Source organism: Erpetoichthys calabaricus, chromosome 14, assembly GCF_900747795.2.
Source record: "Erpetoichthys calabaricus chromosome 14, fErpCal1.3, whole genome shotgun sequence".
Classification (NCBI taxonomy): domain Eukaryota; kingdom Metazoa; phylum Chordata; class Cladistia; order Polypteriformes; family Polypteridae; genus Erpetoichthys; species Erpetoichthys calabaricus.
Genome location: NC_041407.2, coordinates 91,510,992 through 91,655,170, shown reverse-complemented (window position 1 = coordinate 91,655,170; position 144,179 = coordinate 91,510,992). Strand labels below are relative to the sequence as shown.

The following is a 144,179-nucleotide window of genomic DNA, read 5'->3' as shown; positions in this document are numbered from 1 at the left end:
TCTCCTGGTGGATCTTCCTTCAGCTGCTATCAGACCTCTCCAACTCTTCCAAAATGCAGCTGCTCATTTCGTGTTCTCTGTTCCTCATTTCACTCCTAGGATTCCTCTGCTTTGGTTTCTTCACTGGCATCCTGTTGCTGATAGAATCCACTTCACAACCTACAATTCTATAAATGGTTCTGCTCCTTAACATCTTCAGTCTGTAGTCTCTCCATATGTCCTTTCAAGAAGTCTCTGTTCTGCATCTGCCTGACTGCTGACAGTCCCTCCTCTTGCCAGACATGCCAGACTGGATAATGCTTCTCCATTCTTGCTCCAATGCTGTGGTGTCTTCTCCCTTTGGCTACTTGAACTTCACCCAGATTCCTCATGTTTAGAAGATGCACCTTTTCATTAAAAGTTTTGGAACTGCTTAGTGTCTATCCTACAAGATGGCTGCTGTTATACTGGCAAAGATTTTAGAATATGGATGTGTCTCTTAGTCTAGCTGCATGTATAATTATGTAGTCCTACACCTCATACTATCCCACCTGGAGGAAAGCAACAGCTATGCCAGGATTTTGTTTATTGACATCGGGTCAACCTTCAATACAATCATCCTGCAGCTGCTAATAATGAAACCTTCTATGTTCGGATCGAACCCCTCACTTTTCAACTGGATTTTGTACTTCTTGTCAATAAGACAACAGACAGTATGTGTTGGCACAAAGGCATCACACACCATCAAACTGAGCATGGGGGCCCCCTCATGGCTTCAGGCTCATTCCATTGCTCTGTACTGTGCGAACACATGACTGTACTGCCAAATCCAGCACCCATCAACTCATTAAGCTTGCTGATGATACAACAGTAGAAGGACTCATCAGTAATGAAGATGAAACACCTTACAGAGCAGAGTTGGAACAGCAGCAATTTGTCCTGAAGTGTCAATAAGACAAAAGAGTTGATTGTGGACATCAGAACAAAGGCTAAACATTCCCCATTTCATATCAGTGGCTTTGCTGTAGAGAAGGTCAGTAGCACAAAATTATTGGGCGTCTACAACACTGAGGATCTCTTCTGGATTCTCAATATCACACACCAGGTTAAGAAAGCACAGCAGAGGTTCCACTTCCTTAGGAGGCCGAAGCAAGTGAGAACACCTCCTCCCATACTCACCACCTTCTGCCGGGGCACTATTGACAGGGTCCTGACGAGCTGCATGACATCCTGACTCAGAAACTGCAGCGTGTCTGACAGGAAGACTCTGCAACATGTGGTGAGGATGGCTGAGAGGGTAATTGGGGTCTCTCTCCCCTCCATTAAGGACATTTGTATGGATAGTTACAAGAAGAAAGCTCTCTGCATTGTGAGGGACTCCAGGCAATAAGACTGCTAAACTCTCTGTAACATGCACATAACAAGCATGTTTTTATACACATAATAATTTATTTTTAGCTGTAGTAATTAATTGACTATTTTACATACTGTAAGTATTGGTTGAACTTTGTGAATTTAGCACTGTCTTGGTTTACTTTTTTGTGCTTTTTTCATCTCCCTTTTTGCAAATTTTCTGGTTTCAAGTATTACCGGTTATCCCACTATACTTTAGCTATTGCTGGAATGACAAATAAAACTTGATCTTGAACTTGAACTAGTAGTACAACTTCCATCTTGCTTGGTTTTTATTTTGCTCTCTGTTGCTTTTGATGCTTACTACCTTCATTCTTGTATTAATTATAACTTGCTTTGTAAGTCACCTTGATAAAGCTATTTGCTAAATAAATAATAATAATAATCACAACAATAACAATAATAATAAAATAACACTATGGTATTGTACAAGGCTCCAGTATAAATGCCAACCTTCTTCATACTAATGCATGTAGCAGTGAAATTTTAAATTAAAATGGGACATCAGAACCCAAGTCTTGTTGGTTGTGTACTCTAAAAAAGAGGCCTCTACAGTCAACAGAGAATTCCCATCCTTTTAACAGTCCACCTCCATTCATTCATTTTTGAGAACTATTTTTTTCTGTGATCAAATTCTTATTGATGCTCATCCAAAATGCAACAGTCATTAAAGTCAATTCAAAGCGAAAACCAACAGGCATGGTAAGCAATAACACACCTCCGCCCATCTAACACACCTCCACCCATCCAACCCACAGCTGCCCTGTAAATAAGGTTCAGAAAAAACACAAGTCATTGAGGCCCAGGCAGACCATGAGAGAGCCATGACAGACACAGAGTGGCCAAAAGCAGAGAAGACACAATAGAAATCCCTGACTGGGGATGCAATGCTGAGCAGCAGTTAACCAGCCTCCCAACCACATGCACTTGTCAAAGCTCGAGGCTGAAGATCTTTTGATCCACAACACTGAAAATGAAAGGAAGACCAGGTTAACAATGACGGATTTCCAGAACTTTTAAGTGCCATCTAGGACAGACCAACATTTCAGCTAGATGAGAGAAAGACTTATTGACTGGCCAGAGGAATTTAAGAGATGGACGAACAGAAGTCAGAGGCCAGGAGCAGTTCCAACCCCCATATGACAGGTGGCAGTGGTCCTCATGAGGTGTTCCAGTTTGGACACCTGTAGCGGTACATTGGGGTCCCTGGGTGCTGTTAGAGGGCACTATTGGGGGAAGATCTGTATTACGTGACCCAGAAGTGTTTCCAATATGACACACTATGGTACCAAAAGCATTTCTGGGGCCCACTGCCTCACCACAAGGATTCAGAGTTGGGAGGCAGCCGGCAACACTCAACAGGAGGAGCAGAAGGAGAGAATGAAGATTCACCTTGTTTTGTAACTGTGATTTTGTTAATTATGCACACTTGGGGAGCCATCTGGCATAATAGATCTTTTACTTGAATCTCGGACTGTGCTGGGTGATTTTGTGTCTGAGGTTTGGGATGTAGTGGTGCCCCTTTGTGGTTATACAACATAAACACCAAAATCCTTTTCAGCTTTTGCTTTCTATATGACACTGTCTCCCATCTTGTATTTATAATTCAGATTCCTTTTGCTCACATGCAGCACTTTGCACTTTTTAATATTAACCTGTACTTTACAACTGTACAAATATTTGCCCATCTCTGAAGCTTGGTCAAGCTTGTTTTTCCTGCCTCCTTATCATCTGTCATTCCTCCAATTTTAGTGTCATCTAAACTAATTAAACTGGAATCTATGTCATTAATATAAATCAGAAAAAATAATGGACCCAGGACAGATCCCTGACGGTTCAGAAGAGATACTGCCAACCATGTAGTTGTACAAGGTTTATATTGCTTCATTGCCAAACAGGCTTTCCAAAGCTTAAAAACAAAACAACGTTCTGTTCAAGTGTGTGAACTCCAGTGAATCTCTCTATCAGATTTGATTTTCAAAAAATATTTCTCACTGCTGTTCAAAATGACAGGTAAGTAGTTTAAGTAAATGTAAAGTATTACACAAAGTGTGTAGAAATGTTAGATTTGCAAACACAATGGGATGTATGAAACTTGCAAGTACCCCTTATGAGAAGTACCAGGTATTCATAGTGAAGTCATCACTATCAACATCGATACAGTGAAGGGGATCAAGCAGGCTAATAGGATGTTAAGTTATACATCACAATGTGCAAGTAAAAGTCAAAGGAGTTAATGCTTAAGTTTTATAGTGCACTAGTAAGGCTTCATCTGGAGTATTGTGTGCAGTTTTAGTCTCCATACTACAAAGAAGACATAGCAGCACTAGAAAAAGACAAAGAAGAGCAACCAGGCTCATTTAAGGACTATAGTATGAATTATGAGGAGAGATTATAGGAATTGAACCTTTGCAGTTTAAGCAAACAATTAAGAGCTGGCATAATTGAAGTGTTTAAAGTTTATGAAAAGAATTATGACTTTGGATCCCAGCTGTGACTTTAAAATAAATTCTGAGAAAAGAACATAGGGACACAGTTGAAAATCTATCTATGTTATTTTTTTCATGAAAAGAACCATAGTTGCAAGGAAGAAATGACCAACTCGTGTAGCACTTTGCACTTTTCCATTTTAAACAGAATTTTCCAAGTGTTCACCCAATTATGTAACCTGTCCAGGTCTTTTTGAATTGTCTATACTGCATCCTCAGTTGCTGCCATTCCTCCAATTTTAACATCATCTGCCAATTTCGCAGGTTTAGTAATGATACTAAAATCAATGCCATTAAAATAAACCAGAAACCTAGCACAGACCCTTGAGGGCATCCACTAATGACCCAATTTATCTTCTTACAGTATCTGTATTCTTTGTCTCCTGTCAGGTAACCAACTTGAGATCTAGTTTTGTGGACTACCTCTGATCCCTACAGCTTCTAGGTTTAGATTTAGCCTTTGGTGTTGGGAGTAAGTCAAAGGCTTTTTGAAAGTCTAAGTAAATTATTTGTATGTTTTGCTTTTGCCAATAAGATGGAGTGGTGGTTCTATGGCTAAGGATCTGTTCTGGTATCTGGAAGGTTGCTGGTTCAAGTCCCATTACTGCCAGATGGGATACTACTCTGTTGGGCCCTTAACCTGAAATTAGCTCCAGGGGTGTTGAACAATGGCTGACCCTCTGCTCTGGCCCCCAAAGGTCATGTGCAAGGAGAATTTCCCCTTGGGATTAATAAAGTGTATCATCATCTATTGCCTCCTCTCATACTCCCACAATTGCCATTTTTTAATAAGTTGTTTTTGTGCAGGTACTTTTCAAATTTGTTTATTATTATTCTTTCCATACGTTTGCATTGTGCAGGTGTAAGACTTCGCATGAAAGCACCAAAACTGCACAATACAACAATGCCCTATACAAAACAACAATTTTCACTACCAGTACCTTGAAAAGAATCCTTTAACACCCCTGCTTAATGATCGCCAGCTAGCATTGTACCTCCTAGTCTCGGCACAATTGAGCCCATAAGATTAAAATACATATTACTGTTAGTATACGGTTTGTAAACAGTATCTTCATACACAGACGTGCACTATTGACTCTGATTTTGTCATGTATGATATGAATGTATGTGTCAGTGTGTTCTGGTGCCACTTTTGCTTGGTTCTAACCCTCTGCCCGATGCGAGTTAAGACCTCGCGCCCCTTAATTAAATGACAATGATTCAAGAAAGTGGACTGAGGCTACAACAAAGCATTGTTCTTTTTACACATTTCGGGATAAACGCTCGTTGTGCGACAATTTCCGCAATTGTTCATATAATTACAATGTAACCTATTGGACGCACTCTGATAAATTTGGCAGTAAAGTGGCCAATAGTCATCTCCTACCTTATATTCGTTCCGCCTCCACGCGCAAGATTGGTCATAATTCATAAATAAGCCCCACCTACCCGCCGTTCTCTTCCCGCCTCGCTAATTCGTAGTTCGCCTTCACTAAGTGGGTGGGGCTCGACGTGTCTTCTGACTGTTTGTGCTCAAAAGTGGCAGCTCTGCTCTCGCCAAGGTATCACAATTTTCCCGCTCTTCAGAAATGGCGATTATATTTACTTCGGTGCGGGTGCTGCTTGGATTGTTTTTCATGCTCACTGGTGTGGTAAAGCTCACGGACCAGATCTCAGCAGAGGTTTACAGCGAGATGGTGAGTCGGTCTCGTTTTGGTTGGGCGGGCGGGCGGGCGACGCTTTGAATATATTACCTCAATGTAAGTTGTGCGCATAAACAAATGGAAACCTTGCAGCGGTTAACGAAGCGCCATTGTGCCTGTTTTTTCTTTGTGTGAATTCTGTGGAAATCTCAAGGTGGCTTTTACAGCGGATATCTTTGTAAACGCAATCGCAGTAGTGGCGTCAACTGTGGTACCCGGCTTGGGGAATAATAATAATTGGGATATGCGTTTAAACCTAAGCGATGCAGGAAAAGACGGCTGTCAAAACGAAATGAGCTGGCATCTTAAAATCAAAGCAGTTTTTCTGCATGTAAGTCTGCGTGGCAAGAAGGATGCCTTTGATGATTCACATAGAAAGAGCCTGGAAGGATCTTTTGCATTTCGACCCAAAGAAGCAGCGGTGGCATACTGGGCAGTAATCCGAGTGCGAGTCGCATTGGGTCCGCAAGGATTTCTTGTGGACCTGCATCCACAGCCCCATTTACTTGTAGAGTACAATACACTTATTTAGGTAGTTCTTCTGTCTAAAACAAACTCAGAAATTATTGATGTACTGACCCCGTCTTGGATAAGTGGGTTATGAAGAAGGATGCATTGATTATTGATCGACTAGATCAACTTGCATGATTGTGCAGTTTGGTGACCTGGCAAGTTAAGTAACAAAAAAGACTACAGAAGCTGTTTTTGTATTTTGAAATCCTAAACCTCTATGCTGACAAGAATGGACGTGCAAAAAAAAATCTTCAGGGACACGTAGTCCAATAAAACACGGCGGATCTGTCCAAGTGTCACGGGGATCTCTGCGTATCAGTTCTCAGCAAAAGGAAATTGCAACCAAAGCTAGAAAAGTGTGTGATTTACCGCAGGAACATTAGCTAGTCAGCAGCACGCTTCCGATAAGGACGTCCTCTTAACGATCCTCCGCGTATCCGAGGTGTCCCAATGTGCATGAATCCTCAAAGTGTCTCGTCTATACGTTTTTAAGGCAGCGCGCTCTGCCTCGAGCTCAAAGACAAGGGCGCTGGAAGAGCTAAGAGGGAACGCGCTGCATTGACGAATTTCTTTCGTTTCGCAGTTTGCTTGTATATTTTATAGATTGTATCATCATCTTTATAATTCTTAATTACCCGATATAACATTCATAATTCAGATTGAAAGGGGCATTTCAAATCGATTATGGAGAAGGGCCAGGCAGCTATAGCCTCCCACCTGATTCACATGCCTGACTGTCAGAATCCAATTACAGTACTGTGAAATCCGTTGTGGCCTGTAGGGAGCGTCTCACATCTCCAAAACCCCAGACAGATGAACGCTATACAAAGTCCCAGATTCAAATAAGCCTTTTGTTTTGTGTTTTATCTGTTCTTTTAAAGAGGCTTCTTGCCTGCTATACAATAAGGTATAATTCGCTACATTTGGTTGCTCTGCTCCTGACACACCAAGCTGAGGAGGATGGATTTCACTTAAATGGGACCCAGAAGTTCTTCCAGGTCAGATAGAATAGAGAGAGGAAGCACACATTCCAACACTCCAAGGCTCCTACAGAGGTCTCCAACAGGTCTGCATGCTGCAACTACAATTCCTATGTAACTCTCTGGGAATCCATACAGGGTCAGCAGCAACTGAATGCTGCCATCCATTGTTCTAGGGGAACATATTACCCCGACAGGCAGTCCTTCAGTGTCCATTCATTGTATTGGCACCACAGTTTGGAAAGCTACCAACAACAGTCCCGGCTGGGATACCCATCCATCTGTGAGCTCCTTCACACCATATTGTCGATGAGCTGTATTGTATTGGCAGTCTGGTGTAGTAACTCCAGTCAGTGGAATCCATATTTGAAGGTTGCCAATTTAATACCCACATTGGACTCACTGTGGGACACTGAGCAAGTAAGTCAGTTATCCTGACTGTGCTCAAAACTGTAAAAATATAGGTAATCAGTTGATCTGTACTTTGGATAAAGGTGTTGGTATATGGTGACATGCTGCATGTTGATTAGCACACACAAGAAATAATTTTAATGTTCTCTGCATATATGACAATAATGACCCTATAATAAACACAATAATCCAACATGAAAAGTTAACTTATAAAATGATCCGCTCCAAAATAAGTGTCTGAATCCAAGCCTTCATTTTTTATTAAAATGTTAGGTAATCCATTTAATTTAAACTCCAAGTCACAGACCCCTGACCCCAAGATTAAAATGTGGTAAAACAATGTGTGTTATCATAGTTCATTTCTCTCACCTGCTAGACAAGGAAAAATCTACAGTGTGAAAAAGAGAAAAAAAAAATATTACAATGCAACAACATCAGAATTCCCTGATTACTGCATGCTCACTTCTTCATTTAAAGCCATCTGCAAAATATTGGATTACTGTATTCTCCCTTTAATACAAATTACTTTTCTGGTTAAGCTTCACTTTTTCCTGACCTTCCAACACATTTAGATGGTTCTGAATAGACATCCTTATCTCGGTTTTCTGCATAAGTCAGTCATTTTTTAATCTACTTAGTCCTGAACAGGATCATGGGGGGTACTGGAACCTATCCCAACTAGTATAACATGCTAGTATAAAAAACACACACCCACACACCCACCAGGGAGCACCTGGAAGAAACTTCCACAGACACAGGGAGAACATGCAAACTCCATGCAGGGAGGACCCGGGACATGAAAGTTGGTGTTCTTATTGCAAGGCAGCAGCACTAGCACTGTGCCACCTCTTTCTGCATACGTGCCAATTCACATCTGATACATAGCTGCGTTTTCATTCATCAGAAAAAGTTCTCATCAAGTTTTATTTGGGTGTGTATCTTTTTTCTGTATTTTTATTAATGTTTTTAATCTTTACTTATTATTTATCTTTATTCAATGTTGCCCACTATATCATAAACGGTTGTATACAATACAATACAACTTATTTTTTATAGTGCTCTTTACTGAGTGCAGGCACAGAGCACTGTGAAAAATTCTAAGTTAAAATACAAGTACAAATGATACTAATATCTATCTATCTATCTATCTATCTATCTATCTATCTATCTATCTATCTATCTATCTATCTATCTATATCTGTGTTTGGTTAATGCTGCATAATGCTCAATATCTTTTTCATTTATCTGTTTATTTCTAATAGTGGATGGATGAATGGAAAAAATTAAGTAAACTTTGTCAAAGTTCAGAGTTTTTGGGATGAAGAGGAAGTTCCAAATCTTATATCCACAGTGAAAATGCATACTTACTAAATAAAATTAAATAAGATATTTCAAAATTGTTAAAATACATTCTATTACATCATAACATGGTAACAATCCGCCAGAGCTAAACACGTAACAAAACATTTTCAATTCAATTCAGACTCTAGGGAGACTAGCCTGGCAGCAATGGGTACAATGACTTAAACACTCACTAAAATATCAAACTATATTTAAGCTGTTCATAGCAAAATTATTATTTTATATAAAGTTTGTAAGTGGGTGATCAAGTAGAACAAATTGAATAAAGCAAGGTCATATCCATATTACTAAACGAGAATGGTAAACCGGATATGGACGCAGGGACCTGCCCGTGGACGCAAAAGACATAGTGCGCAAGTGCCACACAAAGCCCCCCCCCCAGAGTGAAACGGGAGAGACTACGCACGTGCGCAGGTGCCACACAAAGCCCCCCCAAATGAGCAAAACGGGAGAGACTACGAACCGTCAGAGTAGGAAACAAAGTAAAACGTCATAAAGAGGTTAAAGAACAGGGACAAACACATGAAGAGCAGGTTACAGAACAAAGCCCCCCTCCCCAGAGTAAAACGAGACAGACTACAAACCGTCTGACATGCCGCAAGCAGGATAAAGCGAGGTCAGAAATAAAACACAGAGTAGGAAACAAAGTAAAACTTTATAAAGGAATTAAAGAACGGGGACGAACACATGGAGAGCGGGTTACACGGAGTCCACAAAGGTTCATACACCAAACCCGAGATGGTACGGGCACGCGTCTGAAACCGCGGAAGCAAAACTGTCTCGGCTCCAAAACCAAACAGCTCAACAACTAACACAGCTTCGACACCGAGCCTGCGTGGACAGATCTAATAAACGTGGACGCCTACAACGCGCGTCTCAAACTGCGTAGGCAAAGCAGGCACGGATTCAACACGACACAGCTCGAGTGACCGAGATACAAACACGCGCCTGCCTAGATATAATTAATGAACGCAGACGTCTACAACGTGCGTCTGAAATGCCACAGACCAGGCAGGCACTGCTCCAAAAAGAAAGAGCTCGACTAAACGAGATACGAAGTGAAACGGGAAACACTACAGAGTCCGCACTGCTCCACAATGCACCACATGATAGTTCGGAAAGAGCTTCGTAGTAACAGTGGGGAGACCCAGAGTGACACGGGCGAACGCTCTATATTAAACATACGTCATCCTCACACGTCCAAAATATACAGCATAGGTGAATCACATTACAGTGATGCATTATTAACAGTATGATAAACATCACAGTATCGCAAACAAATGAAAATTATTACTCGAAAAAGGGAAAATATATTCACCACGCACCAGGTGTCATTGAAACAAAAGCAGAATAAAGCGAGATCAGAAATGAAAGACAGAGTAGAAAGCAAACTAAAACGTCATAAACAGGTTAAACGAGGGGGCCAAACACATGGACAGCAGGTTACAGATAATGAAGACCGGAATTCAAAAGCTTCAAAAACAAAAGCTCGGCTGACCGGGATACAAACTGAAATGGGAAACACTACGTGGTCCGCAGTAGTCCACAATGCACCGCATAATAGTACGGACGGAGCTCCGTATTAACAGTGACGGGCCCTAGAGTGACACGGGCGAACGCTCCGTATTAAATGTGCGTCATCCTCACACGTGGCTGCCCAGCGGGCACGGGTTCAAAACGCCGGGGGTAGGCGAGCGAAGCGAGCAGGGGGCGGAGCCCCCTTGTATAATAATAATTAAAATAGAGGAAAAAAAAGAAAGTATACATTTTGAAGATTTTTTTTTTAATTAGCAATAAGTCTCACAAGTGTAATGTTCCTGTGTACTATAAACAAAAACAAACACATGTATAACTAAAAAAGTCACACCAATAATAATAATGAAGACAAAAAGGAGGGTATGCATTGAGTTAACAATTACACATACAATAAGAAGAACCTTGATTATCTATGAAAAATAAACCAAAGAGATAATGACAAAAATACACTTAAGATAATTGTGTGGCGCAGTGGTAGTGCTGCTGCTTTGCAGTAAGGAGACTGTGGAAGATTGTGGGTTCGCTTCCCGGTTCCTCCCTGTGTGGATAGCGCTTTGAGTACTGAGAAAAGCGCTATATAAATGTAATGAATTATTATTATTATTATTATTATTATAGTATAAATGTACAGAAAATTAATGAACAAGATTACAGGCTAAAAAATGATTAAGCAAAAATGGTAAAGTGGAAAGTAAAGAATACACTGAAACAATTCACAGAAAAAGTATAAATCAAAATGTGTATATATACATACACTAGACTGCAACAACAACGTATTTTATTTCTATCACAGATTTTTCAAACAAAGGGTGTAGCTCAAAGTGACTAATGTAAACAAAGTAATAACTAAAATAGTACACAGGTAATAAAGTAGTAAAAAGGGGAAAAACAATCATGCAAATACCCACTAAAAGTTTAATGAGTAAAGAGAAGCCATCTAAAGAGAAGCCATCTATTAAATTCAGCTGGTGTTAACTCAGTCCTGTATAATGCAAGTAAGAATGCGGTGTTCTATATTCAGTCTGGTGTTGTTATTAGTCAATGGTATTTCGGCCAATGTGTTTTGAGTCAACACTCTTCTTCAGGGCCATTACTGTTTGCTAAATGATTAAAACAAAATACAGTATGCATAAAGAAATCAAAGAAAAATGATGTGCAAACTGATAATTTAGAACATACTGACACCGTTGTCAGAGATGTCAAAAACTGGACTTTTGACCAATGAATGAGGGGAAGCCAGATTTCTAATTCAAAAAGGTCAAATTCACTTGAGCACACTTCACACTTGTGCAGTACTCCCATTTTCTGGGAAGTATTTATTTTAACATTGTTTTAACAAAAAATGCATATGTTTTGTATTATATGAGCACAGGTAAATGAAGTGTGGATTATATGACACAAGTAACTTGAATTTTATTCATGGATGTTTTAATATTATTTGCTGTTTTTCAAACTTTATCTCCATTCTCCATTAAAACATATGATTAAAGGTTTTTCTCTATCATCACTACGAACAATATGAGGTAAGTAACAGAAAAACTTTCATTTTTGGGTGGAGTGTTCCTTTAAACGATTCGTAGTGATTCCTTTAAATGATTCGATAGTGGAGGTTGAAGCCGCAACCTTCTGCTGTGCAGTTTCTTTTGCCTGCAGCATTTTTTGTTGGTGTTTATGGGATTTGTCCAGTCCCATTTAATCAGAGGTCTGTACAGTAGAACAAATTTCCTTTTTGGTAGATGGTCAACATGTATCTTTATCTTTATCTTTTTTTTTTTTTTTTTATTCTCCACAGAGATCCCAGTTTGTCAATTTTTCAGAAGTCTTCCCCTTGAAAATATTTGGCATAACACCTGATCCGCTTCAGTATCTTCAAGTGATTGGCTGGATAGAGACAGTGGCTGGCATTTTACTGGCATTTGGACCTCAACTGCTGCAGGAAATCAGTAACTTAGTTTTGTCTATCATCATGATCTGTGAGTAAAGTCTTTCATTTGTTCTAAATAAATTAAATATGACAGAAAAATATGCAGCACAATTGGTGGTTACTTTTAGAAACACTGTGATCAGTTTGTGCGCTTCTCAAAGCATTCCTCAACCTGGAATAAAGCCAAGATGGCCAATGTTCATGAAAACTTGTGTTTAGGAAACAAGAGAGAACACAAACTAGAAAATAAGCAGAAAAGTGAACAGCTGCGGTCACTTTGGACCTACTTTCATAGGTCTTGATTTCTGTGTACTTGGTGGGGTGGTCACACACTTGGTCCCCTCACAATTCTGAAAGCACTGTTTTTTTTTAACCTCCTGTGTCCATCTATTTCTCACTACTCCAGTCTCTCTTCCACATGTCAGTTAAAAGTTTGTATCAGACTCTACACTCCACGTAGGCAGTTTTAAATCCCTTCACGGGTAACTTGTGGTCATATTCTGAAACTACTTATAGAGTCAGGGATAGTTCTACTTCAGCACTGCGGACATGAGAACAGATCTTCTTCCAGTGCCTCTTGGTGTCTCTCTGCCCCTTACCCTTTAGTTGCCCTAAAAGAGGGCAGGGTCTGCAAGATAGCTTCCTAGCTACCCCTCTAATCGGAGGAATAGAATGGTCTCGTATGTTGTGATCAGGGACTGTGTTATGAGCAGGAAGTGTTGTCTCCTTATCTGGCTTCTCTATTTATAAGGATATTGCACAGATACACCCAGGTGTATTTCCTATTTCTCACTTGTGCAGGTGCCCTTGCCTGTTGAATTTCATAGGCACATAGCACACATACAAAGGGTTTACTTCCTCCTACCAGTGTCCATCATTTCCCACTAACATAACAGCATGCCACTGTTTTCGTCCAGGTTCTAGGCCCTTGGTGTAGCTCTGTGTCAAGTACCTCACTTTTTCTGCCTGTAACCTCCTTTTACAGCAGGCTGCCCATCACAACAGTATACAGTATATGATATAACTTATGCCATAGATGTACAGTGTGTCCCCTAAAATGAAGACCCTCATTTAATATGTAGGTATATTTCAAACATTTAACAGTGATTTTGGAAACAGAATGTTTTATTGCTACACTATATTTTAATCTCAGATTTTCCTGCATCTTCTCACGTGGAGGACAAGTGCACTGGCAAACGACTCTCTTCATGAAAAGTTCAAAGTCTGATATAAAACAGTAGTTTCTAAGTACTGGAGAATTCTTTTTTTTTTTTTTTTTTTTTTTTGCTGTATGTTTTATTATTTATGATAAATTGTTCAAATATGTAATATTTTTTTTCTGTGGCTGTAGCAAGAATTCTTGCATCAAAGAACACATTATTAAAAGTAGTTGTCTGCTTAATGCACTGAATTTCTATTAAAGGTAAAAAGATTAAATAAAGAGCAAGATGGTCACCGGCAACAGAATTTAAAAACTCAACTGCAGTCATTTTTCCAGATACTAAACTTCATCTCAGAGGGCTATCATTTAAAAAAAACAAAATAGGCTTAACTAAGTTGTCTAGTAAAAGAGGTTGCTGATTACACAGTTTCTATAGCTCAAAATGTATTCTGTATTCAGTCAAAATAGAACAAAGAAATTCTGAGGAACTGGATATCAATCACAACAATATTTCTGTAAGTTTTTACATTCCTTTGTATCAGCCTAAGAGATACCGCAAAAAGGCCTAAAATCACTGTAAGTAGTAGTAGCAGCAGTATTATCATACTGCATGCACACAGTACAGTGAAATCCTCAGTTGCACGTTTGACCAACATGCAACATCGGTAAAATGTTTGTTCATCTATGTGACCTGCTAACAAAACTTCACTTTGGAGAAGTCCAAGGTGGCTTAACTGAGACACGCATCTTTCTTATTAACAAGAAACTTTACCCTCATGTCAGTATACCACACTGCAGAGATTAATATATATGGATGTTTTATAAGGGTTATGAAGCCCAAAAGAAGCCTTTGTTAAGGTCTTGTTACGAAACAGTAAATGAATAATAGATTCGTTCTTGCAGTACCTAAAGTAAAGTGTGAACACACTCCATTATTATGGTTTATTTTATTAAAATCCATCCATTCATATTTCAGTGTGTCTGATTAAATATTGTCTTTCTTATTTATCTGGATGGATGGACTTAACATGAATTAAACCAAGTACGGTACATTGTGACACACCCTTGAAATTTTGGCTTGAACAGTGACTAAACTTAAAAGCTCACACTGCCAGTTTTGACTATGGATATTACCAGTTGCTGCCACCAACCTGGTCTATAATCAATCTGCTTGTGACGGAGACGGTCATTTAGTGCCAAGTAAATATTTTCAAAAGAAATGGTAATGTTCCTGTTACCCAATGATGCAGCTTAACAGCTGATCACTTTTTATTTGGCCTTTTTTTTTTTTTTTTTTTTTTTTTTTTTTTTTTTTTTTTTTTTTTTCCTTTATCGTTTTACGTACAGCCATAGGTGTCCAGGTTGTTTTTAATAAAAGTCAGATGCATTTTTCCTGTTTGAGAGTTAAATGTACAAAAAAGTTGAATATACTCAGACTGCAAGAAATTTGCTAGACTGCACACATGCTGAATTATGTTTACCTGTGCCATGGCTCATGTGTGAGAAGCAGCGCCATATGTAGGTATTTATTATTACCAACCACTAAGGTACTTGTAGAATGCCAAATTCTTTTTATTTTTTGTTTTTCTTTTTTGTTTCTTTTTTCTTCACACCATATAACATTGCATTTTCAAAGCTATTTAAACAAATTCAAGGTTATTGACAGGGGAGCAGAGTGTGCTAAGGCAAAATAGGTACTAACACTGGATAGCCTGCTCACTACCACAATCCAAACTCACAAGGAGCCAATTAAGCTTTAAGATTTGGGAGGAAAACCTGAAGTACTGGATGAAAAAGAAGCTGCAATAACCAACTTCAAGTTTGTCATGTGTACAAGGTAAAATGAAATTCTTACTTGCAGTTCTCCTCATAGTTCCTGACCAAAGCACCACCTTAGCACTTGCATTGTTATTTATGTCCTAAAATGTATTGTATTAATGAAAATAGTACTTTTACTTTTCTAATACGTTTCTAACAGCTCTCTTAAAGAAATTCAGATTCACATTTTAATGTTTAATATGCCATAACATATATGTGTTCTAATATACTAAAGATTGATGTTGTTATATATAATCATTTCATTATTTGATGCATTTTATTAGGGATGTGGAGTCAGTTGGAGTCGGAAGCAATTATTAGGTTACTGGAATCAGAGTTGGTAAAAATGTACCGACACCAAAGAAATTTATATTGTATTAAAAATTCAAAATTTATGCATGATAATGGGATTCGATTGTTTTCTCTGCTAGTCTGTTAATAAAAATCTAGAATCTCTTTTTACGTTTTGTCATTTGTTTAATTTTACTCAATGCTAGTAACTGCATCACTACAGCATTTAAATGTAAAATTTAACAGGCTAGGGTGCTAAAAAGTAGCCTGATGATCCACATTGGCAGCGATGAAATAGCTTGTATCTTGTATGTTGTGTGTTTTCATTCACTATAGTAAATATATTGATCTAATTACAAATAGTGGAGTCGGAGTCACAGTTGAAGGTTTTGTGTTACTGACTCCACAACTCTGATTTTTATCAATAATTATTTTAGACTGTGGTTCTCATCTGTCTATCTATCTCAAAGTGATCTAATTTCATTAGCCTGTGTTTTTCTTTCTTCTTGTCTTCATTTTAAAAAAAGGACACCAGTCTGATTTTTACATTTATAAAACACTCAGAAATATCTGTTTTTGCTATAGCTTTAATGCTGTGGCTGTTTTCCTACTAATTTGCCTTTTTCTTTGAAGTTTGCTCCCTTAATTTGTTTCCTAATTATGATTAAAAACAAACCGAGCTGACACCTGGACAAATGACACTGACTGCTAAAAAGCTGCAACTACTTCAGTGTGTCATATTTATAGTTTATTTTAATTTTACTCTGAAAGAGTACATTTTCCCTAGTATATTAAATCTCTAATTAGGGGTTTTCTAACTGGCAATCTTTTAGTAAATATTAATAAATTGTAGCAAATCTCTGTTTAAAGTTTATAATTAATGGCATTGTTTATATTTTAGCACATCCCCTTTTTGTGGTATGATTACTAAGTGCAGCCCAAGGGTTACTAGGGGGTGTCGCTCAGGATGGCATCATCAACCCTCCTAGAGCTGCAGTTGGAACAGTTCACTCTCCACATTTTGTGGATATTCAAAGACTTACGGCTTGCAATTCTCATGTTTCTTTTTAGTTTTGATTTATGTATTTTATGACTTCTGAAATATCCCTTTGGCTTAAGTTATTTAGGCTTTGACTGAAGTTCCAGTTTTGTTTTTTTCCTTCATACCTCTTAACTTTTTTGAACGTCTCATTCTTAATCTGTTGAGGGTAGAAAACAGTGTCAGACTCAAAGTGCTAATTAGTTTAAAATCAAAAGAAAGGATTAAGTTACCATAACAACTGGACAAATAAAAATCATGGATTAAAATCTTAAACACCAATTAAAAAAAAAAAAACAACACTAAATTATCTCCATGCAATTCACAAGGTACATTCTAATAAAAAAAATTACAAAATAAAGTTTTTTTTGTTTCTGCATTGATTTCAAAATTTATAAACTGGGAAATAACAGCTTGTCTAATTAGGCTAAGAGTCCAGTGAAACAAAGGTAGGTGCAAAGAAAACCTGGAATGCCATAGTGTTTCCCCAAGACTGACTTTGAGAACCACTGATCATGAAAGACATAATATACTGCTGCAGGAAAACATTTAAATGTAGATTTTTATTTATTTATTTTTATTTTATTGGCCTTTATAGATCACATTACAATATGTAAAACACATCCCAGTCATAAATTCAATTGTTAAAATATTTCAAACATTGCTGCTTACAAATAACTTCTACTCTCAACAGCTTTGTATGAGGGGGCCTTACCTTTTGAAAGTCTATGTGGGAGTTTAGTGGGGGCTTTCGGTTTTCTTGGATCTACTAACATGTAGATCTGTAAATTCTGCCTATCCTTCCCAAAACACAATCCTCCTGTACCAGAAACAACTGTTTTGAGTGGACACGGGCACAATATAGTTTCCTTTGGGGTATTTTGAATTATGTATGTTATCCTTTAAAGGCCAATGATGTGATTTCAAAAACTTGTAATGCTGCTACTGTTCAGAGTGGAAAATGTCTGCTCTTTGCATGTCTACACAAACCTATTCAGGGGTGTCGAACTCCGGACCTTGAGGGCCACAGTTGCTGCAGGTTTTCATTTTAACTCCTTTCCTAATCAGTTACCAGTTTTCACTGCTAATTAACTTCTTTTACCTTCATTTTAATAGGCTTGTTTTTAAGGATTCAGTCCTCTGTATTTATTCTTTTCTGTTTGGCTGTCATTTAATGAAGAAATGAGATGTGAAATGAGCCAGCAGATGACCAGCTAAACTGGGATTTCAAGCCGATTCTTGCTGTTAATTAAGCCTGTTATTTAATTCCATGGCTTGTTGCTGCTCTTATTCTGCCACAGCAGACATTTCCAAAACTGTTGATTTTCTGTTTTTTCTAAGAACATCGTCAAAATGTTTTGGTGACCTGGGAGATCAAATTTTCCAAGACCTTCACCTTTCTTTATTTTCAGATATTGTGTGATGGGCACAGGTGAGCTGGTCATGTGGCAGCTTTTTTGTGTCTTATTGTTTGGCTGCTACGTAAGAAAAACTTGACTTGGGCTACTTAGTTGTTTCTTAATTAAAATTAAGGCAAAAGAAATTAATTGGCGGCGAGAACTGGTCACAAATGAAGAAGATGGATAGAATGAAAACCTGCGAGCACTGCGGCCCTCCAGGATCTGAGTTCGACACCCCTGTATTAGATGCTCAGCCATTATGCTGATTGGTTGCTTTGCTAAATATTTTATTCCTGATGCTGAAACCTTATGTTCAGTCAGAATCCTAACCTTCTTTCTTTTTTTTGTCCTTCTATGCAGTGACTCTCTTCACGCTCTTCAAACTGCAGGAGCCAATGTCAAGGTGTGCTCCAGCTACTGTTTGCCTTGGCTTGCTGTTGATGTTAAGTCTGCGTGGACGGTGTGGAACAAGGTGCAAGACCAAATCTGAGTGAATTGCTCATCTGGACTTTTTGTCTAATTAGATGTGACCTCACAATAAATTGACTCAAGTGGTGGTGCCTGCCAAAGCAGATTTTCACTTATTCTTCTTAAGATTTTCTTTTTTTAAAGCGGTGGTTTTGCTTTCCAGGATATTGTCTTTATTTTTTTTCTTAAATGTTTCTGATCATTTGTTTTATTTTGTCCAGATTAACGTCTGGCTGGTAATTATTGCTCTCCTTGGCTGTATTTGAATTTTCCACACAGCAAAATCACCAGTGTTAAATTATCAATTAGTGTATATATTTAAACTGGGGTGGCACAGTGGTAGTGCTGCTTCTTCGCAATGAGGAGGCTGAGGTTCATGACCTGGGTTCTCCCTGTGTGGAGTTTGCATGTTCTCCCTGTGTCTGCTTGTGTATTCTCAGTGTTGCCCATTTTCCACCTATAATTCAAAGACATCCTGGTTAGGTGGATGGCATTGCTAAATTAACCCTAGTGTGTGGTGGGTGTACTCTTTATGATGGACTGGTGCCCTGTCCAGGAATTGTGCCCGCTGCTAGCTAGGGAAGTGTCCAGCTTCCCTGCAACCCTGCTCAGGATAAATGGGTTTGAAAATGAATGGAAGAATATTTAAACTGTTTCTATACTGTATACTTGTTAACACTGTCGATTTCGCTGTGCACTCCAACTTTACTGTGTGGATTTGTTTTGCAGCTTTTAATTTTTTTATTAAATAATGAAAGAATCAATTTTCAGTTTCTAATATGTGAAATTGTTTGCTTTAAAGTGACTTTTTAGTTATGGTGTTTATTCTTTTCTGTGGTGTATTTTAATTTAATTGGATGTACATTTCTCTTGTGAGTCTATCTTGGTAAACAGATCAATAGTCATCTGCAGAGTGATTACCTGATGTCTAAAAGTATACATTACAATTTTGGCCACAATGAAATTGTAAAAGCCATTGATTTGAACCTACAATTAGGCTGATGGCCTGTAATGGGCTGGTCCAGCGTTAGTTACAGTCTTGGGTCCAGTATGTCCAGGACAGACACCAATTCTCTGCAAATATGAATGGAAAAAGAGTTTTGAAATGGATGGATGGATTTATATTTATTTTTTTAATCAGCACTTAAATGATATCAACCATACATTACATTTATTTCCATAATTCTTTAATGGGTTTTCTGAAATGTTAAGCAACTTTCTCTGGGTCATTATAGTGGTCAGTGATGGGAATAAAGCAGCAACAATGTGCTTTATAGAAAAATGCCAAAAGGATTGTGCCACAGGGCTTGCTTTTTAAAACAAACTGGGTACAGTTAAATAGACTTGTGTTAACATGCAGTTTCTCAAGTCATAGCATTTTCAAAAGAGTGAGATTTATGTAATTGTTTTAAAATATATTGTATTTCAGATGTAGAGAAAAGCCAAGCAAAATGACACCTTTTATTGGCTAACTAAAAAGATTACAATATGCAAGCTTTCGGGGCAACTCAGGCAAAAAGAAGGGGCCTGAGTTGCCTCGAAAGCTTGCATGTTGTAATCTTTTTAGTTAGCCAATAAAAGGTGTCATTTTGCTTGGCTTTTCTCTACATTCATAATGGCTAACACAGTACAACACCCTTGTATTTCAGATGGAATAGTCGCTCAGCAGTTAGATCCAGAATCTCAGGTGTGAATCCCATCCCGCCTTGGGTTTTCCTCTTCCTTCCCCAAAGAGGTGTGTGTGTGTGTGTGTGTGTGAGATGGATTGGTAATTTCTGAATTGTTCTTGTGTGGATCTATTTAAGAGTGGGCCATACAAGAGACTGAGAGTCAGTCCAAGTCAGATTTGTGCTTTGTGGCTGGTTCAGCTGGGACAGGCTCTGGCCTCTACAGGCCCTGATTAAGTAGGCCTCAGATTGTTATGTTAAATATTAACAGAATTAAAGGAGTGTGAGAGAACACGTGGTATAATGTATGCATAAAAATTTAAAGGTAAATTATGGAATAAACCGCATAGGTATTGTAGTAACCTAATTGTAAAGTACTAAATCTCAAGAGCCTCAAACGCACTGAAATTAGAAAAGCAAAGTCTGCATTGTTTATAGACAGATTAGAAAATACATAGATAAACAGCTTTACACCTTGACTACAATCTCGAGGAATGTTATAGGCAAACAACTGCAATAAAATGATTTAAATATTATTTTTAGTGACAATAGAGGAAACTTTAAAGTTGGCACATTACACGTTGGTTTTTGACAAGACACCACCACCTCCAGGGCATTAAAAGGTGCCAGCTGGCCTGCCCATTCCTTGACTTCACACAGCCTTGGGCTCACGTGCAGTAGCAGAGCTCCACAATGTGCAGTGCCACCATCCATCCCTTTCATTTGGAAAACTTGTACCTCTTAGTAGCAGATGATTTGAGAAGTCTGCAAAAACCACATTTATTTTCAGTAAAGAACAGCTTGTGCTAATAACATTTGTTATTTTTATGAAAATGATGTGCATTGTACTTTTTTAAAAATAAAGATTTGACTGATCTTATGTTTTTATTTTTAATGGTATGGCCTATAAGCAGACTGCCATTTGCATTGGTTAATTTGTGATAGTGGGTGCTGTTTTTCCCAGCATTCTCTGCCTGCCACGACTTTTTCACTGTGTGCTTAACGTCACTTTCTAATCCTCACATTCTTGAAAAGACAATTATAGCTCATTTTTTGAAGTATGCTTAGGCGTCTTATTGTGAGCATTGACATAACTAAGAGACTCATTGAAACTACCTTATAGTATAAGTTAGCAGAAGATCAAATGCATTTCTGATTTCTCAAAGTGAACAGAATGCCAATTACAAGATACCTTGGAAAACTTTTGAGATATCATGGATTACGCATAATATGATATTCTCAAACCTGCTTAATCCGATTAAGATTGGTGGAAGGCCTCAGTACAACCTATATGTAAATTTTAATTTTAACATCTTAAAATTCAAAAGCAATTATTTCTATAGCACATTTTCATACCATGGTGGCGCAGTGGTAGCATTGCTGCCTCGCAGTAAGGTGTCCAGGGTTCACTTCCCGGGTCCTCCCTGCGTAGAGTTTGCATGTTCTCCCCGTGTCTGCGTGGGTTTCCTCCCACAGTCCAAAGACATGCAGGGTAGGTGCATTGGTGATCCTAAATTGTCCCTGGTGTGTGCTTGATGTATGTGTGTGTGTGTGCCCTGTGGTGGGCTGGCGCCCTGCCCGGGGTTTGTTTCCTGCCTTGCACCCTGTGTTGGCTGGGATTGGCTCCAGCAGACCTCTGTGACCTTGAAGGTAGGATATATAGCAGGTTGAATAATGGATGGATGGATGGATTTTCATACAAATAATGTAACTTTCTCTTTGACACCTTGAGCTACATGAAAAAAAAAAATGAGATTAGGAAATAATAAAGAAAATATAACAAAGGAAAAGGCTATGGTTTGATGGCCTGGAGGAGAGGAAAAAATCCTTTTAGGCTGGAGAAAAACAAAATCTGTAGGGGTTCCAAGGCCAAAAGACCATCCAGCCCCACTGGGCATTCCACCCAACATAAATGTTCCTAAAGCATCACTTGATAGGATTTTATGGAGTTGGTCTTGTGGACAGCTGAGACACCAGCCTTCATTCCATCATCACAGGTGGCTTCATAGTGCCTTGGTCAGGTGGTGGTGGCGCAGAAGAATCAGAAAAGATAGGAGAGAATAGTGGGGTTTAGTAAAGATTGTGGATCCCTGAAGAGTATCATAATGCACTGCCCATACAGGCTATTAGAAATAAAACTACATTTTAGCTACAAAAAAGCCATATTAAAAAATGGGGTTTTAACAGTTTTTTTTTCCACGTTTGACAGTTTTAAGCTGGCGAATTTCTATTGGTACCAAGTATTCCAGGTTTTAGGTGCATAACAGCAAAAGGCTGCATCATCACTAATTTAGCTTAAATTAATTTTGAGTGTTCATCTGGATTGACTCATCATTTGGACTTGTGTAGGTCCAGCATGAAGGTGCTATCTGAGTAAAACATTAGCAAGAATAAGTCACCTACTAAAATGATAATGTCTAGTAAAGGCACAAATGTTTTACTAATTAGGAAATTGCTTAGAATGAAAGTCTACACCCATGGTAGCCCACTAATTTTGAGACCCCAGACTTAGAAACAGTAGGCAAACGTAATGTGTGTAAATTAATCACAATGTTTCATGGGCAATGTAATAAACCTAATGCCTTCCAGGATGAAAAATATGTATATCTTTGCAGTATTAAAAATACTGTATGTTACAAAAACGCACAGTTCCCTTTCCTAATTCATACTGTAACTTGGCAACACAAACACAGCAAATAGGGTGAAAGAAAGGCTTTGACAAAGACCCGCCCACAAACGTCACTGGCCGACCCCAAACTCAACAGGCAGGCTCTGTCCTACTCTGAAGTTCAAAAAATACTTTGTGTTCAAAATGCTCAAATATGCTCTTCAGGAGGACGGGTAAATTGTAAAATTTCTGTGTTGAGGGACAAGACAATATAAATAAAGAATGAATTTATATAAACAAAAAAGCACAAAAACAAGGCAAAAAGGGTTTGCCTGAAAAAGCAAATTAAGTTTAACAAGCCCAACCTATTCTCAGATACTCATGAGATAAATCAGCAAAAGCCACTGTAATCAGACAATCAGGAAAACCTGCAATCTACAAAACTCCTGCACACTCTCTGCCAGGACCACCTCTCCCACCTGAGTATAAATGTAAGGGTGGTCCCAGCAGGAGTGACATCAGTGTTGACCCCTTTTAAAGTGTTATGATAATTTCTTTAGTTCTTAAGACTTCAACTACGATTCTTAGGATACCATCCACAAAACACATGGAATGTAAGAAAATATGCAATGCATAAATAATCAATAAATATAACACTATTAACAAGATTTACATAATAACAAAAAAGGAAAAATAGTAGTTACAATATAATGGAAAATAAACAAAAGCCAGGGAATAAATCCTGGTTATAACATAATTATGCTGTCAATCACTTTATTATTTGCTGCAGAATTACATAAGTTATTAAAATATTTCTATTATTTAATTAAAAAATATCTTTGCCCCATTTTACAATAAGCTGTAATCTCCTTCTATATGCACAAGGACTGCACCATCAAGTAGTGGGGGAAAAAGTGGGCATTGCTTAAAAATCTCTGAGGAGTAAATATGCAACAAGTATGGACACAAAGAAATGTGTATGATTTTGATAAAACATTTATACCTTTTTCCTGCGGTGGGTTGGCACCACGCCCAGGATTGTTTCCTGCCTTGTGCCCTGTGTTGGCTGGGATTGGCTCCAGCAGACCCCCGTGACCCTGTGTTCGGATTCAGCGGGTTAGAAAATGGATGGATGGATTTATACCTTTTAAATTCTAAATATGTAAATTTTAAATATGTGGTGGCTCTGAGGCTAAGGATCTGTGCTGGTATCCAGAAGGTTGTCGGTTCGAATCCCCATCACTGCTAAAAAAGACATCCTACTCTGCTGGGCCCTTGAGCAAGACCCTTAACCTACAAGGTGAAATAAAGAACAAAAAAAAATTAAGATACCAATAAAGTGATTTACAAATACAGCCAAGACATTACTAGTGTTTCTGATGGCTATTACTGTTTAAAATGACTGATTTTTATTTTTTTTTCATATATGACTGCAAAGCCCCATTTTCAGTAGCCATCCTGTCAGTGTTCTAATAGTCAACTCTTTTAGCTTATCCTTAATTAGTCATCTTTATATGCTAATTGGTTATTAGAGAAACCTTTGCAATTTGCAACAGTGTTGGCATTCCTAAAGTTCAGTTCTGGTTTCAAAAATGGCCAAAATAAAACAGCTGTCTTAAGCAGCATGTCAGTGTATTGTTTGTTTGCAGAACGAAGGTTAAAACTGAAGGTGTAGTGCCATGACAGAAATTGGATGTAAGCAGGATAAGCAAGTTACAAGTGCAGGCATGACACGACATTCAGGTGCGTTCGGCGGCTAAGCTAAGGCTGAAATGCTTCACATTTTTATTTATCTCATTCAAGAGTCCGTTGTTACTTGCCCTGGGGAAATTGACGCATTATTTTTTGAGATTATTGTGGTCTGTTTAGCGCGTTAAAAAATATTATCGCATCCCGATCCGCCGACGAAGCGAACGCATCTGGAAGTATTTTGCTCAGGGAATCATTTTCATTTATTTTTTTAACATTATGAAACAATAATACCAAAAGGTGAAGTGTGTACCTAATTAAATACATCCAGTACCGTATTAATATATACCGATTCTACTAACCACAAAAGCATTACATCTCTTAGAGATGCTAAACTTTCCGAAGGGGCAGGACAATAAAATAAGTCTTCAGCATGCATTCAAAGTCAACAGTCGTTTGGATCGTTTCGTTTTTAATTGGACACTTCTGTGTCTCATAATTTGAGAATTAATACATTTGCCTCGTTTTCTTAATGCCTTCTTTTCAACTTGCCTTTTAGGAAGACATTCAAGTTCAGGTTACACTTGCTCAAGTAGCATTTTGTTAAAAGTTCAGGTTTAAGGTCACCGTTTAAGTTTAAACTATGCCATTATTATTTTCTTAATTCCTCTCTGTTCATTCTACATTAAATTTATGAGTCAGTGTGCATTTGATTCATGAATTTATGTATTAATTTTATAATTATATATTTAAGAGTTAGATGCGATTGATTGCGATTAATTACATGTATTTATCGTTGTTTTTTCCAATCGATTTCCATTTTTGTTTATTAAATATGCGTGTAACAATCAGTCATATTCAAAAGTAATAGCGATAACTGAATGCAATTCCATGTAGACTCAAGAGTAGAATTCTTAACTGAATTATTATTATTATTAATTAATTAATTAATAATTATTATTATTTATTATGAATTATTCAGTAGAATAACGGAATGCAATTCCATGTAGACTCTTGAGTATAGACTCAAAAGCGGCATTTGGGGGTGGCAAGTGGGGCGACTGTCCCAGGCCCAGCTTTTGAGGTCCGCGTGTCCCGTTAGAGCGGATTTTGCGTTGGTTTGGACACGTGCAGAGAAGAGATGCTGAGTATTTTGGGAGAACGGTGCTAAGGATAGAGCTGCCAGGGAAGAGGAAAAGAGGAAGGCCTAAGAGGAGGTTTATGGATGTGCAGAGAGAGGACATGCAAGTGATGGGTGTAACAGAACAAGATGCAGAGGACAGAAAAATATGGAAGAAGATGATCCGCTGTGGCAACCCCCAACGGGAGCAGCGGAAAGAAGAAGCAGATTGTACAGTTATATTTTGATAAACTCCGTGTGTTGTCTTGCAAAAACTTAGCTGAATACTGTAATGAGAAAATCCGGGGTATGTTAACATTATTTTTATTAAATTAGCGCGCAAGTTTATACAGTCCACACATACCGGTAACAGCGTTTGACGTAACCGGCCCCTCGTGGGGTTTGTCAGCCGTAGGCCCCCGCATACCCCTAAGGCTGAGTAGACTCCATAAAATAGGTGCTTTTTAACAGCCCTTCACAATGGAGGTAAAAATAGAGCACACACGCTGTATTTGTCGTGGCTGCATATCTTTCAAAAAGAAGCAGATTGCAGCTCAAGTGATGTGAAAATGGCATCAACTGGTGTGCGTTAATGGTGGAGGATCTGTGACTAAATATTGTTCAGTTTTTCTAACATAACATTTTTGAAAGTATACCGAACATTGTGGTACCCTTTGAATTAGCAAATGGATAATTAATACAAAATGCCCAACACTAGCAAGAAAAAAATCAGTTTTAATATTACCCTGTGAAAAAATAAAAGGAACTGAAATAAGTTCCTCATCTAGGTATTAATATTAGTTCGAACACAGGCATTTATTAAATTATATAAATAAGTAAGAACTTGGAAATGAGCTAATTTTTTGTATAACGGGAATATGAATAAGCAAGAAGATCAGGGGCTTGCGGCGATTGTTCGTGTAGATCTGAGACTGAAACATCAGGGTTGGGCGCCAGAGATCAGGGGCACAAGCCACTGCAGCCCCTCACCTTCCAACGCCGCTTGTCCATTTTTAAACCCGTCCTGCATGTGTTTACATCAGTTAGCCTTTCTCGTGTGGTTAATTAGATCAAATACCGTGTAGCTACTAAATGACAGCGTCAGTTCTTTACAGTAAAAATCTACAGATAATATCGTGAAATCAATTCAGTCTTAAATATGCTTTCATCATCTATCTATCTATCTATCTATCTATCTATCTATCTATCTATCTATCTATCTATCTATCTATCTATCTATCTATCTAAGTTGATGTTACTTGGCTCATAATTTAATGATGATAATATCATTACAATGCAAAGAGAAAGGTAGTTTATAAGTTGATAGATAGACAGATGATCTTTTTTAAATCAGAAAAAGAAAGTACAATAAAAGACAATGTCTAACATGTAGAACAAGCATAATTTCAACATGTTTTATTAAACAAAAAACATGTATATCCATTATGCACCCCTTCTTTACTTCTACTCAACAATTTAAAGTCCATAAACAGCACCAAATAAGCACATGTAAGACTAGGGTGTTGTACCGTGTTCGCCATTATGGATGTAATGAGAAGTCAAGCAAAATGACACCTTTTATTGGCTAACTAAAAAGATTACAATATGCAAGCTTCGAAGGCAACTCAGGCCCCTTCTTCAGGCAAGAAGTAAGATGTAAGAGAAATGGAAAAAAGTCAACTTCAATGCCTCCTGCAATTATTTCCAAAAACATTTTAACAGTGGATAACTCATTAATGTTCAGCTGTCATAGATAGATAGATAGATAGATAGATAGATAGATAGATAGATAGATAGATAGACAGACAGACAGACAGACAGACAGACAGACAGACAGACAGACAGACTGACTGACTGACTGACTGATCAGTCAGTCAGTCAGTCAGTCAGTCAGTCAGTCAGTCAGTCAGTCGATAGATAGACAGATAGAGGTTACTTTCGGCTCCTTATATAGCCCACCCGGAAGTGCTGCAGGTGCTCGTTGACCTACTTCCAGCTGCATCTCCGTGTGCGGCTGCGTTCCCGCCCAGACGGGCTCGTTAGGCCGTGCAGCGCCCCCTGGCGGTGGTCACGGAGCCCAACAGGGATGAGCTCCAGTGTTTCAAAATATTGGCCCAGATGCAACCCAGGGGGGCTGCCACCAAGTGTTCCGGGGGACGTGGTGGGCATCCCATGACTGCTCCCCCAGATCCATTGTGAAAGGGGCGTCCCGACCAGGCATGGGTCCCGGCCATCTGCCACAAGACATTCAAATGCAATTTAGACTGCAGGAGGGATGCGCATTTTCACTGCCCGATGTGTGATTCAACAATCATCAGGAGGCAGGATATGATCCACCACTTGACGTCCTGTGGAGGAGTTTCAGTTCTGCCACCTTCTGGCTCCTCTGCAGCACCTTCTGAATGCCATCAGAACTGTTTGTTTACCAATCAATGGATGATTCCTCCAAGCGCTTATAAGCCTTCTATCGACTGCAGCAATTTCACAGCAACAGAAGCAGCAGTCTTGGAGGAGTTGGTGAAATGCAAGTCTTTTGGCGAAGGCAAAATATTTTGTGAATTTCCCCTTGGGATTAATAAAGTATCTATCTATCTATCTATCTATCTATCTATCTATCTATCTATCTATCTATCTATCTATCTATCTATCTATCTATCTATCTATCTATCTATCTATCTATCTATCTATCTATCTATCTAAAGGCAAGAGATTTAAAAGTTCAAAATATTGCTTCTTCAGCTCTCACAATATTTTCTGTTCAGGTTAGCAAAACAAATCTGTTGGTCAGTGCATGAGCCCTCCATAAAACATTTCAGTGCGGCTTAGCAGAGTCAAGGTAGCATTTAACCCAAACCAGTATTTCTTAAATTATGAATGTGTTGTAAAATTAGCTGACTCCATCTCAGCGTGAATTCCGTGTCGAGTGGTATGCCACCTGCTATTTAGATAAAATCAGATTAGATGAACTTCAGTAATCTCTTGGAGAAATTCGGGCGCATACAGTGACAAAAACATAAAATGCATACAGACTCACAGGACAGATAATATAGACAACCAATAAGTAAATAAATAGATAAAAATAAACTTAACAAGTACATTGGGTAGAAGCATTTAATTGCCTGATAGCAGTGGGGACAAATGACCCCCCCGAGGCGCTTCTTAGCACACCGTGGTGGAATGAGCCTCTGGCTAAAAGTGTTCCCAAGAGAACAACTCCTGGAGGGGATGGAGGGGATTTTTCATGATGGCATCCAATGTTGTTTTCATCCTCTTTTCTACGATAGCTTCCAGTTTGTCCACGGGTCTCCCTGTGATGGAGCAGGCTTTCCTGATAGGTTTGTTCAGGCATTGTGCTTCTTTTGATCTGAAGTTGCTTCTCCTGGAGACCACAGCATAGAACACCACTCTGGCCGCTATGGACTATTAGAACATTTCTACACATCAGAAGACCTGAGTCTCCTTAGCATGTCCAGTGTGCTCTGGTCCTTCTTGTATGGTGCCACTATGTTGTCAGACCAGTTCAGTTTGTTGTTATTGGGAACCTCCAGGTACTTCTAGCTCTGCACCATTTGCATTTCCTCCTCCTGAATGGTGACTGGTCTCAGAGGCTTCTTGGTATGCTAGAAGTCCACGACCAGCTCTTTTGTCTTGCTGGTGGCGAGTTGCAGGTTGTTGTCCCTGCACCCAAGATGAAGTCTTCCACGACTTTCCAATACTCTTACTCATCTCCATTATTAATTCAGTCTATGATGGATGAGTCATCAGAAACTTTCTGGAGATGGCAAGTGATGGTATTGTACTGGAAGTCTCTTGTATGGGGGGCTAAACAGGAAGGGAGACAGGACAGTTCAATAAGGTGCTCCAGTACTACACACCACCATTGCTGACACATAGTCACTCAGCCTAACAAACCTCTGTGTTGTTGGTCAGGTAGTTCATGATCCAGGAGACTGTGGGATCGATAGCCATGAGCTTTTTCTTTAGTTGATGAAGAAAAATGGTGTTAAAGGCACCGGAAAAATCAAAGAATGTGACCGTGGCTGTGGTGCCAGGCAGCTTTGTCCAAGTGGGAGTAGGCTCTGTGGAGCGTTCTGTAACACTATAAGCTTTCATTTCTGTGGCACCTTTTATTGGCTAACTAAAAAGATTACAATATGCAAGCTTTCGAGGCAACTCAGGCCCCTTCTTCAGGCAAGATGTAATACAGAAACTGGAGTTCCCTATGTTTATATACACACTCTAGGACAAGAAACAACATTGGTAAATATTTAAATGAGAAATTTTAAATGTAAAAAATTAATAGATTCATTCAGGCTAGGGTTAATTTAACAAGAGAGAAAAGAACAATGTATTGTTAAGATCTCTGGATAAGATAACTGTCCAACAAAGTCTTTTGAAGTTTGTAATGAGTTTTTTTCAAAACAATGTGGGTCTGTAGACAGGTTGTCTGTCATTCTGAGAGATGTAAACAATCCTCTTATCTGGCCATAAAACTCATGTCTTTATTCAGTCTTTGTTGTAAAGTATTACATTTTAGCATGAGTTTAACTTCCCATTCTTTTCTCTCTTGCCGTGTTTTGAAGTTGCCCATAAGCACTGTGACTTTAAAGTCCTTCTCACTGTGTCCATGGCTGTTGAAGTGGGCCGCCACAGGAACATCTGTGTGGCCATGTTTAATGTGGAACCTGTGTAAATTCATTCTCTGGCGGAGTGTTTGTCCAGTTTCTCCCACATAGAGTGCAGTGTCAGGACATTTTGTCACAGGAGTCTGGTCACACTTATAAGTAATCTAACTTAGACACCATTAAAATATCCGACTACGCCACCCAGTTTTATTAAGAGACTGGGAACTCCTGAAATTTACCAATAATAGCACACAGGTTTCTTTAAATTGGGCGGTGAGTAAACACACAATGAAAGACACAACAGTAATTTCTGGAAAAGGCAACAGTAAGTTCTATTGTACAAGACAATATAAGGTACATTAAAAAGATAAACGAACCTAACAGAACCTAAACATATCAGGAATTATTTTCCTTTTTTGTAAAAGGAAAATACACAGTCCACACTCTAAAAGTCCATAAAAACAAGAATTGGTGGATACAACCTTTAGTGGTGCAGAGTCCAGTTTGGGCACTGTGTTACCCCAACACTTAATTGTTCATGGATGCACTCTGTTCCCCGGCAGAAGTTGTGTCAAATTGTTGACTCCCTGTCAGTGTCTCTTCGTTGTTCCTTTTTCTTCCACTCTGGGCTCCTTGTGTTGCTGGGACCTAGGCACGCCTCATTCCTCGTCTGTCAGCTTCGCTTGGTCCTCTCACGCGGCTTCCCTCTTTCGCTGGACCCACAACTGGCGTCTCTTTGTGGAGCTGTCTCTTCGTCCCTGGAAGTGTTGCCGTCCTTGTGCCTCACGTTGTGCCAGCCAGGTACCCTTGTCTGCCTGCGAGCCCCTGTGCCCTGTTCGAGTGTCTTGGCAGCGTTTCCTGTGGGTTCTCCCTCCTGCCTTCTGCTGGCCAGCAGTTTATATTTACTTCACCCCTCTGTTGTCAGTCCTGGACAACAGTTAATCAATTGCACATCTAAATTGCCTGGGTTTAACAATTAATAAAAACACAAACAAAATGTATGGTTACCAAACATTAATAAGTACAGATATGCTGATTCGGAACCAATATTTCCAAGCCAGGTAAATACAGACATTCTACCAAGGCCAGACTTCAAAGCAGTGATTCTCTTGCAGGACAGCAAATACCACTAATAAGTACAGATAGCCTTTTAACTTCTCACCCCCCCCCAGTCCCAACAGAGGGTGCCTAATGGAGCCACCCAGTGCACAAAAAAAAATGTAAAAGTATCCCCCTCTGACACATTTCATGCAGAAAATTAGGTAGACTACATTAGATGATCTGCAGGAAAATGATCCCTTGATGTGATGTTCAAGTCGGCAGTGTGGTATAACTATACGGTCTGTATCATAGATGTGGGCACATGTTTTGCATCTTTTCTGTAGGCATGGAGATGTGCCATTTTCTGTTGGTTCACTTAGGGAGCCTCGGACAATTAATTGTTGAAGGTTTGGTGGTTGTCTGCATGCCAGGAGGGGAGGTTCAGGAAATACATTTTTCAGTGTTTGGTCATTGTTTAGTATTGGCTGAAGTTCTTTTATAATTTTTCGAAGTGTTTCAAGATGTGGGTTGTAGGTGACAACAAGGGGGATGCGATCCTTGTTGTCTTTGTTTTTATATTCCAGAAGGTTGTCTCTGGGTATGGCAGTAGCTCTTCTTATTTGAGTGTCTGTTGTTTTCGGGGTGTAACCTTGTCTGATGAAATTTTGTCTGAGCTCCTGCAGTTGTTTTTAGTTAGCCAATAAAAGGTGTCATTTTGCTTGGCTTTTCTCTACATTCATAATGGCTAACACGGTACAACACCCTAGTACTACATTTCTGTGGCACAAAACTTTAATAAGTATTACCCCTCCTCCCTTCTCACAACCGATTACACAATTGAACTGAGAAGACTGAGAGCACAGACATGTATAAGGAAGGGAGGGGCGAGGAGGGCCCGACACACATGAGCTGGTGAGCTGAAAGGACAATAGCACTACAGTGGCATGCAAAAGTTTGCATACCCTTGCTTAAAAAATTTGTTACTGTGAATAGTTAAGTGAGCAGAACAACAACAACAATATTTCTATAGCACATTTTCATACAAACAATGTAGCTCAAAGTGTTTTAGATGATGAAGAAAGAGAAAAAAAGACAAAATAAATTAGAAAATAGAATTAGGAAATGGCGGCACGGTGGCGCAGTGGTAGCACTGCTGCCTTGCAGTTAGGAGACCTGGGTTCGCTTCCTGGGTCCTCCCTGCGTGGAGTTTGCATGTTCTCCAGGTGCTCTGGTTTCCTCCCACAGTCCAAAGACATGCAGGTTAGGTGCATTGGTGATCCTAAATTGTCCCTAGTGTGTACTTGGTGTGTGTGTGTGTGTGTGCCCTGTGGTGAGCTGGCACCCTGCCCGGGATTTGTTCCTGCCTTGCGCCCTGTGTTGGCTGGGATTGGCTCCAGCAGACCCCCGTGACCTTGTGTTAGGATATAGTGGGTTGGATAATGGATGGATGGAATTAGGGAACACTAATTAACATAGAATAAAAGTAAAGTCCGGTGGCCAGGGAGGACAGAAAAACTCCAGATGGCTGGAGAAAAAAAATAAAATCTGCAGGGGTTCCGAGGCCACAAGACCACCCAGCCCCTTCTAGGCATTCTACCTAACATAAATGATCTCAATCAGTTCTCATGGTTTTCAGACTTCATGTGAAAGAACTTGATGATGATGGTCATGTGGACTTCTGGCCTTTAATCCATCAATGTAAGGTGTGAAAGGCGCTATATAGGCGCCCAACCCGACACAGACTGACAATGGAGGCACAGGTAAAAAAAAAAAAAACAAATACTGTTTTTTTCTTCAGCTGGGGGGGGGGTCGTGATGTCTTCCCCGTGCCCCTCAGCTACAGCACAGTCCCACAAAGCACAACACAAAACAAATCAAAAATATTCTTCTTCCTCCACTCCTCCCAGGCAGATTCGTCCTCCTCCTCCCGACTCTGGCGCCTTGAGTAGTGGCTGCAGGCTCTTCTTATAGCCCACCCAGAAGTGCTTCAGGTGATAATTAACCTAATTCAGGCTGCACTTCCGGGTGTGGCTGTGCCGCTCCTCCCGGTGGTGGCCACGGAGCCCAACAGGGCTAAGCCCTGAAGTTCCACGCCTGTGGCCCCGATGTAACCCAGGAGGGCTGCCACCATGTGTTCTGGGGGATGTAGTGTGCATCCCATGGCTGCTCCCCCAGATCCAGTGTCAAAGGGGTGTCCCGGCTGGGTCAGCCACAAAGGACAGCATAGTGCTTTGAATGGGTGGTGGGGGCGCAGATTGCCACCACAGAAAACTGGAAACAGAACAGTAGAGAAAGTAAGGGTTAGTACGGATTTTGGAGCCACCAAGAATGATAATGATAATTAATTGAATATACAGAATATCAGGATTAAACTAAAATGAAGCTATGAGAAAGCCATGTTAAAATAATGTGTTTTTAGCAGTTTTTTTAAAGTAAGACAAACTTATTACCAAAAGGTATAAAGTTAAAGATGACACATTTCTTTAATATTTTAAGCAAGAGACAATTTTTATTTCCATCATTCACAGGTACAAAATACCAAAAACATGAAAAGGGCCTGAAGCAAAAGTTTGGGTACCTGACATGGTGCGTACTTAGTAACACCCCTTTGGCAAGTTTCACAGCTTGTTAACGCTTGTCGTAGCCAGCTAAGACTCTTTCAGTTTTTACTTGGGGTATTTTCACCCATTTATCCTTACAAAAGGCTTCTAATCTATATTACTAAACCACAGTTAATTTATGCACGGCGGACGCACCGAGGCGCATGCACACTGTGGCCTTGGCGCCCGCCCCAGAGTCCAGAGTAAAACGCAGCGGCTTCCCAAAACACGGTGGCGCCCGCCCCAGAGTCCAGAGTCAAACGCAGCGGCTTCCCAGAGTCAGTAGGTGGCGCCCAAATAACACAACGTGCTGCGCCGTGACGCCTGCCCCAGAGTCGAACGCAGCGGCTTCCCAAAACGCGGCGGCTTCCCAGAGTCAGTAGGTGGCACCCAGACAACACAACCTGTGAGCACCCAAACAACACAACCTGTACAGTCATGGATACAAACAATGAACGAAGGCGCCCACACAAAGAAACCGCTTTAGTTCAAATAGGGTTATTGAATTAAATGGAAACTTTACCATGCCTACGACCTGTGAACTACACCTGAGGTAAAGCGTGCACACCAGGTTGTACAGCCGCCCGGACGCGACCGCCCACACCACCGCATATACCCTCCATGATATGTCATCACGCAGCGGCTTCCCACCGAGGCGCATATTGCACCGTGGCTCACGCCCCAGAGTCAAACGCAGCGGCTTCCCAGAGTCAGTAGGTGGCGCCCAAGCAACACAACCTGTTCACTACACTTGCTCTAATCCACTGTGCCAGTAATATAGATCACATAACGGTCACAGACTCAAACCCAGCGGCTTCCCCGACTCAGTGGCTGGCACACGAACACCACAACCTGTAAACTACATGTGCTGTGCTCCACTCTGCCAGCAGTCGGTGTCAGCAAAAGCAACAGAATCACGTCTCCACAAAACGAGACCGCTTTAGTACAGATATGCTTATTGAATTAAATGACATTTCCCCAGACGCGCCCACCCTCCATGATATGTCATCCATCCAAATATCGGACGGAACAGAGCATACTGCACCGTGGCGCACGCCCCAGAGTCAAACGCAGCGGCTTCCCAGAGTCATGTTTATGTCGGGGGACTGCGAGGGCCATGGCAAAACCGTCAGCTTGGGCCTCTTGAGGTATTCTGTTATAAACTTTTAGGTGTGTTTCGGATTATCTTCTTGTAGGAGCCATCCTATTTTTAACTTCAACTTTTTTTACAGATGGTGTAATGTTGGCTTCCAGAATTTGCTGGTATTTATTTGAATCCATTCTTTCCTCTACCAACGACATGTTCTCTGTGCCACTGGCTGCAACACAAGCCCAAAGCTGATCGATCCACCGCCATGCTTAATAATTGGTGAGGTGATCTTTTCCTGGAATTAGACACTCTTTTCTCATCCAAACATACCTTTTCACATTGTGGCCAAAGATTTCTATTTTGACTTCATCAGTCCACAGGACTGGTTTCCAAAATGCATCAGGCTTGTTTAGATGTTCATCTGCAAACGTCAGGTGCTGAATTTTGTGGCTAGGATGCAGGAAAGGTTTTCTTTTGGTGACTCTACCAGGTAGGTCACATTTGTGGAGGTGTTGCTGCACAGTAGAACAATGCATCACCACTCCAGTGTCTGCTAAGTCTTCCTGAAGGCCTTTTGCCATCAAACGGGGTTTTTTATTTGCCTTTCTAACAATCCAACCAGTAGTTCTTTCAGAAAGTTTTCTTGGTCTTCCAGTCCTCAGCTTGACCTCCACCATTCCTGTTAACTGCAATTTCTCAATAATATTACAAACTGAGGAAATAGCTATCTGAAAACACTTTGCTCTCTTCTTGTAGCCTTCTCTTGCTTTGTGGGCTTTAATTACTTTATTATTCAGATTGCTAAGCAGCTGCTTAGAGGAGCCCATGGCTGCTGATTGTTGGGACAAGGTTTGCGGAGTCCAGAGGATTTAAACAGCTTTGATATTTGTATCACCGGGGTTTCCTAATGATGACTGTGAACAAGTTGTAGCCCTAATGAGCAAATTAAGCTCTGAGACCACCTTGGGAAAAGTTACCTGAGAACTCAAATATCTTGGGGTGCCCAAACTTTTGCATGGTGCTCCTTTCCTTTTTTTCACTGTACAATTGTACAAAACAAAACCAATACAGTACACTCATTTTGCATAAATTGCTGAAAAGAAATGTGTTATCTTTAACTTTATGCCTTTTGGTGATTGGTTCATCTTCTGCTCACTTAACTATTCACATTAACAGACATTTTAAGCACTATATATGCAAATGTCAAAATAAAAATAACAGGATAGGAAACTGCGGTGGGCTGGTGCCCTGCCTGGGGTTTGTTTCCTGCCTTGTGCCCTGTGTTGGCTGGGATTGGCTCCAGCAGACCCCCGTGACCCTGTAGTTAGGATATGGCGGGTTGGATAATGGATGGATGGATGGAGAAGGACAAGAATGTGATGATTTTCAGGGTATTATGAAGGGTGAGGGAATTGGGCGGGAGTACATACAGTATATAGTATTGTGGGCAGTGTTCAACACTAAATCTCATTTCAGTGACCATAAACAACAGTGCCTTGTGCATTCGCCATTACGACATTGAATCTAAATCTGTAATAGAGGTGCAACAGAAATTTGTGGCTTGGCGAGAAATAATTCCCTCTTGTCACTTTGTTTTAAAGTGGTGCAATAAATGTACATACTGGTAGTGTGAAGGATGTGTTTGTTAGACCACTGAGAGCTGCAAGAAAAATATGAAAAGGACGGGAAAAGCGGTAGACATTCAGGATGGTGTCAATTGGTAGAGTTAAACATTTCAAAGTGTTTTCAAACTGTTCAAATTGTTCTGCAAGAGTTATCCTATCACCTGTATAAAATACAAACAGGGCATACATTTTTAGGGATAATTTAGCTTTTTTTTTTTAAATTATTCGATTAATTTCATTTTTAAATGGAAAGCCATTTGTAAACTTATTTAGAAAAATGTATTGTTAAAGGTGAAGCTCATTTGAAAAATTGGCCCTAGTGTGTGCTTGGTGTGTGGGTGTGTTTGTGTGTGTCCTGCGGTGGGTTGGCACCCTGCCCGGGATTGATTGCTGCCTTGTGCCCTGTGTTGGCTGGGATTGCCTCCAGCAGACCCCCATGAACCTGTGTTGGAAAATGGATGGATGGATATTTAAAAAAAGTTATTTAAGTCTGGCAACTACATTGCATAACTAGTGCCATGAGTCAAGTGACTAAATTAAGTGACTTTTCATACTATTCTTTCATCATCTACATATCCTTGCACCGCACGCCATGAATTTCTTTCTGCCAGCCTTACTAAAGCTGTCACTCTACATAACCATGTGCCGCGATACACCTCAACTGTTTTGAATGATACTAATTATCCCTGGGTAGCTCCCAATGTGGAATTTGAATGTTCCCCCCATGTCCACATCAGTTTCCTTCCACAGTCCAAAGACATGCAGGTTAGTTGGATTGTTATGTTAAATTGGTCACTGATGTGTATTTGTGTGTGTGTTCACCCTGTAATGGACTGTTTGGAAATTATTCCTGCCTGGCACCTGATGCATGCTGGGAGAGGCTCCAGCTGCCTTTATGTACTTTGTTAATCCCCAAGGTGAAATGATCTTTTTGCATGACCTATGGGGGTCAGAGTGCAGGATCAGCCATTGTACAGCATCCCTGGAGCAATTTTCAGGTTACGGGTCATGCTCAAGAGCCCAATGGAGTAGAGTTTGGAAAATAAATATATGGAATATTATTTTAACAATATATTTGTTTTCCATTTTGTTTTAGTAACATTTGTGTCAGAAACATACAAAAGTACAACAATTTTTTTTTAATCATGTGGGCATTGTTGTGTCTCTTTATGACCTTCCTGGCATGTGCCTGCACAGCACTAGAAACCCTTATGGTAATAATTCTTTTTTTGGGTCCCAGTATGGTACAGATTTTCTAATTTCAGACTTTAGATTAAAAATGTTTAAGAACCCTTGAGCTAAACAGTACCATTAGTTTAATGGATAAATGTATGTGTTTGTGTAAAGGCAGATATAAATGCAGAACATAAATAAATCCCAGTAATAATACCAGCCAGAGTGTCTGGTGCTTGTCAGCTTCCAGTGATTGTGAGCTGGGAAAATGGATGAAGCATAAGAACATAAGAAATCTGACAAGCTAGAAGAGACCATTCAGTCCTTCAGGCTCATTTGTTTAGCTAACAGCATGTGTAGAGTGGCCTCTGCTGAGCGCTTTGCACATAACTCGGTGGCGAGGATGGGATTTTTGCCAGAACTTTAAGCTGTGGTGTAGATGTTGGTCCATCCTTCCACTTTGTAACATGCTTATCAAGGGTCTTTTTTTGTTTTTCTTCTTGTTACTCCAAAATGATTTTGATGTTTCCTAGTGTCTTCTCAGTCTAGGTGACTATCCCTCCCCAGTTAGGGTCTGAAGAGAACTTGAGAAGAGGATGAGAAGAGAACCTGAACTTTGGAACTGGCAAAAATATAAAAAATGTAGGGGGCTTTGCCCCCTGCTCGCTTCGCTAGTGAACCCCTGGGCCGGCACAATGCACTAACCACTTTACAGTTCAGCCACTTGCGTTTGGGGATGCGGATGTACAATTTAAACAGATGCGGTGGAAGACCGGACAGTATTAACGGTTGTAGATATTCTTCAGGATATTCTAAGTTGATCTTTTCATCTTCCACATGATCACCACTAACTGTTTCAGCATAGTCTATAGATATGCATTTAACCAATTCGCCGCGTAACCGATCGACAATTTTCGCGTTAATTTGTTTGTCTTCATTGTTTCTCAGGATTGCCCGTGTATTCATTTCTTCTGTTGATAACCCTTCGGGATGAAATTCTTCAATAAGATTTGGACATTATAAGTCTTCTTTTATTGGGAACTTAAAGTGAGGAAAACGTTAAAATTTATAAGCTACGAGAGCAGGAACTGTGTCTGACAAAAGCATTCACTTGAATGAGAGGTGAGAGGGCCGTGTGTGTGGTTGAATATGACTGAGAGGAGGGCACGACTTGAAAAAATCTCATGGCCAAAGTCTCGTCTCATGGGACTTGAAATTATCTCTTTCAAAAAGTCTTGTTTCAGGATTTACTTTTATAATAGAGAGATAATGATTATTAATTATTAATCATTATTAATTAATTCCATAACTTCACCGAGGTCTATGGCAAAAGAACAGCCTGTTTTGACAGCAATCACATTGTTTCATGATAATATTAATGGGTGGAGTGGTGGCTCTGAGGCTAGGGATCAGCACTGGCAATCGGAAGGTTGCCGGTTCGAATCCCGTAAATGCCAATAGGGACTCCGCTTTGTTGGGCCCTTGAGCAAGGCCCTTAACCTGCAATTGCTGAGCGCTTTGAGTAGTGAGAAAAGTGCTATATAAATGCAAAGAATTATTATTAATGCAAAGCCTTCAGTGGTGGAAGTCTGTGCCCCAGGTTAGCATACTTTAAATTAGGTACATAGTAACACAATTTTTTATTGCCTAGGGATTTCAAGAAGGTAAATCCATATGACATTACACAGACAACAAATGTAGCAATACAAGGTGAAAATTAAATTTGTATTAAAAATAAATCTGTGTTCTGACGTAAATATTTTATTCCTGTCCATTTCCACAATGTCTATTGAATGAATGAAAACACTTCTGGCTGGTTTTTGAACTGGAGAGTCATTAAACTTTTTCCTAATGGATTAGTTGTGGTCAACAATGTAACCCCATTACCCCGTAGTAATTATAACTTTTATAGGAACAGTACTGTAGAAATGTATTGGAGAGGGTCTTTCAATGATGGTGGTCTGCCACATTTGATTATCACTGGTTTAACAGGAGTGGTCTAGAGAAGTTCACACTGGGGTGGGGCTGCATTCCATTAGACTTTCCAGTAGAATTTGGACATTGAGAGTGTAGTGTAAATTACACATGAAGGATTGGTATTATGCAAAAAATATTAGTGCACATCTGACACAATATAGGGGCTGTGCAGGAAAAGCAGTGAGATTTGCTGCTACAGCTACACCAGATGATGCACTGGATATGCTGTTTTGAAAAAAAATGTTAATTTGAACTTCATTTATATGAGTCATCCTCATCCGTAACAATCATTGAGAGGGAAGCAACCCAAAATAAAATATTTGCTACAAATTTTTTTATCTCAATAAACACACATTTTTCCTAAATTCTTATTTCAATGCCGATTTATTATCTAGAAGTGAGAAAGTTGTTTGTCTTGACCAGGCAACAGGTAAGCGGAGTGTAAAAGAATACACACCCTCCGTTTATTGAAAAAAAAGTGTGGACCACAATTTTTCTTGGAAATACAAAAGTGGAAAACTACAAGCAACCAGTTGAGGAGCTTCTCTCTTCCTACCTAGAACTTAGGGTCAACATGTCTTTGATCATCCATTTCCTACACTCTCATTGGAATTGTATTCCCCCACGAGAACATGGGAGCGGCCTCTAATGAACATGGGGAGAGGATCCATGAGGACACTGCTCAGTGGAAAGTGGAATGAGTCTATGTAACCAGACATCTGTTGATCATTTCACTGTGAAACACCTACAGAGCATTATAAACAGAAAAAAAACTATCAAGGGTCTTCTTTTATAAGTAATAATTATATTTAAAACAATTATGTGTGTAATGTATATTTTTTCCAGTTTAAATAATAATAATTTTAAAAAAATATATATCATTTTAAACCTTCATCTCTTAAAAGCTGGATTTGAGAGAGCAATTCTGTTGCCAGATTTTGATTCAGCCCCCTCAAATGTATAAAGTACATCTAAACATTTTGACAGGAGAGACACTTTTTTTTGCAGATCAATGCAATTAATACTTGTGATATTTGCCCGGACACCATCAGACCGACACCGCATCTTTATCAAGAATACCTTTATTTTTCTTCTCCACACAACACAATTCACAGTCCCGCACACCAACACAGTGCCTCTAGCCCCAGTCTCCCTTCTCCTGGGCCTTCTCTCTCTTTGTCCCTGGGCCACCTGCACTCTCTCTCCAGGAGCTTCGTCCTGCTCCTGCTCCTGCTCCCGACTCCAGCTCCTTGATTGGAGGGAGGCGGCCCCTCTTATCCTCACCCGGATGAGCTCCAGCTGCTCTACCTGACGTCACTTCCTATTGTGGCGGAAGTGTCAGGAGAGCACCCGGAAGCACTCCGGGTGACCCTGGAAGGATCGTCCTCCATGGGTGTGGCGGAAGTAAATAAGTCCCGGGCTCCATGAGGCTCGGGGCGCCCCCTGTCGGTGACCAGAGGCCCCAACGGTCTTGAGCCTCCCTGCTCTCCTTCTGTGGGTCTTTTCTACTCCAGGGCGGTTGCCCCCTAGTGGCCCGGAGGACAAATATGCCACAGTCTCGTCCTTCCAGGCGTCCCGGCCGGGTCTGACCCCCAGCAACGTACGACATACTATAAATTTTATTAGCACTTGAGAGGTCACTCTGTTATTTGCATAGTTGCAGAATTAGATTTGTAAGTTACTTTGGATGAAAGCGTGCACCATAGAAACATCTAAAGTAACAGTCTGATGGACTGAAATAGCATTGTCCAGGCAGAAAAGGCATAGGGCAGGGGATGGTCTCAGCAGGCCCTGTACTTCACTTTGGTAACAGGAGAGCCCCTCAAACTGCCAGTGTGAGTCTAAAGTCGACACAAGATAATGTGCCATATTTAGTTATAGAGAGCCACCGGAGTAGTTATTCTGTTGCCGCTAAAGAAACCATGTGGGCATAACAGGAGGGTTCTCTGGTTAATAAAGAGGATTTCCACTTAAAAGGTGGAACATATTATGGATAGCAAATGTCACGGGAGCCCACAAGGATGAAAAGCCCTTTACATATGAATTGGTGCTCTGGAGTGCAGGGACACATGGAGACAACAGAGAGGGATCTAATGGGATGCCCTCCATACAGAAATTAGCCCAAAAATGAGCCAAAAAGACTCTCACTGCCTGGATCCCTTGGACCGAAGAGTTGATAAGTGATTTTGGGAAAAAACTCAATTGGTAAACAAAATCTGCCTTGATTTGAGCTTCTTTTCCTGAATGATGCCCTCAAAAGAAGAAAAGTATGAGTAGCTTTTACACAGACATTTGTTTTTAACTTACAATAGTTAGTTGCTTTGTTAAAGTGAAATAGTGAGTTGTTAGTATTAGTTGGCGAAATTAAAACATTTGCTACAGTCAAGAAACATATAAGTTAATCTGCTTTAAATTTTACGTTTGCTTATGTCTAGAATAGTTTCCATTTGTAAATAATTCTTATTACTTAGGGATGATGGAGTCAGCTCTGGTATCCCTATCTCTGACAGCCTAATTAAAGGAGAGAAGATATTGTATATGGCAGCCTAGATCAGAGGGTTTTCTGTGACATTAGCACCTCTCCACCACCACAAAAGATGTCAGCAGCAGAAAGATGACAACACTAAACTCCCAGGTTGACCACATTTCTCTGTGGCCAAGTTCACAAATTTTCTTGTTCCTTGATGTGTTAGACAGCGCTGACAAACATGTGTTTGTGCAGTTATCTCAGGGAATGTGATATGGAACATTTTACCATACATGTGTTTGTGACCTAGAACTTACAAAGTCTGAATTAGTGTAAGCCACCCTACTTCAGGATATTCATAAGAAATGTAATGATTTATTCATGTGATAGACGTACATAATAAACAAGAATAGTTGTGTTAACTATTCTGAAAGTTAAAAATGTATGCTTTAATTTAAATGTTTAAAGTCTAAATATTCTTGATTGTAATCAAGATTTGCCATTTTCCACCCTCTGATAGAGGTACAAAGGGGGCTAGATTGATAGTAAAGGTTCAAAAAAACATCATATTCATAATTGCTGACTTTGAAGTAGTCTACAACGATACTCAGCATGCTTGTTTTAAATCTGTCATTTGCAGCTTACTGGGAGTGACTCTTAGTGGGCTAGGGCAACCGGTGAAGAATCAAATATGAAAACATTCATCCTAGTTGAAATCAGCAAACTTGAAAAAACATAAAACAACTCCAGAGGCCTACATTACTGATCCCCACTTTTTCTAAGTTTTTTTCAATAATAACTTTGACCCCCGTATCCCATTAAGGGTAAAACCCTAGAGTTGGTTGATGTGGCATGCACAACTTCAGGTCCTCCTGATAATTTTTGCTGAAGACACTTAGTGGTTTACTCTTTAACATATGTGTGTGATTTCCTACACAAACTACGGTCCAAAGTGTCCACAAAATGAACGTTTTTCCGAGTCTAGAGTGGCAAAAAACTATGTGGGCATAACTAAACATCATGACGAGTCGAACTGTATGTCATAAGTGAGGGTTTCTCGTTATGATGAGTCAGGAGGCACAAGACAAAAACTGAAGAGATTTCAAAGTGTTCCAAAGTAATTTTTAGGAACACAAAAAGCAAGACAAGCATCCATCTGGTTCTTAAAAGTCAATTCAGGTTCTCCACATCTGCTTTAACTACATCACACAATGTTTGTTCCACATTCACAGTGGCTTCCTCTTAGTTTGTCTTTGCTTATTCACCTGATCCTAAGGACCATTCATTTACACACACTGCCAGAGTTTCTCCAAAAATCTCATCATTACATATCTGCACCTCCAAGAAATAACTGCTAACCACTTCATAAAAATACATTAAATTTTGTGTATTCTCTCTAAATCCTTAGTACTTGGGTGTTGTGCCGTGTTTGCCATTATGAATGTAGTTGAGAAATCAAGCAAAACGACACCTTTTATTGGCTAACTAAAAAGATTACAGTATGCAAGCTTTCGAGGCAATTCAGGCCCTTTCTTCAACTTACCTGAAGAAGGGGCCTGAGCTGCCTCGAAAGCTTTCATAATGTAATCTTTTTAGTTTGCGAATAAATGGTGCATTTTGCTTGACTTCTCACTATACTCTAAAACTTTAAAAAATATATACTAATGACCGTATTCCACTTCTTTATTATGATTCGCTTTGCGTTTCATTGTCTTTGTCACGCAGGAAAAACTCGGAACATCAACACAATCTCAAAGCCAAATTCAGAAACTCCGCGTCCTGAGAAGTTCCGAAAAGAATCTCGAGCGAGTTATTGCCAGGGCCCTTTAACCAATCCGTGGGGCGTGACTGAGCATGCTCCTAGTTGCCTGCCCCGCCTCCCCAATGGAGCGGCCGCCATCGCTACGCATGCGCTCTGTTAGCGCGCGGAGGGGGGGGGCTTTTGCAGCTTTTAAGGAGCTCACGGTATAGCGCGGGGGTGAATTTTTTTCAAAACAAAATTAATAAAAATGATTAAGCCGAGTACATCCTTTACCTGTTCAAACCTATAACGGAATCCAGGCCAAGGACGCCCATCCTCACCGAGCTCACCCGAACGAACTGGGCCTGGCTGAGCCGAGCGAGAGCGGACTCACGTTTTGCGGCTCTTTCCCGGAGCGCGCAGCCTGGTGGAGTCGTGGTTGGCTGACTGCGTGGGGAAGGGAAAGTTGGACGGAATTGCGATTGAACAGCGCGTTTCCCTGTTTATTGTGGACAGTGGGGAACAAATATGGCGGAACAGCCGGAGGAAGAGCCCAACAATACAGGGGTAGGTGTTCCTGGTGTGAGCGTGTGCGTGTATTTGGAAAGAGAGAGAGGGATGTTTGGCGGCACGAATACGGAGAGAAGCGGTGCCGTTTAATAAGAAAGAAGGAACACGCGTGTGCCTGTATTACCCACGGCTGTCGGGTGGAAGGGAGTGGAGGAAGGGGGTGCAGGGTTGGCCGAGGCAAGCGAAGGCCAGCAGGGGATGTACAAATGGCATTGTTTGGGAGGACTTGAAAGTCATTCATCTGGGAGGGATGCAAAGTGATGCGGCCTGGGCCGATGGGACAGGGCTTTCCCAATTTTCCGAACTTGTATGTCTATGTAAGGAAAGAAGCGAAAAAATTCAAGCTCCCCAAGGTGGTGTGAACCCCAGCAGTTTGTGCAGGTTGCAGCGAAGGCGCCTCTTGTGCGTGGGGATGAACTTTCCATTCATAATTAGGTAGATGTGTTTGGAATGTGAACATCAAGTCGTCTTCTTCAGTACTCAACCAGGCCACGTGACGGTCCGAATCTGTGGACACAGAAACCGGAATAAATCTCTTCGGTGGGCTTTCGGAAACACGTCCGCATTTCATAGAAATAATATAGTGTTTGTCCTTCTGTCACTGTTTCGTACGTGGCGAAGTCCACTGACCTTCCTTTCACCGTCTTAAGCAACATAAACAATAAAGTATGTTAATGTAAATCTTTAATGATTGTTGTGGTGTTACCATTTTTTTAATTTTTATATACTTTCACAATCCCCAATGTTTGGCAGTGTTGTCCATTTTCACTGATGCAACTTGCAGATTTCGTAGAGCTTACTTGCGGAGAGTTTTGGCACACCGAGGGTGTATTAACTGTTTAATTTGTTTATGATAATAGTTTTCGTTTCAACGTCAGATGTTGAAGGAATTTTAAAGCTTATTTACACTTTTTGGTTAATACCACCGTAGAACACTTAACATGCAAAAATAAATACAACTATGATTAAACTTTCGCAAAGAAAAGTCACTATTGAATCTAAAACAACAACTACAGTGCCTTGCCGTAGAGTTCCTTTAACACTACTGACACAATGCCTGTCTGCTTAGTTGTATGCAGTACTATATACAAGACGAGAAGCCTGGACAAAGCCCCATACAGAAAATCCCAACTGCCTTCTTTGATTACTTTTTGTTATGTAGAAATAAGGATATGTAATGTAGGCTGAGAATCTTGGGTGGATTTTCATTTCATATGTTGAAAGTAAATGTCCAGTAAGAAAAAAAAGTCTGTGCTACTTATATTTCAGTGGCCTTCATGTGTGTGTTTTTTTTAAAATTTGTAAATTACATTGTGACAAGTTAGTTGAATGGGGATCCAGTTGTGTGAAAAATCTTCCTACAGAACTCATAACATGGATGAGCAGTGATTAAAAAATCAGAGCAAAGGAAAGAATCATTGATTAATTCAGGGGATACATGTGGAGTTTATTGGTGGTGTTAAAAAAAACAAAAAATATAAAACAATCTAAACTGTTAATGTCATGTCACATTATGTGATTTTTTTTCTGGTGATTTTTAGTTTTAGCCTTCATTTATAAAATCTTTGCCAGTCAGAGAATGTATTTAGTTGTAGTGGTGGAGTCTGTGTGCGTAAGAGCTGACAACCAGTCAACCAATAAATGCTTATCCAGAAGTAGTGTGCATATAATGCAATGACAAGGAATGAAGAATGCAGGCGTTTTAACACTTTTCAAATGGAAGAGAGACTTGTCTATCTGCCTCATATTTTACATACCATGACAGAGTTTTGTTTAACTGGACTGAGATTGCACCCACACTCTCCATACCTCTGATCCCTTTTTTACAGTACTGGGCACACTATTGGCTGTCACTGAAAGGAGTGAAACCATCTGCTTGAAGGTCATTACACAGTCGATAAATATGACATGGCTAGTGATTTGTTTTAATTGACCTGGCCCAGTGACAAGATCAGCAACTGCAGCTGACAAATCTTACATACCCAGCAACTAGAAGATGTGTAATGTGGCATCAGCTTCAGTCCAAGTGGTACAAGTGGGCTTTTGTCATGGCATGAGGCTGTATAGTAATGGTTAAAGTGCGTGGGAAGGAATTTACTAATTGATGATTCCCGAATAGACATTTTTCAGAATGAAAAATTAAAATGTATTTCAAAGTGTGTAGTGATTTGTTTATTACGATTTAAGAAGTACATTATATGCATGGCCAAATACACCTTGTAGTATGGAATGCATATGGGGACTCCATTTTCCATTGTCTTATGGATATGTCTGATTAAACTGTACAGTCATATTGTGTCTAATAAATACAAAGCATGTTTCACCAGTCCATTAAGCATGTTATAAAAGGCACAATCTTGAAGCTCAATTCCTGCCATTGCCATTTCTTGCTAAAAGGTTGGTATCATCTGGTTGGTATGGATAAATTGCCCTTAATACTTGCACTTAATTCCTGTATTTACTGCATGTGGGTAGGATTAATGATTCAAATTCTAAAGAACAAGTGTTGAGCTGTTTTTTTTTTTTTTTTTAAATACAGGTGCAGTTTATAATTTAGACAGTCAAACACTTTTCCCCTGGAACTGCTGGAGGGCAGTTGTCCATAATAGGTAGATTATTGACAGTTTAGTTGATGTCACAGAATCCCCCACATAAGCTCCATTTAAGTGACATTTGGGGGAACAATTGGTTGGGCAAATATGGTGACATCATATCAGCATTCTCAGAGGTAGCATATTTCTATTATTGAGTGTTGTCAAGCTGGAAAATGGCACCTTAGAGACATGACACAAAAGGTTATAAAGGGTGACAAGTAGTCCTTAATGTATTGTGCTGTTATCAGCTTCCACTCCTGAGTAAGTAGGAGAGGCTGGAAGTTGTGCTTGATGGAGTCCTTTATTATGAAATAGAATTGTTATTTGAACCAATAGAGACTCAAATGTTTCATATTAGTATTGTAATAATGGTTAAATATTCTGAGGTCTACATTTATATTCTTATGTGAGGTATACAGTATGTTTATAGCAAGAAGACTATTAATGTGTTGTTTTTAAGATAATTTACATCTTGCCTGAAGAAGGGGCCTGAGTTGCCTCGAAAGCTTGCATATTGTAATCTTTTTAGTTAGCCAATAAAAGGTGTCATTTTGCTTGGCTTTTCTCTTTTAAACTATAAATCAAATCTTGGCAAAGACATAAAACTGGCAGAGTAGATTGAACTGTGGTTTTTAATATGAATACAATATTAGTTTTAATTATATGTAGAAAATATACTTTCATGTTAATCATCCCTTTGTTTTTTGTAAACTATAAACATTTTTTTTTACTTTTTTGCCTTTTTTGAAGCTAAAGATGGATGTACCTTTACTTGGTCAGTAAAGCATCAGAACAGTGTTTTTCTAGTATTGGATATATTTAGTTTTTGATTTATTTCTTTTTCAGCAGTTTTTAGTTTTATTTTTTTAAGCAATTACTTTTAGTTTGTCACATTTTATTGGCTCTGTTTTGCTAAAAATATCCACATGGTCATTTTTTTTTTTTTTTGAGATTCCTTTTGTGAGCAGTAATATCTAGTGCACACACACGTATATAAGTTTATATATTTTTTTAAAATTTAATGATATCTATGTGTTGTCAGACCCCCGTGATCCTGTGTTCGGATTCAGTGGGTTGGAAAATGGATGGATGGATGTGTTGTCTACCAATTTTAAAACTTTGAAAGTGTATTTCTTACTTTGGTTATTTTATTTTCCAAATGCTATTGAAGTCACTACTTAAACTGTATTAATAATAATAATTGCAGAAAGTAGATTAAAGTTTTTTTTGCATATGTTTACAGCATTACTACAAGGATACCATTTACAGTAAGTAATGAACATCTGTTAGAGGAACATGTTAGGTCATTTATTCAGTAAACAACATGCAAAACCTGGGGAGCCCCCTGTAAACCGGTACTGAGAGGATGTAGTTCAACAACACATGTAGGAACAAGCATATTTTGGCAACTGAGAATGCTTAATGACCACTTGTAACATCCAGCTATGATATCAGTCCACATACACTTGGGGAGAACATGCAAACTTCATACAGACGCTGACCAGGTTAGCAATCAAATTTGAACTCTTGGAACTGTATAGTAGTAATATTAATAATAATAATAATAACAGTAACAACAACATCATGCCTTTCCCTTGCTCAAAACACTATACAAATAGTCAAAAGAATACAATAGAAATGAAAGCAAATATAACATTAAAGGAATATTCCACCCAAAAATATATTTTTTTAAATGTTACATACACCATGTAGTTTGTAGTGGTGGTTGAGAAAAATTAATCTCATGTTGTTGTGGAAAAATTAAATACTGAATATACCAACTCAATGTGTTTGATAGATGACCAATGCTATAAAGTGCAAAACAATGTGAAAAAGTCTATGGAGAAAAAGAAACAAAATTCTCACATAGCTTTTGAAACATAGTTCATTTGTGTTAATACATGCAAAATGTGTGCATTTTTTGATAAAATGTTATTTCCTGAAAACTCTTCATTAAATGTAAACAAGGAAGACTGCATTCCTATAATGCTGTGTGTTTCAATTGAAGAGCTCCCCCCCATTTACTGGTGAAGACAGCTGTCTTTAAAACCTGTTTCTCTTCCATCACTACAAACTACATGAGGTATCATTTAAAAAAGTTTTCATTTTTTGGTGGCGTTTTCCTTTAATAACTCAGGATACAAACATATATCAAACATTAAACACTAAGTAATAGATAAATATTTGAAAGTTAAAGTTCTGATTTAGATTAGGAAACAATCAGAAAAATAACAAAAAAGCCATGAACAATTAACACAATTTGTTTATGCTTACTTGTAGGAATATACAGTTAGGTCCATAAGTATTTGGACAGTGACACAAGTTTCATAATTTTGGTTCTGTGTGCCACCACAGTGTATGGGAAATTAAGCAATCAGTATGTGATTGTAGTGTAGACTTGCGGCTTGAAATTAAGGGGTTTACCAAAAATATTATATGAGTCGTTTAGGAATGACATCCATTTTTCTGCATAGACCCTCCCATTCACGTGGCATAATCATTAATATAACAAACATTTTCAATACTTGGTTGAAAATCCTTTATGGTCAATGACTGCCTGAAGTCTCTAACCCTCTGCTATCTCCAAGTGCTGTGCTGGGTTTCCACCCTAGTGATGCTTTGCCAGTCTTTTACTGCGGCTGTCTTCGGTCGTTGCTCGTTCGGTGGACTTTCTGCCATCAGTTTTATTTTGAGCAAGTAAAATGCATATCTAATTGGGTAGGGGTCTTGTCTTGGTCATTGAAGTGTATTCCACTACTTTGCATTGAAAAGCACATGGTTTGCTGTCACAGTATGTTAGGTCGCATTGTTCATCTGTGCTGTGAAGCGTTATCCTGTCAGTTTTGCAGCATTTGGCAGAATCTGATCAGACCGTATAGCCCTGTACACTTCAGAATTCATCCTGTTACTTCTACCAGCAGTCATATCCTTAATAAACACCAGTGACTGATTTCCATTCGCAGATATGTGTGATCATACCAGAAAACTGCCTCAACCGTGTTTCACAGATGATGTTGTACTCATCTCATCATCAAGAACCATTTCTTCTCTCCTCCTTACTCTTCTCTTTCCAACATTCTGGTATATATTGATCTTAGTTTCCTTTGTCTAAAGAAAATTGTTCCAGAATTGGAATTACTTTTAAAAAATATTTTCTAGGAAAGTCCAATATGTCCCTCCTATGCTTAAAGTTTACCAGTAGTTTGCACCTTGTTATAAACCTTGTCTTTACTTTCTCTTGATTGTAGACCAAGAGTTCCCAAACTTTTTTCAGCCGCAGACCCCTTTACCAAAAACTTTTAAAACCGTCGACCCCCTAATTACATGCAATGGTTTTTCATATCCGCACTTGCTTTGATATGTTCGATAAGACAATGAACAGACATGTTTGTGCTACATGTATTATCATGCATTCTTACGTGTGACTCTTTTAATGACACATTTTACCTTTTCGTTCGCATATTTGGTATGTAATGTGTTTTTTTTAAATGATTTTACTTCTTAATTAGGTACCTATTGGAATCATAGATATTTTGAAGTAACTAACAAATAGTAGTAGTAAGGGGGTCTATTTTTGCTGTCGTTGACCCCCAAGTTTTTTCATTGAAACTATCGACCCCTAGAAAGTTCAAATCGACCCCAGGGGGTCAATATCGACCACTTTGGGAACTCTTGTTGTAGACTTTGGCAATGATCTGTCTACCTCACGGATAGTGTTCTTGGTTTGGCTAAATGTTGTGAAGGGTTTTTTCTTCATCAAGGATGGAATTCTGCAATCATCCAGAACAGTTGTTGTCTGTGGTTTTCCAGATCGTCTTGTGTTGCTGAGTTAACCAGTGTCTTCCTTCTTTTTCAGAATGTACCAGATGGTAAATTTGACCACTCCTTGTGTTTCTTCTGTCTCTCTAAAGGATTTAATTTGTTTTCTCAGCCTGATGAAAGGCTATTTTTACTTGCATAGACAAGTGTTTGGACCTTATATTGAGAGTTCACAGTGGCTGCTTCCAAATGCAAATTTCACACTTGGAATCAGTTCTGCCTGCTTTATAATTAATGAAATAATGAGGGAACTGCTCCTACCTGGTTATGGAACAGCTCGTCAGTCAAATGTCCAAATATTTTTGAACTCCTGAAAATAGTGGTGGAAGGGGGACATATATAAAAATGGCTGTCATTCCTAAACGGCTCATAAGGTATATTTGGTAAACCCCTTAAATTAAACCTGAAAGTCTACACTTCAATTGCATAATGATTGCTTTATTTCAAATCCATTGTGGTGGTGTACAGAGCCAAAATTACGAAAAGTGTGTCACCGTCCACATACTTATGGACGTAATTGTAAAAGTTGCAATCACTCACAGTAATAAGAAACAATGACTAGAATAAGAGTGGATTAACAGTTTTACTGCAGTAGGCTGGAAGGACATTGACCATTCAATGGCTAGTTGTTTGCTGCTTATTTCTGATCATTAAAGCATTAAATATAGAGAAAGTTCATCACAGCAGTGTGACAGGATGCATTCTGTAACACTGTGCTGCCCTCATTGAAGCATTATTACTAATAACCTAATTAAAACTAAGTGTATACAAGTAATGTCAACTTGGCTGATAAAATCAACTTCATGCTATGCATCTGCTTAATCTGTCACTGCAAAGGTGCAAATAAGCTAGATCTGTGTGAAGTAAGAGTAAAATCGCTGAAATTCTTACCACCTTTGGTGTGTAAATGTTTTTTCCCCAGTCTAAAAACTGACTGAATCTGAATCGTGGAGGTGGCTGTTCAAGCTTGATTAATCCTACACAGCTCTAATTGTCAAACTATTTACTTATTTTAGTTTAAGCACCTTTTCATTGAAGTTTGGTAAAAGCTGCCTGCTATTCATGACAATGGGGCATCTGTAACTGACGGTCAGTTATGGACAGTGAAATCCATAGAATAAGTCATGGACAAGCGATGAGGCTTTGGTATTAGCTCCCAGTTCTAGCGGGAAAGCTGACTGATGAATGACTTAACCAGTGAAGTCCACAGATTCAGAAGCCAGCACTGAGGGGTACTTGCACATGAGCACAAATCAATGCTTTTCTCTAAACTAATATTACAACTGCACAGTTTTAAATAATTATAATCAGCAACTGAATACTTTTGTCTATAACACAAAAAATAGTGTGATGAAAATAAAATAACCGCATGTTTCATTTTTGTTTTTATTCCCTTGTTTTCATTTAGTTGTAGATTTTAGATGTTTTTATTTTAATTCTAGTTAATGAAATGATTATTCTTTGATTAACAACATGTTTTAGTTTTCCCTAATGGGAGTAACACTATATCCGAAGCGGTGCATTATGCTTCAGTGGTACCCATATTTTAACAGCAAATACTGGCAAAAACTTACATGAAACATCTTCAGTTACTTGTCACATAAGTTATCTGATCATATGCTCAAATATCCCAAATCTAATTTTTTTTGCTAAATTGTTGTTTACATTTCTGGGAAATCACCTTATGCATTACAGTGAAGTGCATTCAAGTTAAATCCCTCTTTTAATTGGAGTTCCCATAGTCCACAACTCTAGCCCATCATTGTTCAGAAGTTCTGTCTTCACTTCAAACACTTGTTTTCATTTGAACACATTTCACTGTCATACTCTAGATAAAATTTTCCAGAAGTGATATATGTAGCAGACGTTTAGCAGAAAAATACGTTTGGCAAGTTATGTCCATATGACTGAAAAAAAATGACATTTAGGTTAGGGATATAAATTAAAACCATTTCAATGTGTAGCTGATTTGAAGGATGAAAACTGTTTAAGAATTAAAGAAAAAAAAAAAGCCGTAACCCCTCCCCGTAATTACAGCGTGCTTTACAGAGAAACAAATTGCTATTTAAGAGGATGTTCAATTTGACAAGGAAGCTATAACTAAGATTTGCATAACTGAATTAAATATTATAACAAAGTAATCGCTGACATACCCAGATAAAACTGGCTGTGGAACCCTTCCTTGCTAGATGTCCTCATTTGACTACCTTCTTTTAAAGTGGAAGATGAGAAGTTATAAAAGCAGTGTTTCTTAGCTGGCACCATATATAGATAGATAGATAGATACTTTATTAATCCCAAGGGGAAATTCACATACTCCAGCAGCAGCATACTGATACAAAAAAAATATTAAATTAAAGAGTAATAAAAATGTAGGTAAAAACAGACAATAACTTTGAATAATGTTAACGTTTACCCCCTGCCGGTTGGAATTGAAGAGTCGCATAGTTTGGGGGAGGAACGATCTCCTCAGTCTGTCAGTGGAGCAGGACAGTGACAGCAGTCTGTCACTGAATCTGCTCCTCTGTCTGGAGACGATCCTGTTTAGTGGATGCAGTGGATTCTCCATAATTGATAGGAGCCAGCTGAGCGCCCGTCGCTCTGCCACGGATGTCAAACTGTCCAGCTCCATGCCTACAATAGAGCCTGCCTTTCTCACCAGTTTATCCAGGCGTGAGGCGTCCTTCTTCTTTATGCTGCCTCCCCAGCACACCACTGCGTTCGCCACAACCGTCTGATAGAACATCTGCAGCATCTTATTGCAGACGTTGAAGGACGTCAGTCTTTTAAGGAAGTATAGCCGGCTCTGTTCTCTCTTGCACAGAGAATCAGTATTGGCAGTCCAGTCCAATTTGTCATCCAGCTGCACTTCCAGGTATTTATAGGTCTGCACCCTCTGCACACAGTCACCTCTGATGATCACGGGGTCCAGGAGGGGCCTGGGCCTCCTAAAATCCACCACCAGCTCCTTGGTTTTGCTGGTGTTCAGGTGTAGGTGGTTTGAGTCGCACCAATTAACAAAGTCCTTGATTAGGTTTCTATACTCCTCCTCCTGCCCACTCCTTATGCAGCCCACGATAGCAGTGTTGTCAGTGAATTTTGCACGTGGCAGGACTCAGAGTTATATTGGCAGTCCGATGTATATAGGCTGAACAGGACCGGAGAAAGTACAGTCCCCTGCGGCGCTCCTGTGTTGCTGACCACAATGTCAGACCTGCAGTTCCCGAGACACACATACTGAGGTCTGTTTGTAAGATAGTCCACAATCCATGCCACTAGGTATGAATTAGCAGAGGTTGGATGGTGTTGAAGGCATATATGACACTGGCCTGGAAGTAAAAGTTAAGATAATAAATCAGCAAGCACACAATGTACAGAGAACATGTGCTTTAAGTGACACTGAGATGCTAGATTATAGAGTGGGCATACTAAGAAAAAACATCAACTTTCTTGGATGGAGGACAAAATATAAAGAGTATAATAAGCAACATTTATTATGTGACATTTGTTGATGTCCGTGAGCTCTTTCTGCTTAACCATTGAAAGCAGTTAAGGGTTGATGGTATTGTAGCTGGGATGTTTTGTCTGTTTACAGGTGTTGGTAGGTTGTTGGTGTGCATTATAGTATGTAGTTCGCCCTTTTAGTTTTTGTGGAAGAAAATTGTGAGTTTTTAAAAGTTGCATCAAAAACTGAAACATTTATGATCTTCATGGTTTTTGCTTCCTTTGCTCCTGCTGGTGAGATCAGCATGTCAGAGCTGTTCATTTAGTATTGATTTTCTTTTATAAAGTAATTTGAATCTACACTTTAATATTCTAGTGACTTAATGCGACCACAGTCAAAACCCCTACATTCTTTTCCAGGTACTGACATCATTGCAGTCTTTATAGTCTTCATAGTCTTTCAGTAGCGTGCACAAAGGTTGAGTCTGATCGGTCTGCAGTATGTAGAATCCCTCAGCACAGGAGAATGTCAGGAGCCTTTGCCTTAGCAGTTGTGGTATCACTTTAGATTAGGTGTCCCTAATTTTCCTGTACTTGCCATGTAATTGCCTGTATAATTAGAGTAACTAGGTACTTAGGTTATTACCTTGTACTTATCATGTAATACAATAATTAAATACTCAATTGTAATTGTTATTCCACAGTTTTTATAAGTACCTATGTATATAAATTGTGGAATAACAATTGCAATTATGTGCTTAACAACAGCATTACATTGTGTTACACAGTAAATACAACATAATTACACCTAGTTACTCTGTAATTATACAGGTAATTACAGTGTAATTAGGGACACCTAATTTAAAGTGATATCGGAGTTATTTCTGTCCTTTCCCAAATTATCTGGGGTGTAGACATACAACTCGGTATCAGCCGTCTGTTTGAATGGAACTTCAGGACATTATTGACGAGGAAGATGGAGGTGTGGGGGGCAATAGCAATTTAGTAAAAACATATTAAGGGAGGTGTTTTGTAGTTAATGTTTGGTTTACGGTTTTGTGTTTTGGTGAATGATTCCATTTACTTACAGTTCTGCAACTTTTATGTATTTAATTTTTAGAATTTTTTTTGTCATTTTAAATAAGCAAATTTTGCATTTTGGCACTTTATTTCCTTTTACATTGGGACTGGAATGATAAATAGTTTTATGTATTATACATGGACTAATTGGTGAACTCTTCCTGCCATGCTAGCAGACATTTCAGAGGACTGTGCCCCTTCCATAACCTTCCTGTGTTCAGCAGAATACACAAAAACACTCCAGAAATAAATCTGACAATTTTCAGGTGCTGTTTATCAAATTTCTTGCGTTTTAACATTATTATGTGATTATTATGTTTTGCTATAGTAGTTTGCTGTTAAAATTGGGCTGCAATTGAATCCCATTGTATCAGGAATTTTGTTCTTTGTGAAAATATGAGATTTAAAAATTTTCTTGGTCATCACTACAAATAATGTGAGACGAGTAACATGTAAAGCTTATCATGTTTTGATTAAATATTTTTAAGTGCTTATTTTTTCTAATAGCTGTAACAAATGACTTTCCACAAAGCACCTTGGGACTGCTTGAACTTAGTGTACCTCTGCTTACCCTTTAAAGCTATTACAGGACTGACCTCATGAGCCACTGTGGTTTTGTTAGACCGCTTGTCGTCTTCTAGCCTTGGGACTAACTGTAGTACTAAGGTTCTTGTTGTCAACTGTAAAAATTTGTTTTAATTTTTGATAGCTCTGTATTTTCCTTGCAATCACTCAACTTAATTTTATATATATTTTTTGTAAACTGTCTGGAGTAAAGATGTTTTGTAAATTAAATCTGTAATAATGAACAACTCGCTCATCTTTAAAATATTGTTCTGTTAAACTCACAGTTTCTCAGTTTTAGAGAAATTAACATTGACCTTACACATTGTAACTTCAGGCCGAGTAGATTAATTGTATGGAGCAAAAAAATGTGTTTGTGAACATGTATAATTTGTTTGATCAGTCATGACTGATTTTTCTTGAGCTTCTCTGCAGAATTCCTATATTTAAGCTTGGCAGATACAAAAACACTCGTACAGCAAATTTTATGATTCTCCTCTTTTCTTTGTGTGTAGAGTTAAAATTCAACTCTGTGAAAAGTACTGTATAAATCATTTCTCAAGCCCATCAATGAACTTAAATGAAGATTTTAGAAAGCCATGTGCTTTTTGGCTGCTCCTTTTGAAAGACAAATGGAGCTTAAGTGTAATTGGGCTCTTTGTGATAGCTTGTATTTGAAAAGGTAAAGTCTTTTTCAGTGGCCAAAAGGTTTTCCATTTCATTAATAGAAATAGAAGCTATCCAATCAAAAATGCAAATTGGCTATTTTTAGAAAAGATGTGGAAATATGAAATACTTACTAGAAAAACATCCACAAAGAGTAATGCAGTCCTGAGTGGAGGCATTTAGATTTTAAAAGCTGATTTTGAATGTTCAAACTGTACCATATATTAAAAAAAAAAATGTGGAGAACAGTTCAAAAATATTTCCTGAAATACTTGTGTGTCACTGAAGACTGTACAGGTTATCCAGTCCCTGATGCAGTTAGTGGGAACAAGTGTTAGTGGCAGATTTTGTAGATAATAATGTGAATGTAGTCCCACCTTAATCTTGAGAGATTCCTTAATTTCTGTTGATAGTGGAGAGCATTGACAACATTGTGACTGCATGTTATTCTATCTACTGGTCTTCCTGTTGTACTGTTCTTCTGAGCTTCTGATGTCTTTGACAGAGTGAGACCTCTCCTGTAACACTAATTGGCAGCATTATCCCAATGAATTTGCGTTTATATTGCCTAATTGAGCTGCAGTACATAGGGATAACCACCTGGCCTGACAGCAACAAACATGTTAGACCGTCATTTGTTTGTACATGTGACATATGCTCAAGTCATTCTTGCTTTGCAGAAGCAGCAGTATAGGTGTTCATTTAATTGGCATAGTATAGTGTGTATGGTTCATAGTGCTATTGTGGTGGCCATAAATACAATGGATGTGTAAATATCATTATTTGCACACTTACAAAGTGATTTCCTACTCCTGTTTTTTGTTACCTAGTGTGTTTTGCATTTACTTTGTGTAGTATTGCATTTTAAATGTGTTGGATTCTGTCTGCCTTCTCCAATGTATTTTGTTTATGGCAAGGAGTCCTGTAGCTGAGCCAATGAGTTTAACGTATTTATAATCCTTTTTGATAGACATGGCTAAGCATTTAAAACTAATGGTCATTCAATTTTAGTTTAAGTAAAGGCCTTTGCATTACTGTTTTTTGTTTTGATTACATTTGGCATGTGAATTATACTTGCCTTCCAGAGCTTAAGTATTTTTTGATTATAAAAAATTCCCCCTTGAGATACAGTGACTTTTCGTCACTGTGGACAGTTTAAAAATGATGAGTGTTTTTTTTTTTTTTTTGAGTTTTTTTTCCTTTACCTGGGAGAGGGAAGTCTGGGGTTCCCTGCTTAGGCTGCTGCCCCCGTGACCCGACCTCAGATAAGTGGTGGATAATGGATGGATGGAACTTTTTTCCTTTTCAAGCCACATGGTTCAGCTATTGCTCATTGGAAAGCTCAAAAAGAGTATGTTGTATTGAGTAAAGATACTTTGTAAATGATATTTATAACAAATTACCTACTTGCTCATCTTTTAAATATTTAATAACCCAATTAAATTTCACACATTCCAGGTTTCCTTTTTTTATAATCGAAGTTCATCGTTCATGCTGCATTTCTTACAACTTTTGATTATTAATTAATGAAGGCCTTGAAATAAAGTTACTTTTTTATACAGAAACATATGCATGGATACAAATTGTATGTAAGAAAAGTGCCTATATTTCAAAGGAAAATGTAATAAACAAAACATTTCTGAGCTCTGGAATGTAAGTATAATTCATATGTCAAGTTTAATCAAAGTTAAATATGGTGATACAAAATCTTTTTTTGAAATTTTGAAATAAAGTGCAATGACCCAAATATAAATTTAGCAACTGTACATAGTTACCAATCAGTCAATTTTTTATTTTATAGTGCATTGTGAAGAGTTTGTCATCACCAAATATTTTATAAGCCAGAATGAATACAGTTGAAAACATTGACTTCTATTTAGATTATACATTATAAATCCTGACATGATTTGAATATTAAGTTTGCAAGTGAACCACAAAACACAACCTTATTCAAATAAATAAAAATCTGATTCCTGATTTGTGTAAACCAGGTGATTTAAAACTACTGGCCAATTAAAAAAAAAAAAAGTTTATTTATGAAACATTTTATCTGTTCAAGTGTCTGGTCTAAAAAGTTATTCATTAGTGTACACAAATTAAATACATGAAATATTGCTAGAGTAAAAAAAAAAATATCAAGCTATCATCCAGTGCAGTTTAAGGAATTTCTGTCTGTATATCTGTCTTTTAGTGCCTTTCATATCTATCCATCTTTCCAAGTGTCTGTTCATTTTTGACTGCATAAGCACACTTGTAACAAGCTTACATGAGTGCCAAAGTAAAGATGTAACCAAACTTTAAATGCAGACTCAAAAATATGATTTGAAAAATGCCCATTTTATTCTCAATAACTGCATTTTCTTTACTCTTGTGTTTATACAGTGTGTATCAATGTATAGAAAGAAGTACTGTATATTCTGGTGTACATTTAAGACAATAAAACTAAGGTCTCAGTTTGGGATGTGACTTGTCAGCATGTTTGTTTTCATCTGAGACAAATGAACTAGTAGTGTGCAAGACTGATATGGATCTGTACTACCTTGTGCAATGGAGCGTTTTGACCTAAATCAAACATTTACTCTTGTGCTAAATTGTGGATTGATCCTGATCAGATTCGTGTTGTGTAGCTTCCCTAGTGATGTGTTTGGGGTTTTAAAATTTTTTGGTTTAACTAAGTTAAAAGAAAAAAATCTGTATCTTAATAAAGTTGACTGATTTTGTTGCTTTGCAGATAATCACCTATAAAGGTTTGCGTTCATATGTATTATCATTACTTGATTACTGGATATAGTTCTGATGAATGTTGAATTTTGTTTTTCACTATTTTTTCCTATTTTCTAAAAAATGAGTATAGATAAGTAAAATCATGTTTTTCCTCTCTTCTATAGATTAAAGAGAAAACAAGTCTTTTTGGTTGTGGTACTGAAAAAAGTAAGTATTTATGATTTTATATATTAAGAATGTTACTAAATTGCAAGCTTAATATTTGTAGGTATTGTTTTTTTAATCAGTTTAATCTGGTGGTTTTGGTTTAGTTATAGCTAAGAGATAACTATAGTACATGGCATGTGTATTCTTACTCTTGTTGTTTGTTAGGGCATTTTATTCTAACAACTGCATTAAGGTTTATTTTTAAAACGTGTATCCTGTTGCTAAACATATGGAAACAAGAGAATTTTGTTTTTGCCTGTATTTTTCCCAATCCTCCAGTTTCTTTTTTTAAGGAACTGAACAAGGTAGTTGAGGCTGATGTTGTTTTTTTGTGATCAGTAGGTGCATCCTGGTTATTGATATGTAATTGCAGGTACATAAAGTAAATATCACGTGGCTGTAAAATTTCTCTGTGCCCATCAAAATGTCTTGTATATCTGTTGGACTCACAGCGTGGGGAAGCAGCAGATTAACATTCATATCAGTATTCAGAAATATATATACAGGTATTTAAAACATAGGTCAATTGTTTGTACTTGTAAAAGCCTAATGTGTAATTTGTTGATTAGTGTAAATCATACATACTGTTCATTTCTTTTTTTCTTTAGAACTACACTAATTGGTAGCATTCAGTGTGTGTCTGATTTTGTGTGCATAAGGTATTGCAATGAAAAGATAAAGCTGCATTACTTGTCTCCCATAAGTAAATAACAGGAGTCAATAAAAAAAGTGACAGTTATTGACTTTCAGTTACAATACTAATGATAACTTTTGATACGCATACTAATATTTTGTCACTTTGGACCTTTTTGTACACAAATGAGAGATCCAGATCACAATAAAAAATGCTAGTAACTTAGACACTTTTCTCCAAAAGCCCTATTGGCAGTACCACAGTATTGCACTTTTGATACTTTTGATGCATTTACAGTAATCCCTCGCTATATCGCGCTTCGACTTTCGCGGCTTCACTCTATCTCGGATTTTATATGTAAGCATATGTGAATATATATTGCGGATTTTTCACTGCTTCGCGGATGTCTGCGGTCTACAAACAAGGGACGCTATTGGCGGATGGCTGAGAAGCTACCCAATCAGAGCACGCGGTTAAGCTCCTGGGTGCTGACTGGCTCAGTGACAGGGAGCGCAGAATTCGATTTCGCTTAAAGCCGGCATCTCATCTCACTCATTCAGCATCAACGTGTTTTTTTGTGCGTACTGGAGTCAAGCCCTTCGTTATGTCTACAAAGCGATCTTCTCCTGCTACTGCTTCTGGGGCCGTGCCGAAGCGCCAACGGAAGGTGCTAACAATTGCTGAAAAGGTAAAATTGCTGGACATGTTGAAGGAAGGGAAAAGCTACGCTGCTGTAGGACGCCACTACGACATCAACGAGTCCACGGTTCGTTATATTAAGAAGGAGGAAAAGAATATACGATCTACGGCCGCAGTGTCCTTTAACCAGGAGGCGAAAGGAAGTGTAAGTGGACGTAATAAGGCGGTAGTCCGGATGGAATCTGCTTTAGGGATTTGGATCGAAGACTGCCGGAAGAAGAACATCCCCATGGACACCAATATCATCCGAGAAAAGGCCAAGCAACTTTATGATAGGTTTGCGGATGTCGGAGATGCTCTAGATGACGTCCCTCGACCTGGAACTTCTGCTGAATCTCCCAGCGAGAACCGTGAGTTTACTGCCAGCAAGGGCTGGTTTGAAAAATTTAAGAAAAGGTTCAACTTGGCCAGTGTTAACCTGCAAGGAGAGGCTGCCTCCGCAGACAAAGCCGCAGCCGAGAAATTTGTCGCCAACACGTTCAAGGCGATCATTAAGGAAGGCGGATATCAGCCTGAAACCGTGTTTAATATGGATTAGACGGCCCTATTTTGGAAGCGAATGCCGTCTCGTACTTTTATGACGAAGGAAGAGGCAAAAGCCCCGGGGTTTAAGGCTCACAAAGATCGCATCACGCTGGTCATGTGCGGCAATGCTGGGGCTTTATGATAAAGCCTGGGCTCATTTATAAGTCCAAAAACCCCCGGACCCTGAAAAATAAGAATAAAAACCTGCTGCCTGTGTACTGGATGCACAACCCGAAGGCTTGGATTATGAAACGCCTAACGTCGGATTGGTTTCACCAGTGTTTCATCCCGGAGGTAAAGATCTATCTGGCAAATAAAGGGCTGGATTTCAAAGTCCTTTTACTTCTGGACAATGCTGGAGGTCATCCCTTGGATCTGTCCTACCAAGGTGTAAAAATAGTTCTTGCCACCAAATACGACATCACTGATTCAGCCAATGGATCAAGGAATTATCCAGGCTTTCAAGGCATTGTACACAAGGAACAACAGCCTGCAACACATGGTCGAGGCAATGGACACGGACGATGACTTTTCCCTGAAGGAATACTGGTGTAAGTACATGATCACATCGTGTATGGTGAACATGCAGAAGGCCCTTAATGATATGAAGAAAGAGACGGTTAATGCCTGCTGGAAGAAATTGTGGCCAGAAGTTGTGTGCGACAATAAGGTCTTTTCTGCAGAAGAAATTCATGACTCGGTGGTTGACAAGGCAGTCAGGCTGGCAAAACTGCTAGGAGGAGAGGGATTCAACGACATGACCTGTGATGACATCAATGAGCTGCTCGATGCCCACTCCGAGCTGCTGAGCGATGAAGATTTGGCCGAGATGACCAAGTCAGCAAGTGAGGAAGAACAAGACGACCCAGCAGAGGAAGACGACGCAGGCCTAACTCTCGAGCGTCTCGCGACCATTCTACGAATGGCAAAAGATCTCCAGACATCAGTTGAAGAATGGGACCCGCAAATGATTTGTTCTTTGCAATTTAAAAATGCTCTTAATGGCACCACGGAAGTGTATAGGAACCTCTTTACATAAATGAAAAAGCAGCGCCAGCAACTGCCCATCACGATGTTCCTTACCCGCAAAACACTGCCTAGTACGCCTTCAGTGGAAGAAGACGACGGCGGTGCTACACAGTCGCCTGAAGAGGCTCCTTTAGAACAGCTGTGACAGTGCAGTAAATGTCATCGTTATCTGACAAGTTGGTGAGTACCCAAAACTATTTTTCTACGTACTTAGTACATGTATGTACGTTTATTGTAACAGTGCACACATTTTATACAATTTTCCTGGCATTGTAGGTATTTATTGCCGGTGGCCTGTCTATCGTAATGGCTGTAACAAATGTGATATCGGAGATGCTCTACAGTATCTTTAAAATAACATTTTGGTTTTATGTACAGCATTTACATGTTATAGACTATAGAATGTGTGAAGCAGCATGAAGTCCAAACATGAAAAGGTTTCACAAAAGGTTCAAGAACAATACAACAGCTTCCGTGGCGTAGCAGTAAGATTTGCTGTCTCAGAGTGCAGCAGGCTTACTGTTCATCAGAGACCTGAGTTCGATTCCCCATTGAGGAGAAAGTGTTTTTTTTTTTTTTTTTTCCTTTTCTTTTTAACCTCAAACGGACATAAAATTTATAAATTGGTATGCACTGTCAGTTAATGAGATCGTTATATTTTCATGTGGGATGCTCCTTTTAAGATATTTTTTAACAATTGAGACTGCAATTAACATGAACAAGTGTCCTTATAACTGTTATTTTTAAGATCCATAACACACAGACAGAGCACTGCGTAATAGAGAGACAGACAGACAGGCAGAGAAGTCACTAGATATATAAATAAACAGGGAAGGCACATGTACTGAAAGAAAAAAAAGATCAGCATGTAAATTGTATGTAAGAAAAGTGCTTATTTCAAAGGAAAATGAAATAAAGTAACATTCCCCCCCCCCCATCTGACTCTAAGTAACAGCGCAAGTACAGACGCAAACCAAGTGTATGTGTGTACTGTATAATATTAACAAAAAGAGCAGCTTACTACTGAAAACAGCAAATATAGGAGTGAGTGGGGATTGAACCAGGGACTCTTGATCACACTTGGTTTGCGTCTGTACTTGCGCTGTTTCTTAGAGTCAGATCGGGGGTGGGGGGGAATGTTAGAGCGCGTGAGCTTATTCAGTGCTGCAGGATCAACGCACATGTTGATCTTTTTTTTTTCTTTCAGTAATAGCGCCAGCATAAATCCATACTCGATCTGACGCTGTTCGTTGGGCGGTAGTATGTATCGTGATCGTGATTTAGAGAGATTAAAAGTTAAAAAAAAAAAATAAATAAATACTTTTACAAGTCCTATAAATGCACACCGTGTGTTACAGATGCAAACCAAATGTATGTGTGTACTGTATAATATTAACAAACAGAGCAGCTCACTACTGATAGCGGCAAATATAGGAGTGAGTGGGGATCGAACTGGGGACTCTTGATTACAAGTCAGCAAATCTTACCGCTATGCTAATAAAGCTGTTGTCTATTCCTTGAATCTTTTGTGAAAGTGTTTACTTGATCTTTGGACTTCAGGCTTCATACTTTTTATAGTTTATGCCTACATTTTGTCATTTACTACTAAAATATGAAAAACGTTTCTGTTTTAAAAATGTGTTTACACAGATTACTGTAGAAACGGAACACACATGAAATGCGTGTATACCAAATAGCAATCTATTATTTCCACTCTAAAACTCCAGCACTTCAGTCACTCCCAGATAATCAAACAAGGCATGAGCTGGGAAGACTTAGTGAACGTTCTGCGGCGGTGGGGGATGGAATAGCCAGCTGCTTGTCTTAATTGGCACTTTTAGAAGACAAAAGAGAGGTGAGAACGGTTTTAAGGTGGGCCGGATCTATGACTTTTTTCGTAGACACTGGTAATTCTAGTGTTAAGCAAATTTATCCCCGGAGTAGGCGAAATTTTCTCCTGGTTTGGGAACACCTGCTCTAGAACAACAAGAGACGACGTGTGCAAAATTCGGAGTAACAGTAGCATTCATGTGTTATATGTAAAATAACAAGTCTCATATGTTCAAAACATTGTTAATCTCTTCACAGTGAGAATTGGCATAGTAGCATGGTATGATAAATGAATCATTTTTAATATTGTTTTTAAAATGTAATCTGTTATCATTGATATGTAATGGTTGCTCTGTGATTAGATGCATCTCCATGTAAAGTTTTGATGCAGCCAATATATGATAAGCCTCACTACAGAAAGTGATCCTGTGGCAAGTGAGGGTTGCTGAAGTAACATATTGATAATTGGAGAGATTTGAAACTTTAAATATTATTTCAAATATTAAAAATGTGTGCAAAATAATTTGAGGTATAGTCTATCTTCAAATTTGTATGTGACAGGTCTAGTGAAAAAAAACAAAACAAAAAAACTTAGTAGCCAAAGTAACACTACAGGAACATGCACATAAGAAAATCTGACTTGTATGCAAGTGCAGTGTGTTTTAAAGCACAGGTGTCGAACTCCGGTCCTGGAGGGCTGCAGTGGCTGCAGGTTTTCATTCTAACCATCTTCTTCATTAGTGACCAGTTTTTTGCTGCTAATTAACTTCTTTTGCCTTAATTTTAATTAACTTGACTCAGCCCCTTTGTTGTTTCTTTTTCCTTAATTAGCAGCAAAACAATAATGAGACACAAAACGAGCTGCCCACACAACCAGCTATCCACAATATCTGAAAATAAAGAAAGGTGAAGGTCTCGGTAAGACAGATCTCTCAAATCACCAAAACATTTTCACGGTGTTCTTGAAAAAAACATAAAATCAACAATTTTGGAAATGTCTGCTGTGGCAGAATGAGTGCAGCAACAAGCCATGGAGTTAAAGAACGAGTTTAATTAATAGCAAGAATCAGCTTCTCATTTAGAAACTGGTTGTGGAGTGAAATTGGTTGGAGTTTGAAGACCCAATTTAGCTGGTCATCTGTTGGCTCGTTTCACATCTCATTTCTGTTTGGCTGTCATTTAATGAAGAAATGAATCAAGTCAGAGCACTGAATCCTTAAAAACAGGGCTATTAAAACAAAGGGCAAATGATTTAATTAGCAGTGAAAACTGGTCACTGATTAGGAAAAGGGTTAGAATGAAAACCTGTAGCCACTGCGGCCCTCCAGGCCCGGAGTTCGACACCCCTGTTTTAAAGGGATTATTCTACACAACTGGTGTAGTTTTTCCAGTTAAAACCAATTATTAATAAGTTTTCTTCCACTACTACGTACTCTTCCCATCTTTATTATTAAAAAATGATTCTAGATGGTTACTAATTTAAAATCCTCCACCTTACAGTTTTGCATTCCTTTTGTACACATTGAATGCCATTTTTGGAGATGTAATTGATAAGTTGTTGTCATTCTGATTTTCAGTGTGTATTTGTGTGTAACCATACATTAGTCCCCTTATATATGTTTTAAGTGTTTCCCAGTGTGTTCTGCGTATATCTCAGGAGACATCCAATTTGTGCTAAGGTAAATTCGAATAAAATCTTAATCTCTTGGCAATGATGATTTAAGTCGCCAGTTGCCAAATAATTAGTAGTACTTGATATTCTAAGTTGCAGGATAAGAGGAGCATGATCAAAAATAACAGGTGATGTAAATTTGGCTGGGATTGGCTCCAGCAGACCCCCGTGACCCTGTGTTTGGATTCAGCGGGTTGGAAAATGGATGGATGGATGTAAATACAAGATTTGATAGAATAGTAGAACATTTTCAGCTATGAAGTAATAACTTGGGGAGTAACTATAGTACACTGAAGAGAAAACAATGTTTTCTTGGAATATGAATGGACACCGCTGTGGATGCAGCACATTTATGATAACATTTTTAGGTACTTTGATATATTTTGCAGTTGAAGATGAACAGTTTATTGTAGGATTTAATACAATATTTAAATGTCTTGCTACAATAATTATTAAATTTTATTTATATAGTGCCTTTCTCATTGCTATTATATGTTTGTCCTTGCAAGCTTTTGATAATATGATAGTGGATGAAAATGAACACTCTAAATCAGGCTTTAATACATTGTTAAAATCTAAGGCAATTATAATATTTTCCTTATACATACTGGAGCTAGAGAAACCAAATAACTGTAAATTCTTTGTCATCCCAGTTAGGTATGTATTTGTTAGCCTGTGTTAGTCTAGTTTCGTTCAGTTTTGTAGGTACTAAAATCTAATACATTCTGAATCAGAAATTAACCCAGAGTTCACACAATTGAATGCTTCATATTTTCTTTTTTTAACATTTAAAAACATTCTTGGCCTCTTTTGAATTTAAAAAATTGTCTTCAAGTTTACTTCATGTCATCTCCCCCACCCTTTTTTTTTCCTCCTTAGATTGGAATTTTTACCAGTTTTGGGACTCTTAACCTTGTGCATATGATGTCAGTGGATAAAGTAGATTTTTAAATCTTTATTCATTTTGATTTCCAGAGTAATTGTAATGCCAATTTTGTTCTTATCATTGCTTTTATGTTAATTTAATGAGGAGTTTTGTTGGTTTCCTTGATGATAACTTGGTATGATTCCATTCATTAATTGATGGTCTTAATCTGCTTTTATTCACGTAAATGTTGGAGCTCCAGGGGCCAGCACTGATCCTCTTTTCAGTGTATAGATGGGGTAACTTTTCAAAAGAAAATCTATAAAACACATGGTAATAATTGACAATCCATTCCTGTGTTTTAGCTCCAGTAACTTGTTTCCGTTTTAGCAGATTAGTAAATGCATGTGAATCATTATCAAGGTAGAGCCTACTAGTAGTGGATGATGTACCAACTGGATATGGACTTGTGTATAATAAATGTAACAAGTGAGTCTACTCCTTTATACAGTATGTAACAGAGTGATGTGCTGTTCTGTCTGATTGGTGAGTTGATGCAAACAGGAAGTTAGGAAACTAAGAGAACATTTCTTACACTGTGTTTGCTTGGCAGCAGTGTGCGAAAAGATGGAGTGAGAAACAGAGAGTGAGAAGTTATGCTTAAATCAGTTCAAGAAACGTGAACAGACAAGAACAGTGCTTGTGTTAATTACATTAATTATTTTAATCAGTAATACATTTATTTGTTTTTGAGGAAAGCTTAAGTTTGAAAAGTATGTACAAATATATTATACTAGTATCTTACAAAGCAATCATTTCTTGTTATACCATAATGGTTTTTAGGCAATGCTGACAGGCAGACATGGAGGGATTCTTATTGTCACAAGTGTATTGAGAATTGGACCACTACCTAGAAACATTCAGCCTACCCCTGCAGTTAAAATCAGGCTTTCCAATAGTCCATTAGATGTATGTGGCACTCTTTTTCCTAGTTCGATAAAGATATGTTAGCATTCAAAATGTTCATAAAATGTCTTTTACGCAGCCATTAAATATTTAAAAGCTTGTTTTATTTATTTTGTCTGATGTTATGGTTTATTGAAATTTTTTTCTCTATACTTTTTGACTTGTGTGGTGTTACTGCTTTTTAATTTTTTTGTCTTTATAAACCTCCCTGGCCTTAACCCAGAGTGTGATTCACGTTCAGAAATATGTTTAATTACAGATAAGCCCATGTCAGACATTTAATGATCCGTTTTACAGTGTAAAGCCTGAATAACACTTAGAACAGTATTCTGCTGCCCTCTGGTGGATAAAATAACATTATGCTGCAAATATCATGAATATTTTTCTGCTTCTGCCAGTCAGTATTCATTAGTGGAGCGAAGCCTTCATCTGAAGTACAGTGGCATGTAAATAAACTGTAAAGCCAGATTTAGAACAAACTGAAACTAAACCATTAGTTGAATAAAGCAATAGTGATAAGGATGTGGATTGATCATTGGTCATTAGTGCCTTGAGCATGGGAAAGGTGCTATATAAATAAAATATATTTTTATTATTATCGAACATTGACTATGAAATTGATGCATATTGCACCATATGGCCAAACTGCTGTGATATACCTTTTGAATTTGATTGCCTGAACCTTCACTGTGATGCAAGTAGGTTTGTGGCAAAAAAGCAAAATCACTATGGAGGAGAAAGAAGTTAGCACCCTAAGCACTGTTTGCAGTGTAGTGACTCTCAATGTTAATGTCGGCGCAAATGTGGAAGTCACTATTCTTTGCACTGTGGTAACCTACAATAGCACAATAGGTTTGTTGATCATGTGAGGCAGCCACTGATGCTTTAACCTCTCATTCACAAGCAGGAGAAAATTTTTTTAGAAGACTAGTGAGCAAAGAAAGATGCTTCTACTTTCCTGATTTAAACATTATGCTATTTGTTGGTGACTATTTCAAGACATATCACTTGAAGGGCGTATACTAAATCTTCATCACTACAGCAGTGGACACCAGACATACTGTACCTTTTCTACTTTGTTTATGTTGACATGTTTACATTAACGTGATTCCGTTTCTTGTAATATTTTATTCTTACTAAATAAAAATTGAAAATGTTTGTCTAATTTTTCTGATGGTTATCAATTTAATGGAGACTATACTAGATTTGTGTTTGTTTTTGTGTCAGCATTGGAACGTTTATATTTAATTTTTTAGTAAAAGAACAGTCAAGGTGGAGGTGAAGTGCATCAGGAGTAGTAACGGAGAATTAAAGGATATAGACTGTGAAATAGCAGGTGCTCTAATCTTGCATTTTTCTGAGGTCTTCACAAGTGAGGAAGCGGGTAACCTCCCAGTGGTAAATGGGACAGCTAACGAGGTACTGGATGATTTGGAAATTGTAGAGGGAGATGTACTGCTCAGATTGAATAGGTTGAAATCAAACAAATCGCCAGGATCAGGTAATATTTACCCTTGAGTTCTTAAGGAAGCTAGCAGGTACTTATATAAACTGTTGACACGCATTTTTAGAAAGTCACTGTGCACTGGGCAGATTCTGATGGACTGAAAAATGGCAAATATTATCATGTTATATGAAAAGGGTGACCAGGCAGATCCAAGCAACTATAAGCCAGTAAGCTTGTGTCACAAGAAAATGAAAGGAAGGAATTGTTAAAGATAAGACTGAGCAGCACATGGCAAGTACAGGAGTTTTTCTGAGCAGTCAGCATGGGTTCAGAGGAGGAAGGTCATGTTTTACTAACATGCTATGAGGAAGCAACAAAAAGATGTGATCCAAGTGGAGCATATGATATTATTTATCTTGATTTTCAGAAAGCATTTTATAAGGTGCCACATGTGAGGTTGGGCACCAGACTAAAAGAAATGGGAGTTCAGGGTGATATTTTTAGAAGGGTGCAGAATTGGCTTAGACACAGGAACCAAGGGGGGATGATGTGAGGAATCTTATCAGAATTGGCTGATGTTAAGAGTGGTATTCCCCAAGGGCCAGTGCAAGGGCTGCTGCTATTTTGAATATATAAATGATGTAGATAGGAATATAAGTAACAAGCTGGTTAAGTTTGCCAGATGATACCAAGATAGGTGGATTAGCAGATACTGTAATTTGGAATCTGTTAAATCATTACAGAAGGACTTGGACAGCATACAGGCTTAGGCAGATTTGTGGTAGATGAAATTTATTAATGTCACTAAATATAAAGTATTACACATAGGAAGTAAAACTATTAGGTTTTCAATAAACAATGGTATGTCTGAAAATCGAGAGTACACCTTATGAGAAGGATTTAGGAGTCGAACTGGACTGTACGCTAGCAACTTCTGACATTTTTCAGAATCTATTAAGAAGGCAAATAGAATGTTAGGTTATATAACACAATGTGTGGAGTACATGTCAAAGGAGGTTCTGCTCAAGCTTTATAATGCACTGGTGAGGGAGTACTCTGTGCAGTTTTGGTCTCCAGGCACCAAAAAAGACCAGCTCTAGAAAAGCTCTAGAGAACAGCGACTAGGCTGATTCCAGGGCTACAGGGGATGAATTATGAATCCTTTCAGTTTAAGCAAAAGAAGATTAAGATGTGACATAACTGAAATGTTTAAAATTATGAAGGGAATTAGTACTGTGGATTGAGACTGTTACTTTAAAATGAGTTCATCAAGAACATGTGGTGACACATTTAGAAACTTGGTAAGGGTAAACTTTGCACAAACATTAGGAAATTTTTCTTTACACAGAGAACCATAGACACTTGGAATAATTTACCAAGTAGTGTGGTAGACAGTAAGACTTCAGAACTAAACTTGATGTTTTTTTTTAGAAGAATTAAGTGGAAAGGGCTAGCAAGATTTGTTGGGCTGAATGGCCTGTTCTCATCTAGATTGTGCTAATGTTTAAATACTTGGCATTTTATTTTGCCTTCATATCTGCTGTTTCTGTAAAGTGGCTTTAGACAATAGGTTTAATGTAGCAGCAAAAACAGAAATTTTTATTTATTAATTTAGTTGTGGTATGGGTGCATTTGACATATTCTACAAGATTAGATATCACTCTCACTATGGAAATTGTTTGGCTTTGTTTTATTCAGGTTCTCTCATGGAGATGGAGTCAAAAAATACAGAGAATTTTTCCAGCAGGGCAGGTTTGGAGGTCAGTTCTTGCAGGGGGCCTAGCAAAGATCCTTTAGCAGCATATACGGAAGAGGAAGATGATGAGGAGGATCCCTTCTTCAACAGTGATGACCTGGTTGGCATTCCAGTTGTTGGTAGTGAAAGTGAGCTGGAGGATCAGGATGTGGATGATGATATTGCTCATGTTGATGATGAAGATGTTGATGATAACAGTGATGTGCCAGATAGCTTTAGGTCCCCTGTTATACCTCGGGGATCTGAACCGGATGGGGAGCATAAGGATTCTGCCACTGAGCAAAATTTTGTACCTTTGAGTGAAAAAAAATCAGTTTCTGACTCAGAGTTAAAAAACCAAATTACGAATGAGCTAGGGAAAACTACTACTACTACTACTACTAGTAGTAGTACAGAACATTCAGTAACAGTTCTTGATGAAGAACAGAATGGAAATGAGGACATAAGTCCACCAGCAGATGGGACTCTTGAACTTGGGTTTGGGTCAAGATCTGACAGCTTCCAGGCAGGTCTGAGCCCAGTGAGTGAGGATGATCAAGATCTGCAAACACCTGAAATCTGCTCCCCTGTAAATGACATATCTATACGAGAGAAGAGGCAGAAAGAAAATGGAGGTCACAGCAGTAAGAAAACAGTTACAGGTGAGTGATGATGCACAAGTGAGGTGCTGCTTCTTATTTTTCTGAAGTCGTTCTTGATAAAAAGTTAAAGTAATGTTTAATGGTCTTTCATTAATGCTAACACAGTTTAAATTTTGAGTTTTCTTTGAAATGTGCTTTAAGTTCTCTTAGACTTCATATTTGAAGTAATCTTTATAATTTTGTTTTATAATTATACTTCCTAGAAACATAAATGCTATTCGTTCAGAGATGACCTGGGCAGAGGTAACGTGTGTCCTTTTTTGTTATTTATAGTACAAGACAAGGAGAAGGATATGGAACCACGTGTGATTACACCCCCCGATTGTGAGTACCAGGTAAGTGATATCAATGTTCAGTATGCTATTATCCCAAAAGCTTGAAATATGGATTATTAAAATATTAATATACTAGCATCAATGAAAATGAAAGTACCTGGTGATGTTTTGATTAGAAAACGTGTTGGTTTGAGTCACATTTGGTACAATAAGTTGAAATAAATAGTGTTCTTCTATTAGAAGTAGCCACCTTAATATTCTGAACCTTTCTGTCACTTCTGTCCTCCTTGAAATGTAGGGCCAGTGTTTCAAGTGAATTGTCTTTTTACCAGTGCTGGTTTGTTGCTGGTATCTATGGTATGTCCCCCTCCTCCCAAAATCATAGTTATACATGACATTTTCAATGACATTGCCAAAGAAATGTGTTCCTTTACAGTAGATGTTAATGTGTATTTGTTCGTTTTGTGCTTTTTTTCTTTTACTAATGGTCTCAGTATGAAAAAACACTGAAGCAATTTAATAAACACGAATTTGTAGGCATCTTATATTAAAACCTTTCAAAGTTATTTTGTACTTGTAACCTGAATCATTGTTATCAACAACTTGTGACATGCATACATTTTTATATAAAACCTTTGCTGATAAATGTGTTGACAGGTTTAAATAAATCTATGATATTGTTACTCTTGCTTAAAAATCAGACACGCAGAAAATTGAATCGAAGTAAACAGTTTTGAAAAGCATATCTTAAACTGTAGCTGGGATTGATTGACAAGTGTAAAATAATAATTTTTTGCATCCCATGCACAAAGTAATGACTTTTGGTAACTAAATTATTTTGTTTGAGAGATTTTTTTTTTTCTTTTTTGAGTTTATACAGTGTGGTAACAATATGTAATAAGAAGAAAATAAAAAAGTGATAAGGAAAATGAAACGCATCTGAAACATTTGTCTCTGTAGATTTAAAACTCAATTCAGTTCATCACTTTTTAATTCATTTTTACTTTTTTTTATTAAGAAATGTGTCAGCATTATTTTGCCTACTGTGTATTTTATTACCTGATAAACTGGTTTATACTGTAGTATTTGAGTGGTTTATATATTTTGCAATTTCACAATTGATTAATGTTTATTTCTTTTGACAAAGAATACAATCAAACACTGAAAGCCCTATTGAGCAAAACATGTGTTACCATGTTTGATCTCATTCAGTTTTTTTCATTAAGGAGTAATTTCCTTTTATTTGTGTAAGTAAAATCTAAGATAATGTCATCATAGCAGAAACTCTTAACCTCCCCTTCAAAACTAGGCACAATGTCCTAAAAATGAAAGTTAGTAAAATGCCATATTTTACCATACCTTCTACCAATACTTTGGTGTCTGTAGGTGAAGTTGTAACTTTGGTTTAATTTGTGAAGAACATTTAGACAATTTGAAAACAAGCAGCTTCTCTTGAAAACTTCTCTTTTGGGAAAGATGGAAATACCTGTGTTTTATCATGTTTTGTTTTTATGCCAAGTGGAGTTATTGTATATACTGAGTGTCTAAAATAGTAAAATTAAGTCACTTGAGTGGTTTTTAAACATTTGACCAAATACTGCTTAAATGGAAGAGAATTGAATCAGCTGTGTCACATTTTGTAAATTTACTATCATTTTTGGTATGAAGTTGTCAAACCTGTCCTGTATATTGAAAACTCTTACATTGTGACTAAATTTAAAACCTATTTAAGCCTTTAAATCCATGTTTTCAATATTATGAAATAAACTTTTAGTGCATTAAATTCATATCCTTGGTTATTTGGAAAACCCTTTAACATTTTTAGTAAAACATAATCGAAAAACAAACTGAACAAATAGTTTGAGTTTTCAGTTACTATAGAATATGTTGAAATTTTTAAGATTTACTTTTAAAACAACAAAAGAAATTAAGGTAGTGGAACCACATTGCCTTGTTAACACAACTCTGTTTTAAAAAAAAAAAAAAAAAAGTGTTTTATGTTAGCAATTTTATTACATTACTAGCAAAATACCCGCGCTTCGCAGCGGAGAAGTAGTGTGTTAAAGAGGTTATGAAAAAGTAAAGGAAACATTTTAAAAATAACGTAACATGATTGTCAATGTAATTGTGTTGTCATTGTTATGAGTGTTGCTGTCATATATATATATATATATATATATATATATATATATATATATATATATATATATATATTACATATACATACAACACAATTACATTGACAATCATGTTACGTTATTTTTAAAATGTTTCCTTTACTTTTTCATAACCTCTTTAACACACTACTTCTCCGCTGCGAAGCGCGGGTATTTTGCTAGTATATATATATATATATATATATAGCAAAATACCCGCGCTTCGCAGCGGAGAAGTAGTGTGTTAAAGAGGTTATGTAAACATATATATATACATATACATATATATATACATATCTACATATACAGATATCTACATATAGCAAAATACCCGCACTTCGCAGCGGAGAAGTAGTGTGTTAAAGAGGTTATGTAACTATATATATACATAAACATATATACATATATATACATATCTACATATACACATATCTACATATACATACGTATATACACATATACACATCCACATAAACATATATATATATATATATATATATATAAATATAGACATACATATATACATACATTCACACATATACTGTATATATACATATCTACTTATTGGCTCCTGTATTTAGGATATAGCGGGTTGGATAATGGATGGATGGATATCTGTATGCATAGCCCTATTTGCCCGTTTTCGGTTTTTTTCTTTCTTCAGTAATATTTCAGTAAACCCGGAGCTTGTCAGTTCAAATCCTGGTACTGACACCACTGTGTGACCCTGAGGAAGTCACTTCACCTGCCTGTGCTGCAAAAAACAAAAGTAATGTAACAAATTGTACCTCAGATGTTGTAAGTTGGTGGAATAAAGGCATAAGTAAAATAGATAAATATGTATTATACACATAGGAACTATTCATTTATTTTCAGTTAAGTCATCTGCAGCAAACTTTTATAAATGAGGGTTTCTCATTTTTAGATAGTGCAAACTGTTTCTTCTTCATTGATGTTTTCTCTTGGAGAGCTTTTTTCATTTCATTCAAAATGAAAGCAGCAGCTGCCAAAATATGTAGCTTTCTTATTAATTTTTCAACATTGTGTAAAATAAATGTATAAAGTAACATAAAAGGTTTAAATACTGGTTATCCTTTTACACTAAAATATTACTAAAGAGATACAAAAAAAGTAAAATGGATATGTTCTTTTTCTTTAAGGAGATTAAATATTACTGAAGAAAGAAAAAAAAAATTAAACAGCCAAATGGAGCTATGCATACGAAGTTAAAAGGTTTAAATAAAACAGAAATATATGTTTTATTTTTACTTGCTTAACTTGTGGAGGGTGTATCCTGTAGTAAAGCCCTAACTTTTTTCGTGAAAGCCCGTTTCAGTCAATAAGTCTTAAAAAAACGTTTAAAGATATTGACAATAAGCTAAGCAAACCCAGGAAGACATGGAATCGTTTAAATCAAGTATCATTACATCTTCCTTTCTTAAAGAGAAGTAAGGCAGTACTTATAAGCTTACATATTTATATATAGACATACATACATGTGTATATATATATATATATATATATATATATATATATATATATATATACATACATATATATATATATCTATATCCATATCCGAAGCCGTGCAAGCACACTCTTGAGAATGCAACGTATAGTTGTACAGAAGAAAAGCAATCTTGCCTCAAATGAATGGCAACCTTTTGTAGGTCTATGAACTTAATTTAAACTTTAGGTTTACACGGTGCTTTCTTTCCGAAGTACCTGCACTCATGAATATGTCTGTATGTGTCAGTCGGTCAAATCCACGCGCTTTGCACCGGCGAAGTACCGCTTTTAAATTTTTATTAAGAAGAAATTAAAACCTTTTTAAATTGAGGGAAAATATACTAATAACAGTTTGTTAAGGATCTGTTTTTTTGTGAAGCTGCCTTTACTCGAGTGATCACTTCGACCTGACTTGGTGGCCAACTATAAGCGTTACCTGGTAGGTAACCACCCATACAATCAGATTGTGAATCAGACTACGAATGCCGTGAATGTAATTACACACTCACTGCACTTGCTTACGGTAATCGAACCTCGGACGTCAGCGCTAGAGGGGCTTAGCAGCGGTGAAGTATTGCTTTTAAATTTTAATTAAGAACAAAAGAAAACCTCAGAGGTTCGATTCCCGTAAGGGAGTGAAGTGACTGGCCGGTTACCTACCAGGTAACGCTTATGGTTGGACAGCAAGTGACGTAACATCAGCCACGGTGCCTTCAGTTGTGAGAAGCAGATCATAGAATGATTGAAAATAGTTTTGCATTTACCTTTTTAGTAAAAGGCGAGCTTTTAAGCCTGAGAAATCACCCCGTAAATGCACACGTTTAATTGCACATGTGTTAATATGTATGGTTACACAGTATTAAAAGACAGTGAACAACGTGATTTACCTTTGTTCCCGCATTTGATAAAAGGCGAGCTTTTAAGCCTGAGAAATCACCCCGTAAATGCACACGTTTAATTGCACATGTGTTAATATGTATGCTTACACAGTATTAAAAGACAGTGAAAAATTAACGTCATTTACCTTCGTTCCCGCGTTTGACTCGTGCTGTAAATCTCGTCCTTGTTTTTAATTCACGTGATTACATAGGAGGCGTGATGACGCGATACGTGACTCCGCCTCCTCCATTAGAGTATATGGACAAAAAACATGTTCCAGTTATGACCATTACGCGTAGAATTTCGAAATGAAACCTGCCTAACTTTTGTAAGTAAGCTGTAAGGAATGAGCCTGCCAAATTTCAGCCTTCCACCTACACGGGAAGTTCGAGAATTAGTGATGAGTCAGTCAGTCAGTCAGTGAGGGCTTTGCCTTTTATTAATATGTATAGATAAATTTAAAGAACTTGACTGTCTTTGAGAGAAGAAGGAAAACCAGTGATATTGAAAAGATTCAAAGGTCGGTTTTCATCTGTCATTATACAGGAAAATGCAAACCTATGTTTGTGCAGTTATTTACAATTAAAGTAGTGTCTCTGAACTGCCAATACCTATACGATTGCAAAGTGGCGTGTGAATAAAAATATACAAATTTAGAGAAAACTGAAGGGAGTGTGCAGTGTCATACACTTGGAAAATATAATTCTGTACCAAATGACCACACAAAAGAGTGTTGTTTTTTCATTACATTAATAAGAGTATTAGTTGTCCAACATGTGAATAGGCTGTTATTGAAGTGATGTGCTAATATAAGATCCATCCATCCATCATCCAACCCGCTTCATCCTAACTACAGGGTCACGGGGGTCTGCTGGAGCCGATCCCAGCCAACACAGGGCGCAAGGCAGGAAACAAACCCTGGGCAGGGTGCCAGCCCACCGCAGGGCACACAGACACACACACCAAGTACACACTAGGGACAATTTAGGATCGCCAATGCACTTAACCTGCATGTCTTTGTGGGAGGAAACCGGAGGAAACCCACACAGACATGGGGAGAACATGCAAACTCCATGCAGGGAGGACCCAGGAAGCGAACCCAGGTCTCCTAACTGCAAGGCAGCAGTGCTACCACTGCACCACCATGCCGCCCTAATACAAGATGGTGTCCTGAAAATTGCAGCAATGTTGAATAGCAGTAGGAATTAGAGAATGTTGATTGGAGAATTTTACAATAGGTTCACTTTTCACTAAAGCAGTTATTCATATTTGAATGTATTCTTGAAATTCTTTATAATTGTATCTCTTCCCTTTATTTCTTATGTGAAAAATTGTAATTTGTACAAAACTAAAGATAAATTCAATTAAAAAATCAATGTAAACCTAGTATACTAGTAAAAAGCGGTATTCTAGGCTTCCTAAAAACATGGTTCTCTTCAAATAAGCAACTTGCAGATATAAAATGCTTATGAAAATTAGAAGGCAATATTCTGCTTTAAGAAAGTAGGTTTCACAGGTGTTAGGCTTCTATACTGCTGATAATTGTACTGCAAGATATAAAATTACTAGAATCCAACACAATTGAATCCAACAAGTAAACAACACAAATGGCTTTCATCAGGATGGTGTGTGGCTCAAAAAGAAGGTTGGCATTGAGAAGAGAGCGAGTATCCTTGAAGCCATAAGTATAAAAAAGTAGTGAGACCTAGTCCTGTCCTGTTGCTGACTTTCATAAAAAAAAAAAAATTTATTTGTTTATTCTTTTACACTTGAAGTGCTCTTTAAGATCAGTAGTCCAGAACCTGTTTCTTGTCTCATGTAGTGACCCTGTCTTGCTAATGTGAACGTATTCTGCTGCTGATACTAATTAAGTGAACCCTTTGTTTCAGTTAGACAGCTGAGCATGAACATGTAATCTCTCTCCCTCTCACTCACTAGTTTTTGTCGGTGATTTGGACTTTGTGGCACCCAAGCCAAATCTTTTATTGCTCCTCAGGGTAAAGGTGTACAGTATGTTTTATTTTACTAAAGAATTTACTAAAAAAAATTTAAAAATGTGTTGAAGATAAAATTGTTTTTTTATTTGTATTTTTTAATATGTTCTCAAAGAACTTTTCTCCTGCATAAATTGTGTATATTTTTTTATCTAGTTTGTATACTTAAAATGGCTTGCATTATGCTATTTGGAGAACCTGATAAGAGCACTTAAGAACTTGTCCATACAGTTTGGTGTGTATGTGTACATTTGCATATCCATTTTTATACAGTATATTATGCTTGCTATGGCCTCCCTTATCAAAGCAAGTCCCCTTCAGACAGTAGCTCTTAAGGCAGTAATATTTAATGATGAATTGAAATAACTTAAAATAGAATTATTTTGCAGCAGGTGAGGAAACTGTGTAGAAAAATGAATTAATGGAATTATACGCAATATGAAACTGCTCAAAAAAATTAAAGGAACACTTTGAAAACGCATCAGATCTCAATGGGGAAAATAAGACGACGGATGGTGTCCTGGGGGATCTCCTCCCAGATCTGGACCAGGGCATCACTGAGCTCCTATACATCCTGAGGTGCAACCTGGCGTCGTCGGATGGACCGGCACATAATGTCCCACAGGTGTTCCATTGGATTTAGGTCAGGTGAGTGTGGGGGCCAGTCAATGGTATCAATTCCATCTTCCTCCAGGCACTGTCTGCATACTCTCGCCCCATGAGGCTGGGCATTGTCGTACACCAGGAGGAACCCAGGGCCCACTGCACCAGCGTAGGATCTTACAATGGGTCCAAGGAATTCATCCCGATATGTAATGGCAGTGAAGGTGCCATTGTCTAGCCTGTAGAGGTCTGTGTGTCCCTCCATGGATAAGCTTCCCCAGACCATCGCTGACCCACCACCAAACTGTTCATGCTGAACAATGTTACAGGCAGCATAGAATTCTTCATGGCTTCTCCAGACCCTTTCACATCTGTCACATGCGCTCATGGTGAACCAGCTCTCATCTGTGAAAAGCACAGGGCACCAGTGGTGGACCTGCCAATTCTGGTATACTATGGCAAATGCCAATAAAGCTCCACGGTGCCGGGCAGTGAGCACAGGACTCACTAGAGGACGTCGGGCCCTCGGGCCACCCTCATGAACTCTGTTTCTAATTGTTTAGTCAGAGACTTTCACACCAGTGGCCTGCTGGAGGTCATTTTGTAGGGCTCTGGCAGTGCTCATCCTGTTCCTCCTTACCAAAAGGAGCAGATACCGATCCTACTGATGGGTTAAGGACCTTCTACTGCCCTGTCCAGCTCTCCTGGAGTAACTGCCTGTCTCCTGGAATCTCCTCCATGCCCTTCAGACTGTGCTGTTACTGTTTTGGGGGTCATCTCATTGTTGCCCCTCTAGTGCACCTGTTAATTTCATTAACACCAAAGCAGCTAAAACTGATTAACAACCCCCTCTGCTACATAACTGACCAGATCAATAGCTCAGAAGTTTAATTGACTTGATGCTATACTCCAATTAAAAAGTGTTCCTTTAATTTTTTTGAGCAGTATATATAGCATCATATAAGCATTTGGAGACTACAGCACTCTAGTACTTTAGGTGATTAGGTAATGATCTATAGATCTAATGATTTATATGGAGTTTTAACATTATCTCATTTAAATATACCCTTATAAAATTTTGCCCATAAACAGCTGGGAAATCTGTTGGCCAAGGTCTCATCAGGACTGTGACTTTGTCTGTTACAGTTCATCTTGATCCTCTCCAGAGGATTTTCTCTTGTAATGTTAATGACTAGTTATTTTCTATCCTCCTGTTGTGAACGGTCTGTCTCAGTTATTATTTGGTATTTTTGATATTTGGTATATTGTAGTAATCCCTGATGGGAAATTTACCTTTTCGCTTGACCTTTGGTGGTCAGAGTGCAGAGTCAACCACTGTACAGCAGCCCAATTCAATTTTCAGGTTCAGGGTCTTGATCAAGGGCCCAGTGGATTATGTTAAGGAATTTTAAATTTGATTAATATAAGAAAATCATTTGACACAAATTGCTCATTTTACTATGCACTTAACATTATTTTTGTGTTCTTGTAAGGCAGTGTTGTATGATGTAGCAATTTCCTATTGATACATTGTTTTATTATTTATTTTCTAATCCGGTTTTTTTTTTATGAATGATACCGATCTTCAGTTTCATGTTACTGAATTGGCTGATGCAATTGCATATTTTTGTTTATATATAAAAAAAAATACAGCCCACAAACACTATATATCACTTTGAATCAACAAGTAAACAATTTGTAACTGTAAATATAATAACATACTCGCCCCAACCTTTACTTTCAAAGTTACTTTTTATGCCAGTCTGTGAAACAATTTATTTTTTCCACTTGATGCGGAGAATGATTACATTTTCTACAATAGATTGGTACTTTTGAGCTGTAATTCACAATCATTTCTTGCCTTATGTTGCAGTTGGCCCACAGGAGTTTAGCATGTTGTTTTATTTATTGTTTTTTCATTGCTTTTCATGTTTGGAATAAGTACAAACATTTTCCTAACCGCTTCATCTAGGCTATGGGGTTCTTCCCTTCCTGCCAGCCCTGGGTGCAGGGCAGGAAATAGACCTAGAAAGGGCCCCAGAGCTAGTTTCACATATGCGTAAACCAATTTTTTGGTTGCAGGTGACTGTTACTGGGTTGTGAATACATGAGACTTTTTCACAGTATAGTCTGGCCAATACCAAACACACTGAAAGGAACTGACAGAGCTGTGCAAGATTTTTTATATTCAAATGTCTAATGGTGCTCACTTCAACCTTCCCGATCCATAAAAGGCAGCTCTTTGATTTTGTTTGTAATTCCGCTTGTTTCTGCATGGTTAGTGAGGGGTTGCAATCTGGATTAAAAGCAAATAGAAAATATCACATGTTGCTGTCCATCTCTTCATTGCAGGAGGTGGAGGGGGTGGTTCTGGGGAAATTATACCCCAGAACAAGACAGTAGTTGAAATGGCTTTTTTTCTCTTCTCGTGTGCTTTTGATGCAAATGGCGTGATACAGTGACACTCATTTTCATGTGAGACGCCCCCCCCCCAAGAAGCACAGGTACAGCATAACAGTACTCACTGGTATGCTGAGAAACAGTGCCAATACTCCATGAGCTGAAACTGAAAGAGCACTGCTCAAAAATTAACATAGGGAGAATGTGGAGCAAAAATGTCTGGATATGGTAATTGAATCCATGAAGCTTAAACTGTAATCCTACATTCTGCAATGCTTCAAAGTTGCACTATAAGCAGTACTTACAAATCGAGCGTAGCATTGAGTTTTTCAGCAATAGAATGTAAAGTGTGATAGAATCTAACTTAAAGTCTGCTATTTTGTATCAGTTGCATTCTGTATCTTTTTCTATGAGTTCCCCAACTGTAATTTTTTTTTTTTTGGTTAAAGAAAACATTTCCGCCAATTTATTTCTTGCCTTTTATACACAGCTGCAACATTAAGTGTGAGTGGCCAATCATAGACAACGTCGTAATGCTCTGAACCTCCGCTGTGGTAAGGAGCCTTGTACAGAATGTGGCTTGACGCAGGTGGGATCTTTTATAAAGCAGATTGACTCAGCTTTTACAGATTTTACTAATGAGAGAGTAGACAACATGGATACCTATAATTTAGAAAAAAATACACCTTTTGGTATGTAAAAATATCATTATTGCTTTTGACTGGCTTATGGGTTTATTGCAAAGTACACAAACAACTTTGTGTACATTGTGTAGAATAAGTGCCAACTGTAAAGGTTAATATTCTTTCTTTTTTTTCTGGTGAAGTCTGCGTTGCTTCTGTCTGTTTACAGGACGTTCACTGCAAAAAAAAAGACACACGCACTAGCTCAACTACCATAATACCTCACATAAAGAAGTACTACAACTAAATTACCATAAATCTCTCTATATTATAAAACAAAATCTTGAGACTATTACCAAGAGATTTTTTCAAGGCCCGTGAGACGAGACTATTGCCAAGAGATTTTTTCAAGTTTCGCCCTTCTCTCAACCATGCCCACGGGCCTGCCTCTCACCTCTCATTCGTGTGAATGCTTTTGTCAGACACAGTTCCAGCGCTCTAAACTCTTATAAATTTAGTTTTCCTCACTTTAAGTTCCCAATAAAAGAAGACTTATGACCAAATCCTGTTGAAGAATTTCATCCCGAAGGATTATCAACAGAAGAAATGAGTACACGGGCAATCCTAGCACCGAGAAACGATGTCCAGTCAAATGAATTAACATGAAAATTGACGATCGGTTACACAGAAAATTGGTTACATCCATATCAATAGACTATGGTGAAACAATTGGTGGTGATGGTGCGGAAGATGAAAACATCAACTTACAATATCCCGTGGAATATCTACAACTGTTAACACCGTCTGGTCTTCCACTGGCTGAATTACTGTTGAAAGAAGGATGTATCGTAATGTTATTGCATAATTTATGTATGAATGATGGACTGTGCAATAGGACAAGATTAGTTGTATTCAGAATTGGTCGAACAATTCTGATATGTAATATTTTAACAGGTGACAAGAAAGGTAATTGTAGTACATCTTCCGCGGATAACATTAGACACCAAAGGAGATGTTGATATGCCATTTGTATTAAAACGTTTACAGTTTCCCGTTAGAATAGCTTTTGCTATAACAATTAAGAAATCACAGGGACAAACATTCGAAAAAGTCGGTTTATTTATTAGAGAGAAAGAAACGATATTCACTCACGGGCAGTTATGCGTTGCGTTGTCACAATGTAAGTCCAAACATGGAATCAAAATTCAGTGTGATATTGATGAAAAGTTAACAAAATAAATTTTTTACTGAAGTTTTACAGTAAAAGTGTAAGTTTAAAATGTATTTGAGTGTTAATTTCAAAGACCAACAGAAAGAAAGCGTATAAAACAATGAATACCTCTAACGCAACATAAAACCTAGTTTTCTTTCAATTTATTACGTTTTACAATTTTATACTGTGGTTAATTACTTGCTGTAATGTAAAATAGTTCTATTATGCATATGTAACAATTCCCATGAAAATGACAATCTTTTTAAATTGTATATCCGCTTCCCCAAACGCAAGCAGCAAATCTGCGAAGTGGCTAGTGCGTAGTGCCTGCCCGGGGGTTGGGGAGCAAAGCGAGAAAAAAACATGCTTGACAAAAAAACTTTTTGTGATAAGTCAATTTAATAATTACCAATTGAGTCTTTAGTAATAAAAAGTCTGATTTAGATTGGTGGATAATCGATTTGAGCATCACTGGTATTCATGGGTTTTTGCACACATTGAATGAAAGCTTGGTGTAGAACACTATGCAGAAATTGAATTGCAAATATTTCTATCAGTAAAGAAGAATCAGATTTGGATGAAATTTCTTATTTCAGTGGTGTGTGGTTAGCATTCCCATGGTTAAAAGTGTATGTAACCTAAGTGATCTATGACCCTAAACTTAAATAAGTAGGTTCATAAAATGGATTGATGAATGAAAGGAATGGTTTAAATGTATGATAATCCTTTCTGTAAGGTTAATATTAATGGGAAATATGACGCTCAGTAGAATGAATTTAATCTTTTTAGTCTGAGTGTATACCGTAATCCATGTCATCACAATCCACAAACATTCATAAAATGAGTCCATCAGAATTATTTTTTTAAATAGTGAATTCATTTTTGAACACTGTTGGACTTTTAGAGGAAAAGTATTCAATTAATTGTAAGAGTTGCTACATCTTAGAGAGATGTGGGAATCTGAACTAAACCTGCAAGCTAATGTAGCTGAGCAAAATGTATTAATTTGTCTTAATCTGATACTTTAACGGCTAATTAGAAACAGTTAATTTTTTAATATGTTGAAATACTGCATTGATTTTTTTCAATGCAATTTTTATTTATTTTTAAAAATTTTTGGTGACGTTTTAGTCGCTATTTTAGTGATAGGGTTAGGCTTTTACTAAACATGATAATGTAAATTTAGTACAATGCATTTGTGCTTGCCTGATTTAATAGGCCTTTGAATTTATATGCAAAACACAACAACAAATTATGAGTGGAACTAATCCTGTGACAGTTACCAGGTTTGGGACCATGCATTTTTTTTATTAGTTTGTATAACAATATATATAGATTTTGCTTCTATTCCATATGAATAGACTCCATGAATTGGTGAAAAAACCATGGATCTGGTTTTGAATTAGGAAGAACGTTAAACTCTTAAACATCTATAGTTAAACCATGGATCAGGGTGTTAAAAAGCCTTTTAATTTATATCTTGAGTACATTCTGTATAAAACAGTTTAGAATTGAAGCATGCACATAATTAGACTTGTGCTTAATTGAATGTAAAAAGAAGACTTCAGAGCATTCTTTCTAAAACCAAGTCCATTATTTGCTTTTGATGCGTAATCTTTAGTATAAATCTGCCCTGCATAGTGAAAGTACTGTAATTCTCTTTGGAGAATATTTAGTACTTTATAAAAATTAACCACTATACTTTATTTGCACACAAGTTAATGTAAATGGACTCCATTATGTATCCTTAAAACACATTTTGAACAAAAAAAATGCTTTATGCCTGCGTTTTACAGTCCTCCATTTTCTGAAGTCGCTTTTTCCATTACAGGGTCGTGGGGAGCCGGAAACTGTCCCGGCAGCATCGGGCACAAGGCTGGAAAAAGCTGGCTCTGAACATGGATGGATGTAAAATAAAGGCATGTAATAAGACTGCATAATGGCAGAAACTGTATTAACATTACAACAAAGATTTATATAAAGGATTTCATCTTTTGAGTAGTATACTGTTGGTTGAACTAATTACAAATTAGAAGTGTTCAGTTTATTAGACAGTGGTTTGGTAATTTTCTGACAACAGCATATTGTAGGCTTGTGCTTTTTCCACAATGAAGTATTTATTATGTCTTTATCAGTTTCCTAAAGTATGTGTAATGTTGCTAAATGAGCAAAATGTGTTAATTTGGTTGACAATCCTGATGTAGACATAAGTTATTTATTAACTCCCGGTATGGGAATCATTGTGATGCTTCTAGTCTCCCAATTAAAAAATAAAAATCGTGAATCTTCATTGCAGTTGAGCCTAAATTTTATTCTTTACTTGCAGGTAACTATTATGTGTAAAATTGTAGTATTATGTAGGACACATTTGAATCCAGCTTTTAGATGAAAATGACCTATCTTTAGAAAATGAAGATTCACAAAATTTGTATATTCTATTTGTGAAACCCATTCAAACCGATAATTTTCCAGCTTATATAAAAGACACAATGGCAGTTGACTTGGATATTGTAGCCTTTGGCAGCGCACACAAGTATTCCTGCAAGCAAGAATAAGGCGTTAATGAATGCTTGTAATATTTCTGATCTTGCTAAGATTTCTTCAATGGCAAGTTTATGTAGCACTCTTGACAGTGTGAAATATGTTCTTCTCAGCTTTAGCTTTGATTTCACTATTTACACAGAGAACTAAAAGTTTCCTGCCATGCAAAATTTTATTTCTGTACAATTTAATCTGTAAGCACTACTTTACCTGTAAGCTAGATAAGAAAACTGCATATCTCTGAGCTCCCAGAGAAGCTCATATTTAAAAAAGCAAAATCTCTCTCTCTCTCAATGAACAGAAATGTGCCAGTTTCACTGATAACAGTAAGACATCCAACCGAAAATATGACTAGATTGTTCCTGAAAACAGTCAGGTTGCAAGATGAATAATCTTGTATAGTTGCATGGCGGTTTCCTGATTAATATAAAGCTGAGTCAAAATATTTGAAAGTTTCACTTAAATCTTATATACTCAGTTTGTAATATGCATGTGAATATATTCAGTTTTCAGTTAATGTATTTGACAGTCGTAGCCTAAACCACTGCAGAAGAGAGAATGGCGTTTCTTAGTCTATGTATCTCTCTTTTATAGTAAAATAACTTGGGATGAGACGTGACTTTTTGAAGAAACTTTTTGGAATGAAGTCCTGTGAGATGGGACTTTTAACATGAGATTCTTTAAAGTCACGTCCTAATTACAACCATTTTCAAACAAGACCATGGTAATCTAACCTCTCGGTCGTGTGAATGCTTTTGGCAGATACACTTCCTGCACTCTCAGCTCTTATAAATTTTATCAGGACAATAATTTTATACGTTCTAGATAACACATCAACGACTAAGTGAAGAAGAAAGAGTAGTGCGTCGAAAAGAGACCCAAAAGCACTGGAGAGAAAAGAATGCAAAAAAGAACAATAATAATCTATGTGCAAATTGTGAAAATAAGAAAAGTAATAACCAGCCCGGACCAAGTGAAATTGAAAACCTCGCAGGTCCAATCGGGGTCAGAAATAAAAGACAAAGTAGAACTTCATAAAGACGTTCAAAAACGTCGGCTCGATACACATTCAGAGCAGGTTAGAGATTATGAAAGCAGTGGAATTCAAAAGGCACAAAAAAAGGCATGATACACATGCAGAGCAAGTTAAAGATTATGAAAGTAGTAAAATTTGAAAGTATCAAAAAACTGATAGTAAAGATCGCATTGCCGCTAACAAATGGAAATTATTACTCCGTGAAATAACGGAACAGCAAAAAGAGATAGAATATGAGGACATACGTGATATGTCAAATGTATGTAAGTATTGTAAGGCTTTAAAGTTTAAGTCGGAGACTTATAGATTGTCTAATTTGTGTTGCCATCAGGGAAAAGTAGTGTTTGTTCCCAATGAAGAGGCGTATCCGCAAGAATTAATTTGTTGTTTGGTGAAAGTGAAATCCACAAACACTACAGGCAAAATATCCGAATCTACAATAATCTATTCACGTTCGCATCATTCATTGCTATGCTATGAGAATCCCGCAGCAATTAAAGCCAAGACAAATTTAATTTTCGAAGAAACCACAATTTGGTCAGGTGCATATTTATGATCACGGAGAAGCAATGCAACATTGCATCGAAAGAGTTGAATTATCAGACGTATTAAAAATTATACAGCCAATAATGGATGCAAATCCATATGTCAAAAATTATCGCACTTTACACAAAATTTATCCGCAAAACACGGACAAAAATTTCCTTGGATTTCTATATGAATCTGAAAGATCACGGTCACATTTATAATAATCTAATGTGACGAATTGTCAGCGATTAATAGTTTTGAAAGATATCAGAGACAGAGTTGATATTCATGTATATCCAAAAGCAAACCACAATTCAAAAGGAGATCTTGAAACGCCATTCATATTAAAACGATTATGGTTTCCTGTGAGAATAGCTTTTGCTATGACAATTAAATCACAGAGTAACGTTTGAAAAAGTCTGTTTATTTATTAGAGATAAAGAAACAATATTCACTCACCGGCAGTTATATGTTGCATTGTCACGATGCAAGTCCAAACACACAATCAAAATTCAGTGCGATCTTGAAAAAAAGTAAATTTCAAATAAAAAAATGATGCATATGTAACAATTCTCATGAAAATAACAATCTCTTTAAATTGTTTATCTGGTTAACCAAACTCAGAGATTGGCGAGCGAAGTGAGCAGGGGCGGAGTCCTAGTATTTCCATATAAAAATGTTTCACGTTTCTACATAATTCTTTTAAATACTAATACACCTGTTAAAATATTTGCAAATTTTTCCTATGTTACTCAGATAAAACTTTTATGGACTTAGCTGGTGCAGCCTTCTTTTGCTAAATTAATGTCTTCATTGTTATCATCACATCTTAAGAAGGCAGCCATTAAAAAACTGTTTGTATTTGCATGCGGCTTAATGTGGAGAATAGGGTGGTTGGGGCATCTGTTCAAATCCACATTTTTGCTGTACACCCTTTATAAACCATGTAGTGAGAGTTGGGGGTGATGCCATGAAGTAAGAATAGGATTGTTGACAGCTTTCTTGTCACTTTTCCATGGTTTACTACTGCAAATACCAAAGCAAATCAACTTAATACAGACCAGTTATACAGACCAAATCGGCTTAATACTGACCAGTTATACAGATCTTTTGAGGTATTTTGTCAATATTTGCTACACCTTCAGCATAATTGAAATAAAGAAAAAAATTGTGCACAACCTCAAATTAGTAATGGCTAGGGATGCACCGATACCACTTTTTTGGAAAACGAGTACGAGTACTTGCATTTCAGTACTTGCCGATACCGAGTACTTAATAAAAACATGATTTAAATTTACAGGTAACAGCTTTAGTCATATAATTTAACAAAAAAAACAAGAAACTCTCGTCTGTCCACTGGGAGGTTAGGCTAATTAGCGACACGGGGCTAACACTGCTTGTCCAAATATCCGTGGTGAAACTAAACGCAGAGGAGGCTTGCAGTAGGCTGTGGATATGTTTTTTTCACGGAGTCGTGTAGTTTAGGCAGCTCCGTGTCAGTCATGTAGCAGCGGCTTGGGACATCATATCTGGGCTCCAGAACATGGAGGAGACGCAGGAATCCCACATTTTCTACCTCTGAGAGTGGCTGGTCACTCAATGCAATGTACTCGATAATTGCCTGTGTTATTTTCACAGCACGTGGATTGTCTCTGGACATTTTCTCTCGTCTTGCAAGAGTTTGCTGCAGCTTGTGGTTGTGTTGGTTTAGAAGCGTGGGTAAACTCTTTGTACTCGTTGTCGTGTTGGGATTTTAGGTGCTTGATTAAATTACTTGTGTTAAATGCGCTACCTTTTGAGCCTCCTCTGGACAATTTCGCTGAGCACAATTTGCAGTCCGCCTTTGTTTTGTCGTCTTCGTTCACTTTGAAATAGTTCCACACGGCTGACATGTCTCGCCTCGCCTTCTCCCCGCTCTGAGCTGCAGCCGGGGCCTGGGGGCGGGCACTCGGCACCTGTGATTAACCCCTTACACGCCACTCAAACATAGACATTTCTCAGACCGTGGTATCGGTCCCCAGTATCGGGGGACTTTTAACGAGTACGAGTACTTTAGAAAATGTGGTATCGAGGCCGATACCAGATACCCGTTTCGGTATCGGTGCATCCCTAGTAATGGCTTAGACCTTGAATTTCTTTGCCATTTGAGAGTCAAGATGCTTCTGTTTTTAGTATTGCTGCTTGAGCTCTGGGTCATCATGATTTATCAAAATTACGTCCCCAATTTTTTAAACACCCCTTAAATTTTTTTTCAGTCTAAATTTATTAGTTTGAGATTCTGCTTGGAACTTTGGGTGTGATGATGTTTCATTTTGGGGGTAAACATTAACAGATAATGCACATGTTTGTTCATGGAGAATGGGTTCTGCTGACTCATATTTAATCACTCTAGTGCCTGCTTAATTCTCTGTTACACTTAGATTGCTAATTATTATTTGGTCTGTAGTGGCAGCATTTTCTTCTTTCATTGATGACAACCCTCAGTTTGGGCAGCCATTATCTCAGAGAGCTGTTCTGCTATAATAGATTTCTGTCACCGATATCTGTGACTGTGGCCTTTGGAGGGGACTGGCTTTTGCTACATGACTATTGGAGGATTAATCTCTGAAGCAGTGTTGTTCTATAATGATATAATACTTCATTTTATGTTTTTTGCAATTCATGCTGAGTTGTTTCTGCGCCAAGGATCAAGTGTTATAACAATAAATGTTAAAAACTTATAATTCACAATTTTTGTCCAGTTACAAAAACAACACTGTAGAGTTAACATTTCTGATTTAGACTCAATGTTTTCATAGTCCCTCTTAACTAAGCCAGGAGTTCAATTCAAAATTCTTGTTTCTTTCAGAGTTTGCATTTTCTGCCCAGTGTTGGTAAAAGTTTCATCCAGAGTCCCATCAAGTGAAACACATTTGCCTCATTTGGATGTAATTAAATAGCTTCTACCACTGAACAAAAAGTAAATGTTACATTTTCTGTATATAAAATCACTCTGTGTAGGAATCCTTAGCTGTCTATGAACGCCCTGTGAAAATGCAGACTAAAAACATACCACAGAAGTAAGAGACAAAGTGATATAAATGTATAATTCGGGGAAAAGGGTACAAAAAGAAATCAAAATGCACGGATATCCAACTATCATCAGGAAGTGGAAGGTGTACATCACCAGCCAGTCACTTTGTAGTGAAGGTTGCCCATCAAAACGTAGTGCCCAAGCAAGACATAGACTGCTAGGGGAAGCAGCAAAGAACCCAGGCATTACTTTGAAGGAATTATGGGTGTCATTTGCTCAGACTAAGGTACATGTAAATGAGTCAATAATGTTAAGAGCTCTCCATAACAGTGACCTAGTAGAGGGGCTGGCAAAAAGAAGCCATTGTTCAGGAATATCTATAAAAAGGTATGTCTGGGATGCCACAATGCATACAGTATGAGAGGCCCAGGTAGGATTTGGAAAAAGGTTTTGTGGTCAGATGAAACCAAGGTGATTGCAAAACACCATCTCTGCAGTGAAGAATTGTGGTGTTGGCACAAAGCTGTGGAGATGTCTTTTATCTGCAGTGAATGAGAATCTTATAAATACTGATAGAATGAATGGATGGAACTAAATACAGGGAAGTATTTGAATAGATCCTGTTCCAGTCAGCTGAGAAGTTGAGTCTTTGGGGAGGCTTTCCCATTCTGGTAGTACTCTTATTCCAGTCACAAGGCCAAGGCAACACTGTTGTGGCTGAAAAGCTAAAAATAAATTACTAGGCTATTGTAGGACATTAAAGTCCTGGTTTCAACCCCAGTGAGAGATGGACACTCTTTGAAAATTGCTTTTCTGAGGTACCATCTTGTCAACATAGATAATCTGCAGAACATCTGCCTGGAAGAATGAAACAAAAATCAACCCTGAACAGTATGCAAAGCTGGTTCAAACTTGCCCCAAAAAACACAAGACTGAATACTTATGCAAGCAATATTTTTCCAGTTTTTATTTTTTAGAAGTATACTTTTGACAACTTACCATGGCTTTAAAAATAAACAGTTGAAACACTTAGATTGTCATTAACAACACACATTGGAGTATGTGCAAGTGTCTTTTGAAATTAGAGAATTGTGAAAACTGTCAAGGGGACTGGATACATTTGCAAGGCACTTTATATTAATAAATTTATGTATGTATGTGGAGGTGTTTATAGCTGACTTATTTCCATGATTCATATTTTTTATCCATAATTCGGATGCCACTTCCCCCCTCAATCTTTCATTACTTAGGGTTCTATACAAATATTATTTTATGTAAACCAGAATGCTAGGGCATTATTTTGTCTAGCTCTTTTCCTAGATAACTGACATTCTGCTTTAGTTCATACTATGTTTATAATTAATCCAATAAATAGTGTAATATATATAGAATTAATATGTTCATTTACTCTAGTTGTTTTTGGGAATGCAATAGAATGAATGTGCATTTGCTTCAGCCACTTTAAAACTAAGTATTGAGGAAATTAATGGTAGTCCTATTTAATTCTGAGTTGTTTTTTTTTTTTTTTTTTTTTTTGATAGAAGCCAGATTTTTTGCACTTATTGTTGAATTACTTTACACTGAATACCTCATTGTGAACTTCACATTTATTAATTCTGTTTCTAATTACTTGTAGGAGCCTCTTGGAGAGGCACCCAGGGAAGCAGACACTGGAGACAGCATGGGTAGCTCATTTATTCCTGATATGAAGATTAAGGATGAGCCAGTAGATGAGGAATATGAGAAAGCATTGGCACCACACTCTGGATTGATTGACAAAATCAAAGATGAGCCTGACAATGCAGAAGTAAGCTTCCTCAAAAATAAGAAACCTGTCTTTCTGTTAATTTGCCAGTTTCCATTCTTAATGTTTGTTTGGATGCTGAGTTTCCAGTAGCCATGACAAAAATACATTAGGTGTACTAGAATATCTTCATCTGATTGTGTTAAAGTAAGAAAAAGTTCACTAATTGGCTGTATATTCCTTTTGAGTGATTTTTTTTTTTAACACAATTCGTTCACTCACTGTATTTATCTATTGATTGATACTGAAGTTCTGCTTTAACATTCATTGAACAATATACTGACCACAAACATGATCATTACAGTACCATTGTTTCAGTTATACAGACACTGTGATTTTTTTTTTTTTTTGTCTAGTCATCTTCAAAAGCAGTGGTAAGGCCTGTATTGAAGAGTGCACATCAAATGTTTACTGTAGCACTTGGTTCTGTTGTTCAGTATGTTAAGCAAATTAGTGGGATTTTTGTGTCTGATAGTTGTTCAATACTTAGCCTTACGTTTAAGAGCAATACATTTGCCCTTATACTCTTATTTTCTGTTTCTATGTTGTACATTGTGGTTCTCACAAAACTACTGTTTAAACTTGTAAGATCAAAAAATTAACTGCATGTCACTATTTTACAAGCATAAAGAAGTGGTGATGATGGTAATGGGGAGAGACCCACAGGATCATAAATGGGAGGGCATTAATTCAGTAGAGCCTTCTGCAGTGACTGGCAGTGATGATGGCCAGCTGCTCCGAACTGTTTGCAAGAAAAATGAAAAGGAGTCTGCCTTTTCGACATGTGCTAGCTTGCTTAAACATGCAGTGGGGTGATCTATGCCAAAATTAAAATCTTCACAGGACATTTACGCTTTAAGCTTTAACCCAATGTTTTCTGTGCAGCAAACACTTTTTCAAAATGAAGGCATAAAACTTCTGCTTTATTTAATGGGATACACCGATCACCCTCATACAAACTAAAGACTTTTTGCTCTGTATGGATACTGCTACACATCTGAGCTACTAAATGGCTAGCTGGGTTATTGGAACAGTTATTCTCTTATAGGGCTGCAACTAGCAATTATTTTGATAATTTATTAGATTGAAAAAAAAAAATTGAACTTTAACACAAAGTACATGAAATTGATCTTTTCACCAAATAAACAGGTTGGTTTAAAATTTTCTGAAATTTGTAAAAAAAATTAACTACTAGTTTTTTTTTTTTTTTTAACAAAATCTGTTTTTGTGCAACATTTATATAATATATTGAACATAAATTGTAATAGAAATAAAACAGTAGCACTTAGTCTCTTGTTGTGCAATTAACACACACTCCCTTTCCTTATAAACAAAACAGTTTTCAATAAATTAACTAAACTCACAATGTGGCTTATGTATTCAGAATCACATTAAACCAACACTTCAAAATTAAACATGTAATTTGTTTTATTTTCTTCTTCAGTTTCTATGAAAGAGATGGTAAAGCATCATGTAAATATCTGACCACCACAGAAGAATCTATTGCACCATCATGACTTTATTTATTTTTTATGTCTACAGTAATGTATGAAGTTAACGCAGCACAATGAGCATAGTTGTCATGCGCTGGGGAAATGTCATGACTGTTTTCCTTTTGTAGCAAAAGTAGTTGTTTAATTTGTGTGGAACTCAGTTCTTCCTTTGCTATATAGTATACCATCTTTTGCATGCCTGGAAACCTTTTACCATTGTAGATTCTTTGGCACATTAGTTTGTAGCCAATACACCATTGTAGCCTGCTGTATGTCATTTGCTGTCAGGAGTGTGATCTTGGATTTTCATGTTTAAAACTGTGTGATCCTGCCACAAAATCAGTTTTACCAGCTAAACAAGACTTGCTGCAGCAGTATTTGCACATTATCATGTCTAACTCTAGATTGTATAAAAGCTAGTTGAAGTTCAGTAGCCAAACTAGTCTGGATCTTTCGCTTTTTCAACCTGCTCTCTTCTGGCACTTGCTTACTGTCTGCCTTTTTTCAAATGCATTCACAACTTAATGAAGTAGTGACACAGTTGCGTGGCACTATGTACTCAGCCTCCTGAAGTAATCAGCTAATTGATGGAAGTGATCATTGCCAATGTTTTTCATAATTGATTTTTATCAATTGACAATTAGTTGTTGTAGCTCTATTCACTTATGGAACTTAAATTTTTGCATTTTCATTTCTGAGTGGAAAAAAAAAGATGAATGCATGTAGGATGTGACTGCACTATATTTTTGTTCTTATGCTTATTAACCGTGTTTTGATATTACCTAGCTGAAGTTGAAGCCAAACAAATAGGCCAACTAGTGGATGTATGAGGGACCTTCAAAAAGTTTCCACACTTTTTTTTTAAACTCAATTATTAAGAATTTCAAAAACAAATTACATCACTTTTCTACAGTCACCTTTTTTTGCGATGCAATTTTCCCAGTGTTATACCAGCTTTTTAATACCATTAGCAAAAAATGTTTTTGGATGAGCGTGTAGCCACTGATCCATTGCTGCTTTTACATCTTTATCACATGAAAATCTTCTTCCCCTTAAAGCTTCTTTGAGTGGTCTAAAAAGGTGGAAATTAGATGGAGCCAATTCCGGACTATAAGCTGGGTGTTCTATAACCTTCCACTTACATTGTCAATTTCTTTGCTACAGAAGATGATGGATGCTTCCATTGCTTACACTGCCACTTGCTTTTGGGCTTGGAACCCATGTTTCATCACCAGTGACTATCTGCTGCAGAAAATTGTCACCTTCATGATAATGGGCCAAGTGTCGGGAACAAACGTCTAAGCACTTGCGCTTATTCTCCTCTGGCAGTTGCTTAGGTACCCTCCTGGTACACACTTTACTGAACTTATACCTGTCAAAATAAGGGCATAGGCAGATCCAACATTCTCATTCAGTTCTCCTGCAACCTCTTCAACTGTTGTTCTTCTGTTTTTACAAATAAGTTCCACGGTTCTTCATTCCTCATGGTCTGGCTGTAGCTGAACGTTCGGAGCACTCTGCATCCGTCACATTATTATGGCCATTTTCAAGCATTTCAATCCATTCATAGACGAGTCTGCGAGAGAGAGCTTTATCCCCATACTGAGCACACATGCAGAGATGAATTTGTGCTCCCCTTCTGCCCACAATAAACGTATGACAGAACGCTGTTCCTCTCTGGTGCAATTTATGTTTTGCAGCCATCTTTACCACAGGGTGACAACTCTCATTCTAAATTGCAAGGGCAGTCGGCTTGCCAGACAGAACCAGACCAGACACTCTCAGACACGACCAATTACTACTCTTCCCACCTTCACCATTTTCAACGAAATTATAAAAGTGTAGAAACATTTTGAGCGTTCCTCGTAGTTAAAGTGTTGCAAAATCTAATTCATATGCAGTGGCACACCTTTTCTAACTGGGGCTGGTTTAGGTTAGAACAGGGGCGGGCAGTGTCGGTCCTGGAGGGCTGCAATGGCTGCAGGTTTGTTCCAACCTAGTTTTTTTAATAAGTCAATTATTGCTAATGAAGCACTTATTGCTCAAGTAACATTTTGATGCTTCATTTTAGTGGTCTCACTTGTTGAGATTGAAAACTCTTGTTTATTTTAGTGTTAAACAGCTGCAATTCAGTGTTTTTAATGGCTCTTCATTAGCAATGAGATGAAAATGACAAATGAGCCAGCAGTTCTCCATCTAACTTGTTTCCATTCACACCTGTATGGGTCCATCAGGCACTATTTCATTTAATAAAACACTTGTAGAGAAAAATGTGACGCATTGAAAATGATCCATTTTAGGCATCAAATCATTTTGATGATATCTTTTTTAAAGGAGAAAATCTACGATTTAGGATTCTGTTAACATTGCAGCCCAACAAACACAAGCCATAAAATTAAATGAAGTCTGAGTTTGGCAAGGATTTGTTTCTAATTAAGCAATTGGTTAAGAACGAAAACCTGTAGCCACCGTGGTCCTCCAGGACTGACATTGCCCACTCCTAGGTTAGAAGAATAACATCAATATTTTATAGCATTTTTTGCATCAGGCATTTACTGATGGAAGTAGTCTGGAAACCTGTTGCATTATGAATAACTAAAATTCTTTGTTTTTTGTTTTATTTATAAATGTTTAACCTAGGAGTATAATCAGCAACAAAAGACACAGGAAGAACTGAGAATTAGTGCTGTCTTTTCTGTCACTGGCAGTCCTGTTAGTAAGTTTTCAAAGATTTTTTTTATACTTTCCTGTTAAAGGTAAGTATCTTCTTGCATGTCTAAAAAGATTACTTTCTGACTTAAGGTGTTCATATAATGCAGAGTTTGTGTGGCATCTTTGAAGAAGTATTCCGTCTCAAGAATTTTTCACAAGTTGTTTCTGTTAGACCTCAAAATTTTAACACATTGGAGTAATTCTTCCTTCACTAATCTATTAAATTCAACACATATATGAATAATATGTTTTATTCAAGAACATTTGTTTCTCCAGAATGATTATTTCTCATTTTCAAAAGCATTAATTCGCCTACCCAAGTTACAATACAGTACAATACAGTTTATTTTTGTATAGCCCAAAATCACACAGGAAGTGCTGCAATGGGCTTTAACAGGCCCTGCCTCTTGACAGCCCCCCAGCCTTGACTCTCTAAGAAGACAAGGAAAAACTCCCAAAAAAACCTAGTAGGGAAAATGGAAGAAACCTTGGGAAAGGCAGTTCAAAGAAAGACCCCTTTCCAGGTAGGTTGGGCGTGCAGTGGGTGTCAAAAGAAGGGGGTCAATACAATACACAGAACAGAACAAATCCTCAATAAAAAATAAAAAATAAAAATTTTTTGGAAGTACGGAGCAGAATTTAACAGTAGATGATATCACATAATAAGATTTGGATAATTTTAGACTCCTGGAGACCTTATCCATCAGGCTGCCTCCCCCATTTGGCCATTCCACGGCTGAAATAGTGTTGGGCCAGCCAATCCGATGAAAGGAACCCTCTTTCTCATGATTCCTGCGATCCTCCATCAGGGATGACTTTACCTTAGGCAGGCAAAACAACTTGGCAGGTGGGCCGTGGCACCAAGTGCCACATTTGAGTACCGAGAAGAGAAACAGAATAGGTGAGGGTTAGTATCCAATTCTAACTCATGTTACTTATGTTTTAGTGCTAATGACTAACAACAGAGATGCAGTATGTACAGTTAATCAGCAGCCCAAGTCAGGATATGCTAAACTGAAGTAGTGAGTCTTCAGCCGGGATTTAAAAGCTGAGACCGAAGGGGCATCTCTTATAGTAGCAGGCAGACCATTCCACAGTTTAGGGGCCCTGTAACTAAAAGCTCGACCTCCCATTGTTATTTTATTAATCCTTAGAACCATAAGTAGACCAGCATCTTGAGATCTTAATGTGCGCTCTGGTTTGTAAGTCATGATGAGTTCAGACAAGTAAGCCGGACCTCGGCCATTTAATGCTTTAAATGTTAAAAGAAGGATTTTGAAATCTGCCCTAAACTTAACCGGGAGCCAGTGTAAGGATTAAAGAACTGGAGTTATGTGTTCGTATTTTCTTGTTCTTGTAATAATTCTTGCAGCCGCATTTTGTATTAACTGGAGGCTGTATAAAGAACAGTTTGAACATCCAGTGAACACCGCATTGCAGTAGTCAATCCTACTAGAGATAAATGCATGAATTAATTTCTCAGAATCCTGTTTATTTAGAAAGCGCCTTAATTTCCTAACATTAAGATGGAAGAAGCATGTTTTGGACAACTTTGTAATATGCGCTTTAAATGACATGCTAGAGTCAAAGATAACTCCTAGATTGCGGGCTGATTCAGTAAAATTAATTGGGATTTCAACTGAGTTAAATGATGACAGAATATTGTGATCAGCGTCATTCCCTCCAACAATTAACATCTCTGTTTTATCTGTATTTAAAGACAAGTAGTTCTCATTCATCCACTCCTTTAATTCGCTAACACAACTAATTAAAGACATCATCGGAGAAACTTTATCTTACAGTTATGAGTGTTTGTCAGTATAACTGTAGGAGGTTTCACATTTACATTTTGGAATTTTTGCCCATTCTTCAGTGCAAATTTGCACCATATGTGACAGATGATTATCGGTGGGTAGTCATTTTCAGAAAAATGGGTGAATAATCATCAACTAAGTAATTTTGTATTTTAATATGTAATATAATTCTGAACACAAAATATTTTATTGCATTGTAACATCATAAAGAATTACTTCTGCAGAAGTTGAAAAGGTCCTTTTCAAGTACGCTTTAATTTTAGTAGCAAATAGAGAAGTAATCAATGGGGGTAATTACTTTCTAAAGTATGTTGTGTGTATTTTGAAATTAAGACTCCTCATTCATTAAAGAAAAGATGTGACCATTTATTTTGTTGCAGTTGATGCAAGTGTTAAAAAAAGAGGGATTATAGAATGTCTAAGATTATACAGCATATTTTACCATTTGGCCATTATCTATCTGCTTGGTATATTGCTCAATGCTTAGTACATTCATTTTAGGTTTATTTTAATATGTAACTCTGCTCGCCAACCCAAGCTCCCCCCCACTCTGCTGCTTGCTTATGTGGATTTCACTTACACCAAACAACAAAACTTTTAATTCTCACGGATAAGCCACTTCATTCGGAAGAAACACTACTTTTCCCTGATGGCAACACGAATTAGGCAATCTACAAGTCTCCGACTTAAAGTTTGAAGCCAAACAGTATCTACATACTTTTGTCATATCACCTATGTCTATATATTCGATCTCTTTTCGCTTTTACCTTTTCATCAATATCGCATTGAATTTTGATTTCGTGTTTGGAATTGCATCGTGACAACGCAACGTATAACTGCCCGTGAGTGAATATCGTTTCTTTCTCTCTACAAGAAATATGTCTGACAATAGCATTCACACAAATGAGAAATGATTGAACCGTGTGCGTGGTTATGTGGGCAGGATTTTTTCAAATCTCTTTATATAAGCTCTTGTCTTGCCGGGCTTGAAATTTTCTCTTGCGGGATTTTGCATTCACCAAACAACAAATCTTTTAATTCTCACGGATACGCCTCTTCATTGAGAAGAAACACTTTTTTTTTCCCCTCTGATGGCAACACAAATTAGACGATCTACAAGTCTCCGACATAAAGTTTTAATCCGAACAATATATTCAGTCTCTTTTCGCTGTTCCGTTATTTCACCGAGTAATAATTTCCGTTTGTTTGCGCAAATGTGATCTTTACTGTCCATTTTTTGAGACATTCAAATTTTTGTACTTCCATTATCTCTAACCTGCTCTGCATGTGTACTGCGCCAACAGTTTTGAATCCTTTACAACGTTCTACTTTGTCATCTACTTTGTCTTTTATTTCCTGCCCAGGGTGTGGTTAAATCTTTTGGCACAAAGACTCATCTCGCGGAATGCGTGTCTCTCCGAGAAAATCCCATCTCATCTCCTTCAAAGATTTTTTTTTTTTTATATAATAGAGAGATTTTTTTTGTAAATTTTCAAGTAAAAAGTTAGAGTATCTTGATAAATGATATTTTTATTGGTGTGCTATTCAAATTTAGACCATGAAATGGGGAAAAGTAGTTGAGTGACTGTAAATCACAAGGTGCCACTGAAGTAATCACTTAACCTGAGAGTGCTTAAATTGTGCAAATATGTGAATAATTGGGCAGTGTCTCAATTCAATTGTAAACATAAAAGCAGAAACTAAATAAGCATGTACATGTGAGGTCATTTCATCTGTACTGCCTTTTTCGAAATATCTGGTTAATGTGTGATGTATACATTATTATTTTTCAGGCTCTCAGTATTCTCATGGAGTGATGACATCATCAACAGCAAGAAATGTGCCTAGTTCCCTTCCTTTGAAACCTGTACTCCAAAGTACCAATCCTTCTGTATCTTCTCCTGCTGGTCCTGCATCCCCTGCCATCAGAGTGTCTTGCTCAGGATGCAAGAAAATTTTACAGAAAGGACAAACTGCCTATCAAAGAAAGGGATCTACTCAGCTTTTCTGTTCCACCCTGTGCCTGACAGGTTATACTGTTCCCCCACTAAGACCCATCATCAGGAAAACCTGCCACTACTGCCTGAAGTAAGGGTCTTATTTTTGTTTTATTGCAGTTTTACTGATTGTTTAGTTACAGAATTATTCAGTTATCTTTAAATTCAAGTTAACATAGAAAATGCACTTGGGATTTAGACTGTTAACACTAGAATTACCAGAGCCTACGTAAAAACTTGTAGATCTGGCCCACCTTAAATCCCATCACACCTCTCTGTCAGTGTCTTTTGTCCTGTAAATCTGCTGATAAAGACAAGCAGCAAGCAGCCTGCTATTCCATCTCCCCCCACCGCCACAAAACGTGCACAAAATTCTCCAAGCTCAAGCCTTGATTATCTGGGAGTGAAGTGGTGGAGTTTTAGAGTGGAAATAATAGATCGTTATTTGGAACACATGCATTTCATGTGTGTTCCATTTCTACAATAATCTGTATAAACACATTGTTAAAACAGAAACGTTTTTCATATTGTAGTAGTAAAATGTTAAATTCATTTTAAATTAACAGTAAAATAACTTAATTTTGTTTTCCTGTTCTAAACTGTTTGACCAAAGGCATCCACTGCTGCATCCCACATTTTTATGCAATTGTTTTGTTCACCCCACTGAATTAAAGCTGAAAGTCTGCACTTCAACTGCATCTGAGTTGTTTCATTTAAAATTCATTGTGGTAATGTACAGAACCAAAATTAGAAAAAAGTTGTCTCTGTCCAAATATTTATGGACCTAACTGTATTTTCATACAGAGTTCAACAAAAACAGGTGTAAGCTTTTACTTTTTTAATATTTCTTGCTTATGTCTCTGAAATTGCAAGATATTCTTTTTTTTTTTTTTTTTTTTTAAACTAATGGAAATATAAAACTTTTGTTTTTATGGAAGGTGTTTTTGTTGTTTGAGTGTCTAACAGAATATAATGAGATTTGGGGGGGAAAGTAAATTTATAAGCAGCTTTTTATTGTTCAAACATTCATTTTTATTTGTTTTCTTATTGACAGAGAAATTCAAAATCCAAAGGATGTGATTATTGCTCCAGTTGATAACATTGGAACTATGAAGGACTTCTGCAGTCAGGCTTGCCTCACTGCCTTTGATTTCAAAAGGAAGACTGTGCAGTCAACTGTCTCTAATGAGGGAGTTACCATCAAGTGTAGCATGTGTCAGAAGACTGCTATTGTGCGTACTGGTGGATGTTATTTATATCTAAACAAACTCTCCTTGTTTTAAGTTATGACAGTTTCCATTTTTTTTTTTTTTTGCAAAAATGTAATTCCTTAGCAAAAAGAATAGGATATGCGATGTTTCTGCTGTTTCTTTTTTTCTCCTTTATCTTTTTAAGATATATTGCTACCTTTGTCATTTGGTACTGTACTCATTTACATGGTAATTTCTTTATTAGCAGTGTACAGTATGCATTTGGTAACTCTTATCTTTGTTAGTTAAGTCAACATTGTGATAACATCAGGCAACTAGTAACATCTTTATGGTTGGCTTTTTATGAAGTTGTTCATATGCTCCAGCATGACTGCTACTTTACTACCATGCTGTGTTTTCAGTTTGTTTATTTGTGATAATGTTGGTTTTTGTTTGGCAGGGCAGTTGATAGCCTTTTAGTAATCTTTCGTATTTCCTTCACAATGGTATGTTTTGACCATTATTGATTAATTTGCACATACTCATAGCAAAAAACGAGTATTGTACATTTTGCATTTTTTGGCAGATTTTGTAGTACTTTGTATCAGTGGTTCTCAAAGTGTGGTACATAGGTAAGTGCCAGGTGGTCTGTGGGCTGACCTAGTTATCTTTCTTAGAAGAACATTCTTACTGGTATGGCTTCATGAAGTGGCTCTTAAGATCCGGAGTACAGAGCACCCTATCTGGTTTTCTTGCAGATGACAACATCTTTTACTGTGCTTCTACTCTTATTTTTTCCCACTCCAATCATGTAGTCCGAACCAGCATGGCAGCTCAAAGAGTAGCAATACGAGAATTAGTCTGCAACATACAAATACACTTAGTAGAAATTCAGGGGGGTATTTTCCGTACGTTGCTTAAATCATCCGAGATCAGATGCTTCATCTTGGATGAGTTAATGCCGGTGAAACTCATCCGGGACAAGTCGGTTTTTCAAACGCAGCCGTGTAGTAGATTAGTTTAGCTGGATCTAATCATCCGAGATGAATGCGCATGCCTGTGCTGAGTGAAAAGCCCATATATATTGAGTCTAGAAAATATGATCAGCAAGTCTTTGATAGGCTGTAACAAAATGATGAAAGAACGGGCGCATTTTTTTTTTTTCACACAAGCAGAGCAGGACATTTTATTCGAAGGATATGAAGAATTTCAAGATTTAATATGCACAAAGGGTAACACTACAAAAGCAGCCCAAACCAGAAAAGACGGGTGGCAAAAAGTGGCCGACAAACGCTAAGTAGTGTGCATTGTACTTACTGAATGCAGCGTTTCATTTCCTATGTGTCAGATTAATTATTATTTAATATATCATAATTCCAGATCAAACGTGAGCACAAGGCGAACATGGGAACAGGTTAAAGTGAAGTACAAGAATATACTTCAAACTGGTAAATATTGGTATATAACTACTTAAAGAATTGTTGACATAAAGAATCATATATAATATAAAAAACATTAATTCTAAAGCTAATAAGAAGGCAGACAAGCAAAAAACAGGTGGAGGTCCACACAGTCCAGACCTAACCCCTGCAGAAGAGTTGGCTCTCCAACAAAATGCCCATCGCCCTGTTTCTGAGGGCATTCCAGGGGGAAGCTCCTCCTCGGAACCATTGGCAGGATGCAGTGGTCACTTCATTTCAGGTAAAGGATGGTCATTGCATATATTTGTCATTGATGTGTGTCATAGGTATGTTCCATATAGCCCTCTTTTTTGTTGGGTCAGTTGCAGGGAATGTCATATCCCTAGAACCTGTCTGACCATCAAATATTTGACCTTCTTCAATATCTTATTGAAGACACTGTGTCTGATTATTCATAAGGAGGAGAGGTATATTTTCCAAATCAAACTCCACTCTGATCAGTCCCATGTGCCCCAATCACATTTGGAAATCCTGGGTAATGAGAATGTTAGGCTGATTGTGAGATTCTTCATGGAACTGTGGGTGTTTTAGCCTGTATATTACCTACCTGCAATGGCATGAAACGCCTCTTTTATTGTCTGCATACGCAGTTGTCCAGGAAACACTATGGAAACCCGAAGGAAGTATTTCAGAGCCAAACAGACTTTACGAATTGCCTGGCAAACTGCACTTTTAGATAGATTTTCCGCATCGCCTACAGTATATAAAAAAAGTGCCACTTGCAAGAAACCTCAAAGCAATGCATACTGTCTGTGTGGCTGTGAGAGCCCGACTTCGCATAGTTTGTCTTTGAATATAAGGAGCTAATAAATCTTTGAGGTACAATATTATCCCTCAGCTAAAGCAGTATCTTTCAAAAAGAATTTCCTCCAGGAGCAAAAAAGGATCTTGCCGATCACGCAAAACCCTCTCTATATGAAATTCTCTTCTTATAATTTGTGCACCGATATCAATTGGTCGCTCATTCATGAAGGGTGAAGCCATGACTGAATGAATTCCATGCATGGACACTGATTAAGTGTGTGAGCTAATCCTTGTTTACATAGAACAAACCTGCTCCGAGCAGGTTTGAGGATTTGGATGTGTTGCTATGACAACACATCCAGCAAGAGTTTCGAAAAACCGACAGATCCAGAATCAAGCCAAATCGTCAACAATTACATCGGGCTAACCGAGTAATCCACGTACGAAAAATACCCCCCAGGTTTTTAATTTTGGGTTGGGCATCTTCCAGGGGCATTACTGAATGAGTAACTGAATCACTTAAATTGTGTTTTCTGATAAACAACCCTGCTCAGGCTTACTAACTCATTATCTGAGTTTATTTTCCAACTGTTATTCTTCTTTGTACAATATGTTTTCTGCCTCACTCCGCGCTGTCCGTGCAACGTGGCCGCAGAGAGCTTAAACAACTCTGCACATCCACATAAAAAACGACAAGGGGTGAGCGAGCTTTCTTGAAGGCTTTTACTGGACGTACCTCGTTGTAAACTGAAATATATACAAAAGAAACATACAGTCATTTACAGGTGTACAATCAAAGACGATAAAGAATGATTTACAAAGCAATGCAGTACATAGCAGACAGTGTACATTAAACAGTAAAGCTTTAAAAGACACTTACAAGGCGAGTGGTTTCCATGGTTGGATCAAGACAAAGAGAAGCGTGTAGACAGAGGTTCAAATGCTGTGTAGCACAACTAACCAGACCCAGGGGTTTATATACGCTAAGGATACGTTTTGGACGTGACCAAAACAAGAGATAAAGGGTTGCCTACGTGAGAGACATGGGGTGTATTGTATTCAAAGGCTTATTAGGGGACCTACGTGCTTTACGTGAGTTTCATAGACTTTTATAGCGCCACTGAGAGTGTGGGACGTGACTGACTGGTGTGTTAATAAATGACAAGATGAAGGGGGAGCACAGTTCAACAAATAACAGTCTTAACTAACAAGATATGGGGCAGAACAATATGTTTTTAGTGTTTTTCCACATGAGCACCTGGAAAAAAATGGGATAATGTTAAGGTACAAAATATACAGTAACTAGCAAAATACCCGCGCTTCGCAGCGGAGAAGTACTGTGTTAAAGAGGTTATGTAAACATATATATACATAAACATATATATATATATATATATATATATATATATATATATATATATATACATACATATATATATATATATATATATACATACATATACACACATGCAGACACATATATATACATATACATATTTGTATATCTACATATATATACACATATATATACATATTTGTATATCTACATACATACACATATATACATATATATATACATATACATATTTGTATATCTACATACATACACATATATACATATATATACATATTTGTATATCTACATACATACATATATATCTATATATATATATATATATATATCTATATATATATATATATATATATCTATATATATATATATATATATATATATATATATATATATATCTATATATATATATATATATATATATATATCTATATATATATATATATATATATATATATATATAGCTGATTACCCAGTGGATTCGCTCACTGAGTGCAAGAGAAAAAAATAAAATGTATGTATAAAATAAGTTTAATTGCCAAATTTATTTTTCCACAAATAAAGAGCACTTACAATAACATAGAAATCAATATAAACAACATTAACATCATTATCATATGAGAATATGAAGTAATATATAAGAAGCACATTGCATATAAATATAAATTATTAAACAGTAAAATGTTCTTCTATAATACGCTACCGTGGCTATTCGTTTGTCTGTCCAGGATTTTAAATCAGCTGTAGCTCGCAAACCGTTTCACCTATTGACTTGAAATTTGGTACACATATACTACGTCACGTCTACTATTCGCTTTCCCACACATATGAACATATATATATATATATATATATATATATATACACACATACATATACACACACATACACATATATACATATACATACATAGTGCGTTGCAACACGGGCTGTGATTGTTACATGGGAGGGAGAGGACAAATCACAGCTTCCCGCTTTCTAATCGGGCTTGTGATTGCTGCTTTGACGGATGCCCAGATCCCACAGTATTTCCCCTTAGGAGAGGCGTTAGGCAAGTGTAATTGAATAGCGGTGCTGCAAGTTATTACTCTTTTTATCTTTATTTTATTTTATTGTAGAATCAACTCACAGCTGCGCGCACCAGTGCGTGCGTGGCGGATGCGTACGGCTGACGTTTTCATTGTCTACCACCTTCGCTAATCATTGTTGAGGCAGATTGAAGACTTAAGTGCCAGCTTAACTGAAAAATTAAAGAAAACATAATAAGTTTTAAAAAAAAATCAGTTTTAACGGGAAAAGATGCCGACGAAAGGAGAGAAGCAGCGGGACGCTAGGGTGAAGAGCTGCTCATTAAGCAGCAAGTGCATCAACCTCTGAGCAAACGAATGGTAAACGTACAGAGAAAGAGGATAAATACTATGAATGGTCATGTCAAGTGTATTCACTCCACGTTATAGTGCAGTGCGCTGTTACTGGTATTTTGATAAAAGAATCTGAATAACATAAAAGAAGCGTATAAATTATTAAACAGTAAAACATTAACATTTAAGAAGTAAAGATACATTGAGTACTACTGTAGTGCTTTCGGGTATAGTACATGTTTTGTTTGCCCATTACATGCATAAATGTATACATTTTTTGGTGTACCTACCCAAAAACACGCGACATGAGCCGGCAGTTAAAAATTTATCGCTCCAGCAATTTTAACTCTGTTACAAAGTCATCTAATATGGTATTGCAAACGGCAGCGGGAGCGTTTCTATAAACTCAATTTAAACTTACTGTTTACACCGTGCTTTGAAGATGCATAGTATGCGACACGTGTTTCGCCATAATTGTGGGCTCATCAGGAGTACACAGTCACTGCACTCCCTTACGGGAATCGATCCTCGGACGTAGAGGCGAAGCCCCTAACGTTGTGCCACGGCGTGTGGTTCGTTCATTTGACAGCATGTAGATTGGGGTAATTACATTGCAGGCATTCGTAGTCTGATTCACAATCTGATTGTATGGGTGGTTACCTACCAGGTAACGCTTGTGGTTGGTGAGCAAGTCGGCTAACTTCTGCCACGGTGCCCTCTTTCAGTTGCGAGAAGCAGATCATACAATGGTTGAAATAGTTTAATATATATAGCAAAATCACCGCGCTTCGCAAGTCGGCTAACTTCTGCCACGGTGCCCTCTTTCAGTTGCGAGAAGCAGATCATACAATGGTTGAAATAGTTTAATATATATAGCAAAATCACCGCGCTTCGCAGGGGCGAATATGGTATTGCAAACGGCAGCGTTTGTATAAACTTAATTTAAAGTTACGGTTTATACCGTGCTTTGTTTCATATTCTTTTCCTACCTTATCAATTGTGTAATGTGTTTTTTGAACAGGTTTGATTCATGGAAGTGATCACTCCTGCTGCGTTCAGTCACTTCACGTGAGCCGCTCTCTTGTGTGATGTTGCGATGTCCACGGGTTTATTTAATGTTAGCTAAGACCCGGCAGTTAAAAGTTTCTCGCTACAGCAATTTTAACTCTGTTACAAAGTGATGCAAACTGTCGTTTATACCTCGTGTCTTCTCATTAAACTTGTATCTCGCGAATATGGCATTGCAAACAGCAGCGGGAGCGTTTCTATAAAGTTAATTTAAGGTTACAGTTTACACCGTGCTTTTTTATACCTCGTGTCTTCTCATTAAACTTGTATCTCGCGAATACAGTATTGCAAACGGCAGCGGGAGCGTTTCTATAAAGTTAATTTAGACTTACGGTTTACACCGTGCTTTTTTATACCTCGTGTCTTATGAAGATGCTTGTATGCGTCACTCACACGCTTCTTATTGTTTCGCTGCCTTGTCAATTGTGTAATGAATGTTTTCTTCAGCGCTCTTTGGGGCTCCTCCTTCTTTTCTACGTACTGAGTTCACAGTCAGTTCACGTGATTACGTGGGAGGCGTGATGACGCGACACGCAACTCAGTCTCCTACGGCCATCTTGCTGCCTTCCATTACAGTATATGGACAAAAAAGAGGTTCCAGTTATGACCATTACACGTTGAATTTCGAAATGAAACCTGCCTAACTTTTGTAAGTAAGCTGTAAGGAATGAGCCTGCCAAATTTCAGCCTTCCACCTACACTGGAAGTTGGAGAATTAGTGATGAGTGAGTCAGTCAGTCAGTGAGTGAGTGAGTCAGTCAGTCAGTCAGTGAGGGCTTTGCCTTTTATTATTATAGATGAGTGGCTATTGGCAATAGGTGGTCCTCCATATCTTTGAGTTTAACAAAGTGGTCCTTGGTTCAGAACACTTTGAGAACCATTGCTTTATATCTTCTTAGACTCTAATGAAGATGGGATTTTATTTTCAAAACAAACCATTGTACCTTGTCTAAATTCTTTTATAAATATTAATGAAATCTAACTGTGCATATATGAGATTAATATTTAATTTTGATTGTCTTTAGATTCGTCATGAAGTTAACTATCAGAATGTTGTACACAAGTTGTGTAGTGACACGTGCTTTTCCAAGTTCAGATCTGCCAACAACTTGACTATGAATTGCTGTGAGAATTGTGGAGGATATTGCTATGGTGGGACTGGGCAATGTCACATGCTGCAAATAGAGGGGCAGGCCAAGAAATTCTGTAGTTCCAGCTGCATCACAGCATATAAACAGGTAGTGTATTTAGCATACAAGTTTCCTATAAAGGTATAACTCTCTTTCAGTCAGTAATGCATAGAAATCTTGTTTGAGCAGCAGTAATTACTTTCTTTTTTTTACGATTGATAGTTGTATTTACTGCTCAGTTGTATTGACACATTATGATTTAACACTAGAATCCCTGAAGCCTACGAAAAAAAAGTTATAATGCTGGACAACCTTAAATTCCTTCGCAACTCTATTCATCAGTTTATGAAGGAATTTAAGGCTGCCTGGCATTACAGCTTTTTTCATAGGTTTCAGGTATTCTAGTGTTCAAGATTCTCTTTGAGAAAAATGTTAGCTCATGATCAGTATGTTACTAGTTTTCCATCTTGCTTTACAGAGGAAAAGTAAATGCAAAAAAATTGCATTGCCCATTACATACACTGAAACTGAGTAATATTTTATGTTTATTTTCATTTTCATCACCACAGCATTTTATCACATTGTTCTTTGCAAATTCCTTTAAATGATTTTTTGTATATTTTCTCTGTTTGTAGAAATCTGCCAAAATCACTCCCTGCACTGTGTGTCGAGCTTTGAGATCCTCTGCAGAGATGGTTGAGAACACAAATTCTCAAGGGAAAACAGAGTTGTTTTGCTCAGTCAATTGTCTGTCGGCTTACAGGGTTCAGTCTGTCACCACTTCAGGTATTTGACTGCATTTGTTTTTGTTCCATAACAAATTATTACTTATTACCCTGTGTCACAGTAAACGATGAGTAGAAACAATTCACTAACAGTTGCAGATCCGTCACACCTTAAATCTCTTTGCACCTCTCCGCCAGCGCCTTTTGTCCTGTAAATGTGTCGATAAGCAGCAAGCAGCCTACTATCACATCCCCCCACTGCCACACAGTTTTCTCAGCTCAAGTCTGTTTACCTGCGTGTCAGTTGCTTAGAGTTGTATAGAGTGAGAAGTCAAGTAAAATGACACCTTTTATAAATACTATATCGTTATTTGGAACACATGCATGTCATGTGTGTTCTGTGTCTACAACAATCTATGTAAACACATCGTTAAAACAGAAATGTTTTTCATGTTTTAGTAATAACTAGCAAAATACCCGCGCTTCGCAGTGGAGAAGTAGTGTGTTAAAGAGGTTATGAAAAAAAAAGGAAACATTTTAAAAATAACGTAACATGATTGTCAATGTAATTGTGTTGTCATTGTTATGAGTGTTGCTGTGTTTTATATATATAAAATACACACACACACATATAAACATATATACATATACATATACACATATATATACATATCTACATATATATATATATATATATATATATATATATATATATATATACATATACATATACACATCCACATATCAACATATATATATATACACATATATACACACACACACGCTTTATGGGTGATGATTGTTTTAGTCTTTTTATCTTTATTTTATTTTATTGTAGAATCAACTCCTATCTGCGCACAGCAGGGCAGCCGTGGGCGGATGCGTATGGTGTATTCACTCCATGTTATCGTGCATTGCGCTGTCAGTGGTATTTTGATAAAAGAATTTGAACAACATATAAGAAGCGTATAAATTATTAAACAGTAAAACATTAACATTTAAGAAGTAAAGTTACATTAAGTACTACTGCAGTGCCTTCGGGTATACCTCATTTTTTGTTTGCCCATTACATGCTTAAATGTATACATTTTTTGGTGCACCTACCCGAGAACACGCGACATATAACCGAGCGTGGGAGAAGCATGGATTTTAAACACGCGTTGAGTTCATCTGCTGGTCTCCCTCGTGGAATAACTGGTAATGTTTGACTAAAATCTACAGCGAGTAAAACGACATTACCTCCTATTTTTTTTTTTACGATCTCTGAGATCTTGCTTTTTTCGGTTCAAGGCTTCATAAGCTCTTTTATGTTCCATGGTGTACTTAATAAGTACTAATTATCCCAAACCATCATCTTTGAATGTTGCAAGACTTTCGCCTTGTATGTAGATCGGGGTAATTACATTCATTGCATTCCTAGTCTGAATCACAATCTGATTGTATGGGTGGTTACCTGGCACTGTAGGGTTGCCACCCGTCCTTTAAAATACGGAATCGTGCCGCGTTTGAGAATGAAATTGCGCGTCCCGTTTTGAATCAATACTGGACGTGATTTATCCCGTATTTTTTTTATCATTTTTTTTTTAAAGCAGCGTCTCATGCAAATCATCCCACACGCATTTTATGAAGATGCCTCCTTTCCTACTTTTGATTGGGTAATACTTGATGTCATCGTTAGTTTGATTGGTGTTTTTAACTGTCCAGTGAGGAGGGCGTGTCTTTTAAGTACAGTCTGCAAAGTGTTGGCACTGAGATGTGGCGTCAGCGCCATAGTTGAAGCCCCTAACGTTGCGGTCAGCAAGTCGGCTAACATCCGCCATGTGCCGTCTTTCAGTTGCGAGAAGCAGATCATAGAATGGTTGAAACTGTTGCCCCTAACGTTGCGCCACGGCGTGTGGTTCGTTTATACCTCGTGTCTTCTCATTAAACTTTTATCTCGCAAATATGTTATTGCAATCCGCAGCGGGAGTGTTTCTATAAACTTAATTGAAACTTACGTTTTACACCGTGCTTTGTTTCCCTGATGAACATGCTTGTATGCTTAACTCGCTCCGTTCTCAATTGTTTAATTAATTTTTTGCTGTTCGCTGTTTGCGGCTGTTCCTCCATTTCCCCCTACTTCGTTCTTTTATCTCGCGAATATGTTATTGCAATCCTTAACGGGAGCGTTTCAATAAACTGATTGAAAATAGTTTTGCATTTACCTTTTTAGTAAAAGGCGAGCTTTTAAGCCTGAGAAATCACCCCGTAAATGCACACGTTTAATTGGACATGTGTTAATATGTATGGTTACACAGTATTAAAAGACAGTGAACAACGTCAGTTACCTTTCTTCCCGCGTTTGATAAAAGGTGAGCTTTTAAGCCTGAGAAATCACCCCGTAAATGCACACGTTTAATTGCACATGTGTTAATATGTATGCTTACACAGTATTAAAAGATAGTCAAAAATTAACGTCATTTACCTTCGTTCCCGCGTGTGACTCGTGCTGTAAATGTCTTCCTTGTTTTTAGTTCACGTGATTACGTAGGAGGCGTGATGACGCAATACGTGACTCCGCCTCCTCCATTACAGTGTATGGACAAAAAATATGTTCCAGTTATGACCATTACGCTTTGAATTTCGAAATGAAACCTGCCTAACTTTTGTAAGTAAGCTGTAAGGAATGAGCCTGCCAAATTTCAGCCTTCCACCTACACGGGAAGTTGGAGAATTAGTGATGAGTGAGTCAGTGAGTCAGTCAGTCAGTCAGTGAGGGCTTTGCCTTTTATTATTATAGATTGACAAAATGTAGACATGAAGTGTATAATGTGTGAAGCCTGAAGTCCAAATATCAAATAAACACTTTCACAAAAGGTACAAATATAACAGAACAAGTGCGCTTCTATTCAAGAATATAACTGTAGAAAAAGAACCCGCATTAGGGTGCGGCATTCACACCCCTTTGATACGACCGCTTCGGTGGCGCAACAATATCAACTGTTGACTGGTAATCAAAACTTCACAGGTTCGACCCCGGACGAGTCCGTTTTGAGAAGTGAGCGGCTCTTATTCTTGCTATTTTAGAATAAAAACATACATTTGATTTGAGTCTGTAACAGCTGGTGTAAATTTTATGATACTTGTAAAGGTTAGATTTTTATTTTTTTTTTTTTTTTTTTTTTTTTAAGTTTTATTCTCTCAGTTGCATTCACGATCCCACAAACCCCCACCCCGATCTGACACTGCTGTTTTCACATAAAGATTAGCTATAATGGAGGTGAACTCAGATGATGACGACAGTTCTACATCGGAGAAAAAATCCATGTCACACTTTTGCCGTCGCTGTACTTTGTATATGTAAACGGCAAGCTCTGCAGTCTACTTGTGACTTTACGCTGTAGGAAAATAAGTAAATAAATCAAGGTAAATAACATTCAATCTGGCTCTTATATACAAAGTACAGCAACGGCAGCTTCCACCTGCAGCTTTAGACTCTTCAGTATGCGAGCGACTCTCCACGCTAGATCGAATGTTATTTACCTATTTACCTTGATTTATTTACTTATTTTCCTACAACGTAAAGTCACAAGTAGACTGCAGAGCTTCCCGTGTACAAGTACAAAGTACAGCGACGTGCATTCTTCCTCCAATGTAGAACCGTCATCATCATCTGAGTTCACCTCTGTTATAGCTCGTCTTTATGTGAAAACAGCAGTGTCAGATCGGGGGGTGGGATTGTGAACGCAACTGAGAGAATAAAACTGAATAAAAAAAAAAAATAGCTAACCTTTACAAGTATCATAAATTTACACCGGCAGTTACAGACTCAAATCAAATGTATGTTTTTATTCTAAAATAGCAAGAATAAGAGCAGCTCACTTCTCAAAACGGACTTGTCTGGGGTCAAACCCATGAAGTTTTGATTACCAGTCAAGAGTTGATACCATTGCGCCACTGAAGCGGTCGTATCAAAGGGATGTGAAGGTCGCACCCTAACGTGGGTTCTTTTTTTGCAGTTATATTCTTGAATAGAAGCACACTTGTTCTGTTATATTTGTACCTTTTGTGAAAGTGTTTGATATTTGGTCTTCATGCTTCACACATTATACACTTCATGTCTACATTTTGTCAATTATTGCTAAAACATGAAAAACGTTTGTTTTAATGATGTGTTTACATAGATTGTTACAAACACGGAACACACATGAAATGCATGTGTTCCAAATAATGTAGTATTTATAAAAGGTGTCATTTTACTTGACTTCTCACTCTATTCAACTCTAAGCAACTGACATGCAGGTAAACAGACTTGAGCTGAGAAAACTGTACGGTGGTGGGGGGATGTGATAGCAGGCTGCTTGCTGCTTATCGACACATTTACAGGACAAAAGACGCTGGTGGAGAGGTGTGAAGGGATTTAAGGTGGGACTGATTTACGAGTTTTTTTTGTAGGCTTTGGTAATTCTAATGTTAAGCTAAAGTGGTGAAGAGAAGTCGAGCATAATATTTTTGTGAGTGGGTGACTTGCATATTTAGCTCTTCGTTCATTATTCTGGCACTCATTTAACTAGCGTGTGCTTGAAATTCATCATTTAGGGTACATCATGGCACGTCTGCATCACTGCTGGAAGGAGGGAGGACTTAAAACTCATGCAGAACAGAATATTTCCCTTTTTCCTTAAGATTTGTTTCTAACATAAAACAGTGTCACAATAAAAATAATTTTGAATTTCAGTGATTACAAAAATCATAGCAAAATTTTAATGCTCCTTTTTTCTGTAAAAATGAGAAAATTGGACAGTGGACATAATACTTTTACAAGGCATTATATTCCCAAAAGATAAGTGTGTCCCATGAAAGTTCAACCATCAGCTATAATACCCACACATAATTTAGACAGATGGGAGTTTTAATAATTATGTGTTTTGGAAATTCTTTGGTGTTAAATTTATCACCAAAAAAACTTTGGACAAGTGGCAACATTTCATAGGTATATCCTAATCTCTTTTACTGGAAAGAGAAAAACCTGTATACGTAAATTGTTGAAATGCCATGTTGAACACTTTTTATTGGCTCCTATTGCTCAGTGATAGGTCGTCTTGTGATGGGGATTCAAAAACATCTGTAGCCAGTACATTCCATATTACTTAATGGGCCCTGCTTTAGTAATGCTGCTAATTTGCCTGAAGTGTAATTTTAGGTTTCAAATGTTAATTGGTTCCACCAAGATACCATACTTTGTGTGAAATCATAATAATTTTGTAAAACTTTTACATATGCTTGTTTTTACTTTAGGATATTTAACCAAATAATTGCAGAAGAAACAATTTTTGCATGCTTTTTTCCACCTAGGTGTTCAAGTTACATGCAATGGCTGTAAATGCTCTGCTGTGCCCCAGTATCATCTGGCCATGTCTGACGGAAGTATACGTAACTTCTGCAGTTACAACTGTGTTGTAAACTTTCAGGTACATTTAATTTTCACTAACTTAGCAATAGCTATATCCGTTTCCCTTTGTAATCTTTTTACATTTTTTTTTAAATTAACAGATTGTTACTATTTTTTAAAAATATTTTATGGACTAACTCTATACCATGGATTACTGAAAATAACTGAAATTTCCATATAGCTGGTGGATAGTAAAGTATTTGAGTATTAACCAAATTTTAGATAACTAGTTTATTTTTCAACATCATCTGTGGCTACTTAACAGCATATTGAAAATGCTTTCATACCAGAAAATGCAAGTGGTGAAACACTAGTCTGACATTGTCCCTATTTGCCAGAAAATACGGACAAGTAAACTTTCTCTTGACCTGGAAGGTGCTGCTACCGGTCTGTCTTGCATTTGAAAAAATATAATGGTTTTCTTTGTATCCTGTAAAACTGCACTGTATCAGACTAAATAGAATTAAGAGTTAGGAGGCCATAGTTTAGTATTATTGTCCTTTTGTTTCTTCCATCACATTTTTAAGTATATCTAATGCTTTTGAGCTATGCTTTTGTATAGAATTAGCCACAGTACATGTCCTCCTTGTGCATCTCGCACTCATTGGTCGCTTCACCAAAGCCTAACAGTTGTGGGTTTTATGCATAGTTCAAATGCTATGAGACAGACAGGAAATACAATAATAATAAATAGCATTTATAGAGCGCCTTTCACAAACCAAAGGTCGCTTTAAATACAGAAGAAAAAAAAATCACACAGAAGGCAAAAGTTAATCAAAGAGGAAAGTTTTGATTTGAGATTTAAAGGTGGAGAAAGAGGAGCAATCTCTGAGAAAGTGAGGATGAGAGTTCCAGAGTTGAGGGGCCATAACACTGAAGGACCTGCTTCCCAGGGTGGAGAGTCTGGTGCGTGGGACAGTAAGGAGATTACTGCTCAAGGACATGAGAGACTGACAAGAAATGTCTAGAGGTAGGAGCTGAGTGAAGTAGATAGGGGCAAGGTTATGTAGGGTTTTGAAGGTGAGAAGCAGAATCTTGAATTTAATCCTTGATAGAACTGGTAACCAGTGAAGTTGGGAAAGAACAGGGGAGATGTGAGCAGAATGATTTGTGTGGGTGAGGACTCTGGCTGCAGAGTTTTGAATGTACTGTAGCTTCTGTATAGTTATTTGCAGGGAGCCAGATGAAGAGGGAATTATAGTAATCAATACGAGACATTATGAAACAATGAACCAGAGTTTGAGCATCATTAAAGGATAGAAATGGTTGGAGGCGGGCAATGTTACGGAGATGATAGAATGAAATTTTGAAAAGAGGCCTAATCTGTAGCTCAAAGTTAAGTGATGAATCAAACAAAACATCAAGATTTCTGACAACAGGAGCAGGTTTGACAAGTGTACCGTCAATAGAAACCGAACAGTTGGATTCCGTAGAAAACCAGGAGTTTAGGCCTATCAGTAACACTTTACTTTTATTGGCATCAAGTTTGAGAAAGTTATTTTCCATCTGTAGCTTAAGATCAGTTATGCAGTCAGTGGGTATGCTTTGAGGCGAGTCTGTAGGAGAGTGTGTACTAAGATATAACTATCTGCATAACAGTGGAAGTTAAGGCTATATCTGCGAATAATCTGACCAAAAGGAAGGATATAAAGTAGAAAGAGTAATGGCCCAAGGACTGAACCCCTGAGGGACACCATGCGACACCGGTAAGGTGAACGATTTATATATCAGCCGAGTGTGACACTGTTGCCTATTAGAAAGATGTGTTGTGAACCACTGAAGGGCTAAGCCAGAGATCCCTACAGTGGAGAGACGCAAGAGGAGGGTTTCATGATTAAAAGTTTCAAATGCTGCACTTAAGTCAAGAAGGAGGAGAGTATTCAGTGAACCGCAATCTGCAGACTGGAGAAGATCATTAACTAATACAAGTTTTCCTGTGTAAATTTAAGTGAATACCCTTCAGAGTTGGAGATTGCAGTAGGATAATTTTGAGAAAACAATGCGATCTGGAATAGCTAATTTGTGACAGAATATTGACGTTTCACCTAATTCAGCAATATAGGAAATGATTACCAGGTTAGCAAGAAGTGGTATTTTTGCGGTCAGAATGTATTTGTAGTGATGGAATAAACACTTAAAACATTGACTTTAATCTTTTATTTTTACAAATTAAAAGTAGAGCTTGTCTTTAATTGCTTTTTATGTAGGCTGAATTACAGCATCCATATCAACATTGTGTTCCTCCAAAATTGCCAGTGGCAGTTGACTTAAATGAGGTGAAACGCCAGGCGGATATCCCAAGTATAAATACTTACACTGCATGAATGCAGCATTACAGTTGTGCTTGAAAGTTTGTGAACCCTTTAGAATTTTCTATATTTCTGTATAAATATGACCTAAAACATCATCAGATTTTCACTCAAGTCCTAAAAGTAAATAAAGAGAAACCAGTTAAACAAATGAGACAAAAATATTATACTTGGTCATTTATTTATTAAGGAAAATGATCGAATATGACATATTTGTGAGTGGCAAAAGTATGTGAACCTTTGCTTTCAGTATCTGGTGTGACCCCCCCTTTGCAGCAATAACTGCAACTAAACATTTCCGGTAACTGTTGATCAGTCCTGCACACCGGCTTGGAGGAATTTTAGCCCATTCCTCTGTACAGAACAGCTTCAGCTCTGGGATGTTGGTGGGTTTCCTCACATTAACTGCTCGCTTCAGGTCCTTCCACAACATTTAGATTGGATTAAGGTCAGGACTTTGACATGGCCATTCCAAAACATTAACTTTATTCTTCTTTTTAACTCTTTTAGGGCGGATGTCGACTTTTGTCGACAGGAGGGGTTGAAGGCTAATGTCGACAAAAGTCGACATCCAGGGATAGGGGGCGACAATCAGCTGTTAATGGCGACAAATCTCACTGTCATGTCACAGGCATTCCCTCTGTGCTTGGAGGAATGCTAGACTCGTTGACTCCGCAAATAAACATTGCGTGTGCGTGAGTTGCGAAATGTAAACAAAGGCAAGATGGCACCGACATGTGAAAAGGCAGCGAAGCAAGTGCAGAAAAGAAAACACTCGGCAGACGATGTTTTGCGCATTATCGCGGAGTCGGACTCTTGATTTTTCAGAATCGGATTTTATTGGCAGTGATCAGGAGATCGAGCAAGAGAGTGAGAAGCAGGCATCAGCTGATCAGACACCAGCCGATGCTGCGCCAGTGGATCTGCTGCCAGTTGAGTGCCTTTGCGCAGCCGATGCATCTACGGCAAGGTTCGTATGGGATAAATACACAGACATTGATCCGTTGAGAGCCGATCTGGCTACCGGAGTTTACAAGACGGCATGGCTTGCTGTTGGACACAACAGATCACCAGCTGCTGTACTTCAGGCTGCTCTCTCCTGATGCTGCTTTTCAGCTACTGTCAGATGAGACAAACAGGTAGGCAGAGATTTTTTTTGAATCACGGGCTGCGTTTGCATCGCATTCTCGTTTTTCAAAGTGGAAACCCACAACGAAAGACGAGATGAAGCGCGCTGTGGCATTACAAATAGAGATGGGACAGAACTGGTGATATAACTTCAGGGAGCATTGGTCCAAACGTGTTTTGTCCCCTGGTGGCTTAGGTACGTGCTGCTGCTAAGTTTTATTCACTTCTGTAATAAACAGAAGCAAATCCCATGGGGTGAGCCAGGCTATAATGCCATACATAAAGTTCATAAAGTTTCAGAAGATGAAAAGAGGTGACAATACAGTTTTCATGCAGGCAGAAAACTTGGTGGCAGTGGCATGGCACGATGGCAAATGGGTGACTTGTCTCTCTACAGTACACACTAACAATATATGTGAGAAAGTGCAGCAACAGACAATTGAAAAATAGGCACCAAAGCAACACATATTGTAAGGAGTGCAATGTGGCAATGACTGAAATTGGCTGCTTTGAGCGAGATCAGACTTTGCTGTGTAAAATGCATGTGATATGTATGTGAAATCATAGAGTATGCAGGCTCATACAACATGCAAGACAGTAACATTTGTCAAAAGTAAATATTTTTTGTTGATTTGATATGTTAAACAATTGCTTTGTGTTCTTTTTTAAAAAATGTTAGTTTTTGGAAAAATATTCAGCCCTGGGAGAAAAGAAACAAAAAAAAAAATTAGCCCTAAAAGAGTTAACCATTCTTTGGTAGAACGACTTGTGTGCTTAGGGTTGTTGTCTTGCTGCTTGACCAACTTTCTCTTGAGATTCAGTTCATGGACAGATGTTCTGACATTTTACTTTAGAATTCTCTAATCTATATTACTAAACCACAGTTTTAATTTATGCATGGATCCTATTTATCTCATAGTATTCTTTGGGAAAATGTGAGTTACTCTGTCCACTAGCTAAGGTGTGGCTGAAACTGAATTGGGCAATGATCCTAAGCACACCAACACCGCAGCTAAGTGGCTGAAGCAAAAATAAATAAAGACTTTGGAATGGTCATGTAAGTAGAGACTTCAGTCCCATTGAAATACTACAAGACACTGCACTCTAATCATTTAACCATATCACAGAGGTAATTAACAATGTTGATAAATGTTATGCTGATTTATTGCTTCAAAAACTTTTTTAGTCAAGATACTGTACAGCACATTCAAAAAGACCCCATAAGGATCATTGTGTGCAATTTTCTTTGTCTTTCTTCAAGAAATAGATGATCAGAGAACAACATCCATGTGCAACTGAAGGCTAAAGAGCATTTATTAGTCAGACAATACAAAGTAATTCAGTCTCTTCACTCTCCATTAGAGAAGTATGTAGTAAGAACCGGGCCCAGATTATTAAAAGAAATCTTTAAAAAATTACACAGAAAAGAAGTTAGGAACATAAAGCTTATTTATGTTATTGAATATTGGAAACATGATTTTAACAATTGTACAAACAAATTAATTTGGTGGACTGCAGTTATTGAACATAGTGATCCAAAATTATATCTTCAGTTGTTTAAGCAATTGAAATATTTTGGGTTTAATTTCATGTTTAAGGTAAAATCCACAGAGTCGTTTTTACTGCATACCATAAATTTTCATGCTAAAGTTTAATTTACTTTTTTCTTTCTTCTAGAACATGTTTAACAAACCTTCTGGTCAGAGTTCTTCAGTTGTACCTCTATCTCAGGGACAAGTGATTGTAAGTATGCCCTCTGCACCAGGCGTTACTGGTGGAGGTGCAACTGTCACCACAACCAACTCCAGCACAGCAGCAGTTACACAAGGCACAATGAGTACCCCAGCAATGGCAGGCTTACAGAGGCTAGCTGTCCAGTCACAGCAAGCACCCATGTCCCGTGCCGTGATCAAACTGAGGTGCCAGCATTGTCACCGCCTCTTTTCATCGAAGCCAGAGGTGCTTGATTTTAAGGTAAGTTTTTAGTATAGTTATCTGTATAAATGTACTGATGTTAGATCGAAATTGTTTGTGTTGACTATAGTATACAAGTCTCACAGATGTCACTTTTTTAGATAATACTCATGTATTGCTTTGTAAATGCACCAGTAAGAAAGGTGTTTTAAAGACCTTTGTTAACTATGTAGTGGGGAAGAGTGTAAAAAAAAAAAAACATTAAAGCCAATATGCTTTTCAGCATACTTTGTATTTTACTGTTAAAGCTCTGTAAAGGAAATTTAATTTTGTGTAACATTTCATGGCAATATTGTTTTGTTGAGAAATAGTGTATGCCACTGAATGGCTACTTTTATTAGGTTCACCAACATAACTTCCTTCTCAACCAGTGATTAAATCATATGTTCAGCTAATGGTACTGAATCATGTGCAGTTCAGCATTACTACACTATGGATTTAAGTGGCAATGAACATAGCATGGTAGTGTGCTGGCATAAATGTTTCCAGGATCTGCTAGGGTTTTGGTATGCAACTTGTCGGTGGTTTATTGAGAGAGGAAAAAATCTTCGTCGTTCTTGTGGGGTAAAGTCTAATAAAAATGCATGGCATACACCCTCAGAATTAATTTTAAAATTATTGTTATATTAACTGCGTACCCATACGTTGCTATTTCCTGAAATCAACCAGCTTTTGAAAAATATGGGATGCAAATATGATTAAATGACAGAAAAGCACAGGCAGTATTTTTGTAGACTTTACAAAAAGTAGCCTTGTGAGGCCAGATGTGATTCTCAAATGAGAACAAATGTCTGGGGACAACCTGTTAAAAGGTGTGTAGTGAATAGCTGTGAAATCCTGCAGTACAAAAGCTACACCCACAGGGCTCCTTTCTGAAACACCTGCCCCCAATTTCTTGTCTATGTGTTTTAGAGTGCCACTGGAGTTTCAGGGATAGAGCAAAAGGTACCAAATAAAGGATTTGAGGCTGAGAGAAAACAAAATGCTAAAATTGCTGTTATCCATTCAGGAGTTCAGTAGCATGAGGTAACTGAAACTTAATAATTAATTTACACGTTGTAATGAGAGCTGTGACAGTGGTGACGGACACACACGGACGGACCCCTGCAGCCACTGGGTTTCACACATTTGACAAGTGCCTCTGTCTGCAATGATATCTTTCTGTCATTTTGAGTATTTCATAACTGTATGACATAACAAACAAAATTTAGATAACCATTGTGGTCTGTGGATAGATAACATGTTTAAATGCGGTGGCTATTTTGTAGTGGCATGTTTGGATTTCCAGTTAAACGGTAATATTAAAATTCTTTAGTTCATTTAGAAATGAAATCAGAACATGGGTGTTGAGCTGCCTCATCTGTGTTTCTGCTGTTGGTGTTAGGAAGATTTGTTGATTTGGGTGTTTTGAGTACTGAAATCTGCATCTCCTGTGGCTCTTTGTTTATCTCTCTCTCTCTTAACGGCAGTTCTTTTGACAGAGTTTGACACACAGTTTACTTCAAATGCATACAGTATATTGCAGTTCATATTTTCATAAATATACCTGCCAGTTTTTTCAAACTTACATCAACTCCTACATTATTGTAACGCTGAACAACAGGGACCACACAACACTTGCAACAATGTATTGTTCACATTTACCATTCATCCATTTATGATGTTGAATGACAATATATATAATCTGATGCTACAGAAGGATATTCCCTTGCATCATGTTGTTTCTATTTTTGAAAGTTTATTTTTTAAACATGCAATGTGCTCTTTGCACTTGCAACACATTTATAAGTCTAATAGGGTTTTTTTTTAGGAGAGCTTTTAGCTGTTGAAGGTCTGTCAGACGAAGTTAACAAGAACACTTCTGCTTTTTTTTTTTTTTTTGAAGTTAAAAATCGGCACTCCTACTCCATGAGGCGTTGGATTGGTTTAGAAATATGACACTTAGTGAGCTATCTAATTGTTCCCAGTTTTAAGTAACATTCACTCATGGTTGTCTCCAGGCATATACAGTACATTATACTGTGGGCTTCAGTGAGACTATTAAAATAAGTGACTTGGATGTAGATTTACCTTATGATTTGATATCTGTACTTTGTGTTCAGCATTATTATGACAGATACATTAAAATTTAGAAATAAACCTAGGTGTATATTATCTAATGTGAAAGAGAAAAGATTGTCATTCAGTCTCAATTTCAGTTTTGAAAAAGTGTAACAACTTGGTGGAGGGACAACAGAAACAAACAAGAAATCAAATTTTGTCTTGCTGCCTTAAATTTACTTTACAAGTATCATTTAATACATTTAACATTTTCCATTGTACATGTACTAAAAGACAAGTTACTGAATTGGGTAACCTTCTAAACTGTGCAAAGGCTACATATTTTTAATGCAACTGAGTAACTACTACAGGGAAGGCTAGCACTGAAATGCTGGCTACAAAGCTCTGGATTACAGTTCACTTTAGTGTCAAACTAGGATGCTGTGGGACATGTTGTGAAATTGTAAGTGATCCCCTCCGTCTCTGTCCTTGTATATAGTCCAAGATGCTGAGAAATACATTGAAACTGTTATCTTTTGTATTTAAGGATACAAAATGGGTTCAGATCACATGAATAATGTCCTAAAATAACATTTTACCGATGAGCATTGGTTTTATAGTCTAAAATGAATGTAGACTATGGTAAATATAATGGATTGGAACAAAGTTTATTCTAGGAAAACTGCTGCTTTTAATGTTTGTTTTTAGTACATTGTGATAGCTAACTTTTTATACCTACAGAAGGACTGTAACATAATATTATGAATTACAAAAAACATACAATTTTAATAAGTAAACAGATTGATGTACAGACTTCATTTACGTAATTTTTGTAAGTTGGGGGCAACCTTGGGCTTTTTGTGAACCAAACTCATGTGGCTGTAATGTTTTTTTTTTTTGTTTTTTGTTTTTTTTTTAAGCTGCTTTAAAGGCTTAGCCATTTTCGCACGCAATCTGGTGTAGATTATTATTCACATTTGTTTTTACTTCTGCCTTCTAATACATGCAGGTAGCTGCACCTGGTTTTAAGTACTTTTCAATTTATATGGTTATCTTCAAGTAGTTTTTTTTTCTTAGTAGTGTACCTGTATTTCATGGCTTGGTTACTTTTTCCAAGTCATTACTGTATATAAAAAGTACAGTTTTTCAGCTTGATATGGTAGTTGTGCTTTACATATTTCAGGGTCGCATGCTACAGTTCTGCGGGAAGACTTGCTTTGATGAATTCAAGAAGGTCAGTTTTGTTATGGCACGATGTGAATACTGCAAGATAGAGAAGATTGTAAAAGAGACCATAAAGTTTAACAAATTGGACCGTTCTTTTTGTAGTGAAGGTGAGCTTTGTATCATTTGCCTTTTTATTGTTTTGGTTCTGTGATCAAATGTATTCAGTACAAGCAAAAAGTTTTTTGAATTGGACTATTTCAAGAGATGGCGAGTTATTTCCCACCTTTTGATATCATAAAAGTTAAAGGCAAATAAAGTATTATAAGATGTACTGTGCTTGTCAAATTTTGATTGGGGAAAAATGGCTTTTGCTTTGTTTACTGTATTTTAGGTTGCAAGCTTCTTTATAAGCATGACTTGGCCAAACGCTGGGGTTCTCATTGTCGATGCTGCACTTACTGTACAAATGCTTCTCAGAAGGTGGTACAGAATCACTTTGCAGGGAAACTGGAGGAGTTCTGCAGTGAGGAGTGCATGTCCATGTACACAGTTTTATTTTACCAGGTATACAACAATAGCAGCATGATTACTGATATTTGTCAATATTTAAAACCTTCAATAACACATTTTAGTTGGATATAAATTTGAAGTTTCTTGCTGTCCTTAATATATTAAAAATGTAACATTTTGTGTGTGTTTCTTATGTTTTTTAAAAAGAAAATGTAGAGCTTTAGTCTTAGTAATATCTGCTTTTGGCATTTATTCAGGGTGGCAGCATTTACCCTTTTACATATAGACTTTTCAGATTATTAACCATTAAAACAGAAATTTGCTTTTTGAGATAGCCTCTGTTTTTGTAGATAAGCTGTATTGGCATGATCAGGATTTCAAAGTATATGCTGTATTCATATTGTTTATTTTTAAAATATTGTGTTAAAAGTTTATAGGTCAATGTTTCCTTGTCATGAATCTGCTTGCTTTATCTTCACAATCACTAAATATGCCACTTAAATTGTAATTTGCAAAGAAAGTACTGTTTGAATCAGTGGACAATTTACGATGTTAAAGTTAATTTATGGGTTATGTTTAAATAATTAAATACATATACACATTTTCAGATTCACTTAGTACAGTCCAAGGTTGTGGTTTGTAAAGTCCTGTCCTAATAACACTGGGTAATAGGTGGGAAACTGAACATGGCACCAATATATCAGAGGACACACAATTCCCCGCTCATTCACAATGCGGTAAACTTAGAGTTGCCCATTTTAGGAGATACTGAGGGGAGAAAAAGGAAGTACCTAGAAGAAAGCCTACACAGTCATTGTGAGAACATGCAAGGTCATGGAATTTGAGCCCTGGACACTGGTACTACGGGAAAACACAGCTAATCACTTAGCAACTGTGACATCTTTTAAATAACGTGTATAATTTTATCTGCCAGTTCTTGCTTGTAATATTTTAAAAATATATAGTAGAATTCATATGTCAGAAGTTTTCTTCATTCCATCCAGTTTTTCAAAATTTCTTTCCCAAGATCACTGAATGTATTTCTTTAAATTAAATGAATCCAAAAGCTCTTCCTTAGATAAAGAGAAATGTGGTGGTTTAAGATAAAAGGAAAAATCACTCTTAAACACTGAACATTCTGTTCCCCTGCTTATAATATAGCTTGTGTTTTGGTTGATGAACTATAATCTACTTTTAACTAGCACATCCTCTGCATGTACATTTTTATAACAAAAGCGCACTTGCCCAAACGTGTCTTGCAAATGCAGCTTAAAAAAAATCAGGCAATTGGCCAGTATAGTAGTAAGCTCGATGGTTCCTCTTCAGATTGACCATTAGAGGGGAAAATTCTTATTTCCACAGTAACTATTTCCTTTTACATGAATGTTTTCCTTTCAGTAACCATGCATGCAAAAAATAAATATTAACTTCTTCACGCCTTACCTATACATCACTCTATATTTTTACTTTTCCATCTAAGGAGTATGCAATAGCGGAAATGAAATTTTAAATACAAATTGAGTCCTGCATACAAAACATCACTTTTTTTTTTTTTTAGCCACTGTCTGATTATTGCAAATTATCTCTACTTTGTATTTGCAGATGGCTAAATGTGATACCTGCAAACGGCAAGGAAAACTAATTGAGTCACTAAAGTGGCATGGAGATATGAAGCATTTTTGTAATTTGCAGTGCTTGCTGCATTTTTGCAGTCAGCATTGCTCCACTGATGTGCCCAGCAGTGTTGGTGTGTATCACTGTAGTAATGTTCATGTATTTGTCCAAAGGTATCAGTTTTTGCAACTGTTTGTGCCACTGCCTCCAACCTTGCAGTTGCTTTTAAGATTTTATGTGATTTAATTACCTGTTGTAACTTGTTTATTTGTAACTTGATTATGTAAAGCTTTAAAGAAAAGGTTTGTTAAAATCCACATAATTTCTGGTACATTCTGTTGGTCATCATGTGTATAGTTTACTTTTTCAATGGTTTCTTTACTTTTTTAGACTCCTCTATTAACTAGTTTTTATTTTTGAATTGAATTAACATGTAAATGAGGCTCTCTTAACAGTTGTATTACTGAAATAATTGTTTTAAGTATATTTACCTATTTTTGCAAAATTATAATAATATAACATTGTGTATTTGAATTATGCAGTTTTGTGTAATATAAAGGATTCATGCTTATGTTCTCTCTGTTTGCTTGTCTGCTTATTTTGAGTTTGTATGATTTCTTTGTCCAGAGAAATTTTTAAACCGGCATCATTCATATTTATTCTTTAATCTTGATTTTCTCAGTAAATACAGTTGCTACATCGCTTGGTGCCCCTGCTCCTTCTACACCTGCTGCCATTGGTCCTCAGATTCCTACAGCTATGCCTGCAGGGCCTCTACCACCACTGCCGCCACCACTTCCGCCTCCTCCCTCAACTGTGCCACTGTCCCCCTTGGCTCAGAAGAAGGAGGCTACCCCAGTAATTGCTAATGTTGTGTCACTAGCCAGTACTCCTACTGCTCAGCCTTCCATTAACTCCAACACAGCACTTCAAGGTGAGCATATTACCCCTGTTTGACTGGTCTGGATATGTGAACTGCTTGGAAGTTTTAGTCAACAATTTTATATATAGTATCCTTCATGCAACATTGAATGTATCAGCCAAAGGTGCAGTGAATTGTTTTTTTTTTTGTTTTTTTTTGTTTTTTTTTGTGCAATGGCCAATATGTTTTTTGCACATATCTTAAGATCCATTTAAACGAATCCATTCTGTTTTTTCTGGCACATTATTTGCAACTCCCAAGTTGAGATCCAGTAAGTTAAAGCATATTATGTTGGTGAAGACTTGCATTATTGAACTTGCTACTGATGCAGCTCTCAATTGTTTATTTCTCCAGGTTTCAGCATCCATTTATTCACAGCTGCGGTCAGCTCATTGTAAAAAAAATAGGGAATCCATAATCCCACTTAAATGGTGCAAAATTGTTAATGCTTATTTCTACATTTCAGTCATTATGGAGAAAAACTTTATTTTCAACTTGTGCTTATGTATATATGCAAGTTTATTTTTTGTGATTTGACAGGTGCAGTTCCAACTGTGCAAGCAAAGATTATTGGGGATGTAAGTTGTATTTATTTTTAATTTTAAATACTTACAATTTTATAGTTTTACTAATAATGACTTAATAATCTGTGAAATGTAGAACAGAAGGCGTGTAACCCCATCTACAGTTCTTCTCCATATTATGTTATAAACACACAAACAAGTTTACTAAATGTTGATTAACAGATTTGTTAAGAGTATCATAGCTGTATACAGGCAATGTCAAATGTATGCACACCGTTATTTGCATACTTAAAAATCTTTCATTGTTCTGGTTATTATTTATAATTATATTTCCTGAAAAGTGTCAATGTATTTTTCATTAAATATTTTCCATACATAATTATTTAAGGTGTTAAAGTTCTTACATGATTCATTTTAATTTCTGCCTTTAAATCAACTAAAACTGAAATTTCAGGAAGAGGGTCTAGTCTTTTTTTCAATCCACTGCATTTCACTGTTTTACCTAAATTGATGTATACTGTAAATCACCAGTGTGTAATAGTTATTTGTGTCTGTACAATGAAAGATTTTCTCTGAGGTGAATGTTAAACTTTCCAGATTTTATGGTCTTGTTAGTTTTCATCGTGTTCATTTACTATATATTGTGTTTTGGTTATGGGTATGTAGCATTTTAAATGATCTTGCACACTGTTTTTATTTTATGTACATTAGAAAGATCCTGTAGTTATTTAAACAATTGAGTATTTCATTTATCCATCTAGTGAAATTTTATAAAGCAAAAGAAGTACCCCTTTGTCTGGTTCATCCATTGTTTTAATTTTTCAAAATATATTTTCTGTAGGCCAGCACCCAGACAGACACGCTGAAGCTACCTCCTTCTGCCCCTCCTAGGATTCTGAAAAACAAAGCTCTGTTGTGTAAACCCATTAGTCAGACAAAGGCCACATCTTGCAAGCCACACACTCAGAACAAAGAGTGTCAGACAGGTAGCTGAACTTACTACAGCAAAGCAACCCATCCTGTCCTCTTCACTGGTTGCTTCTTTGCCTTTAAAAAATAAGGAAAGCACAGTTTGGTGTTTAATTTTAATAATTTATGCATTTTTTTTAAAGAGGATGTGAAGCCAGAGGTCATTGTTCTACCCATTCCTGTTCCAGTCTTTGTGCCTGTACCTTTGAATTTTTTTACTCAGTATACACCATATCCTTTTGGAATACCAGTACCGGTGAGTTCTTGTTGCTCTCTTATTTTAATATGGAGTGCCTTGTAGAATAAATGCCTTATTTTTGACAGATTCTTGCCCTTTTTTAATTTAAAATATTAGCTCCCAGTGCCCATGTTTATTCCAACTACTTTGGACAGTGCAGACAAGATAATTGAGACTATCCAAGATATCAAAGAGAAGATACCCTCTAACCCCTTTGAAGCAGACCTGCTGCAAATGGCTGAAATGATTGCAGAGGAAGAGGAGAAGGAGAAGCCAACATCACATGGTGGTTTGTATTTTGAACTTTTTTTTTAATTTCTCTAAATTGTACAATATCTGGGTATCAACAAATAGTGTTTATGCTGTATATAATATATAAAATAAAAAAGGTGGGCAAATGTAGGTTTACAGTTGTGAGTTTGTGGAACACAGTTTATTCTTGTATTATTTATTAATGAATGTACTATTTATTTGTATTTGTCATATTTTTATGAAAGTGTGCTTTAGTGTAGCAATCACACATTCTGTGTTTTACTCCCACTTAAGCCCTTAGACTGCTTCCCATGAACACGTTATATGGCAGCCCCCAGCCCAGACCCACTGGGTCGGGCAGCCTGAACCGACAGGTTGTGAATATGGGAAAGGGCATCGACATTGGCTTGAAGAGAACCCCTCCGATTTAAACTACAGAAAAACAATAGGGCTAAAGGTCCAAAAACCACCTTGTGACTTGAGGATTCGATTCCCTGTGTAGGGCCATCCACTGGAGGGTGGCATGGTCCGTAACAAGGGTGAATTCTGGACCCAGGATGTAGTACCTCAGCTGCGTTACTGCCTATTTAATCGTGAGGGCTTCTCTCTCCACCGCAGCATACCTAGTCTCCCGATCCAGCAGTTTCCAGCGTAGGTGCATGATGGGGTGTTCAGCACCATTGATGCATTGGCTCAGCACTGCCCCAAGGCCTGTGTCCGAAGCCACGTCTGGAGAGAAAAGTGTGGTGCTCTTAACACTGGTGCTGACGTAAGGGCCTGCTTGAGGTCATGAAATGCAGTCTCAGTCTTGTCGTCCCATACCACAGAATTGGGAGCCCTTTTCTTTGTTAAATTGGTCAAAGGTGCCACCCTCTCAGAGAAACAATGATCAAACTGGTGGTAGTAATGTAATAGCCCTAGGAAGGCTTGGACTTGCCATTTGGTTTTCGGATGTGGCCAATGAAGAACACTGGCCTGACGGTGCCCCTACCTACTAGGTAGCCTAAATATTTGGCTTCTGAGAGGCCGAAATGGAATTTTTTTTGGATTGATAGGGAAACCGGCTGAAGCTAGTATTTGGAGCACTGTCTAGAATTGCAATAGGTGTTCCTCTCATGTGCTGGAATTGATGATATTATGTCATCCAGATAGACAGCACTATAAGCATTGTGGGGTCTAAGCACTTTGTCCACCAGATGCTGGAAGGTTGCAAGCCAAATGGGAGCACACGATACTGCCAGTATCCACTAGGGGTACTAAACGTGGTCTTTACTTTTGCAGACTCCATTAAAGGAATTTGCCAGTACCCTATCAACAGTGGTTACGTATTGAGGCTTTCCTAAGCGTTTGAGGAGATCATTTACTCGAGGCATCGTGTAGGTGCTGAATTTAGGGAGACTTGGTTAAGCCATTGGAAGTCGTTGCAGAAGTGCCAACTTCCGTCTGGCTTGGGGACCAGGACAATAGGACTGGACCAGGGACTATAGCTCTCTTCAATTACTCAAAGGTCCAGCATACACCTGATTTGAGCTCCACTTCGGCTTGTTTGGCTTCCGGTATGTGATAGGGCCTCTCCCTGACTACTACTCTGGGTTCGGTCACAATATCATACTCAGAGAGGTCCGGCTGGATGTTTCACTTAACACTCCTGGTACTGACAGGATGGCTGCTTCGAGCTCCTTCTGCTATCAGGGTGTCAAATTGGAACTGAAATTAAGGTTAAAATTTTTGAGGAAAGGGAACTGTACTGATCGGAGGATGGATCGTGTTCCCTGTCCTTCCACGGTTTCATTAGGTTTATGTGGTTCATTTGATCGACAATCCGGCTGTTTTACTAAATAGTTGACAAGTACTTTTTGCACCGTAACTTTGTAGGGGCCCTGCCAATGGGCCAGTTATTTGCAGTGGGAGGTGGGAACAAGAACCATGACTTGGTCCCCCAGTTTGAACTCCTGGAGGCTTGTGCCACAATTATAACAGCGGACCTGTGCTGCTTGGGCTTTCTCTATGTGCTCTTTTAAGAGAGGTCAAATGTTTTTCTAATCTATTGCGCAACTGAACGATATATTCCAGAATGTTTGTAGATGAGAGGGCCTCCAACTCCTGTCCTTCCTTTAGGATGTCAAATATTCCATGGGGTTGTCATCCATATAACAATTCAGATGGGGGGAACCCTGTGGAGGCTTTGGGTACCTCCTGGTAGGCAAACAGTACGAGGGGAAATAACTGGTCCCAATTTCTTCCGTCCTCGCTAACCACTTTTTGTAGCATCAGCTTGAGAGTTTGATTGAACCTCTCAACTAAATCATCGGTCGTGGGGGGGTGGGATATACCGAGGTTTTCAGATGCTTTATTCTCAGCAACTTGGCCACTTCCTTGAGCGTTTCCAAAATAAAAGGTGTTCCATGATCAGTTAGGACTTCTTTGGGAATACCAACTCGTGCGAAGACCCCTACGAGTTCCCGTGCAATCGTTTTAGAGTTAGTTGAAAGCAATAGGACAGCTTCAGGAAATGGATTGGCATAATCAACAAGGACTAGAATGTATTTATGTCCTCATGATGAGGGTTCAAGGGGTCCTACAAGGGTCTACTCCAATATGTTGGAATGGTATATCAAGGGAAGTGGAACTAGAGGAGCATGGTCCCGCTGGGGAATCTCTCAATTGATACTCAGGGCAGGAGCTACAAAAGCAATGGACCTCCTCAATGATCCCAGGCCAATAAAATCGGAGCTTAATACGCTATAGTGTTTTTTCGGTTCCCAAGTGGGCACCTAGGAGCTTGGGTATGTGCTAGCTCACTGACCTCCCGCAGGAAGGTGCGTGGGACCAAGAGCAGGAACCGTACCTCTACCTCATGTTCGGCCACTCGATAAGTTAGATCATTATTAATAACAAAGTGGGGTCCTTGTGGAATATGACGACGTGTGCATTGGCCATTGACTGAGACAACTGGATTTATAGCATTCTTTATGGAATTGTCATTCCATTGCTCCCTTTTAGAGGAGCTTGGCGTTTGTTTAAACTTGTAGTGTAATGTATGGGGAGGATCTGAGCTGACATCAATGGGCATGGTGAAGGACCGCAATGCCGCCTCGTCATCCAAAGAGGTAGACGCTGGGTTGCCGTCTGACGAGAGTGACGTCACATCCAGACTTGATGACAATGAGGACGGTGTGGCGTCAGTTTTAGTTGCTAGCGAAGGTCACGGTGTGGAAGCAGTCTGGGACGTATGTTTAACGTCCATAACCAGGCCTATATATTTATTCGAAACGGCAGTTAGATGGCCGCTTATACTTTTCGACCAGTCTTGACCTAGTATCATGGGGTACGGTGGGTCAGGCAATATGGCCACCGATAGACTTCGGAGTTTATCCGCTGCGCTGATGACACAGGTGGCCATTGAGTAAGACCGAGTTTCCCCTTGAATACAGGTTATGCTGGTCGATTTGCAGAGCCACTGTCGCGGCAATACTAATTGGTGAGCAACAATGGAGATGTTACTACTGGAGTCGAACAAAACAGAAACCTTATATCCATTCACAACTGCCACACCTGTATTGGAAAGAGATACTATGCGTTTGTTAACCCCTTATATCTTTCTCCATGGGCCCTGCCACACTCCATCGGTTCTGGGAGGAGAGGGCAGGTAGTAACTGTGTCCAAGTTCCCCACACTTGAAACAGCAGGGGATTGTGGGTTTTTCCTTTGGTCTCATTCCTGGGTCGGCATTGCAGGCTGTGTTGTTGTTGTGGCAACTGGTGTCTGGAGGGCCGCCCCTTACCTGTTGGGCTTGGCGCATGGGCCTATCGGATTTCTCGGATTGAGACACCGCGCGATGCCACACGATGATATTGATGAGGCCATCCATGTTTTTAAACGGCTGCCTACGGACCTGTTGGGCGAGAAAATCAGATAAACCATGTATGAAAGCATCACAGGCCAGCTGCTCAACAATCCGCTGGATGTCGTTAGTTTCTGGCTTTAGCCAGCACCCGGTCTTACTCCAAACCTCAAAAGCCTATGTACAAAGCGCCACTTGTGCCATTGTCTCGCCTGCTGTTCTGTGGATACGCCAAACCTTTTGAGGACCTCACCGTGGAGTTTATCGTAATCAGCGGTGTCTTCCTTTCAGAGGTCATAATAACCACGTTGTACCGCGCCCTTCAGGAACGGAGCCAAGTTCCCCACAACCTTGCAGTGTCCCTTGAACAAATGCCCCGTTTGTCCTTGGTGAGTGACTGGTGATGCTGCAAGTGGTGACCCAGTTGTGGCTGAATGGAGGCCATTGAGTGTGAATGGGGTGGTGGGGGGCAGCATTGTAGTTTGCCACGGGTTAGCTGCCTGTTGTATGGGGCCGGTGGTGGGCGATTCATTACTTGCCTTTGGCCGCACCCTGTTCGTTCTCGGGGTTGGGGGGGGGGGGCTGACGCTGCAGGCAGCATACTGTATGCAAGTGGAGGTGACTGTGTGGTGGGCGGGTGGTCAACTGCCCCTCACTTTCCCCATTCATTCTCAATAGCAAGCCTACTTATACTATTACGTACATAGCTGGAAGTTGTCTCTCGTCAGTACGCCAGACGTGCTGACGAGGGGGTGCCTTCCTGCTGTGATAGTGTGTACAGTGCTGTGCATAAGAGCTCATCTTAACCTTTTGTCTTCACCCTTCAACGACGCCTCTGAAACACAAATCTGATGCAAGTGCTGGTGATACATACAGTAAAGAGAAAAAACATCACCATGGAAAATAAAGTAGAAATAATAAAAAGGTAAGAGAGAGGTGAAACTCCATCATTCATTGGCAGAGCACTTGGTTACAGTCGGTCAACAATAGCATTTATTAAAATAATGTACCTGTTGTGACTTACATACAAATTCAACTTAAGAACAAATCTACAGTCCCTATCTCGTACGTAACCCGGGGAGTGCCTGTATTCCTAAATTGAATGTCTGTGTGTGTATATACTGTATATATATATATATATCTCATAAAATGTATGTCTATGCTGTCATCCTTGAAAGTTTATCTTATTATACAGTTTGGTTTTTTGAAATAATTGCATTTCTAAATACAGTATATAAATGTATGGAATACAATAAGGTTTTAATATAGCAATTAAACAAACATATCAAAGAAAATTAAAAAATCAGTCAAGTCAAAAATACAAACAATACAGTAAATCAGAGAAAAACATGATTCCTTAATATTAAACAACACTCAATTACTTCCTTAACTAATGTAGAGAACTAGTTTAATAATGAAAAGCCCATCATGTTTGTTTTTTGCCTATTTGACCGGACAAGGTTATAAAGCTATTTTGAAAGGGTATAGAGTTCATTAAATATTAAGCCCAAAGTATATGTGTGGAGAACATTTAAAACAAAGGCAACCCTATGGAAAATGTGGACGTCTTTCTAAAATTTCACTGAGGTCCATAAGGAGAGTAGTAAGCTTGGCAAAAGGAAATTCTAAAGTTATCCAGAGATATACAAGCCACCTTAGCTTCATAGTGTAGTGGTGCATAGATCAACAACCACAATGAATTGAAATATGATTTATGAGTGGCTCATCAGTAAGTAACCCCTTTTCTCAAAAAAGAACAAAGCAACCTGTCTGACCTTTGCCAGAGACTACCTGTAAAAGCCTGACTGAAATTCTGTTCTTTAGAAATATGAGACCAATTTTATACTGTGTGCCATTGTTTAGCAATGGGCCACCAAACACAATCTTATCCCTTCTGTGAAGAATCATTTTTTATATATATATAAACTGTAGGGCTATGCAACCTGATGTCATCGACTGAATTCTGAGAAATACTAGTTCTTCCGAAAAATATTTGATTATAGGGTAATTATTATCAAATGTACAGAATATAGTAAAATTTATACTTGCATGTGTTAATCAACATGCAGCATGTTGCCATGCACGGGGGTGAGTAACAACCTTATTATTGAAGTCAGTCCATCAGTTTGAAAAGCAAGCTGGCACAAAGTTAATATTTCAACAAGACAATGGTTCTGCTCTTTCACGTCCATCCACTAAAAATGGCTTAGGAAGAAGAAATTTTTCCTTATTCTGGAAGCAAGGAAGAGAAGGTCCTGACTTTGATCCTATTAAAATGCTGTGATGTGATGGTAATAAAGCTGTTAATACAATATATCCTTCATCCCTCACATAGCTCTTAGCTGTTAAGAGTTTTGTAAAGAGGAAAGGGGTAAAATCTTTCTAATGAACATGTCACAGACTGCTAAATGGCTATAGGAGGCCAAATGTTAGGTTTTTGCATCTAAGGGAGGTGCCACAAGTTATTTGATTAAAAATGAATTCATTTTGTACTCGATGATTACAGTAGTTGGCGACTAGTCCTTTTTTTATGTCTTGAAACTTTTATTTAGGATTTTCATTATGTATATTCAGTGAGTTGAAAGTTTATGTAACATTTGTGTAGTATCTAAAATAAAGACTAACATAAAGAGTGCTTATTAGAAACTGTTTTGCTCATTTTGTTTGATTCTTTTTCCCCTTTTTCATGGAGATCAAGGAAGCACATATAGTGGTGATTTGGAGTCTGAAGCAGTTTCAACTCCACACAGCTGGGAAGATGAGCTCAATCACTATGCTTTGCGGTCCAGTGGAATGCAAGAACCTGACCCAGAGCTCAGGCAGCTTTCACAGATGGATCTAGAGCAGGATCTTGAGGCAGACTTCCCTTTAGGTCAGTAAGCTGAAAATGATGAGGCTTCTATGTACTTTGTAAATGACCATCTGGCACAAACTTTATATCCTGCTGTACTTTAAGATTATCATGAATGGGTTAAACTACATGATTGATTTATTTTTACCCATTTGCAAATTCACTAACATTTTAGATATAACTATATTTAGTCTTAATTGTTTAGTATCTTCCTTTGTATTTGCAGATTTGTTTGATCCCTTCAACAAAGATATTAGTATAACACCCCGACAAAGAAATAGACGGAGGCCTCGTGATGGATTCCCTCCTCGAAAACGGGTAAGAGGTAGCTGCAAAGCTCAGCTTAAGTAACTTTGAACATCTTATCTCTTCATTTCTACTGTATTATTCCTATACTTTGATGGTCAAACATCAGGCACATCTGAAGTATTTTTTTCTGGCACTGATTTAATGCAAGGAAACACACAAGCCAAACACCACATTACACAGGGTATAAAAACTGACAACTTAGGAGTCTTAAAGTGAGTATTTAGTTGTATTACAGTCTTCTGGATTCTAGAATTTTGTATAATATCGATCAGAGTTGAACTCTACTCATGTATTCCAGTATGTTCGTTTTATTTTTTCTTGTTTTGATGATTGTACAATTTTTTTAGCCTCTTGGCTGATGATCAGTTGTCCCTTGCCATATCTCAGCTGTACACTAACCAAATATTTAACTTTTAACAGTCATATTAACTGATGGATACCTCTGGAAAATTGGACTTAACAGTTTAATTACATATTCAACCTGATTGTCCTTTTTAGCTTTTTACAGATGCTCAATTAATAAATATTATAATAAACAATACCCACCCATACACACCAGACCTCTGGGAGAGATGGCAAAGTTTTTGTATATAAGGGTAACAAAGCTGGCAACGGGTATTTGTGCACCACAGCCTCATATGTGTCCTGTGAATGTGTATTCTCGAAGGCAGAGGGAATAATTTAAATAATTTGTCTAAGGCCTAATACAGCATTTTTTTTTTTAAAACAAAAATCTATAAAGTCTTCCTTTAACATTATTTGTTTTTCTCTTTCACATGAATGCCCTCAACAATGGGTTATGCTGGTCGATGCCTGTATCACGTGCTGCCAACAGGTGGCTGAATGTGTATGTGAAAAGTCAAGAAATTAACCTTTTTTTGACCCACTCTGCTAGAATGGTCCAGTGCTTCATAAAACTTCATGTTACCATCACTAGATTAAGCCTGCTTCTAAACATAACATCAAGTAATAAATGTACATTAAATAAATACTTTGTATGAATAATTTGCAATATTTTATCACAGCAGTTTTTAATAAACGTTCTTCAGTTTTTTATACAGTCATGGTCTATATAATTATGTTCCAAATTCATGAATAATAAAGTTGTTAATAACAGCTTGAATTAAAAATGTCCTATGTCTCAAGGTTCATTCAATTTAGGAATATATTTTTGAAGAAAAGAAAAAACCTATGTGAAATGTCTGAATGTTGATTGCTGTAGGAAATGTGAAATACTGCCTGATGTTTCATGGTATTCTAAGGTGTATATTTCTGTATTTTATAAAGGTAATGATTTTGCAATTTACTTGAATGCCTAAATATTAAAAAAAAAAAAAAAAAGTTTCTATTCCATGGTAAAGCAACATAGCTTGTGTGTGTGTTTTTCTTTGTCAAAAATTAAAGAATGTTTGAAACCCTGTCAATGAAGTATTATTTTTACTGTAGTTGTTCACCTTGAAAATGCCACTTTTCTTTTTATATGGTAATTAAGTGATCATTCAAAAGGCTTTGCCTACTTCACAGATGTATAGGTTTAAAATTATATTGGGGGACTTCTTAGGCAGAGCAACACTTAATCACAAAGGTTACTGTTGAACTAAAAATAAAATTAATGTTTTCAGTACATTGTGTAAACCTGGGCATTTATGGGCTGCATGTAGAGTACTCATGTGGATCATACAGTCCTGTGAAAAATAATAACTACCTGTATGATACATTTTTTTTCTGTAGTATGGCATATTTTTCAGTAAAGCATGTTCTCTGACCTTTAACCAAATGCTGGTATCAGAGAAAGAGACCCAAGGAGAGCAAAATAAGATTTAATATGAATTGTTTTGTTTTTGTTTTTTTTTTTGTTTTTTTAAAGAAATGAATTCAATACCCAGTGTTCCATGTGAAAAAATGTCATTGTCATGGACTCCATTCTGACTCTTCAATGGCTGGAATTGTATGAATGAAAATTGCTTCTTAATGGTTGAGTACGAGTATGCATTTTAATATTTTTTTTATTATGCTCCTCTTCTCTAGGGGAGGAAGAGAGCATCAGCAGTAGTGTCTTCTGGGATTTCACGTGGATCCTTACCAGCCACCCCTGAGCCTAGGAATACCTTGAAATACATGTATGGAGTTAATGCTTGGAGGAACTGGGTGCAATGGAGAAATACACAGACAGAAACAGAGGAGCTCCGATTTGGAGGTGGGTTAATAGTTTTTAAAATAAGTTGTGAGCCTGCTACAACATGGTATTAAATGTCATAAGTAATCAATTGTGCGTGTGCACAGCTCGTCCAGTGAAACCAAAGGAAGATATTCTACAGTGCAGCTCTGCAGAACTCAGCTATGGACTGTGCCAGTTTATTAAAGAGCTCCGCAGGCCTAGTGGGGACAAATACTCACCAGACAGTGTCTTTTATCTTTGTTTGGGAATTCAGCAGGTGAGTTTTCATTCATTTATTCTTAGTCTGAATTCTACAGGGCACATTTGTACTGTAATTTGGGCACCTACTGCATTTATTGTGAGAATGGGTATACAGAATAATAACTCAAGACAGCAGCATTCTGTTTTCCCCAAAGTATTCTCTTCATCAAAAACATATTAAATGTTGGATATTTCTTGCAAACACATGTACATCATGGAAATCCTCTTCCTGTTATGTCTCCATCCTTTACCCTGTCTCTGTGTTCCTTTGGCAGTATCTGTTTGAAAATGGTAGGATAGAGAACATCTTCACAGATCTTTTTTATAGCAAGTTTACAATGGAAATCACCAAGATGCTAAAGAGCTGGAAGCCAACTGTTCTTCCAAGTGGTAGGTCACATTTAACGTGTCATTTTATTCTTTACATTGAATTGATACTTCTATTTCCTTAGGTAAAGTGCTTATTTCTTATATTATAACATTTCTTTTAATGGAAGATATGTGTGACTCAGGACCCTGCCTGTCTGTTTCATGTCCTTAAACTGACATTTTAACAGCAAGTGGCCTGTACTGTGCTTGCCCCTCTTGTTTTACTCTTTCAGGCTTTCAGCTAACCACCGTCCCCTGAAATGCCCTCAATGGGATGTGAATTTGGGACCCTAAAATTCATCATCCTCGCAGGAATCTCTGTCTGACCTGTGGTGTCTGCCTGTAAATGTGACACTTGATGTGTAAAGATTAGTGTGCACTCTGACAACAGTTCACTAATCAAAACACAGTACTCGCTAGAGCGAATCCTCTCAACTTTGACAGTGAAAGATACAGTTTTCATTTCAAGCCATATTTCATGTTCTGTGTGGTGTTACTGAAGCAAATGTTAAAATAAATACTGTACATAAAGAAAAAAGCATCAAAAATCATTTGTCACTCTTAATTATTTATGCTCACATTTCATTGTGTTTGTTTATTGTCACATTTCACAAAACATTTGTTTTTGTGAATTTACTCCTTAATTTAATTTTGTCTGAAGTATGCCTTTGTATACTTCATGTATTTTGGGCTCCTGTATTTTTAAATACATATCTACATTGGTGTCACTTTTTAAAATACAGAAACAAAGTGTACACACAGTGATTTGCAGATGGCCCATTCACAGAGGTTAAATCTCCCCCCCCCCCCACCCCCCACCCCCCATTTCTCTTTCTGTGCTACAGGCTATCTGCACTCTCGCGTCGAGGAGGAGTATCTCTGGGAATGTAAACAGCTTGGTGCTTACTCCCCAATTGTGCTGCTCAACACACTTCTGTTCTTCAACACTAAATTATTCCAGCTAAAAACCATTAGAGACCATCAGAGACTGTCCTTTGCTCATGTCATGCGTTGCACCAAAACCCTTAAACACAACGCCAAGATGACTTATCTGCGGTTCTTCCCACCTGCTCAGAAGAAAGACCCTTCAGGTACAAGTACATCCATGTGGGTTTGGTGTAAAAAAGCTAAGGAGTATCTCTCTCCTTCAGTGTTCTGCAGTATGGCATCTTCCACAAAGAGCTCATTTTCCTCTTTTTCTGATTTTGGCAGAAAAAGGCCTCATTCTTGGAAAACGAAAACTAGGTAGTGAAGAAGAGGAGGAAGAAGTGATGGAGATGGCAGAGAACACCGATAATCCACTGCGCTGTCCAGTTCGTCTCTATGAGTTTTATCTTTCCAAGTGGTAATTCACCTTTTATCCTAACATCTAGAAGAGCATTTGTGTTGCTATTTTTGTTGCATTTTAAGATCTTTTTGTACATCATTCAAGCTTCACTCTGACAACATCAAGTGCTGACTCAATACTGTGCCTTTAGGTTGTTTTTTAAAAAATGATTCAGACACCCCTTTTTAGATGCCCAGAACATCAAGATTCTTCACCACAAACCTGTTTTGTAATGATTGCACATCTTAAATTTTACAACAGATTGTATTTATGGTTGCTTTATGGAATGTAAATAAATATCACCCTAAATGGAGAGTAAAATCTAGAGAGTAAAAAGTATATAGATATAAACGGTTCTAAGTAACAGATGTATAGGTAGGTATGAATGAATGGCTCTGTATGATAGATATATAGGTACCTATCAAGATATGAAAAGTTCTGTAGTATAAATAGATAGTAATTTATCAGATAAGTGGTGGAAAATTAATAAATGAATAGTTTATTTTTCCCCACTGGAGAGGTTTTTAAATTTTTTTTTAACAAAAGCTTAAGAAATGCACAAACCGGGCAAGTCAAAGTTAACCCGAAGGACATGACAGTGTTCAGAATGTTGTAGCAGCTGTACAAAAATGGTATTTGATACTGTGTTAAAAGCTAAAGGGTTTAAAACAAAAAGTACCATAATTCCAGTAATGGTGGATCAAAATTGACTCAAAAGGCATGGCAAGGTAAAAAAATGTTTAGAAGCTGTATAAATCAATGCTTAACTATTTTCATTTTCATTTATTTTGAGAGATGTAGGAAAAGTCACAAAATTTCATCCTGAACGATTTAAATTTAGGGTGCTTTTTACTGATTTCAAACACAAATTTGTGAAATTTGACCTGAAGAATTTGTAAGGGTTAAAGTTGGGTTTCTGTGACATCATCAGCTTTTTTTGCTCTTTGTTGACTTTAAGCACATCTCATTGTTTCTCTGGGTTTTTTTTTTTTTTCTTTCAGCTCTGATAGTGTGAAGCAAAGGACGGATGTGTTCTATTTGCAACCAGAGCGCTCCTGTGTCCCCAATAGTCCACTTTGGTACTCCTCGTTGCCAATTGATCCAGAGACACTGGAAACCATGCTGACACGCATCCTAATGGTGCGCGAGGTGCATGAAGAGCTAAAAAAGGCAAAAGTAGATAGTAATTCTGATGAGGGGACTTCGGGGTAACGGACCTCAAGAGGGTTTGGTTCTCTGAACTTGTTTATTTTTGCATCCCTTTTAATGGAAGTGTAGTGTAATCCTAGACCAGAATGGGGAGGGTTTCCGTTGTTCCTGCTGGTGAAGCTATTAGGCCTGGCATTGGCAAGCAGCACTGGCATGACTATACTGGCTGGCCCTTCCCCACGTCCTCTACACACTAATGAGCAGCAAATGTCAGCAGAAGATGGGAGTCCAGGACCTTGAATCCTCTAAGCTTAATATTTCTATAAAATAGCCATGCCCTTACAAAGGAGGAATTATCCGATTGTTATCAGTGTTTGCAAGGAGTTAGTATAGAGTTGTGTATGTTTTGAAGGTTTACTTTGTTTTGTTTTGTTTTTTTCCTCCCCCCATTTTTTTTTCTCCTTTTCATCCCACATGTGTCTTTTCGGGTTTTTATTTTGTAGCTCTTACAATAATATTCATACAGACAGGAAAGCCACTTGTCGGCACCAAGATTCAGATGACACTTGTGGAACATCAGTGGTGCTGGTGTAAAGAGTTTGTGAAATAAATAAACTGAGATGGGTAGCGGTATAGTGCCCAGAACTAAAGTGTGGAAGATTATTTTCATAACTGTGACAAATGGATGGTGCCATCAGTACCTGTGGAACACACAAGGTTTTTTGTTTTTTTTTATATATATGAAAGTTGGGATGTCACCTTATATTCATAATGAGTCAGAGAGTAGGCGCTGGACCTGCTATGTTTTGGCACTTGATCTAATTGTAGGAATCCTTTGGCCTTGTCATGTCAATTGGTTTACAGTTTTTAATTATTTGGCTTTTACATTTTGGAGAAAAATTTACATTTTTATATAGAAGTGCTCGTCAACATACATGATGCCATGCAAACAGCCGGCATTCATCTGTTTGTTAATTTTATTCCCGTTTGTTTATACATTTCTACTCAATTTTGTACATTTTGGGCAGTAGGAGTGAAAAGTGCTACAGTACTTTCAGCCTATTCTTACGTTGATAGCAACTCAAGCTATTTGACACAAGTCTTTGACCTTACTGACCAGCTCAAGTATTACCTTTAGGACCACTGTGAAATTCAGCATGAGTAATGAAGTTAGAATTGTTTGCTCTCTAGATCAGCAGTAAGGAAGTAGCTAGTACACTGGATTTATGCGTTTGGTGTAAGAAATCGGTTAGTGGTAGCCCAGGGGGCAGTTAGCTGAGGCTGTTGCCAAATGGAAAATGAGTTCACCCAGAGGGCATTAATTCTAAAATAGTCACAAATAGGGCACATGTGGTTAGGGGTCCGGAGTAGGATTGTGCCCCTGTGTGCCGGTTTTCTGTGTTTGGATCTTACCTTTTATTGGTTTCTGGAAAACCTTGTTTTAAACAAGGAGAGAAATCGGGTGCAAGTAACACAATAAGCTACAGTGTAAATATTAGTATTAATAATCACCTTTAGAAACCTGTTGTGGCTGGAACCGATATTCCATTAAAAACATTTTATTGTGAAGCTGCTTATGCATTCTGTCTTTTGTATCTTCCAGGCCACCCAACCCCCAGGGGGAAAAAAAAACCTCTTTGTGTCCATGGAGGGGGAGGGAAGCAGCCTATTGTGACCCAGTTGAGGTAAAGGAATATGTCAAGAAGGGAATGTTTACATGAGCCATCTATTAAAGTGTATCTGACAGGTGGTGCAGCTCTCTGTGAGTGGGCGTTTTATTGTCTGACAGCCATCCTAAACCAATACAACCCTCCAGAGTGCCAAAGGTGGAGACGTTAGGATAAGAAATTTGCCACTACAGAAAGAGTATATCGAGTTTGCTGGAGGAAGTGAACAGAAGAGCAATGTGTCTTCATGGTATCTCCTAGGGGAATCGGGAGGCATTGTCTCAGGCACTTGACTTTTGACTTTGTCTGTTGATAGAGGAGATTTGAGGTCCTTGGTGGATTGTCTGCTGCTTTATACTCTTAGGATAGTCAAATAAGAACACATCTACTAATTATTAGTTTTGGATCGGGTTGGCACATGCCATCTACCCTCTTGATCAACCGGCAAGTATTTGCCGCCTCATGGTCTTTAGGGAAGCTGGGGAGTTGACTGAAGCGACTATTACCACAACCCACAGTAATGTGGTGTTAATGCAGGTTTGGATGGATTTTGTATTTCACATTATGACAAAGCACTCCTGACTTGCATGGTTTACGAATAAAAACATTGTGTACCTTGCATACAGTGAAACATTATGGTTGACTGTGTCAATAGTTCAGATATTGAGTGCCCATTATAGGTGCAAATCTTAAAATGCTCAAACCCTGACTAGAAGAAGGTTCAGCTATCTGTGGTTTTTTTTTTTTTGGTTTGTGAAAAACTCCTAGTTTTGAAGGGAGAAGTTGTAATTATTTAGGCTTCATCTGGGCGGCTGGATTCCATCCATAGCCCAAAGTGCTGAGTGGTTAGCGACCCAAGATTAGCTCTGTGTCCCATGGAACATTGTGCAGTGTTCTGGATCAGTTGCTGGATTTGTGCATGTGACTTTCAGGATAAGGCGGCGTGTCTCCTAAATTGAACAGAAGAGTTCAAAAAGTGTGGTAAAATGGCAGCTTTACAGATCTCTCCCCACCAAGTGATGAAATGGTCCCGTTAGCTAGAATGCCAAAGAATTTCAAATGAAATGAAATCATCACTTATTTTTGGACCTCAGTAATTGAAGAGCTCAGTTCCAAAATCAGCTAAGTACAAAAGATAAATTTTGGAGATAAATAGGAAAATCTGGGTCCGTAAGCAGATTTTGAAACTAAATCCCTAAAACTATAGCGCTACACTGTTGCAATTAACAGGTTTTGAAGCTCAAACATATTTTCGGAGCATGACCAACTGCATGAAAAGTCACAATCACGTGTCCACTAAATTTTACCAAAAGGTGTAATTAGCAGATTTTGGAACTCGCATCTTCAATTTGTACCAAACCACTTCTCCACTTGTGCTGTTTACTTTCAGTGTCCATTAAAGTCCTGAGCAGATGGTAAGGTTTGACTTGCTTAGGCTCCAAGTGTGTCATACTGTTCTTTTGTTTTGTAATTTCATGCTTGACATAGGATCCTTAAAATGATGTTGAATATCATGTGTCAGAAAACTGAATTGCGCACAAGAATTTGATGTGGGACTCTGCTGTGAAAAAAAATGTAGGGGTAGATGGAGGACAAGTTGACCAGCTCTTGAGATAAGGCTGATATCAATGTAGGATTTGGCAGACAGATTTTTTGTCTTGACGAGCTGGAGTAGGTCTATTGACATTAGAACAGTTTTGATAAGAACAGGCCATTCAGCCCAACAAGTCCTGTCCCCGGGAGAACTCCAGTATGGTTGTCGAGATCTGCAGTGGCTGCAGGATTTCACTTTATCCAGTTTCCTAGATCCGTAACTAATTAATCGGTTTATTTACTATTAAAGCAATTTGTTAGCTTAGGTGGTGCAATGGTAGCGCTACTGC

General features: G+C 37.9%; 2 protein-coding genes across 2 annotated transcripts; both read left to right on the top strand.

Moving 5' to 3' along the window:
* Nucleotides 1–5,365: 5,365 nt before the first annotated feature.
* Nucleotides 5,366–19,812, top strand: LOC114664884 (transmembrane protein 35B-like). Its single transcript, XM_028819180.2, has 3 exons — nt 5,366–5,578; nt 12,179–12,359; nt 18,381–19,812. The coding sequence occupies exons 1-3, from the start codon at nt 5,471–5,473 to the stop codon at nt 18,512–18,514; spliced, it is 423 nt and encodes a 140-aa protein (XP_028675013.1). The 5' UTR covers nt 5,366–5,470; the 3' UTR covers nt 18,515–19,812.
* A 24,260-nt stretch (nt 19,813–44,072) lies between these two features.
* Nucleotides 44,073–142,202, top strand: zmym4.1 (zinc finger MYM-type containing 4, tandem duplicate 1). The gene is made up of 28 exons (XM_028819713.2): nt 44,073–44,478; nt 59,537–59,579; nt 70,945–71,643; nt 71,917–71,978; nt 92,050–92,220; nt 96,351–96,426; nt 100,030–100,324; nt 101,288–101,465; nt 108,454–108,666; nt 109,194–109,344; nt 114,618–114,733; nt 119,829–120,125; nt 123,349–123,499; nt 123,724–123,896; nt 125,445–125,589; nt 126,139–126,390; nt 126,919–126,956; nt 127,744–127,888; nt 128,015–128,127; nt 128,227–128,398; nt 134,898–135,077; nt 135,283–135,374; nt 137,394–137,562; nt 137,649–137,800; nt 138,060–138,174; nt 138,999–139,244; nt 139,366–139,498; nt 140,482–142,202. The coding sequence occupies exons 1-28, from the start codon at nt 44,440–44,442 to the stop codon at nt 140,690–140,692; spliced, it is 4,827 nt and encodes a 1,608-aa protein (XP_028675546.2). The 5' UTR covers nt 44,073–44,439; the 3' UTR covers nt 140,693–142,202.
* Nucleotides 142,203–144,179: the final 1,977 nt, after the last annotated feature.

Excerpts from the sequence above, each read along its gene's own strand:
- LOC114664884 (XM_028819180.2), top strand. The coding sequence starts at position 5,471 with ATGGCGATTATATTTACTTCGGTGCGGGTGCTGCTTGGATTGTTTTTC. Across the intron at positions 5,579-12,178 it reads CAGAGGTTTACAGCGAGATG|AGATCCCAGTTTGTCAATTT; the intron begins GTGAGTCGGTCT and ends TATTCTCCACAG. Across the intron at positions 12,360-18,380 it reads TTTGTCTATCATCATGATCT|TGACTCTCTTCACGCTCTTC; the intron begins GTGAGTAAAGTC and ends CCTTCTATGCAG.
- zmym4.1 (XM_028819713.2), top strand. The coding sequence starts at position 44,440 with ATGGCGGAACAGCCGGAGGAAGAGCCCAACAATACAGGG. Across the intron at positions 71,644-71,916 it reads CAGTAAGAAAACAGTTACAG|TACAAGACAAGGAGAAGGAT; the intron begins GTGAGTGATGAT and ends TGTTATTTATAG. Across the intron at positions 101,466-108,453 it reads TGTGTCAGAAGACTGCTATT|ATTCGTCATGAAGTTAACTA; the intron begins GTGCGTACTGGT and ends GATTGTCTTTAG.